At 39.8% G+C, this 125,216-nt stretch overlaps 2 protein-coding genes across 2 annotated transcripts in view; both read right to left on the minus strand.

The window, feature by feature from the left end:
• Positions 1-6,370: 6,370 nt before the first annotated feature.
• On the minus strand, positions 6,371-82,733 carry CUL5 (cullin 5; the record flags this gene model as incomplete). The annotated part of the gene is given in 23 exon segments (XM_080720044.1): positions 6,371-6,565; positions 9,418-9,541; positions 10,800-10,918; positions 12,599-12,760; positions 14,427-14,602; positions 15,335-15,458; positions 19,950-20,081; positions 21,118-21,250; positions 24,990-25,054; positions 29,559-29,666; positions 30,721-30,851; positions 33,032-33,125; positions 40,162-40,173; positions 40,175-40,219; positions 40,222-40,310; positions 40,313-40,347; positions 48,872-48,969; positions 49,062-49,207; positions 52,687-52,828; positions 55,552-55,728; positions 60,543-60,642; positions 74,456-74,565; positions 82,650-82,733. Coding segments are annotated over 23 exon segments (2,601 nt in total).
• Positions 82,734-112,743: 30,010 nt separating this feature from the next.
• The window catches only part of RAB39A (RAB39A, member RAS oncogene family), a gene marked incomplete at its 3' end in the record, with an annotated part of 36,760 nt that continues 24,287 nt past the window's right edge, over positions 112,744-125,216 (minus strand). Inside the window, exon 2 of the mRNA XM_080710239.1 lies at positions 112,744-113,170. Coding sequence (XP_080566365.1) covers positions 112,744-113,170 — 427 coding nt within the window. The remainder of the gene's footprint in view (positions 113,171-125,216) is intronic.

Here is a 125,216-nt window from a genome sequence, read left to right on the forward strand (position 1 = left end):
GAATAAAAAGTTGGGCTGGGAGTGTAGCTCGGAGGTAGAATGCCACTGGATTCCATCCTCAGTACCACACAAACACACACACACACACAAAAAAAAAAAAAAAAAAAGAAAAAAGAAAAAATATGGCTGGGGGAGGTAGAATGCCTCTGGGTTCAACCCCAGTTCTGCAAAAAAAAAAAAAAAAAAAAAAAAAAAAAAAAAAATCCATACCTTGATTTTATGATTTGGGTTTGGATTCCAGAAGCACCAAAGACTTCAAACAGACACCACAGTCTTACTGACACTACTTACCACTCTATACCACTCTATATTTAGATAACATACCTGAAAAATGTAGGCCAAGAGGCAACCCAGCAGTTAGACAAAAGGTTATTCTTTTTGTGTGTGTGTGTGTGGTTCTGGGGATCCAACCCAGAGGCAGTCTATCTCCAGGCCACACCCCAGACTTTTTTTTTTTTTTCTTTTCTTCTTTGCAACAGCATCTTGCTAAGTTACTGAGAGTCTCACTGAATTGCTGAGGCTGGTTCTGATCCATGATTCTCCTGTCTCAACCTCACAAGTACTGGGATTACAGGCGTGTGCCATCACGCCCAGCTCAAAGGTATATTCTTACCTACCTCAGATGGCGTATGAAGACCGTGAAAGGAAAGGCTCTCACCCAGTGACTATGAGAGAAGTAGTGATAAACAAAAGCCAGATTCTAGAGAAAGCAGAGATGCACAGTCACTCGATCATGTGCTGCAGGGAAGGGAGCAATAGAGAATTACATCACAGCTGCTAACCTGGGAGAATGAGATAGTTCAGTACATCACGTGGCAGATGATGAGATATTCACGCAGATGGAAATACATGTTGACTATAGAAAAGCCCGGGCTAGTCTGGAGCAGCAGCATGCAGACCGTGCAGAAGCTAGAAAAATAAATGAGGTCACGCAGGGAGAGTGTGAGGCTTGGCAAGAGAGGGAGAAGAATGGCAGGAAATCCTGGATGAGCAAGCACAAGAGCCCCACGCTGAAGCTGAGCAAGCGAACAGGGTGCGGGGACACGAGGACACTGAGGGGTGTAAGTCAAAGGATGAAATCGTAGTGATTCAAGGTGCAAATGCCACAGACAAGAGAACGATTGAAATTCTCCTCTGATTAAGTACTAGCGGGGTCCCAGACACCTTGACAAAAGGAGCAGTGAATACCAGGTTGAGGAAATGGAGGTGGAGAGACTGCACACTGCTCTCCACGATGCTTAGAAGAGAGAGGAGGAGAAAGATAAGGTCATGGTGTGACCAAGGTAGGAGAGAACAATTACTGGGGGTGGAACCCAGGGACATTTTACCTCCCAGCTGACCCCTTGGATATCCAAATCCCAACTCCATTATTAACTAAGTTCTTTTTTTTTTTTTTTTTTGCAGTACTAGGAATGGAACCCAGGGACATTCTGCCTCTGAGCTATATACCCCCAGCCCTATTTTTTATTCTTTACTTTGAAACACGGATTCAAAGGGCTTAAGTACCTGAGGCTGTCTGCGAACTGCGATCGTCTTGTCCCAAATGCTAAGATCACAAGCATGCGCCACCGCGACTGGCTGAGAGGGCACGTTTTTAAGGATGGTGGATGCTTGAGTGTATTTGTAGGCCAGTGGTTTTTCACACTTTAGTGTGTGTCAGCAGCCCCTGAAAGGCTTGCTAAAATCCAGATTGTTGGGTTAGGAGTAGCGGCACACATTGGTAATCCCAGTACTTGGGAAGCTGAGACAGCAGGATCACAGGTTTCAGACCAGCTTCATCAATTTAGTGTGACTCTGTTTTGAAATAAAGAGCTGGGAGTATTGCTCAGAGGTACAATGCACCTGGGTCCAATTCCCAGTACCAAATAAATAAGTTTTTTTTTTTCTTTTCAAATTTTGGATCATGTTGGATTTGAGATTAGAGATGTTGAACCTGCACAAAATCCCTTGCCCCTCACATTTGGCTTTCAGAGGCCTGTGTAATAAAGGCCTAAAAGCTTAAGGTTAACGGTAAATCTGTCTCTTGATTCAGGCAAATCTTATAGTAAGACCACACTTAAGTTTCATTTCCAAATCAACTCCCTTTCCTCAAGTCTCCACAAACCCAGTGAAAGCCCAAGGCTGAGTTTGAAGTCATTATGAAGTTAGTTATGATCATAAAAGTTAATTTTATGACTAATAAAGTATAAACCAGCAAGATATTCTCTGTGCATCTGAGTGTGTGTGCGCACAGTACTAGAGATTGAACCCAGGGTCATTCTACCTCTGGGATATACTCCTAGCCCTGTTTTTTATTTTTATACAGGGTCTCACCATGTTGCTGAGGCTGGCCTTGAACCTGCAATCCTCCTGTTTTAGCCTCTCAAGTACTGGGATTATAAGTGTGTGCCACCTTGTCTGGTTGGTCTCTCAATTTAAAGAGATCTTTTAAAGTTTCTTAAATTTAGTTCCTCAGACTGGCGTGTTGGTGCATGCTTGTAATCCTAGTACTTGGAAGGCTGAGACAGAAGCACTGCAAATTTGCGTGAGTGAGGCCATTTTAAAATAAAACAGGGATGAGGATGTGGCTCAGAGGTAGAATGCCCCTGGGTTCAATCCCTGATACCACGCAAAAATATAGGTCCTCTATGCAAACATACAAATACGCCTAATATTAAATTGTTTTTTCTGCCAGGTGTGGTGGCACATGCGTGTAATCCCAGTATTCAGGAGGCTGAGACAGGAGGATCGCGGTTCACAAACAGCCTCAGCTACTTAGTGAGACCCTCTGCAACTCAGTGAGACCCTGTTTCAAAATAAAGAGTAAGAAATCGGGCTGGGGATGTAGCTTGGAAGTAGAATGCCCCTGGGTTCCATTGCACAGGCTGGAATTAAACTTGGGCTCCAACAATTCTCCTGCCTTAAGCCTTCCGTGTACCTGGAACTACAAGTATGCAGGACGGACCATGCCCAGCTTAAAAAAAAAGTCAACTTTTAGGAATTATTTTATGGTACAACATCAACATTTTCCGGATAAGCGAAAGCTTTTATATTACATTTTTATTTTGCAAGAAAATAAATTATACAACTTAAAAAATAAAATTCAAAAATTAAGCAGTTCATCAAAATATTTCAGCCTACTGCATACAGAAACTGCTACCATTTAAAATTGTACAGCATTATCATCTCAGTATGTAGTGGCACACATTCAAGATCATAGAGACCATGAGGATAGGTTATACCTTAGAAACTCAAATTTGTTCAACACTCCAGACGACACATAGTGTAAGATGAGAGGAAAGCTCTCATGAAATGTTTATTTCACAAACATGACCTTGGAAGAATTTGTAAGACAGCATCCTAGTCACTTACACGAAAACAGAAAACCAGCTGGAATTTATGATAGCAAACTTTCTGTAAAACTAGCAAATCTTCACCTAAATTGAATTTTTAAAATTTGCCCTATGAGCAGGGCTGTGAGTAATGCAAATAATCCCTTTTTCACTACTATGGTCATATTTTGTATTAAATTTAACAAAAAGCAAAAGTAAGAGCTTACATTTCATTTTTGGAAATTGTAACATTTATGCACAAAATCAGAGTAAGAGACTTAGAGCTCAGATACCCCTCCATTAAATGTAAAAATTGGAAGACATCAGAATTTATTTCAAGATTCTCATCAAATCACTGGAACAGTACTGTTCTAATATTTGTCTCATTGTTAGCATCAAAACTGCTCTATATTTTCACATTGTAAATTCTGTTTCATGTCTACTTTTTCTGGCAATGAGGTGGAAACAAAGATTAACATTTTCAGATGGCTCTACCTTTCAATTAGAAGATAAGCGTTCAAAACAACCTCTGAGGCATCCTCTACTCATTAAAAAACAATAAAATAGAACAACAATAACAAAAAACCCTATTTTGATGGTAGTGGGAGGCGGGGGCTGGGTTTTCTTAACCATATCAGTTTCATCCCTGTTTAGACAGCATTAATCTTTAGTGCACATTAGAGAAAAGAGACCAGATAAAGAATACTAACTGTAATTCTGTACCTTTAACAAGGTACTTGGCGACACTATTTTTTTTCCAGATTTTTTAAATTAGTAAATACATTTCAAAAAAAATTCAACAATGGTTTAGGAAAACTTGTCAACTAAATGTTTTTCATGAACACCAAAAAGTAGTTAGGTAAACTTTTGTGTACATAACAAAAACAAAAAAAAGATAAATACTATAAGTCTACAGTATTTGCTGCTAAGCCCCAAAACACAATTAGGACATAATTAGATATTAAAAAATTATAAAATTTAATAGAAAACTTTGCTATGGATTTAGTGTTACCCACTTTGCATTGTTTACCTTTATAAATCAAAACATCATGGCTGTCATTCTTAAAAGTCTAAAAAGATTAGAAATTCCAAAGAAGCTCTGAGAATAATTATGGTTTAAAAACAATTCTTAAAATTAAAAAATGAACTATAATTTTTCCTTCTATTTTTACCTCCTTTGTTATTCTTGTATTGGGATAAGCAAATATGCCAATATCAAATTATTTGTTGAACATAAGGGCCACAATTACAAAATTATTTCTTCTAAACTTCAAATTTATCCATTGTTAGCAGTCATCTAATTAGAGAAAACACTGAGCACTAATTTTAATTCTTCGAAGTATGTTTGGTCTAATGATTGCCATTTGCTACCTTAGAGCTGAAGTGTAAGATTTTAAATTGTAAACAAAATTCAAATTTCCTATGAGTTTCCAAACAGGCATTTGACTATAATCAGCAAAACCTTAAATGTTTTAAATTTCCCTTCCTTCTTTTCAGCAGGGAGCTCCCAAAACTTCTTGGGATTGGAAGCAATTCCAAAAAGTGTTCCTGGAAGCACCACTACCATGTAACACTGTATGCCTTTCAAAACTCCACTTCCTACTGTTTTCAAAACTATACTTTTACATATTACTTGACATCAAAAAGATATAAAACAATTTGTAAGAAAATTCAAAACGTGCACCACAAGAATAAAAATCCACGTTGAGCCATTTTTCCCCAATGGAGAAGTTTTCTCTTTTCAGTTGTTCGAGTCCTTAGGTCCTAAAATTTGCACTGCGCTGGGTATTCAGTTGCCAGTAACTAATAAGTTGCTGCTTTGGATTGACTGAAAGTAACAAGGTAAGTGTTGCCTTCTGAACATTTTAAAAATGCTTATTTTTAAAATATATAAATATATATGTACATATTTGGCAAGTTTACTGCTCATATTAAGATTGGAATAACTTTGCTTATGCTTTTCAGGTCTTATGTTGTGGCTTTTCTCTTCTTCCTAGGTGGCTGATAGTTATTACTTTTCAAAAGAGAATGTCATTCTTTCCAGAAACCTGAGGCTGTAAATCCCTAATCATGAGACTTGAAAATACCAAAATAGTTCTATGCTACAGATTAAGAGATCAGTTCCATAACTACCATATCAGAGTAGAAGATTTCTGCATTGTGTTCAATAGATTTAGGTATGGCATAATATTAGGTAAATAAATATTAAGTGTGTTAGCAAACACTTAATATGTATGTTCTGCTATTCTGACCCTGCAATCGTGATGACCGACCTATCTCCTTAAATTTCTTTTAAATAACTGAAGCAACGATTAATATAAGCTCCACTTTTTCAAAAGAAGCTCTCCAGCCATATAGGATTAAAAAAACTCCTTATCACTTAATGACTAAATCAACAGTCTCCTGCTAAAAGAACATCCACATTTTTAAGCTGGAAATATTTAATACCATTTCTTTAGGTCACCATATAAATCCAGTTATGATACTGAAGCAGTGTTTTAACTAACAATTTGACACTATGAAATATTTATCTTCTCACCTACATCTGTTCTCTCCCACTGTAAGGTTGACCAGCTCACACCCTTCATCAAAAGAATTCAAGAGTGCTACTGCTAGTTCTAATTACATTTTTTTAAAAACAAAAGATAACAGCATTTTTCAGTGCAAGAATATTTGAATATTCTTCCTTGAGCAGGTATTTTTTTTTAAGAGAGGAAAAAAGAGAAAAAAAGCAACAAGAACCCCGCCCTCAACCTTTCCAACTGTATTTTTCTTGGTGGGTAAAAATCAAATTTGCTTTTTAAAGTTCATAATGGGCTCTTCATGAATGCAAGTTTCTCCACAAAACAGCATGCTGTTAAAGAGTGTGCAACATGAAGGGAATGCCATCATGCTAACTAATGCGATTGGCGAAACAGTCATTCTGTAAGGTAAGGCAGAGATTTTAGTATTTATGTAATCAAAGTCCAAATAAACTTTTCTCCAGCTCAAACTGTGATGAATTTCTGCCCTAGCACTCCAAATCTGGGTTCTTGATAGCGTCCATGATGCTAAAACAATTATGCCATATATATGAAAGTGTTGATATCTGCTTCATCTCTTCTGATGTATTTGTGCTCTATTAGCCATTCTATTTGCTCTTTTATCATTTTCTTTTGTGGCAAGAACATGTTTTTCAAAATTTCTACTAATTCAGTCTGCAGCTGAGCATTACTAATTTTCTTTCTCATTTTCATTATTTGTATGATAGCTTCCTAAAAGAAAAAAAATAAAAGCATATTAACATATTAAAGTAATAGTAAAGCAAAATAAAAATGACGTCTTGTGTATATTTAATAATCTATCCAACATCTATCAAAATGAGCACAATTACTAGGGGGTTAATTTAAGACCAATATTATTTACTGAAATATCTTTTTCTCATTCTTGGTAAAAGAAAATCTGCATATTATTGAGCTTTGAAAATAAGGAAAAGCAAAATTATCCATAACATCTCTAATGAAAGAAAACCACAATTTTTTTTTTTTTTTTTTGCATTGCTGGGGTTTGAACCCAGGGGCATTCTACCTCTGAGATACACCCCTAGCTCTATTTTATTTATTTTCACACAGGTTCTAAGTTGTGGAGAGCCTTTCTAAATTGCTGAGGCTGGCTGAGAACCTGTTATCCTCCTGTCTCAGTCTCCCAAGTACTGGGACTACAAGTGTGTACTACCACACCTTTCTTTGTGTAACGTAAAAGCCAGATGGTGTTGTCTTAAAAGTCAGTTAAGGAGCTGGGCATAGTGGCGCACACTTGTAATCCTAGCACTCAGGAGGCAGAGACTGGAGGATAGCGGTTTGAGGACAGCCTCAGCTACTTAGCGAGGCCCTTTGCAACTCAGTGAGACCCTGTTTCAAATATAAAGAATAAGAGCTGGGTGTGGTGGCACATGCATGTAATCCCAGCATTTGGGAGGCTGGGACAGGACGATTGTGGTTCGCAGACAGCCTCAGTTACTACTTATTGAGGTCCTTTGCAACTCAGTGAGACCCTGTTTCAAAATAAAGAATAAAAAATAAGGCTGGGGGTGTAGCTCAGAAGTAGAATGCCCTTGTGTTCCATCCCCAGTAATGGAAAAAAAAAAAAAAAAAAAAAGGATAAATAGGGCTGGGGGAATAGCTTGGAGCTAGAATGCCACTGGGTTCCATTCCAATAAGATAAAATCACTTGTTCCTGCTGGGTGTGGTGGTGCACGCTTGTAATCCCCGTGCTTGGGAGGTGGAGACATGAGGATTGCGCAGGTTCGAAGCCAGCCTCACTGGCTTAAAAGACCCTGTTTCCAAATAAAAATATAAAAATGGGTCTGGGAGTGTAGCGTGGAGGTAGAAGGGCTTCCAGGAACCCCAGTACCACCCAAACAAACAAATAAAAAACCCACTTGTTCTTTACAAATATGTTGAATTCCTACCTGGGGGTGGGTAGGGGTGTGTGTGTGTGTGTGTGTGTGTGTGTGTGTGTGTGAGAGAGAGAGAGAGAGAGAGAGAGAGAGAGAGAGAGAGAGAGAGAGCGCGCGAGACAGACAGACAGACAGGGAATGTCAGGGGCTTTCTACCTTAGGTTGTACTTCCAGACTTATTGTACATTTTACTTGGAAACTGGGTCTCACTAAGTTGCTGAGAGCCTAAGTAGCTGAGGTTGGCTTTTAACCTGTACAATCCTCCTGTAAAGTACTGGGATTACAAGTGTGTGCCACCATGCCAGGCTTTTATTTAATCTTATTTATTTTGTGTGTGGTACTGGGGATTGAACCCAGGGGCATTCTACCTCTGAGCTGCACCTCTATACCACCAACCCTTTTTTATTCTTTATTTGAAAACAGGATCTGAGTTGCAGAGCACCTCCCAAAGTAGCTGAGGCTGGCTGTGAACCTGTGTTCCACCTGTCTCAGGCTCCTAAGTACTGGAATTATAAGCATGTACCACCACACCTGGCTTTATTTAAAAAAAAATTTTTTTCCCCTAGAAGTTCTTTTTTTTTTTTTTTTTTAAATTTGGTGGTGCTGGGTATTGAATCCAGGGGCATTTTACCTCTGTGCTACACTCCCAGCACTATTTAAAATTCTTTATTTTGAAACAGGGTAGTGGATTCTGGCAGCAAACCCGTCCTCCCGTCTCAGCCTAAGTACTGGGATTACAAGTGTGCACCACCATGCCTGGTTTCCTAGAAACTGAATTGCAGAAAGTATATGGAATTTTGGCAAATGTTCTAGAATATATTAAATTATTTCTAATAGTCAAGAGTCAACATTTTTCATTACATACTTTACATTAGCTAAAGCATAAGTAAAATGTTACAGGTCTCATTGTCATCACTGTAATATATTTACTGTGATGGAAGCAAAACCTGTATCTCAATTTAGCCACATTGACCAATTTTGGACACTGATCATTAGTGCCCATTTCCATCTAGAATGAGGCTCTTATTATTATTATTTTGATTTTGGTGCTGGGGATAGAATCCAGGGGCATTTCATTGCCAAGCTACTTCTCTATCCTTTATTTTTTTTTTTTTTTTGCGGTACTGGGGATTGAACCCAGGGGTATTCTACCTCCGAGCTATACCCCCATCCCAATTTTTATTCTTTATTTTGAAACAGGGTCTCATTAAGTTGCAGAGAGCCTCACTAAATAACTGAGGCTCTCTGCGAACCGCAATCCTGTCTCAGCCTCCCAATTACTGGGATTACAAGTGTGTGCCACCATGTCCGGCTTCCTCCATCTCTTTTTTATAAATTTTTTTAAATTTAAAAATAGGGTTTCACTAAGTTGCAAGGGCCTTGCTAGTTTGCTGAGGCTGGCCTTGAACTTGTGACACTCCTGTCTTAGCCTTTAAGTACTGAGATTACAGATGTGCACCACCCCTTGTAGCTTTATTATATACAATCGTACTACCTTTGCCCAGATTGGCCTCAAACTTGGGATTCTGCCTCAGCACCCTCAGGAAGCAGCACAGGTGACATGTCCCACTATGCCTGTGGTTTACAGATTTCAAAAAACAAAACCAAAAAGGCACCAAAACTCAGAGGATTTTCAAAATTTAGACATTTTATCTTAATATCACAAACCTGGGTTCTTAATATTCTTAATTGAACTATTCCTTCATTTTCTTCCTCTCTCATCCTTTCTGTAGTGAGCTGCAGGCGTCCAATCAAGTTGATTTTACCTCTTTTCTGAACTTTTGCATTTTTTCTGTAAAAAACATTGAATCACATATTTTGCAGTGAAAGGACTTTCAAACACTGTGGTATAGCAACAGTGTCTGAGAGAAAACATATACAAATATTTTAAAAATTAACATCCAGAATGGCTTAAACATATAATAAATGCCAACATACGATTTAAAATGAATTCTGATTTCCCTCAGAAATGATATTCATAAACTGCTAATGAATATATCTCTTGTAATAACAAACTTGATAATACTTTATATTGCTATGAAAATAGATAACTGAAAATATATGGGTTGTGATTCAGAATTATCTAATTGGATCATTAAAAAAAAAAAGGGGGGCCGGGTGTGGTGGTGCACGCTTATAATCCCCATACTTGAGAGGTGGAGACAGGAGGATCGCGCTGGTTTGGAGCCAGCCTCATTGGCTTAAGAGACCCTGTTAAAAAAAAAAAAAAAAAAAAAAAGGGTCTAGGAGTGGAGCCCAGAAGGGCTTCCAGGAACCCCAGTACCACCAAAAAAAAAAAAAAAAAGCAGCTGGGCGTGGTGGTGCACACTTGTAATCCCAGCATACAAGAGGCTGAGACTGGAGGATTACCGTTAGCGGACAGCCTCAGCTACTTAGTGAGGCCCTTTGCAACTTAGTAAGACCCTGTTTCAAAATAAAGAATAAAAAATAGGGCAGGGAGTGTAGCTGGGAGGTCGAATGCCCCTGGTTCCATCCCCAGACCCGCAAAAAAAAAAAAAAAAAAAAAAAAGTTAAAAAAAAAAATTCTCTGCCTGCCAGGTGTGGTGGCACATGCTTGTAATCCCCGGGCTTGGGAGGCGGAGAAAAGAGGATCATGCAGGTTCGCAGCCAGACTTGCTGGCTTAATAGACCCTGTTTCCAAATAAAAATATAAAATAGGTCTGGGAGTGTATCCTGGAGGTAGAAGAGTTCTCTGCCTGGATAAAGCTAATTCAGAGCACAAAAAGATGTTTATTCAAAGATGAAAGGAAGTACAGTATAATATCACATACCAAAAACATGTCTATGAAAAATATGGTAAAGAAATAAATATCTCCAGTTCAGTAATTTTTTATTTCCAGAGGTCAAACCCCATTGTGCTCTCTGGACCCCCTAATATTTTTAAGAAAGAACTAAATCACATAAACTTAGAATGATACTATATAGTTTTTGCATTAAGTACCATTTAAGTAAAATAGTTATTTTGCTAAAAAAAACCCACTAAATTGAACAAGTTATTTTTATTTTAATTCAAACAACATTAATCTTACATTAAGCTGAATTCCTGGTTCACTGAGAAGAGGGTACCTTCTGTAAAGTCTTTGGGTGAGTTGACTTGAGGTTCATACAATAAAACTTGCCGTTTGAGCTTTGGGAACGCTACTAAAGACTATGGAGAAAAAGGAGAAACAATTAGCATCTATAAACAAGAAGGAAAACTAAGATCAATGTTCCAACATAGGTGAGAAAGGATTATAAACAAAAATTTACAATCCAAATTTTTTTTTTTTAAGGTCTGGGGATGGAACCCAGGGACATTCGACCTCCAAGCCACACCCCCTGCCCTATTTTTATTCTTTATTTTGAAACAGGGTCTCACTAAGTTGCGGAAGGCCTCACTAAGTAGCTGAGGCTGTCTGCGAACCATGATCCTCCGGTTTCAGCCTCCAGAATGCTGGGATTACAAGCATGAGCCACCATGCTCGGCTTAAAATCCAAATTTTATTTTATTTTATTTATTTATTTTTTTGCGGGTATGGAGATGGAACCCAGGGGCATTTGACCTCCGAGCTATACCCCTTGCCCTATTTTTATTCTTTATTTTGAAACCGGGTCTCACTAAGTTGAAAAGTGCCTCACTAAGTAGTTGAGACTGTCCGCGAACCACGATCCTCTGGTCTCAGCCTCCCGAATGCTGGGATTACAAATGTGCGCCACCACGCCCAGCACAATCCAAATTTTAATTTGGTACCTCTGTGAATATAACAGTTTAAATGTATAAGGAAAAAGAGAATTAAAGAGCTGGTTATGTTGAAGCAATAATTGTTTTCTTCATAGTAAGACAATAAATTAGGTTGGTCACATAGGACCACAGCAAATACCACTTGCCAGTTATACATTGGCTATATTCTTATTCTGGAACTTAAAAGTCATCTCTCCAAGATGGCGTGGTGGCTCATGCTTGTAATCCCAGTACTTGGGAGAATGAGTCAGGAGGATCGAGGGTTTGAGGACAGCCTCAGCTACTTAGTGAGGCCCTCTGTAAGATCTTAGTGAGATCTTGTTTCAAAATAAAGAAAGATAGAAAAAAGACTGGGATGTAGCTTAGCGGTAGAATGCCCCAGGATTCCATCCCTAGTACTATTAAAAAAAAAAAAAGGTCATCTCATCTCTCTGGTAGAGATAAGATATAGTTACAAAGAAAGAATGGTCATATTTTATGGACTAACACTTAAAAGGACTAAAATTTTCTCTTAGATTTTTGGTCATCATGAGATCTTTGAGCTGGGCATGGTGGCATATGCCTGGTTTGAGGACAGCCTCAGCAATTAGTGAGACCTTGTTTCAAAATAAAACAGGGCTGGGGTTATAGTTCAGAGGTAGAATGCTTCTGGGTTTAATCCCCAGTATTAGAGAAAAAAAAGTTATTTCAAGAATTTTATGAGTTCAAACATTTACAGGGATCCAGGCTGTTGCTAAGGGGTGGGTGGTGTATGTAACCTAGCATGTTTAAGACATTGGATTTGCATTTGCCAGGCGTGGTGGCGCACGCTTGTCATCCCCACGCTTGGGAGGTGGAGACAGGAGGATCGCGCAGGTTCGAAGCCAGCTGCGCTGGCTTAAGAGACACTGTTTCCAAATAAAAAGTATAAAATAGGTCTGGGAGTGTAGCCCGGAGGTAGAAGGGTTCCATTCCCAGTACCACCAAAAAAAAAGAAAGAAAAGACACCGGATTTGATCCCCAGCAACATTAATTATTACAAGACATTAATGTATTTCCAGCTATGTAAGAATCACGTTTCTACCTATATTGAGAATATAATTTTAAGAACAAATAAATAAAACAAACCCATAGAGTCCTTCTAAGCTCAGCATCAGGGAGTTCAGTTGCAAGTTTTAGATTTTCAAAACTGATTTTCTCTCTTGGTCTTTGGTTCCATGCAAACAACACAGCCAGCTGAAAGGTCGTTACCTCCAAATCATATTGACCTACTTCATTTTTAAACGTTATCTATAACATATAAAATAAATTTTAATAAGTAAGACTCTCTTCAGGATCATTGCTAACTAATAAACCACCTAAGCCACATACAGTGGTACACACCTATAATCCCAGTACTTGAGAGTCTGAGACAAAAGGATCACGGATTTGATACTTGCAAATCTTTTCTTTCAGACACTGCTGCTATACACCAGCCTTAACAACCTACCAAGACCTTTATCAACTTAGTGAGAACCAGTTTCAAAATCAAAACATAAAAAAGTTCTGCCAGTGTGATACAAGTGGAAATGATGTAAGAAACTTCCAGAAGTTGCCCTTAAAAGAAGGTACACTAAGCTGGGTGTGGTGGCGCATGCTTGTAATCTCAGCATTCGGGAGGCTGAGACTGGAGGATCACAGTTCGTGGACAGCCTCAGCTACTTAGTGAGGCCCTGTTTAAAAATAAAGAATAAAAAATAAGGCAGGGGGTGTAGCTCGCAGGTAGAATGCCCCTGGGTTCCATCCCCAGACCAGAAAAAAAAAAAAAAAAAAAAAGGAAGGTACATCAGTCAAAAACAGAGATACAGTGGCATACACCTATAAGGTTGAAACAGTGAAACAGGAATATTACAGACTCAAGGCCAGCCTCAGCAACTTAGCGAGACTGTTTCAAACTTAAAAAATGGGAAGTTGGGTGTGGTGGTGCAGGCTTGTAATCCCAACAATTGAGAGGCTGAGACGGGAGGATTATGGTTTGAGGACAACTTCAACTAATACTTGGTGAGGCCCTTTGCAACTCAGTGAGATCCCGTTTCAAAATAAAGAATAAAAAAATAAGCTGGGGAAGTAGCTCGGAGGTAGAATGCCCCTGGATTCCATCCCTAGTACAAAAAAAAAAAAAAAAAAAAAAAAAAAAAAAAATTAAAAGAAAAATTAAAAAAAATTAGAAAAAATTAAAAATGGGGGCTGGGTACAATCCAAACATCTGGGAGGCTGTGACTGGAGAATCACAGTTTGCGAACAGCCTCAGCTACTTAGTAATGCCATTTGCAACTCAGTGAGACCTTGTTTCAAAAATAAAAAATAAAAAATAAGGCTGGGGCCAGGTGTGGTGGCGCACGCTTATAATCCCTGCGCTTGGGAGGCGGAGATAGGATTGCACAGGTTCGAAGCCAGCAACGCTGTTGTAAGAGACCCTGTTTCCAAAAATAAAAAAGTATACAATAGGTCTGGGAGTGTAGCCTGGAGGTAGTCTGGGAGTGTAGCCTGGAGGTAGAAGGGCTTCCAGGAACCCCAGTACCACCAAAAAAAAAAAAAAAAAAAAAAAAAAAAAGGCTAGAGGGTGGAGCTCAAAAGTAGAGCGCCCCTGGGTTCTGCCCGCAGTACTGCAAAAATAAAAAAATATATTAAAAAAATGGGGCTTCGGGTATTGCTCAGAGGTAGAATGCCTCTGAGCTCAATCTCCAGTGACTTCTCTATTTCCTTCCTCTTTGTAGGAAGACAGATTTAGCCAGGACCATACTGGGCTCTTCAGACAAGCGATGATATAACCAGAAATCTACGTCACTGGTACTTTTTCACTATTCTTGTTCAAAGTTTTATATGTAAGACAAAAACCCTATTTTGTTTAAGTAACTCCTATTTGGAGATTTTCTACTTTTACTCAGATAATTGAAGTAATACATCATCTACTTACAATTCCATTTGACATGAGATGATGCCAATGTAATTTTCTACCACTATGATTTTTTTTGTAAAATTCTTCTACTTCGGGTATCAAATCCTCCAGTTCAGTAGGAAGTGAGACAAAGACTTTCTCAGAGCTTCTTGACCAGGCACCAGCATTCAGAATTTTTATATTAACTGAATCAGCTGAATAATATAAAAAAAATAAAATATAAATAATCTTCACAATGGGTAGAGCTCAAATGGGTACAGGTTAGTGAAAAATAAGCAATACTCTAAAAGATCAAAAAGTAACTTTCTATTAAAAAAAAAAAAAAAAAAAGGAGCCAGGCGTGGTGGCGCATGATTGTAATCCCAGCATTCAGGAGGTGGAGACCAGAGGATTGCAGTTCACAGACAGCCTCAGCTACTTAGTGAGGCCCTTCGCAAATCAGTGAGACTTTGTTTAAATAAATAAACAAATAAATAAATATATAAATAAGTAAATAAGGGCTGGGAATGTCACTCAGAGGTAGAAAGCCCCTGGGGGTTCCATTCTCAGTTCTGCAAAAGATTAAAAAAAAAAAAAAAAAAAAAAAAGGAAAGCTCAGTGTGGTGGTACATCCTTGTAATTCCAGTATCTGGGAGGAGAAGACAGGAGATTGCAGGTTTGAGATCAGCCTCAGCAACTTAGCAAGACCCTGTTTCAATATAAAAAATAAAATAGGCCTGGAGGTAGAGGGCCCCTGTGTTCCATCCCCAGGACTACAAAAAGATTCGCAAATCTAATATTCTGCTTTGATGATATCTCCAAGGAATGTGAACTTTATAATATCTATGGATCTATTACTGCTGACGTTTATTTTCAATTATTAGGAAACAAATATGTTCTTTTTAAAAAATGTTTAAATATATTTATATGTAATTATAAAATAATACCTGGTAGAGCCAACTTATTATTTTTGTGCATTTCCTTAAAAGCTTGGTTCAGATCTTCAGATACTTTTATGTCCTGAAACATTCTAGCAAGCTTGTTTACATAATCTGCTGGCATACCAACTTCCTATGAAAACCAAAGACAGGAGAGATAAATATACGACCTAATATAATACTATGAAAAGTTTTACCAAAAAACTGTCTTAGGTGCTTTAAAGTTTTTTCTTTTCTCTTTTTCTTGCTTTGCACATTTCCAGTTTTCATGAATTTCAGTTACCACAGAATAGTTCACATCAGTTCCCAATAACACAGTTCAACCTTCAGGTGCCACTACATAGTAAAGGTCCTTGCATTAAGTACAAATTTCACTCCTGACCCCTCGATCTACAAATCCTGACGGAAGTATCATGAGGACAGGGCTGGGGGTCCAGCTCAGGGTAGAGAGCTTGCCTAGCAATAGCATGCTAAAGGTCCTGGGTTTGATTTTTAGCACTGCCAGAACAACAACAAAATTATCAGAAGCACAACATGATCAGTTACCATTACCTGACTAAAAATCTAATAGTAACTGGGCATGGTGGTGCACACTTGTAATCCCAATACTTGGGAGGCCGGGACAAGAGGACTGTGCAGGTTTGAAACCAGCCTCAGCTACTTACTGAGGCTCTCAGCAACTTAGTGAGGTTCTGTTTCCATATAAAATACAAAATAGGTCTGGGAATGTAGCCCAGAGGTAGAAAACCATGGGTTCCATCCCAAGCACCACACACATACACACAAAAATCTACTAGTGATCTGTTCATCCAGTCACTCACAGAGCCAACTGTAGTTTTCGTGGCATCCTTTGACTTACAGTGATAAACCCATGTGACAATTTACAAAAAACAGATAATTGAAAGATGCTTGGCACTGGGTGTGGTGTACGCTTGTAATCCCAGCGTTTGAGAGGCTGAGACAAGATTATGGTTTGTGGACAACTCGGCTACTTAGCGAGGCTCTTTGCAAGGCAGTGAGACCCTGTTTCAAAATAAAGAATAAAAATAGGGCTGGGGGGTGTAGCTCAGAGGTAGAATGCCCCTGGGTTAAATACCCAGTACTGCAAAAAACCGAAAAACAAAAACAACCCCCCTACCCGCCCCCCCAAAAAAAATACAACTTGGCCTGCAAAGATGAAATAAGTACATTAATGAATTAAAAAGTAGTGGATATGGTGGGACACACTTGTGATCCTAGTACTAGGTAGGCTGAGACTCATCAACCTAGCAAGACTCTGTTTCCAAAAAAAAATAAAATAGGGTAGGGGTATTGCTCAGAGGTAGAATGTCCCTGGGTTCAACCCACAGTGACACACACACACACACACACACACACACACACACACACACACACAATAACGCTTCTGGATGAGACAGCAACACCTGTAACCCCAGATACTCTGAAGGATTACAAGTTTGTGGCCAGCTTGGACAACATAACAAGAACCTGTCGCAAAATAAAACATAAAAGAACAGTAGGTGCAACATCCTTGGGTTTAATCCCTAGTACTGAAGGGGAAAAAAAGTAATAATGCTGAAAATAAAAAAATCCCAGTACTTGGAAGGCTGAGATAGGAGGATTCACGGGACAGCTTCAACTATTTAGTGAGGCCTCCATAACTTAGTGAGACCTTGTTTCAAAATAAGGAATAAAAAATAGGGCTGGGGTGTAGCTCGGAGGTAGAATACTCCTGGGTTCTATTCCCAGTACTAGGAAAGGAAAAAAAAAAAAAAAAAAAGAAAAAAAAAAGTAAAGAAAAGAAAAAAAAAGAAAGAAAAGGTATATATAATATAAACGGAGTTATAGAAAGAAGCTGACTAGGCCAGGCATAGTGGTGCATGCTTGTAATCCCTGCATTTGGGCGTAATGCTTGTAATCCCAGTACTTGCTGAGATGGGAGGATCACAAGTTCGAGGACAGCCTCAACAAGTAGTGAGACTCTCATCAACCTAGCAAGACCCTATATTAAAAAAAAAAAAAAAAAAGGTGCTGGGGGTGTTTCTCAAAGTTAGAATGTTCTTGGGTTTAATACCTAATACCACAGAAACAAAAACAAAACAAAAAAACAGGGTCTCCTTAAATTGTTGAGGCTGACTTTGAACCTGAGATCCTCCTGTCTCAGCCTCCCCAGTACTGAAATTATAGGTGTGTACCACCATGCCTGGCCCTTTTGAAAAATTTTAAAGCAGGGTCTCCCTAACTTTCTGGGGCTGACTTCGAACCTGAGATTATCCCATCTCAGTTTCCCAAGTACTGGGATTACAGGCAGGTACACCTGGCAATATTTCATTTCATTTTCTTTCTTTCTCTTTTTCTTTCCCTTCCTCACTCCCTCTCTTCCTTCCTTCCTTCTTTTTGCAGTACTGGGGATGGAACCCAGAGGCATTCTACCTCCTAGCTATGCCTCCAGCCCTATTTTTTTTTAATTCTTTATTTTGAAACAGGGTATCACTGCGTTGCAAAGGCCCTCACTAAGTAGCTGAGGCTAGCCCTGAACCACGATCCTCCTGTCTCAGCCTCCCAAGTGCTGGGATTCCAAGTGTGTACCATCACATCCAGCTATTGAATGTTTTGATTAAAATTTTTAAAAACTCAAGATTATTTTTCTCACTATACAGTTTTGGTTGGTAAAATAACTTTTACTATCACACACTCTCATGCAAAGTGTAGCTACCTGTAGTTTAAAATACTTATCTCTAGCTGGGTACTGTGGAGTATGCCTGTAATCCTAGTACTTGGGAGGCTGACACAAGAAGATCCCAGGTTTGAGGCTAGCTTCAACAATTGAGCAAAACCTTGCTTAAAAAAAATTTTTTTTTAGCAGGACGTGGTGGCTCACACTTGTAATCCAAGTACTTTAGAGGCCGAGACAGGAAGATCATGGTTCTCAGCAGACTCAGCTACTTAGTGAGTCCTGCAATTTAGTGAGATCCTGTTTGGGAGTATAGCTCAGAGGCAGAATGCCTCTGGGTTCAATCCCAGTACCGCAAAAAAAACCCACAAAAATTAAAGAAGGCCTGGGGGTATAAATTAGAGGTAGGACAACCCCTGGGTTCAATAAAACCTAGTACCAAAAATAAAATCTCTCTCTCTGTTTCTATTTAAGTATAGAAATGGAGGACAATCACTTTAATAAAACCAAATCCCACTAAAATAAACAGAAAGGAATGAACTATTTTTATGGAAACTTAGTTATAACAATGATTACCCTAAAAAGACATCATCTAAAGGATGTCTCTACTATAGAGAAATATTTGTTGTTGTTATTTAAAACATCTCTAAAATTAAACATTTGGCACTGAAAACACCTTAAAAATGAAATGATCTGCTGGCCTGTTAGGGCTTGCCTGTAACACCGGGTACTAGTGAGGCTAAAGAAGGATTATCACACAAGTTTGAACCTCCTAATATTTGGGAGGCTGAGAGAGGAGGGTCATAGGTTTGTGGCCACCTCAGCAACTTAGTGAGGCCCCCTGCAACTTAATGAGACTGTTTAAAAATAAAAAGTCGGGTTATGGTGACACACACTTGTAATCCCATTACTTGGGAGGCTGACACAGGGGATTGCAGGTTTGTGCACAGCCTCAGCTGCTTAGTGAGGTCTTTCTTAGTGAGACCTTGTTTCAAATTAAAGAATAAAAAATAAGGCCTGGGGTGTAGTTTGGAGGTAGAATACCCGCCCCCCCTTGGTTTTAATCCCCAGTACCACAAAAAGATAAAAATCTCTCTCACACACACACACACTAAAAAAGAGAGAGAGAGAGAGGGAGGATGTAGCTCAGTGGGAGAGTGGTGGCCTAGCACTAGGCAAGGCCCTGGGTTCAAATCCCTAGTACATACACACAAAAAGAAATGATTTGTCCTGTAGTCTATTTATTAAAGTGTAAAGATAGTCAGGCATGATGGTGCACGCTTGTAATCCCAGTACTTTGGAGGCTGAGACAGGACTGCAGGTTCACGGCCAGCCTCAGCTACTTAGTGAGGCCCTCCACAACTTAGTGAGACCCTGTTTCAAAATAAAGAAGAAAAGCCGGGCGTGTTGGCACTCTCGTAATTCCGGCGCTTGGGAGGCGGAGACAGGAGGATCGCACAGGTTCGAAGCCAGCTGCTCTGGCTTAAGAGACCGTTTCCTAATTAATTTTAAAAAAAAGTATAAACCGGGCGTGGTGGCGCACGCTTGTAATCCCCGCGCTTGGGAGGCAGAGACAGGAGGATTGTGCAGGTTCGAAGCCAGCCGCGCGCGCTGGCTTAGGAGACCCTGTTTCCAAATAAAAATGTAAAAATAGGTCTGGGAGTGTAGCCCGTAGGTAGAAGGGCTTCCAGGAACCCCAGTACCACCAAAAAAAAAAAAAAAAATAATAATAATAAATAAATAAATTAATTAAAAAAAATAAAGAAGAAAAAATAGGGCTGGAGACGGAGCTCAGGGGGAGAATGCCACTGGGTTCAATTCCCAGACCTCCCCAACTGACCCCCCCCAAAAAGAGAGATCCATACTTGACATTATATCACCACAATGTATTACTTAAGCACAGATATAAACTAAGTGCTATATAAGAAAACCAAATATTTAAATACTTACTCTTAGCCATTCTACCATATTTTCTTCGATTTCACTATCAGCAGAGATGTCTAATATAAGACGTCGTGTCAAATGAGCTTTGTGATATCTCATAAAAACATCTTTGTTTTGCACGTATTTAAGTACCAAGAGCTGCACAGAAAACAAAATTACTTTCAATTTTTATACACTCCTAGCCACCTGTCTCTTTCAAACCTTTCCCTATCCCTTGTCAAAATTCAGAAATTTATATTAAACACATCCAATTAAAAGCCACTAAATTACTCATCTAAGAGTAATCTGTGATAATCAGCCATGATATACTAAAATACTTTAAAAGTAAGCAAATTTGGTACTATAAACCAAGTAATCTTTTAGTCCCTAGAAAGAGCAGTTTTTCATATTTTACATAAAATGTGACAACATGTAGTAAAAATCAACTGCTCCTCCTGATTTTCTTTTCTCTTGTTTTTCCTGGTACTTATCATTTCTCTAGACCTTTTTGTCTCTATTTGCCCTACAGCTTTACTTCTTCCTCCTTGTATTCCTAGGATTATTATCATTATACTACAACAAAAAGAAAAACAAAAATGAGAGCAACTAACCACTCTCAAGCTATCTTGGGACTTCACTAAAAAGTGAAAAACTCAATCTCTCAACCATCATTCCAAACATACAGATTCTACTTCCTGTTTTTGTTCCTTAATAGAAGCTAGATTTTTTTTTTTTGGCGGGGTGGTGGCAGTACTGGGGATGGAACCCAGGGATATTCTACCTTTGAGACATACCTCCCGCCCTATTTTTATTTTGAAACAGGGTCTCACTAGGTTGATGAAAATCTCACTACTTGCTGAGGCTGTCCTCAAATCTGCAATCCTCCTGCCTCAGCCTCCCAAGTACTGCAACTACGGGCATATTGCCATCATGCCCGGCTAGAAGCTAGAATTTAATTTCCTAAAATGAATCAAAAAAGAGGAAGAATTAAATGTTATTTCCCTTTCAGGCACATATACAATAAAAACTTTCATGTAAAAAAATAAATGCCTTGTAGAGGTTCTGAACTGCAAAACTTCCTAATAGTTGCTTTTACAGAGGCATATTTCTATTGATATAATCACAAAAAGTCTTATAAGCAAAACACTCAAGGTAAGGCAATTTAAAGATCTAAAGTATAAAAAGAATTACATACCACTTCTTTAAGTTTTGCTTCAATCTCTTCAGAGGTAAGTTTTTTGCTTAACGGTGTTTTTCTTAGCAACATGTCACAGTAATTGGCAAGCAATTCAGGGCATTTTGATTCAGGCTGAGTTTTCAATCCCACTCTAAACACCAAAAGCAGTTGATGAAAAATACTTGATATTTGCAAATTTCTTCCTAAAGCCAACTTTTCACAAGTGAAATATCTTACTCTGATACTCTGAACAACAACAACAACAACAACAACAACAACAACAACAACAACAACCAAAACGACAACAAGAACAATTAATTTCTTAAATAACCCAGTGATGAGAGCTGGGATTAGGGGAACAACATATCTGGAGTGTATAAAGGAGACACTCATTCTTTGGTTCTTAAGTGCTGGCCCGAATCCGCAGGACTCCTCAGAGTTCCTCTGAGAACCTGCTTGCCTCACCTCATGCAGCCCTTGCCAATGATCTCTAAAAGATCTTATTCAGATATCTGCTAGAATACTTTTGAAACTCGATATAAATCCTTGAGAAATTATAAATTAATATTTAGAACTTTTCATTAATATTTAAGACAAGCTGGGCCTGGTGGCACTTGCTTGTAATCCTAGTACTTGGGATGCTGAGACAAGAGGATTACAGGTTTGTGGCCAGCTGCAGCTTAGTGAGGCATTCTCGGACCCTGTTTCAAAATAAAGAATTAAAAAAAAATTGGGCTAGTGTAGCTTGGGAGTAGAATGCTTCTGGGTTCCATCTCCAGTACCACAAAATAACAACAAACAAACAAAAAACAAAACTTATTCTACTCTTTAAAAGGTATTCCATAATGTGGAAAAGGTATTCCATAATTTATCATCAACCATTTTTATTTATTTATTTTTATTTTTAAAGACATACAGAATATAGTTACAGCCCCATGCCAAAATGGCATGAGGGGGGAGGGTGGCCCGGGCCAACTCACCACTCCCCATTTTTTTTTAAAGGTAAAAAAAAATTCCTCTTTTTTTTTAATTGCTTAGAATGTTTATTTTATATTCATTGAGAGAGCTCTTTTAGCCTTCTTTAGATATGGATTTTTAAAAATCCCGTTCACACATAAAAAGAAAATATAAGCAGAATGAATCAATTTGTACCTAAAACATCTTTGCATTCAGGGTTTAACCTGCTGATTGACTCTTCGACTCATTGTTGTCAATGTCAGTGTTTTTCCACACAGTAAAAAAATTCCTCTTAAACAATGAAAGATTTGTATGGGCATTTCACTTTTCTGACAGAATTTCAGAACCAGCATATTGTATTTTCATGCTTAAATTCTTACCTTTATTTATTTATTTATTTTTGGCAGTACTGGGGATTGAACCCAGGGTCATTCTACCTCTGAGCTACATCCCTATCTCTGTTTTTTTTTTTTTTTTTTTTTGGTACTAAGGATTGAAGCTAGGGGTATTCTACTTTCAAGCTATACTCCCAGTCCAATTTTTTAAAAATTTGAAACAGGGTCTTGCTAAGTTACAGAGGGCCTCATGAGGTTGCTGAGGCCCACAAACCTGTTATTCTCCTGTTTCAGCCTCACAAGTATTGGATTACAAGTGTATGCATGAACAACCATGCCTGACTATCATTTATGCTACCTCTTAAGCAACATATGTAAATAAACTTAAATTTAGAGCCAGGCATGGCGGCATATGCTTATAATCCCAGCACTTGAAAGACCCGGATAGGAGGAGCACAGGTTCACAGCCAGCCTCAGCAACTTAGTGAAGCCCTCACAACTTGCCGAGACCCTTTTTCAAAATAAAGAATAATAGGGCTGAGGGAGTGTAGCTCAGAGGTAGAATGCCCCTGGGTTCAATCTCCAGTACTGCAAAAAATAAATAAAATATGGGTGAGAATGTAGCTAAGAGGCAGAATGTTCCTGGGTTCAGTCTCTAGTATCACCAAAAAAAAAACCCCCACACACACACAAGAAAAAAAAACCCTCAAGACTTTAAAATTTCTTGTGAAGCTGGGTGTGGCAGCACAGGCTTGTAATCCTAGTACTTGGGAGGCTGAGACTGGAGCATCCAGGTTCATGGGTAGCCTCACCTACTTAGTGAAGCCCTCCGCAACATAGTGAGACCCTGTTTCAAAATAAAGAATAAAAAATTGGGTTGGGGGTTGCAGCTCACAAGTATAATGCCCCTAGGTTCAATCCCCAGCAAAACACACACACACACACACACACACACACACACACACACACACACACACACACACACATTTTGTGCATACAAAATTCAGTGCAATTTTCCAAGGGCTGAGCTATTAAAATTATTATTAGTATAGAAATCATTCAAAACAATTATATTGTGTACATATATAAAATGCATGCATATATAAATTTTTACTGGATATAGAGTCTCCATATATATGTATATTGTGTGTGTAATACAAATGAACCTAGGAGCATTCTACCTCTGAGCTATATATCTTCTATTTTTTTTTTTTTTTTTTTGGTGGTACTGGGGTTCCTGGAAGCCCTTCTACCTCTGGGCTACACTCCCAGACCTATTTTTACATTTTCATTTTGGAAACAGGGTCTCCTAAGCCAGCGCGCGCGGCTGGCTTCGAACCTGCGCGATCCTCCTGTCTCCGCCTCCCAAGTGCGGGGATTACAAGCGTGCGCCACCACGCCCGGCTATATCTTCTATTTTATTTTTTATTTTGAAACAGGGTCTTGCTAAGTTGCTGAGCTGGCCTTGAACCTGTGATCCACCTGTCTCAGCATTCTAAGGACTTCTGGCTTCTAGCTTAATTCCATTTATATCAAATCCTAGATCAGGTAAATCTAATCTTTGAGGAAATGATTAGAATAGTGGCCTCTGAAAGAAGGTGGTTGGGACTTACTGGCAATGGATGTGAGGCAAAGCTCTAAAATGATGGAGACACCATACAGCTCAATAGGTGTGTAAGGATTTGTCAAATCTGGTTCAACTGTACACTTAGAGTTATGCCAATGACTGTAAATTCACCTCAAAACACAAGCATCAAATTCAATTAATGAGTACATGCTAATGTGTTTACAAAGGGAAGATTATCAATGTCTGCAATCTCTTTAAAACTGCATTTAAAAAATTGACTGATATGCTGGGCATGGTGGCATACACCTGTAATAACTACACTTGGGAGGCTGAGACAGGAGAATCCCAGGTTTGAGGATAGCCTCAACAAGCAGTGAGACTCATCAATCTTTCAAAACCCTGTTTCCAAATAAAACAGGGCTGGGGGTGTAGCTTGGAGATAGAAGGCCTTTGAGTTCAATCCCCAGTAAAACACACACACACACACACACACACACACACACACACACACACACACACACACACACTGATGATGGTGGGGAACATGGTTGTGCACGCCCATAATCATAGTACTTATGAGGCTGAGAAAGAATCTATTTTTTTTCTTTTGGGGTTGGGGACTGAACCCAGGCCTCACACATGCCAGGCAAGTGTTCTCCAAAGAGATAAAGTTTTTAAAATGGCGATACAAAGTTTACATTAAAATTTATTTTCCTTTTTATATCAACATATAAACTGAATCATTTTCTAGGCTTTCATATGTAACAGAATACCTCTAGTGATTAACAAGGGGAAACAACCAAGAAGAGATTCTAAGAGGTCAGGAACAAAATATTTTTACTAGTTAAAAACTAAAGTTAGTCATAAAAGATTGCAAAAAAAAAAAAAGTTTTAACAGCTGTAGGGAGGCAATAATCCTAAAAGTAACAACAAAAACCCAATAGGGAAGAAGGGCACCTTGCTGATCCAGTAACAGGTAATACAGTTCAAGCAATATCAATATCTTTAAAATATAGTTTTAAAAAGCTTACCCTTTCTGTTTCAAAGGCAATTCAAGTTTAAATATAGTTGCATCATTAACAACTGCTTTATAAGCCTACAAAAAAATAATTTGAAATGGAATATGAGCATCATTTTTAATACTTAAGCAATAGAGATAAATTATTACATTGTAAAAAAACACATAAAAGTCAGGTTTTCTTTTGTTGTTGTTTTGTTCTGATGCTGAGATAAAACTAGAAACTCCTTAGCATGCACTCAACCACCAAGCCACAGGTATTCCCAGACTAGTTTTTCTTTTTAATTTAATTTGTTTGTGGTACTAGAGATTGAACCTAGGTCCTCCTGCATGCTAGGCAAGCACTCATCTCTGAGATACAGCCCTAGCCCTCTAGTCAACGTTTATATATATAAACATTGACTAGAGGGCTAAATATATATATATATGTATATGTATTTGGCGGGACTGGGGATGGAACCCAGGGGCATTCTAACTCTGAGCTACACCCCCAGCCCTATTTTTTATTCTTTATTTTCAAACAGGGTCTCACTGAGTTGCACAAGGCCTCACTAAATAGCTGAGGTTGTCCATAAACCACAATCCTCCTGTCTCAGCCTCCCAAATGCAGGGGTTACATGTGTGAGCCACTAAACCCAGCTCTGTAATGATAATAATAGTAATAATAATTATTATTATAGTACTGGAGACTAAACATAGGAGCATTCTACCTCTGAGTTACATCCCCCAGTACAATTTTATTCTTGTATTTTGAAAAAGGAACTCACTAAGGTACAGAGGCTGGTCTTGATCCTAGGATCCTTCTGTCTCAGCCTCCCAAGTACTGAGATTACAGTGTGCACCCCCACCCCTAACCCCACATTTTATTTTATTTTATTTTATTTATTTATTTATTTTTTGTAGTGCTGGGAATGAAACCCAGGGCCATTCTCCCTCCAAGCTATACCCTCAACCCTATTTTTTATTTTTTATTTTCAAACAGGGCCTCACTGAGTTGCAAAGGGCCTCATTAAGTAGCTGAGGCTGCAAACTGCGATCCTCCTGTCTTAGCCTCTCAAATGTTGCAATTACAAACGTGTGCTACCATACCCAGCCCCACAGTTTTTTTTTTTTAAATTTATTTTACTTTTTGTGGTGCTTGGGGATTAAACCCAGTGGAATTCTACCTCCGAGCTATACCCCTAGCCCTGTTTTTTGTTCTTTATTTTGAAACAGGGTCTAAATTGCAGAGGGCCTTACCAAGTAGATGAGGCTGGCTGCAAATATGGATCCTCAGGTCTCAGCACCCTAAATACTGGGATTACAAACTTGTGCCACCATACTCAGCTCCAACAGTTTATTTTTAATGGTGCACCAGGCCTGACAGAATGTTTTCAAAGATGTCTGTATGCTCTATGTTACACTGTAACTATAAATAATCTAAAGTGGATTTTAGAGTTGCCTGACACCCATACCCTTCTGTCTAGTTGTTTTTTTTTTTTTTTTTGGTGGTACTGGGGATGGAACCCAGGGGCTTTCTACCTCCAGTCTATACTCCCAGACCTATTTTTTATATTTTATTTGGAAACAGGGTCTAAGTTGCTGAGAGCCTCACTAAGTAGCTGAGGCCAGCTTCGAACTTGTGCGATCTCCTATCTCAGTCTCCCAAGCGCTGGGATTACAAGCGTGCGCCACCACGGCCGGCTGTCTAAATGTTTTTTACCATCTCCTTTCTCCTCAAATCCCCAATACTCTCAACATAAAAAGCCAAAAAGCTTTGTTTACCTTCAACAAATGCCTCATTTCTCTCCTTCCCTTTAAACTCAACTCCTACCAAATTATTGACTGTCTCCAATTGCTTTTCTTCATTCTTACTGAAAACTACATTAGTCGGGTTTTAAAACAACTAGTCCACCCAACTATTCTTGTAAAAGTCACTCAGTCTTCATGTTGGTGAAGACAATGATTTAGCATCATTTTATTTGACTTATGAGCAGTACTTTAAAATAGCAGATCACTTTTTTTGAGCACACTACATGGTGACCACTCCAGCCATTCTCCTCCTTTATCCATAAAAGACAGTTCTTAATTTTTATATCAATTCAGTCTCCAAATGCCTTAGGTCAGTCTTTGGATCTCTTTCACATCTTCATTCATTAATGGTGACTATAAACACCATTAATAATTTATAAAGCACCCATAGGCTGAAACTACCAAACTTGTTTTCCAGCTCCATTCTCTTCCTTAAACTCCACACTTGACGTTTCCACATGGATGTTTGACATTTCAAAGTTAACTTGTTAGAATGGGTTTCTGATTCCTCTGCAATCATCTCTCCAAAACTTGCTTTCCCCACACATTATACTTATTATCCTAAATGCTCAGTCTTACTCATCACATTATATATATTATCCTAAATGCTCAAAACACAAATATGAGCATTATTCATGAATGGTCTCTCTGATCATATTTCCTTAGCAAATCTTATATACTCTACTGTCATAATATATTCAGAATCCCAGCAATCCCTATTCTGGGCATATATTCAAAGGACATAAAATCTCTGTCACATAAAAATATCTGCACTCCTATGTTCTTTGCAGCATTATTCACAATAGTCAAGAGATGAAAACAACCAATCTGAATGTCCATTGATGGACCAATAGATAAACGGTGGTACATATAAGATGGCGTCCTATTCAGCTCTGTAAAGAGTGACCCTTTGTAATGTGCCGCAACATGAATGACCCTGGAGGACATTATGCTAAGTGAAATAAAAAAAATTCAAATATACAGAAATACAGAACCAAATAGTGGTTACCAGGAAGAGGTGTGGGAGTAAGGCAGGGAGGAAATGGGGAAGACATAGGTCAGAGGATGGAAAGTAGCAGATATGTAAGATGAGTCAGTCTAGAGACCTAATGTACAATATGAGGATTATAGCTAATTACATTTTACTGTATTTGGGATTCAGCTAAGTGAGCTGAGTTTAGCTGCTCCTGCCAAAACAAAACAAAACAAAACAAACAAACAAACAAAAAACCCAAATTAAAACAACAAAAAAAGAGGGTAACTCTGATACAATGCATATAATCTGCTTCACCACAGTAGCCTTTTAAATGTATATGAATCCCATAACATAATGTTGTATAACTTAAATATGTACAGGAAGGAAAGAAGGGAGGGGGAAAAAAGGCATGCATGAATTAAATCTGAGAACCAGAGTATGTAAGAGTTAGCCAGTGAAATGAGAGTGGCACAGCTTGGCAAGAACAGTGTGGCTAGAGATGAGTACTCAAGGACCACAACTGAGAGTCAAGAGTTCATGAGCTGGGAAGGGGACGGCCAAAGCGTCTGTCCCTGAGCAGTCACTTCTAGAAACTACTGTCATTTCCATCTTTTTATCCTATAAGGAATAAAGATAATCTTTTCTATTGTAGTAGCAAAATTTGGTCAACCATAGGTCCTATGAGTTAAGACGGTTGACATTCAAGAAGATTCTCCTCAACCAGAGGCCACGTGAACGATGATGGCTGACATTTGAGAACAGTATGCAAGTGGACTGTACAGTTACAAAATAAATACCTAGGCTACAGTTACAAAATGAATGCCTAAGTTACAGTTACAAGATATAAAACAGTATGCTTCTATATAATTTTCCATTTAGAAAGCACTTTTTGTTATGTTTATACATTTAATTAACCTTCACAAAAACCCTACCTCACAAGACTGATCAACACTAAATAAATCCTTTTATAGAAAGGCCTGACATGAATCACACTTAACTCTACTGAGATTGGCATATAATATTCAAATATTTTCATTTATGCTGATAAACTTTTTGTTTTTTCTTTTTTTTTGTACTGGGGATGGAACCCAAAGATATAACTCAAAGGACAAGAGGATGTTTCATTAATCTTTTATCCCATAGTAGTGAGGATAGGAAAAGAAGGCACATTATACAAATGCTTCCCTGGGAAGCAAAGATGAATATGACATGACTCCTAAAGGAGTCCTGTGAAGGATGAAGAGGGAGGAACCAGCTCTGCCTGGGATGAGATGTGGAAGGATGTGAGGTATCACGGAAGTTCCAGAGGAAGTATACTTAACACTGCATCTTAAGTGCGTAAAAAGAATTAAACAATTTTAATATCCAAAAACAGAAGAACATTCCTGGAAAATAAACGAACAAGTTTCTAGCTAAATTCTAGTTTGCAATGCTATCAAATGCTTACAAAAACATATACCAAGTCAAATATATCTGCTATCCACTTTAAATTGTTAGTTTCTACTTTATAATTTAATAACATGATAATGATTGCTTATTAAAGTATATTATAAGAGTAGCATTTTTTTTTTTTTTTTTTTTGGTGTGGTGCTGGGGTTCCTGGAAGCCCTTTTACCTCCGGGCTACACTCCTAGACCTATTTTATATCTTTATTTGGAAACAGTGTCTCTAAAGCCAGCGCGGCTGGCTTCCAACCTGTGTGATCCTCCTGTCTCCGCCTCCCAAGCGCGGGAATTACAAGCGTGTGCCACCACGTCCTGCATAAGAGTAGCATTTAAAACAAACAATAAAATGTTAATATATTGGGATACATACCTTATCTCTTGCAGTAAGAAATCGTGGATCATCTTGAAAAGCTTCTTTGACAAGTTTACTAAATCTATTAAATAGAGTAAGTAGCTGCTCAACATATTTCTCAGAGTCCTAGAAACAAAATGTTTTGTATGTAACTGTATTTTAAAAACTGTAATTAACTGTGTAACTAATGAAATTCACTGATATTTCCATACATGCACACACTGTACATTGATCATGACCATTACCTCTTTTCTTTCTCCTGATCCCTCCAACCCCATTCCTAGACCTAGATCTCTCTTCTACTTTCAGGTCATCTTTTGTTTTATTTTATTTATTACGGTACTGGGGATGAAACCTAGGGACATTCTACCTCTGAGCTACACCCCCAGCCCTATTTTTTATTCTTTATTTTCAAACAGGGTCTCACTGAGTTGCAAAGGGCCTTACTAAGCAGCTGAGGCTGTCTGCGAACCACAATCCTTCAGTCCCAGCCTCCCGAATGCTGGGATTACAAGCATACACCACCACACCTGGCTTCAGTTCATCTTTTTAAATTGAGGTTTTAAAATTATTAACACAATGCTGGGAGTGGTGGTACATGCTTGTAATCCCAGCATTTGGGAGGCTGAAATTGGAGGATCGTGTTTCTCAGACAGCCTCAGCTACTTTATATGGCCCTCCACAACATAGTGAGACCCTGCTTCAAAAATAAAGAATAAAAAATAGGGCTGGGGGTGTAGCTTGGAAGTAGAATGCCTCTGGTTTCTATTCCCAGTACTGAAAAAAAAATTATTAATACCAAAAAAAAAAAAAATATATATATATATATATATTTGTGGTACTGGGGATAGAACCTTCCTACCGCTGGGCTACACTCCCAGACCTATTTTATATTTTATTTGGAAACAAGAGTCTTTTAAAGCAAGGCTGGCTTCGAACCTGCGCGATCCTCCTGTCTCCGCCTCCCAAGCGCAGGGATTACAAGCTTGTGCCACCACGCCTGGCACGAAAATTATTTTAATAAAAGACTAAAGTTTTAAAACTGGGGGAATTTTTCCCTAAAAATAAAATTAAAATGTGTTCCAATATTTCTGTTTTACCACTTCAATTTCTATTTTGCATACTTAATCTTGCATTTAAAAAATAACACTGATATATAATGTCACCAGAGAAAACTTACAGTAGTAATAGTTTCAGCAGCGGCTACCATATCTGCCAAGCCAGCACTAATGATATGTTCCTCCAAGTCTTTTAACATTGGCTCTATCCCATTAGGAACTTTGTCCATCAATGAAAACATTAAATGTAACTCTGAAAGAAAAACACATACTCATGTAATCATTTTATCTTCTATAAAAATTGTTGCCTCTGATTTATATCAGGAAACGTCTATGCTAACAAGAACTAGAGAAATATTAGTTGAAAGTTTATAATGTTAATAGTATTCTGTGTGTACAATTAGTTTAGAAGTTTTTATAATAAGCAAGACTTTCTGATCTATCTTCTCACTCTGGACAAAATTTTTAAAAAAATCTATAAATGATCACAAACTTCAAAACCCAATCCATGTGACCTCCAATGAGATGAAGTATTTTCTATTCTAGAAAGTATAAGTTTAAACAGAAGACTAGTACATTCATAAAGTAGTTGCAATATTACACATAGGCACATCATTAAAAATTAATAAAAAGCATGAGTAATAACTATAAAAGAAACTGTAGGGATGATATAAAATTTTCCATTTAGAAAGCACTTCTTGTTATGTTATACATTTAATTAACCTTCACAAAAACCCTACCTCACAATACTGATCAACACTAAATAAATCCTTTTATAGAAAGGCCTGACATGAATCACACTTAACTCTACTGAGATTGGCATATAAAATTCAAATATTTTCACTTATGCTGATAAACTGCTTTTTGTTTTTCCTTTCTTTTTTTTTCTGGTACCGAGGATGGAACCCAGGGGCATTCTAACTCTGAGCTACATTCCTGTTCTTTCTTTCTTTCTCTTTCTTTCTTTTCTTCTTATTTATTTATTTATTATTTATTTTTGCAGTGCTGGGAATGAAACCCAGGGCCGTTTTGCCTCTGAACTACACCTCTAGTCCTATATTTTATTCTTTTATTTTTGAAACAGGGTCTCACTGAGTTAAAAAGGGCCTTACTATGTAGTTGAGGCTGTCCACAAACCCCAATCCTCCTGTCTCAGTCTCCCAAATGCTGGATTATAAGCCTGCACCACCATACCCAGCTCCTATTTTATTTGCATTTTGAAACAGTGTCTCACTAGGTTGATGAGAGCCTCACTACTTGCTGAGGCTGTCCTCAAACCAGTGATCCTCCTGTCTTAACCTTTCAAGTACTGGGATCACAGGCCTGTGCCACCACACTCAGCTGTCTATGAATTTAAGTGAACTGAAATACATAATTTAAATATAACTAGAGAGTAATTACAGTTAGACAAATAAAATCTATCAAACACATGAGACAGGAGGATCATGGTTAGCCTCAGCAACTTAGTAAGACTTGTTTCAAAATAAAAAAAATTGGGCTGGAGCCAGGCATGGGGGGGCATGCTTATAATCCCAGCATTTGGGAAGCTGAAATAGGAAGATCGTAGTTCGTGGACAGCCTCAGCTACTTAGTGAGACTCTTTGCTACTTAGTGTGACTCTGTTCAAAATAAAGAATAAAAAGTAGGGCTGGAGGTGTAGCTCAGAGGTAGAATGGCCCTGCATCCCATCCCTAGTACTGCTGGGTGAGTGGGTGGGATAAAAAATAGGGCTGGGGGTGTAGCTCAGCGGTAGAATGCCCTTGGGTCCCATCCCCAGTACTGGAAAAAAAAAGGGGGGGGGGTCTGGGCTGGTCCTGGTGGCTCACACTGTCCACAAACTGCAATCCTCCTATCTCAGCCTCACACATTCTGTGATTATAAGTGTTGAGCTGCCACACCTGGCTCAGAGTCCTACTTTTGAGAAAAAAATGAAAATTCAACACAGACATACACACACACGTATTGGTACGTAAAGGGGAAAAATGCTTATAATTTAAGTTTGTAAGCTTCCTAAGTAGTACTTCTATGTTGTTGTTGTTGTTATTATTAATAATAATAATAATTATTATTATTATTTTGTCATACTGGAGATGGAACCCGAGGGCTTTCTATCTCTAGGCTATACTCCCAGACCTATTTTTTAATATTTTATTTGAAAACAGGGTCTCACTCAGTTTCTCAGAGTCTCACTAAGTAGCTGATGCTGGCTTCAAACCTGCGTGATCCTCCTGTATCAGCCTCCCAAGTACTGGGATTACAAGCGTGCGCCACCACGTCCGGCTTCTGTACTAAGTATTTCGTCATTTTCTTTAAAGGTTCACTCTCACAAATATGCCTATATGTAAAAGAGTGATCTAAAAGCAATTTGTTAAGTGATTTGCTTCAAAAATACTCTCAAATGATTATGATATTTTTATGAGTTATTTTACCTACTTTCAGTTTCATTTCGCTTGATCATGCCTTGGCACTCCGCTAAAATAGTTTCTTTAAATGATGTCACCAGGGCATTTACACAGCATTCCATGAGCTGAAATATGACAAAAATAAGTCAAGGCCACTCTAATCTTTATAGCATCAATTTTTTCAACTCCCAAAATAAAAGCATATTGTTCAACAGAAAAAAAAATTAAGCATTCTGAAAGCAGGTTTTACTTACCTTTACTATAGGATTACTAAAGATGCATACTCCATACTAGTTAAATACAGAATTATTCCTAATGAGTCTATACCAAAGCACATCTTTCTCTGAGGAGAGAAAGCTACAGAACTTAGGGTCCCTTTAGAAATTTTTACAAAAATTTCCAAAGATGAGAGAGATAACTAAAAATATACAAAAATGAAATAGGAAAAAACAACTTTAATTCACTCATCTGAGAGAACCTGCATTGAAATTAGATTCTAAAATCAATACATTCATTCAACAAACCATTACTGGATGCCAACTTTTGAGTGGGTACCAAAGAACTTTTAGGAGAGAAAAAGGAATAACATAAAACTCCTGTTCTGAAAGAGATTGCTATCCAATAGAAGGTGAGGAAGAGTAGACATCTAAATTCCCATCTACAAGGTGCTGGCTAAACTGAACCTGAAAAAGTAAGTACAGGCCTAAAACAGAGTGAGTACACTAGGAATGATAAGAAGGTAGATAGAGTAGGGAAGAGATATACTGTGGGTAAAAGGGGTGGAGCCACATTATGAATAAAAATCTAAGGGACTTTATTTTACAGGAAATGAAGGAAGAACCAAGAAAGCCTTAAACAGAATAAAAGTAATGAGATTCTCCTCTCAAGTCACTGTTAAAGATCAGCATAGCTGTGTACAGTAGAGCATGCCTATAATACCAGCACTTGGGAGGTGAGGAGGATTGAAGGTAAGAGGACAGCCTCAGCAACTTAGTGTGACCCTCAGCAACTCAGCAAGACCTTCTTTCAAAATAAAAAAGGGTTTGGAGTAGCTCAGAAGTAGAAACCCCCTGGGTTCAATTCCTAGTAGATTGCCAAAAACAAAAAAACAAAAACAAACCTGTGTAATTGGAGTCATGCAGATGATACAGAGTGGATGGTAGGCAATTTAGCAGTTTAGTAAAGAGGCCGTTAAAATATTTCAAATAAGAGCTAGGTGTGATGGTGCACACTTGTAATACCAGCCTTAAAGAAGGTGAGGAAGAGACATCCTCCCAGTACTTGGGAGGCTGATACAGGAGGACTGTCAGTTCAAAGAAAGCCTCAGCTAGGACTTATGAGGCCCTCTGCAACTTAATGAGATCCTGTTTCAAAATAAAGAATAAAAAAGGGCTGGGGCTATAAATTGGAGGTAGAATGCCCTTGGGTTCAATCAAAAGGAAGGAAGGAAGGAAGGAAGGAAGGAAGGAAGGAAGGAAGGAAGGAAGTTAGTTAGTTTCAAATAAAATGGGAATGGTCTAGAGTTCTAGGAGGCCAGTAGGAAAATGCCCTAAATGGAACAGAAAGTTCCCACATCATCTCGCTCCTGAATGTTATACAATTGTTTACTCCTCAAATAAAACAAGGTTTTGAGTGCCAAAGCAAGATATACAAAGGCTTCTGAAAAGGAGATCATCTATCTGCATTAAGGGATAATTTGTGTGCCTTAAAAATTATTTGCTAAGCCAGGTGTGGTGGTGGCGCACACTTATAATTCTAGTACTTGGGAGGCCGAGACAAAAGGACTGTAGATTCTCAGCCAGCCTCAGAAACTTAGTGAGGATTTTTTTTCCCCCTTGTACTGGGGATAGAACTCAGGGGCATTCTACCTCCAAGCTACATCCCTAGCTAGCCTATTTTTTATTCTTTATTTTGAAACAAGTTTTCACTAAGTTACAGAGGGCCTCACTAAGTAGCTAAAGGGAACTTGTGACCCTCTTGTTCAGCCTCCCAATCATTGGAATTATAAGTGTGTGTCACCACGCCCAGCTACTGAGACCCTTTGTCAAAATAAAAAATGGCCAGAAATGTAGTTTAGAGGATCGAATGCCCCTGGGTTCACTTACTCCTCCTCCTCCTCTTCCTCTTCCACACACACACACACACACACACACACACACACACACACACACACACACACAGTCTTTGCTAAAAATTCCTTTTTAAAAAAAATTGATCTAATGTTGATAATTGTGGAATATAAATTTAAGTAATGGGATTCATTATACTAGTCTTCCTATTTAAAAAAGTTTTAAGCTGGACATGGTGGCACACCCTTGTAATCCTAGTACTTGGGAAGCTGAGACAGGAGGATCACAGGTTCATGGCCAGCCTCAGAAACACAAGGCTCTCTGCAACTTAGACCCTGTTTTAAAATAAACAATAATATAAGACTGAGGGTATAGCTCAGAGGTAGAATGCCCCTGGGTTCAATCTCCAATACCACAAAAACACAAAAGTTTTAAAATTTCCTAATAAAAATTTTTTTCAAGGTTCTCTTGAAGAATACACTTATAACTTTTCAATCCACATATCTATCTCACTTCCACCTTGCAAAATAACACAAACATGAAGCGGCTGAGCAATCCCTACTTTACAAGGTGGGAAGGTCTGCCCTGACTGCTGAGTGCTCTCACTCTGCACTAGCTCTGAGACACACACACCTCTACCCTTGCATAGCAAAACTGGACCCAAAACAGGCAAACTTGACCACACATAACTAATGGAGAACAAAGAGTGCCATCTAGATGAGTTGCAGGCTCCAGTTACTTGATCTTTATTTTCTGTTTCACTAAAAACCTTCATTTGAACATTATCCTGTTTAATGGTAGTCCAGATTTTGCAGATTCCAAAACATCTAGACCAGGTGTTTCAAATTGATCATGAATTTTTTTTTTCTTTTTGTGGTACTGGGGATTGAAACAAGGTGCATTCTAAAGATGTATCTCCAGTCCTATTTTTTACTCTTTATTTTGAAACAGGGTCTCACAGTCGGGTGTGGTGGCATACACCTTTAATTCCAGTACTTGGGAGGCTGAGACAGGAGGATTGCAGGACAGGAGGACAGCCTCGGTAAGTAGTGAGACTTCCATCAACTTAGTGTGATCCTGTTTCCAATTATAAATAAAAGAGGGCTGGGGGTGTAGCTTGGAGGTAGAATGGCCCTAGGCTGAATCCCAGGACCACCAAAAAAAACCCCAAAAAATAACAACAAAATAATTCTGTGAACTGGTCTCACCTTAAGTAGCCAAGGCTGGCTGTGAACCTGTGATCCACCTGTTTCAGCCTCCCAAGTACTGGGATTACAAGCGTGTGCCACCACAACCAACTATGAAATCTTTGCTTTTTCCCCTTTGCAGTACTGGTAATTGAACCCAGGGCTTCACCCATGTAAATACACTCTATCACTGAGCTAAATCCATATCCCTATTAACTGAGTGGTGTATTGATCAACAGGGTCCTGCAAAGTTGTCCAGGCTAGCCTAGAACTTGTGATCCTCCTGCCTTGGCCACACAAGTGGAGGTGCATACCAGGGATTACAGGTGTGCACAACCATGTTCAGTGTGCAATCAGTTTTAATGGGTATGACTAGCTTTTAAAAAAATGTCATAGGCCAGAAAAAAAATATAGTGTATCACACTTTGCAACAATGAATAGTTTCATAAAACTTTAGTTTCAGATATGTATAAATAAACATAGTATATATACTAAGCCACAGTATAAAATGTTTTTCCGGATTGAGGGTTATAAAGAGGATTAAAAGAAGAGAGGATAAATTGACAAAATATCATTGTTTTTCTCTGTGTGTGGGGTACTAGAGATCAAATCCAGAAGGAACATTCTACCTCTGAGCTATACCTTAAGCTCTATTTTTTTTTTTTTTTTTTAATAGGGTCTTGCTGAGTTGCTGAAGGCCTTGATATGTTGTTGTGGCTATCCTCAAACCTGCACTCCTCCTATCTTAGCCTCCCAAGTACTGGGATTATAGACATCTACCATCATGCCCAGTTTAAACTGGCAAAATAATTAAAGAAAACTGCATAGAATTTGGTAACTTTCAGTAAGAGAAATTTGGAAGGCCATTGAAGGAATTTCTAGCTTGAGAGATTAAACAAATTATAACAGATACCTATAACGGGTACTTACTTTGTACCAGGCATTAAGCTAAATGCTTTATGAATATCATCTAATTTAATCAGTACAACCTGTGAATATACTATTTAATTTACGAAGACACAGGCTGAGAATGGCTAAATAACTTGCAAACAATGCAGATAGTCCATAAAGACTTGAGCTATAATTTGAGGTCTAGTATGTAGAAAAGCCTCCAATTATTCTTATTATACTAATAAAGCATGTATATACTGAGTAATGGCTACATCTACATGCTCAGAACAGCCCCCCCCCCCAGTACTGGGGATGGAACCAGAGGCGTTCTACCTCTGAGTAACACCTCCAGCCCTATTTTTTAATTCATTATTTTGAAACAGGGTCTCACTGAGTTGAAAGGGCTTCACTAAGTAGTAGCTGAGGCTGTCCACTGCGATCCTTCCTGTCTCAGCCTCCCAAATGCTGGGATTACAAGCGTGCGCCATCACGCCCAGCTTCAGAATTAAGTGTTTTAAAGAATACAGAGAAGTACAAAACATGGTTCATACTGTTTGTGATTCTACAAACCAGTTGGGAGCATATAACTCGCGATGTGGGAGAGTGTGTGTGTGCGTGTATGTTACTAGTGCTTGGACCTAGGGCCTCAACACGTGCTAGGCCAAACACTCAGCTATATCCCCCGTCTAGGAATATATAGCTAGATTCTAAAAATATGTGCATGCTTCATATGTAAGAGGTGTATGAAAAGAAGTTCAATTTCACTAATAATTGAAGTAGAAACAAACTTACCATCACTACACAACAAATTTACAAGGACAGACACTGCTTTCTCCACAGCTATACAGACATGGCTTTAAAATTGTTGGTGCTCAATAAGTAGCAAAGCAACAGTCTATAATTTGCTCATAAATCTAGTTTAGAAACAGTGGGTACTATGAAAATTCAATTAAGAGATTATGGAAGCTAGAGAATCTGGGTTACTTTACTATAAGTTGGGTTTTAAAGAGGCATATAAAGATTTGGATAGGTAGAAATAAAACTTTACTAATATAAACCCCAAAAGTAATGAATAGTTACATCAATGAGGAAAAAGTATTTATTGGAGTAGAATGACATTTGCTGGACAATATTAAATTAGAAAAACAAGCTAGGGCCAAAATCTGAAGGGTCTGAAAGTCAGGGTTAGAAAATGATACTCAGGCTTTAAAAAAAAAAAAGTAAAACAATGAAAATGATGCTCATGGGAGATTAGTCTGAATTCACAATAGAAATAAAAATAATACTGGAGATTGGCAAAAATTAATAAACTGCAAAAGCCCACGTTAGAGATATGGATAAAAAGGTACACTGTTGATAGAGTAAGAATTGACAACATAGCTGAAAGTCATTTTGGTATTCTTTGGCAATCTGTAAATGACTTATAAGCTTTGTTCAGTCATCTCACCTCCAGGAAATTACATTCCAAGAGAACTCAAGTGTGAGGAAAGATATATACAAGAGATGTTAAAAAGAAATAGTCAAACCAGGCAGGTGGCTCATGCCTGTAATACCAGTACTAGGAGACTGAGACAGGAGAGTCACAGGTTCCAAGCCAGCCTTAGCAACTTAGTGAGAATTTGTCTCAAAATAAAATGAGCTGGGAGTGTAGAACAGTAGAGTATCCCAACAAATCCCTCACAAAGAAGTAGGCATATATGGACATCCTAGAAGATACTTAAACAATAAAAGTAGCCATCACTAGAAGACTAGTTAAGTATATTAACTAGTCTTAGTCATAATGTTATAGAATTGTGTCAAGTAAAAATTCACAATGTCATAAATTCTTTTAAAATGCTAGAGTACAAGAAGGGAGAAAAGGAGGAAGAAAAATATGTAAAAAGAAAACAGGATTAACCAAACAAGTATGACGAAATGACAACACCTGATAAATCTGGAGAGCAGGTATAGTGGGTGAAGTTCACTATTCTATTTCATCTACTTTTAGAAGTATTTGAAAATTTTAATAATAAAGCTTATTTTTTCTTTTGCTTTTGTTTTGTGGTATAGGGGATTGAACACAGGGGCATTCTACCACTGAGCTATACCCCCAGCCTTTTTTTTTTTTTGTCACTGGAGATTGAACCCAAAGAAATTCTATTCCAAGTTAGACCCCCACCGCCCCACCCAATTTTATTTTATTTTTTATTTTATTTATTTATTTTGGCAGTACTGGGGATGGAACCCAAGGGCATTCTACCTCCAAGCTACACCCCAAGCCCTATATTTTTTTAAGTTCTTTATTTTGAAACAGGGTCTCACTGAGTTGAGAGGGCCTAAGTAGCAGAGGGTGGCTGTGAACCTCGATCCTCCTGTCTCAGACTTACAAATGCTGGGATACAAGCGTGTGCCACCACACCTGGCTTCAATTTTATTTCTTATTTGGAAACAGGGCCTCGCTAAATTGCAAAGGGCTTTGCTAAGTTGCCAAGGCCGGCTTCCAACCTGTGATCCTGTCTCAGCCTCCCAAGTACTGGGATTACAAGCATGCAACACCACAACTGGCTCTTTTTTTGTTTTGGAACAAGGTCTTACTGGGTTGCTGTGAGTCTTGCTAAGTTACTGATGTTATTTATCCTCAAACCTGTGATCCTCCTTTCTCAGCCTCTCCTGCCTATAATCTCCCCTGGGATTATAGAATGCACAACCATACCTGGCTTCATAACAAAGCTTAAAAAAAAAAAAAAGATAATTATGGTATAGATTCCTTGTATTAAAAAATCTTTCAGAAAACTACTTTAGGTAAAAAGAACAAAGGAGGATTGCTAGATAGAATCTCTCCTTTATTTTAAGTCGAGTCTTGTCCTAAAAAAATGTTATTTCCTTGAAGATAGATACCAAGTCAATCTGTTAATCCTCTTTTTTTATTATTCCCCATCATTTACCAAAATACTATACATAGATGATCCTAAATATATACTTATTTGAAAAACACATCTTGAATGGAAAGGATAGTGATAAACCATCTCTCTCACCTTGTATTCCCTTTCTGTCTCCTTTTGCTAGCTTCCGTGAAGAAAAAAACTTTTTGCCATCAACTCCTGCATTTGTTTGCCTGAGATGAGCACAACTTCTAATTCCATAGCAATCTCTCCCCAGAGGTCTGCAAGGTGAAACACTTTATCAATGTGCTTGATGTTTTACCCTCTGCTATAGCAAGACTATAAACTCTTCAGAGATGTGCCATAAAACACTGCAGGCACTCAATAAGTATTTGTTGAATGAATGAACTCACAGGTCTGTGAAAGATGAAAGGTGAGATAGACTATGTAATGTGGCGTTTCTTCTTTTAGTAGTATTCAATTAGCACAATTAATTCTACTTCATTGAAATTTAATAAAAAGCAACAAGAACAGTTCTGATTATCATTAATTATTTAACTCTGCAGAAGTAATAAATTTCTTTGCCTCAGCTAAAAAATTGAGCCTAAAATTGAGCCTAAAGTTCTCTCTTTAAGACTACTATCATCAGGCCCTTAACCATACAGATATCTATAATATATTCAAGAGTTAATTTATTCTATGTGTGGTAGGCTATTTTCAAAATAATTTTTTATGGCTTTGCTAGGTTGGTTAAGATTTTTTTTTACCAACATAACTGGTGGTATATGCATCATTTCTAAACTATTTACACAAATAAAAAGAATCTGACTCTCCTTGACTTGAATTACCACCACTAACATGCCAAAATACTGAAGGTTAGCAAACATTAATTTGATAACTTATAACTTGTAACCTAGTTGTTTATTCAATTTTTTTTCTAATTTTTGGTGGTGGGGGGCTGAGTGCTGAGGATTGAACTCAGGCACATTCTACCTCTGAGCTATACCACCAGCCTTTTTATTTTGAAACAGGGTCTTGCTAATAAGTTGCTGACTAGCCTTGAACCTGAATCCTCCTGTCTCAATCTCCCAAGAACTGGGATCACAGGTGTGTGCCACTATGCAGGCTGCTTATTCAGTTCGTACAGTAAGTTTTCCATAGACACTAGAGTAAAATAGTTTCTATTCTTAGAATTAGCAAGTTTTTCCAAACCAGAGTCCAAACAATAAACGCTATCATGCCAAGCATAGTACTACATGTATAATATATAGCATTTTACTTTTTTTTTTTTTTTTTTTTTTTGCAGGGTGGCAGGGCTGCTGGAGATTGAATCCAGGGTACCTTTCAGCTACATCCCATTTTATTTTTTATTCTGAAACAGGGTCTCACTAGGTTGCTGAGGCTGTCCTTGAGTCTGAGATCCTCCTGTCTCAGCCTCCCAAGTACTGGGATTACATACATGTGGCACATGCTCATCTTGTTCTACTTAATTGTGATAACACAAACAGGTATTATTCTGTTATAAAATATGCAACCACACCTAGCCATATACAAATTTTAGAAGTCATCTGGGCTGGTGTTGGTAGTGCATACCTGTAATCCCAGTACTTGGTTGGGAGGCTGAGGCAGGAGAATCACAGGTTTGAAGACAATTTAAGACTGTAGCAACTTAGCGAGATCCTGTTTCTAAAAAAAAAAAAAAAAAAAAAAAAACCAGGGCTGGGGATGTAGCTCAGAGATTGAATACTCAATCCCCAGAACCATACACAAAAAAATTACTTTAATTTTTTTCTCAATCTTGTAGCTCTGTTACATTTTGCTGTCAATATGCCTGTTCAATAGCACAGCTTTCCTCTTACCCTGTTTTACTATTATTGTACAATTGTTATAGACTCACTGATGGTGATCAATCTTATCAGAACTGCATATAAAATTGGATCTGAGTAGGGACAAAGTGGCTCTAAGTAAAAGTGTAGTAGTGGGGCTTCCAGACATCTAATGCAATACCTAGGATTCTGAACTCTTGGACTAACTTAACTTTCTAGATTCTCCACTGAATTGCAAGTTGCACAATTGCTATTAAGTACCACTATATTAAACTTACACATAGGTACTCAGGCATCCTTACATGTGCAAAGACACATGTATACACACAGCACCTGTCTGAAGTTCGGGAACTGGTCTCAAACTGGGTCAATTAGAGCTGGATTAATTAAAACCAGTGAGGGAGCCGGGCGTGGTGGCGCACGCTTGAAATCCCCGCGCTTGGGAGGCTGAGACAGGAAGATCGCGCAGGTTCGGAGCCAGCCTCAGCTGGTTTAAGAGACCCTGTTTCCAAATAAATATATAAAATAGGTCTGGGAGTGTAGCCCGGAGGTAGAAGGCCACTGGGTTCCATCCCCAGGAACACCACCACCAAAAAAAAAAAAAAAAAAAAAAGCGAGGGAAGATTTATCACCTCTCAGGTCATGAACTAACTGTAAGGATAGGATGGCAGTAAATAACTCTAACTACGACCACATGTGAGAAAACTTTTGGAAATTACTTTGTCTTTTCCTCCTCCCCTCCCCTTTTTCTTTCTCTTTCCTCTTCCCCCTTTCCTGCCCTTCCCCCACCCTCATTCTTGCATTACAAGGATTAAAACTAGGCCCTGCATGTTAGGCAAGGGCTCTGGCCTCTGAGCTACATCCCTATCCCTTAAATGTAACTTTATTGGCTATATCTATCAGATATGCTGAAATGGCATTAAGGTATAAATTTTTATTTGGCTTGTCTAACTTCATAAAATACTGTTTTTGTTGGAATTGTAGTAATTTGTACACTAATAAGAGGAAAACTGATACCTTTATATTTTCAATCATAATTATGAATGAGTGATGACTCCATTTACTCCATTTTTCAATCTACTCCAATGCCCCCCCCCCCCCCCCCCCCGGGACTGAGGATGGAACCCAGGGTGCGTTCTACCTCTGTGCTCATAACCTCAGCCCTATATTTTTTTTAGTATTGGGAAAGGAACACAGGGGGCATCTTGCGTTTGGGCTACACCCCCAGCTCTATTTTTTATTCTTTATTTTTGTTGTTCTTAGCTTATGTTTTTTTTAAGGGGTCTTTTTTTGTCTTTTTGGAACAGAGGATCCAAATCAAAGCGCCATACCTGCAAGGGCGGCGCTTTGCTACTGAGCTCTATCCTGCCCCAGTTATTATTTTGAAACAGGGTCTCACGCAGTTGCAAAGGGCCTCACTGAGTAGCTGAGGCTGTCTGCAAACTGCAATCCTCCAGTCTTAACCTCCCGAATGCTGGGATGACATGCGTGCACCACCACACCCCACTTTACTTCTATGTCTTTTGATTGTATTTAATTTTTTTCTACAGAAAGTTTCACCCATTTCCTATTACATTTTCTCAACATATTTAATTTTAGAAGCAGGTGTGGTGGTGCACACTTGTAATCCCAGCATTTCTAAGGCTGAGACAGGACGGTAACACTTAGCGGCCAGCCTCAGCTCTTACTGAGGCCCTCTGCAACTCAGTGAGACCCTGTTTCAAAATAAAGAATAAAAAAATAGAGCTGGGGATGTAGCTTGGGGATAGAATGCCCCTGAGTTCCATCCTCAGTACAGAAAAAAAATAATTTTAATTGTTGCTATATAAATATTTCCCCTATTATATTTGTAATTATTTATTATTTGTGTGTATGAAAACTTTTAATTTAAATTTCTTTTTTTTTTTTGGTGGTACTGGGTTTTCTGGAAACCCATCTACCTCCGGGCTACACTCCCAGACCTATTTTTATACTTTTTAATTTGGAAACAGGGTCTCTTAAGCCAGCACGGCTGGCTTCGAACCTGCGCGATCCTCCTGTCTCCGCCTCCCAAGCGCGGGGATGACAAGCGTGTGCCACCACTCCTGGCTTTGAAAACTTTTTAAGTTATTTTTATATTCTATTTTACTAAATTTTATTGTTTCAATATATTCTATGATTTATTGGAGTTTTCCAGATAATACTATTATATCATCTGCAAACAACAGTTTTACCTCTGCTAATCCATTCTTAAGCCTATAATTCTTTTCTTTTGCCTAAATGCATTGCCCAGTATCTCAAAAATAATGTTAAATAGTAGTAGAAATAATAAGTACCTTTGCCTTACTCATGATCTTAGTGAAAATGCCTCTAATATTTCTTCATAAAATAAGAAACTGCCTTTTGGAATAAGATATATACATTCCTGGTAATGTTGCCCTGGATGATTTCAAACTTCTGGGCTCAGGCAATCTTCCTGCCTCAGCATCCCTGTTAGCTGGGACTATGGGTGTTTATCACTATGACTGTTATGTTCTTAATTAACTAGATCTTTCTTAACATTATAAAATGCACACATCATACCAAAAATCAACACTGTGCTTCAATGGTGGTAATTTAGAAGCATTACCATTAAAACAGGAAGACAAGTATTCCTGTTATTAAACACTTTGCTAAAATTAACTGCTTATGAATTTAGTTCACTGAAGGAAGAATGAAATAAAACTGTGTATGTGTGTTTGTGTTTTACTGGGGACTGAACCCAGGGGCATTCTACCTCTGAGCCACACTCCTAGTCCTATTTTATTTTGAAACAGGGTCTCATTAAATTGCAGAAGGCCTCACTAAATTGCTAAAGCTGGCCTTGAACCTGTGATCCTCCAGTCTCAGCCTCCAAAGTACTGGGATTATAGGCATGAACTACCACATCTAGCAGAAATTAATTTTTTTTTTTTTTTTTTTTTGGTGGTACTGAGGATGGGACCCAGGGACATTCTAACTCTGAGCTACACCCCCAACCCTATTTTTTATTCTTTATTTTGATCCTCTTGTCTCAGCCTCCCAAGTATTGGGATTACAAACATGCACCACCACACTTGGCTTGAAACAAAATTCTTATAAACAACTAAAGCACTCAGTAACCTGCTAAATAATACATATACTTTCCTGGGAATGTGTACCTGGGACTTTTTGCCCCTAGCCTTACAACTGGGCAGCACCGTAAGATTTTTCTCTTTCATGTATAGAATATAGGTCCAAATATTTGTTTTTGTTAGTATATTGAAAATTAATAAGGTTTAGAAGACTTGCTTATCAATAACTCAAAAAGCTATTGATAAACTATAATTTACTAATTATCAAGGAAAAACAAATGTCAACAATATATACGTCAATCTTAAATTCTGGTATTATGTAGCCTCACATGAAGCGATTATAATGGTAAAAATACTCTCCCTTTTTTTTTTTGGTGGTATTGGGAATTCTACCTCCGAGTTACAACCCCAGCCCTATTTTTTATTCTTTATTTTGAAACAGGGTCTCACTGAGTTGCAAAGGGCCTCACTAAGTAGCAGAGGCTGTCCATGAACAGTGATCCTCCCATCTCAGCCTCCCAAACACTGGAATTAAAGCATGGACCGCCACTCCAGGCTTTACTATCCCTATTCATAATTATCTTTTATTAATAAAATCAGACTAATAGGTGAGTATACATTGAAACCACTAGCAATAAAACATTAAGATATGCTGGGCGTGGTGGCGCACACTTGTAATTCTGGCATTTGGGAGACAGGAGGATTGCAGCTTGTGGCCAGCCTCAACTAGTAGTGAGGTCATCAGCAACTCAGTGAGCTGAGCCGGGCATGGTGGCGCACGCTTGTAATCCCCGCACTTGGGAGGCGGAGACAGGAGGATCGCGCTGGTTCGGAACCAGCCTCGCTGGCTTAGAAGACCCTGTTTCCACATAAAAAAAAAAAAAGTAAAAAATAGGTCTGGGAATATATCCCAGAGGTAGAAGGGATTCCAGGAACCCCAGTACCACACACACACACACAAAAAAAAAAAAAAAAAAAAAAAAAAAAAAGAGCTGGGGGTATAGCTAGCTCAGAGGTAGTATGCCCCTGGGGTTCCATCCCCAGTAACAAAACAAAACAAAACAAAACAAAACAAAACAAATCTGCTCCAAGACACTTTCTGGTATATTAGGCAAGTAGTCTACCATTGAGCTATATACCAGCCATAACCATTTCTCACTATGCAAATAATAATCTCCATATTCTGTTCTTATCAAATTTGAATCTAGGGTTTAGTGACCTTTTAGTTTCTTCTATTACACCATACTTCATTTAACATATTTCCCTTTGGAGAAAAAAATGGCATAAATTAAATATTTAATAAATAGGATATATATATATACATAATCATCTTCTTAGCTCAGTGAGGTCTGTAATACAGTAATGCAATGGCATTAAGCTTTAAATTCCCATTGTAATTAATTCTATAGTTTTGATGCTTGATGTTTCCTCTGCACAATACTTATAGTGCAAACTATGTAGTAGTTGCCAATTAATATTAATCTATGTTGTTAAATTTTGTGAGAATAATAACTTTTGAAGAAAAAAAAAAGGGCATAGTATGCAAGGCGTCATGGTGTCCGCTTGTCATCCCCATGCTTGGGAGGCGGAGACAAGAGGATCGTGCAGGTTTGAAGCCAGCCTTGCTGGCTTAAGAGACCCTGTTTCCAAGTAAAAAAATATAAAAATAGGTCTGGGAGTGTAGCCCGGAGGTAGAAGAGTTCCATCTCCAGTACCACCACCAAAAGAAAAAAAAAAAAAAAAAGAATCCAAGCCAGGTGCTGTAAATCTTAATGCTTGGGAGGCTGAGACAGGATCATGGGCTCATGGCTAGCCTCAGAAACTTTATGAGACTCTTTCAAAAATAACAAATAAAATAGGGCTGGGGGTATAGTTTAAAGGTAGAACGTCCCCAGGTTCAATCCGCAGTAGCCCCCCTGAAACCCAAATCTGTCAAACCGAATTTATCGTTCTCACTAAGACTTATTTTTACGTTATCTGTCTTTAGTCACACTATTCTCCAGAACTAAGTTTCAAACACTATCAGCTTGATCCTTTGCAATAGTTAGTCCCAATACATGTGACGTAACGTTCCACCTCTGTCAGGTGTTCCTTTCTACCCTTGTCCTTTTCATTCCCATTTATTACAATGCTACTTGGCTCTCCTGTGTCTTGCTTGAATTACTGTAAGAATTGTATTCCTGGCTCTTTCCCATTCCAATTAATCCCCCCCCCCCCAGTACTGGGGATGGAACCCAGAGACATTCTACCTCCGGGCTACACCCCTACTCCTATTTTTTAGTCTTTATTTTGAAACAGGGTCTCACTAAGTCGCAGAGGGCCCACCAAGTAGCTGAGGCTGGCTGTGACCTGGGTTCCTCCTATCTAAGCCTCCCAAATGCTAGAATTACAAGCATGTGCCACCACGCCCGGCTTCCAACTAATCTTTAGTTCTACCAGTTATAACTTCCTGAACAGATTATAACTCTGAACAGGGTACACCTTATTTAGAAACATTCAATGGCCCTGCAGTCTGAATGAAGCCTGAGCCTGGATTAAAATTTCTATGAAGAACTTCTACAAAAATTACTAAGTTAGTCTCCACCCCCTTGCCTTTTCTTTGCCAATATAAAAAAATCTTGTAATCACTGAAAGGATATATACAGCAAACCACAAACAAGTCCTCCCCCAAAAAGGGGAAAAATTCAACTCAGCAGAATTTTTAACAAAGAATAAAATAAACATGACTATCATTTGAGACAGAAGAAAGGCAAAGAAAAGTCAGAAGAAAAAAAAATGTTTCTTAAATCCTATCCCCAGTTGAGAGGTGTTTTGTTATAGGCATATTGGAAAATTACTTATGTGGATGTAAATCTCAATCCAGTTTCAAGGCTCTGATAACTACAAGAAATTGAAGGACATACTGTTGTTATATCTAAGCACATTCTAAGACTCTCCAAACTTGATTATTTGTTTCCTTACTAAAGCATACTAAGATGAATTATTTGTGAAAAAACAAAAAACCCAGTTGGCACGGTTACTACCCCTTAGAGCTTGTATTTATTTATTTGACACTGGGGATTGAACCCAGGGGCATTCTACCTCTGAGATACATTATCAGCCCTATTTATTTATTTGTTTGTTTTTCCTTTGTGGTATTGGGGATTGAACTCAGGGACGTTATATCTCCAAGTTACATCCCCAGCCCTGTATTTATGTTTTATTTTGAAACAAGGTCTCACTAAGTTGCAGAAGGGTAGTTGAAGGTGGCTGTGAACCTGTGAATCTCCTGTCTCAGCCTCCAAGTGCTGGGATTACAAGTGTGTGCCACCATGTCTGGCTTTTATTATAATTTTGAAATAGGGTCCCACTAGGTTGATGAGAGTCTCACTACTTGCTGAGGCTGTCCTCAAACCTGTGTTCCTCCTGTCTCAGCCTCCCAAGTACTGGGATGAAAGGCATGTACCAGCACCCCTGGCTCCTCTTCGCCCTTTTAAAACCAGAAATTTATTTTTCTCATGACAAGATAAAAGTTTGAAACATCCTCCCATTACAAAAAGACTTCCTACAGGTAATGATTCTGTAGTGGCTAATTCAATGTTTACAGTCACTTTACAGAATATAAGTGCTAGATATAATGAGAATCATCTACATGTGCCAAGGAATATAGTCTACTTTAAACATGAAAATCATCACAATGTTTCATTTTAGGTATGTATAAAACATAATAGGAAACTGATAAGAATTTAAGTACTACACATTCAGTAGTAAAGTCTATAGTAGGGATGGCAAATTTTATTTTGCACACCAGCTCTGAAGAACAGTGTGTTCTGAATATGATGCCTCTGAAGCAGCGCTTTGACTCATTGGGAAAGAGTATTATAACCAACTCATAAAATTGGTTAGAGACATAAAGAGTAAGTAATGTTAGTGTCATGTTTTGCCATCCCCGTGCTACTGTTCTCCAAATAACCTCATAAAATGTAAAATTTCAAATTACTTACTGCTTCAACAGAGTTACATTCTCGCCTTGTTTCCAAATAACGTAGTGCTCGTTTTTCTTCTTCTTTTAATTTAGCATCTGCCTGTCCAAAAGCAAAATAGCAGTCACTTTAGGAATACCAAAACTATCAAGAGAAAAGCTAAAATGATCAAATATGTGAAGTTCCTGACTTACATATTTCATATAATTCTGTACACCATTTTGTTGTAAATAGGAGGGTGCCTGTGTTCTATAAAATCTCTCTGTTGAATCCAAGTACGCCTTCTCAAAATTGTCCCTATAAATTTGAAGCTTATCCTCAGGATTAGAACAAAGGTTAACTGAAAAATAGAAAATAAAATTTCAAGCAATATTTTCAGTATAATAAATGAATAGCAAACATTGAGGAGTTATTACATGCAAGATGACAATGCTCATATGAGAGAACATATGACCATTTAAGACAAAATCCTTCATAAAAAATTAAAAAGAGCATAGCAGAAGCTGGGCATGGTGGCCCACGCTTATAATCCCCATACCTGGGAGGCTGAGACAAAAAGGATCACAGGTGTGAAGACAGACAGCCTCAGCAAGTTGTGAGACTCTCATCAATCTACTAAGACCCTGTTTCCAAATAAAAATATGGCTTGGAGTGTAGCTTGGAGGTAGAATGCTCTGTGTTCACAAAACAAAAAACAAAACAAAACCATAAAAATAGGAAAAAGCAGCAAAGTAACAAATCCAAATTAAGGATATGGACTATTTTATTTGTGAACTGGAAATAGGCTGACTTCTCAGTCCAGGATCAAGAATCCATTTAACAGATGGGATTTAAACCGACCTTAAGGAACAAGAAAAGATTTGCCTAGACAGATTAGTAAGATTAGTAAGCAACTGTTCAGAAGTAGGAAAGCACAAGCTATAATGACTAGATCTTTTAAGTTTACTGTAATATGGATAATGGAATACAGGATCAAATGGTAGTTAGAAATGGTTGTGAAGAGGCTGAGACAGAAGAATCATAGGTTTACACAGCTAGACTCAGCAATTTATTCAGGCCTAATGACACATTGTTTCTAAATAAATATAAGACCCAGAGTGTAGCTCAGAGGTAGAATGCCCTGGGTTTAATCCCTTGTACCACAAAGAAAGAAAAAAAGGTAATGGTTATGAAGATGCTGGGCGTGGTAGCACAGGCCTGTAATGCTAATATGTGTGGGGCTGAGACAAGAGGATCCTGGCCAACTTCAGCAACTTAGGTCGTCCAGAACTCGGTGAGACACTGCTTCAAAATAAAAGTAGGTCTGAGGGTGTGAATGCCTCTGAGTCTAGTCCTCAGTACCACACATACAAGAAACGGTTGTGAAGAGCCTCAAATCTCAAACTAAGAGGCCTGAAATTTGGCATGGAACACCACAAAAGCAATAAATAAGTAGAAAAAATACCAACAAAATCATACTTAAAAATTTTTCCTGTGAACAGTACATGGGTTCAATGATAGTAATAAAACTACTGTAAGCTGTTTCAGAAGCCTAAATATAGAATTTAAATAGGACTAAAAGGATGGTAGTTGAAATAAAAAGAAGTAGTTGGGTGTGGTGGTGCACGCTTGTAATCCCAGCATTCAAGAGACGAGACAAGAGGATCACAGTTCACGGACAGTCTCAGCTACTTAGTGAGGCCCTCTTCAACTTAGTGAGACCCTGTTTCAAAATAAAAAAGACAAAAATAGGGCAGGGCGTGTAGCTCAGAGGTAGAATGTCCCTTGGGTTCCATCTCTAGATGCCCCCCCACACACCAAAAAAGTAAATTTCAGGGAAATGCTAATGAGAATCTAAAGACCTGATAACTGAAGAAACATAGGAATAATGGAGAAAAGCCAGTAAAAAATAACACTCTCTTTGTTCATTAATTCAACAAATACTTGCCAAGAGCCATTTTGTTCCAGTTATTCTATTTTCAGTAAAGATGTAGTGTCAATTAGATACTTAAAAAAAAGTATTATACCAAGGAGAAATAGGTACTACATATGAATCACTAAGAGAGGACTAGTCTAGGAATTAGGAAAGGTCTCCATGAGAAAATAAAAGATGAAGATGAATTAGAAGAATATTCCAATTAGAGGAAATAACATATAAAAGTACAAATGACCCACTGCTTGGGAGGCTGAGATAGGAGGATCACACAGGTTCGAAGCCAAATCAGCTACTTAGTGAGACCCTGTTTCCAAATAAAGTATAAAATGGGTCTGGAAGTGTAGCCCAGAGGTAGAAAAGCCCCTGGGTTCCCCCCAGTACCCCCCCCCCCACAAAAGTACAAATGAAGCTGGGAGTGGTGGTGCACACTTGTAATCCCAGCACTTGAGAGGTTGAGACAGGAGGATTGCAGCTTCACAGTCAGCCTCAGCTACTGAGTGAGGCCCTAGGCAACTTAGTGAGATTCTGTTTCAAAATAAAGAATAAAAAATAGGGCTGAGAGTATCGCTCAGAGGTAGACTGTCCCTGGGTTCCATCCCCAGTGCTACCAAAAAAAAAAAAATTTTTTTTTTTTTTTGTGGTACTGGGGATGGAACCCAAGGGCTTTCTACCTCTGGGCTACACTCCCAGACCTATTTTATATTTTATTTGGAAACAGGGTCTCACGAATTTGCTGAGAGCCTCACTAAGTAGCTGAAGCTGGCTTCAAAACTACTGTGCAGTCCTCCAGTCTCAGTCTCCCAAGCACTGGGATTACAAGCGTGAGCCACCACACCCAGCTCTAAATAAAAAAAATTTTTTGAAGTACAAATGAAAATATTATTATCAATAGCTGAAAAGATAGCAAAGAATGTACAAAGGGAAGTAACTTCCTGTAAACAAATACAAAACCAGTTCCCTTTTACAAGCTATAGATTCAAAACATAGATTCAAAACTTGTATTTTCTAGTTTAAGTCACTAAAAAGATATGCCAGTCAAGAAATTAATGATGTGTAGAAAATCTGACACAAAAATATGAATCTTTGTAGGTTTCTTTATTTTATTTTATTTTTTTAATTTCAAAGAATTTATTTGTATTTATTTATTTTTTTTGGTGGTACTAGGGTTCCTGGAAGTCCTTTTACCTCCGGGCTACACTCCCACGGGCTACACTCCCAGACCTATTTTTTAACCTTTTCATCTGGAAACAGGGTCTCTTAAGCCAGCAAGGCTGGCTTCAAACCAGCGTGATCCTCCTGTCTCCGCCTCCCAGGCGCGGGGATTACAAGCATGTGCCACCACGCCCGGCGGTTTATTTTTTATTTACTTATTCATTTTGGTGGTACTGGGGTTCCTGGAAGCCCTTCTACCTCCGGGCCACACTCCCAGACCTATTTTATACTTTTTTTTTTTTTTTTTTGCAACAGGGTCTCTTAAGCCAGCGTGGCTGGCTTCAAACCTGCATGATCCTCCTGTCTCCTCCCAAACGCGGGGATTACAAGCGTGCGCCACCACGCTCGGCTCTGTAGGTTTCTTTAAAGTAGAATTATTAGCATTTGTGTACTCAAAAGCATGCCAGGCACAATGATGCAAACTCAAAATATTAGTACTTGGTAGGCTGAGTCAGGAGAATTACAGGTTTGAGGACAGTCTCAGGAACTTAGTGAGACTCTGTTTCAAAATATAAAATAACAAGTGGTTGGGAGTATAGTTCAATAAGAAAACAGCTCTGGGTTCAATCCCCAATACCCCCCACCCCCATAATCTGGCACAAAAAAAGATGTTACTTTATATGCTAATAAACATAAACTCTGATAGAACTATCAGAATTCCCATGAAATGGACACAAAAGTTCAGAACATACCATAGGATTCTCTTACTCCAATAACCAGCTGAGAATCAAAAGCTTCTCCTAATCTTTCTGCATGTACAAGTTTCATTGCACTATCTTGGAGTCTGTTTTTTATATTTGAAAAAATTGATTCATTCCACGTATCAAGCATGAGCTAGGAAAACAAGAACAATATATGACATTATTTATCATTAAAATACAAAATATTAACACCCACACACACAAAGTAAAAAAAAAATCAAGCTGGACATGGCGATGTACACTTATAAATCTAGTACTTGAGAGCTGAGACAGGAGGTTCCCAGTCAGCCTGAGCTACTTAGTGAGGCCCTTTGCAACTTAGTGAGACCTTTTTTTTCAAAATAAAAAATAAAAAATAGGACTGGGCCTGTAGCTTGGAGGTAGAATGCCCCTGGGGTCCATCCTTGGTGCTGAAAAAAAAAAAAAAAAAAGAAAATGAAAACAATCAAAGAAAGAAACAAAAAATGAAATCAAGCTGGGTATGGTGGTGCATGCACACCTGTAAGACCAGTACTTGAAAGGCTAAGAGGAGAATCACAGGTTCTCAGCCAGTCTCAGTAACTTAACAAGGCCTTCAAGCAACTTAGTGAGACTGTTTCAAAATAAAAAAATATTTTTATTTTGGCTCAGAGGTAGAATGCCGCTGAGTTAAATCCCTAGTACCAATGATAATAATAAAAAAAATCAAATTTTAGCCTGAATTTACGTGACTACTTCAAGAAAGTAGTATATTTAGCATAAAGGATGTAAAACAAGTTTCAGAATCAGACATAAGTGGGTTTTAATCCCAGCTTTATTACTTATCTGCTTTCCTGTGAGTAAAATTATCAAAAAAATACAAATTTCCAGTGACCATTATAAAAGTGAAATATAATACATAAAAAAGGTTCCTTCTCAAGCTGGACGTGGTGGTGTACCCTTGTAATCCTAGTATTTGGGAAGCTGAGACAGAAGGATTGCAGGTTCGCGATCAGCCTCAGCAATTTAGTGAAGCCTTCTGCAGAAGTTAGTGAGACTCTGTTTTAAAATAAAACACAAAACAGGGCTGGAGGTATAGCTGAGATAGAACGCCCCTGGGTTTCATTCCCAGTAGTACAAAAGAAAGAAAAAATTTTTTTCTCATAGTTTCATGTTGAATTTCAGAAATACTGGTATGCTGGGGATACTCATATACATGTTTGTACTGATACATTAAAAACTAGAGAAAATCTCTTGGATACTGGACCTTACAGAAAGAACATACCTTATGGATGTCCATCAAAATGATAGAAATACATATATATATGTTAGTGAATACATTTTAGTGCTCCAAGTAACTTTGTCAGGATATAGGAGAAATGTTAAACAGCAGAAACAGCAGCAATACAAGGGTCAACGTTTTATAACATTCACTACCTAGCTAGGAATACTCCACATATTCTCCAAATACAATTCACTTAATAATTATCACAATACTGATACAGATACTACATTTTATACTTATCTTTAGATAGGTGGAACCTGCGATAAATTTAACTTCCCTACAATCATGCAGTTCCTAAGTGGCAGCTCTGGGATTTGAATTCAACAACTCTGATGTCAAGCCAATGCTCCACACTGCTTTCCATGATTAACAGGAATGGTGAAAACAAGGGGGAGAGATTATGGAGCTGCAAACTGAAGAGCCTCTACAGAGCATCTCAAAGTATCTTCATTTCTTTGGTACCAATTTCTCAGGCTGCAATTATTCCTACCACTGAAGAATCAGGGGATATCTAAATTTACGGTATCCCTGTCAACATTAAAGGAAATTTTAAGGATGGGAATGGGGTAACAATGCCTAAGCCACACTATTTTAATGTATGAGTTTGTTATTAAAACCATCATAGTAAACAGTAAGTTATTTAAAGTTCAAAATGGCAATTTTTACTTTTCAAATCTCTGGTTAGAGCTGAAGAGGTAGTTCAGTGGTAAAGCAAATGCTTAGCAAGTGTGAGGCCCTGGGTTCAATCTTTAGCAGACCCAGTGTACATCTGGTTACTTTTGATTTTCACAAGAAAGAAGATACTTGGTAAATGAAGAGAGAAATTTTGAAGAGTAATTTAGAGTTTCAAGGTAAGACTGGGAACTTTAACTTTCAAAGCTGACTTCTTTCCATTAAATCACAACTTGTTATTGGGCACAGGCTGTTAATTACAATTAACACAAAATATAAAAAGAAGCATGGTATATACTGAGTTTATAACAACTATAAGTAAGAGATTAGAGATGACAGTTTAGCTACAATTAAACACAAACTTATCAGAAGGCAATTTTTTTCTGGTAGAACTGGAGATTGAACCCAGGGGCAGTCTACCTCTGAACTATACAACCCTAGCCCTATTTTTTTTTTTTTTTAATTTGAAACAGGGTCTCACGAAGTTGTGGAAGACCTCACTAAGTAGTTGAGGCTGGCTGTGAATCTGTGATCCTTCTGTTTCAGCCTCCCAAGCATGCGCCACCATGGCTGGCTCATCACAAGGCAATTTAATAAAATTATTTTTGAAAGAGAAAAACAGTAATTTATAGGTGGAAGACCTTACCTTGAAACTCTAAATTACTGTTCAAGAGATCTACAGTCTATGGCCATACTACCCTGAACATACCCAATCCTGTCTCAACAGATTTATAATTTTAGACCACAGAAAAAGATAAAAGAGAATTGTAGCTAAGATGGATAAAATAAAAAGATTATTATTCAATAAAACCAGGAATAGCTGAAAAGAAATTTACATGTGAAGTAGAAAAACCCATTTCAAAGTCCACATTATTTTCAAATGCCTTCAAATAATCCTCTTTCTGAAGAGTACTAGAAAAACAATGGGAAGACTGACTTACCTTTCGAACAATACTATCTTCCACATTTGACTTTTTATTGCTGCCCTGTTTACCCATTAAAGTAATCTCTAGTTGACAAAAAGGTTTCGGTAAAATATCACACTGCGTAAAGAATTTTCGCCATTCAACAATATATGCTTTTAGCAAAGCTGTGTCATCTTGATGGCTCAGTACTCGCTGAAAAAAAGAATTTTATCAATTTGAAATAAACGTAGTATGCTTTGAAAAATAAAACATATCCATGCCATTATTTCTAAATATTATAAAAACCATATTTTCAAGAGAAAGTAAAGCATGTTTGTAAAAATCTGGAACACAAATATCCATAACAACATTATTCAAACAGACGAAACAACCTAACTGATAAACGGATAAGCAATGTGAGATAAGCCACACTGTGGAGCTTATTATTCATCCAAAGAGGTACAAATCCTGATAAATGCTATAACACAGGTGAAATCTTGAAACACCTATCCCAGCCAGGCACCGTGGTGCATGCTTGTAATCCTAGCACTTGGGAGGCGGAGACAGAAGGATTTGGGTCCCAAGACAACCACAGCAGTAGACAGACACTCATCAACCTACCAAGACTGTTTCCCAAAACACAAAACAGCACAAAACAAAAGGGCTGGGGGTGTAGCTCTGAGGTAGAACGCCCCTGGCTTCAACCCCCAGTATCAAAACAAAACACACACACCTCTATCTCAAGTAAATTTAAGAAACCAGTCACAAAAAGCTACATACTGTAGGAAACCTATTTCATAGAAAATGTCAAGAACAGGAACAGGCAAATACATAGAGGCAGAAAAGAGATTAGTGGTTGCCTGGAGTTGGGAGGAAAGATGCAGGAAGTGACTTGTAATTGTGTGTGTGTGTGTGTGTGTGTGTGTGTGTGTGTGTGTGTGTGTGTGTACTAGGAATTGAACTCGGGCATTCTATCACTGAGCTATACTCCTAGCCCTATTAAGTCCTATTTAATTTTTTGGTACTGGGATTGGACCCAGAGGACTTCTATCTCAGAGCTACACCCCAGCCCTATTTTATATTTTATTCTGAAACAGGGTCTCACTAAGTTGCTAAGGGTCTTGCAAAGTTCACATGTCCTGGCCTCAATCATGTGATCTGCCTATCTTGGCCTCCCAAGTACTAGGGTCAACATTTGCCACAATGACTAGCTAAGTTTTTTTTGGTGGTACTGGGGATGGAACCCAGCGGCTACACCTCTGAGCTATACCCCCTGCCCTATTTTTTATTCTTTATTTTGAAACAGGGTCTCACTAAGTTGCAGAAGGCTTCACTAAGTAACTGAGACTGTCCGTGAACCACGATCCTCCAGTCTCAGCCTCCCAAATGCTGGGATTACAAGAGTGTGCCACCAGGTCTGGAGCTACTTTTTATTTTGAAACAGGGTCTTGTTGTATTACTGTAAACTGGCCTTGAACCTGCAATTCTCCTATCTCAGCCTCCTAAGTACATTTAGCTCCTTTTAGTACATTTAGCTGAGATGACTAGCATAAGCCACTACTATACCTGGCTCAGAGGTACTCTTTAGGGGTGATGAAAATACTTTGAAATTAGTGGGAGACAATATATACAACTTTTATGAATATACTAGAACTCACTTAATCATACACTTTAAGACAGTAAATTTTATGGTAGGTAAATGATGTTTCAGTTTAGAAAGGAGTTGGTGGTAGGGATAGAATCCAGGGCCTCTTGGATGCGAGGCAGTATATCTCAGTTTCTTAGAAAACAATGGGGTCAAGCAGGGCACAGTGGTGCACACCTGTCATCCCAATACTTGGAGGGCAGAAATGGGAGGATTGTAGATTCATGGCCAGCCTCAGCAACTCAATGACTTTGTTTAAAAAAAAAAAAAAAAAAATAGAAGTGGGGGTGTACCTCAGCGATAGAATGCCCCTGGGTTCAATCCCCAATCCCCTACACACACACACACACACACACACACACACACACACACACACACGGCAATGAAGTTAATTTCCCTGCTGCTAATGTTTGGGCTGGTCCTCCAACTTGCTCTGACCAACAAAAGCTCATAGAGGTAATGGGAGATTTCTTCTTCTTTTTTCTTTTTTTTTTTTGGTGGTACTGGGGTTCCTGGAAGCCCTTCTACCTCTGGGCTACACTCCCAGACCTATTTTATATTTTTTTATTTGGAAACAGGGTCTCTTAAGCCAGGGAGGCTGGCTCCGAACCAGCGCAATCCTCCTGTCTCCGCCTCCCAGGCATGGGGATTACAAGCGTGTGCCACCACGCCCAGCATAATGGGAGATTTCTAAATTTTAGATCTTAAGAGGTCATGTAGATTCTAATCTCACTTTAAGGGTGGTTTCCTTGAGAATGAGAAATCTCGTGGTGGAAGAGAAAACCAATTTCACATACCAGATATATGATTAGGTTCTCTAGGACCATCCAGTCCCTGTACAGCTCACACAAACTACTGCTGCTTTAGTATGTTTAGGTGAAATCAACTGATCCCAGCCCAAATTACAATCCACAGAATTATGAACAATTAGTTACTTGGGGCTAGAGCTTCAGTTCAGTGGTTGAGAACTTGTCTAGGATGTACAAAGCACTAGGTTCAACCTCAAGGACTGAAAATAAATGCATAAATAAGTACAATTAGGCTAATATAAAAAGCATCTCACTAAGTTGCCCAAGCTAGTTTTGAATTCCTGTGCTCAGGCGATCCTCTTGCTTCAGATTCCTGAGTGCTGGGACTGACTTCCTTTTTTTGGTCACTTATTAAGTTTTTGTGGTGCTCTACCACTGAGGTACTCTTCCAGTTTCTTTTTGGTCATTTTACTTATTTTTTTGCAGTACTGGGGATGGAAACCAGAGGCATTCTATCTCTGAGCTACACCCCCAGCCCTATTCTTAATTCTTTATGATCCTCTGGGTCTCAGCCTACCAAATGCTGGGATTACAAGCGTGCACCACCACGCCAGGCTGATTTATAAGAGTTTAAAAATTCTTTATAAATTCTAGTTCTACAGCTTACCTGCTCTGAATCAGTGGTACTAGATCCCATTTTCAGGTTCTTACTAACATCTACAGTTTGGACTTTATTACCCTATGTTACAATGAAACCCTTACATACTTTGTATGTTAGTATTGAATATATTTGTTAACATCTGCTAATATCTATGAGGCCCTTTATTACCCTATTTCTAGATTTCTAGAAGCTAAAGAATAAAACTATAAACTCTTAAATAGATATAATTTATCATTTTTTTTCTTTTTTTGAGGTACTGGGGATGGAACCCAGGGGCATTCTACCTCTGAGCTACATCCCCAGCCCTATTATTTTATTCTTTATTTTGAAACAGGGTCTCACTGAATTGCAAAGGGCCTCACTAAGTAGCTGAAGCTGGCCACAAACTTGCGATCCTCCTGTCTCAGCCTCCCCAATGCTGGGATTACAAACATGTGCCACCACGTACAGTGACATAATTTATCTTCAATAAAGAATATAAACAGGTAAGTTGATGTTTTCTAATATAAATGGAAAATGTATTTCTAAATCATTTTTAGAAAAAGTTTTAATTAAATTGTTGTACTGAAGCATATAATTTTATAACCAAAGGCTGAAAGATATCTTTATTAAAAGATTAATTTCTGTAAGGATCGTGGGTTCAAGGCCACCTAAACTAATGCTTGCATAATTGACCAAAAACCTACATGAGATCTGCCTTCATTTTAGAAAATTAAAATTTTATTTATAACACCAACGCAGAAGTCCTGATTTCAGTTCAGCAGTAATAATACAAAGGAGAATCCCAGGATTTTACAATCAGAGAAGTATCTGGAATTGTATTAGTCATGAGAGAAAAAAACAGATGTATGTGACTACCATTATCTTTTGGCTAAAGATGATGCCAAAAGATAATGGTAGTTCAAACTTCTAAAAATGTATAAAAAACTAAACTCTTTATGGCATCATTTAACTGAAGATAATACACTCTCAAGAGAAATTATTACTGTGGGGCACCAATAAAAAATTTAAAAAAATATTAGCTGGGCATGGTGGCGCACGCTTGTAATCCCCGCGCTTGGGAGGCTGAGACAGGAGGATCGCACAGGTTTGAAGCCAGCCTCAGCTACTTAGTGAGGCTTTTACCAACTTAGTGAGACCCTGTTTCCAAATAAAATATAAAAAAAAAGGTATGGGAGTATAGCCCGGAGGTAGAAAGCCTCTGGGTTCCACCCCCGGTACCAATAAACAAACAAACAAACAAACAAACAAACAAACAAAATAAAAAATATTACTGTGGGTGAAAACATCCAACAAATGACAATTATTTCATTTAAAAATTTAACAAATGTGTCAAGTCAGGTGTAATATTTTTATTTTTTGGTGGTACTAATGACTGAACCCAGAGGCATTCTACCTCTGAGTTGCACCCTCAGCCTTTTAAAATTTTATTTTGAAACAAAGTTGATGAGAGCCTTACTACTTGCTGAGGCTAAACCTGTGATCTTTCTGCCTCAGCCTCCAAAGTACTAGGATTACAGGCGTGTATCACTATACCTTGCTCCAGTATGATATTCTAAATTACTTTAGGAAGTCTTACCTTCAAAAATCACAAAACATGATACTGTCTTTTTTTGTGTGGTACTGGGGGTGGAACCCAGGGGCTTTGCTACCTCCGGGCTATACTCCCAGACCTATTTTTTTTATACTTTATTTTGAAACAGGGTCTCACTAAGTTGCTGAGAGCCTCACTAAGTAGCTGAGGCTGGCTTCGAACCTGTGCAATCCTCCTGTCTCAGCCTCCCAAGCACTGGGATTACAAGCGTGTGCTACTACGCCCAGCTGTACTGATATTGTCTTAATAGTTTTAAACTAGATAAAGACCCTGGTAGTAGTTCAGTGAGGACAGCCTCAGATAGAACACAAGCTTAGCAAGTGCAAGGCCTTGGGGTTCAAAAGGAAAAGCAATCTAAAATAAAGATACAGAACTTACTGCCTGTGCTTGCTTAATAAACTCAAGGATATCTTCTTTTAAAGCCTGATGAATTTTTGCTGGGCCTTTATCATCCCAGAGACAGACTGCATGCACATCCCTGTAAAAATAAAGCAAGTCATCAATTATTAATAATCAAAGAACAAACAAAATACATTTAAGATCTGTAAAAGTGCAGCTTTCAATAGACCATAGCAGACCAAGCTAATGATACCTGAATTCCTTCACAAGGACTAAGCACTCTTTCTAAGCTGTTTCACACATATATTTGCTTCTATTTTCACTTGTGTGTGTGTGTGTGTGTGTGTGTGTGTGTGTGTGTTACTAAGGATTGACCAGGAGTGTTCTACTTCTGAGTTACACGCCAGTCCTATTTTATTTTGAAACAGCCCATGCTATAAAGGAAATTATTTATAAATGCTTAACTATATTTAAAAAAATCTAACATAGGGTTTGAGGAGTAGGGGAGGGAGAAAATAAGCATAAGCATTTTTCAAAGTTTTATTTTTAAGGGATAGAGAATAATAAAAGCAAAAGGTAAGAAGTATTCCAAGTTTCAATTTTCTTGGGTAGAAGAGAACTATAGAAGAAATAGGATAGGCCGGGTGGTGGCAGCTCACACTTGTAATCCCAGTACTTGAGAGGCTGAGACATGAGAATAGCAGGGTTGCGGCCTGCCTTAGCTACTTAGTGAGGCCCTGTGCAACTTAGTGAGACCCTGTTTCAAAATTAAAAATAAAAAATAGGGCTGAGGGTGTAGCTCAGAGATGGAATGCCCCTGGGTTCTATCCCTAATACTGGAAGAAAAAAAAGAGGAGGAGAAGGAGAAGAAAAAATAAGATGACACTGGCATAAAAAACAGGATTCTGCTTTCAATTAATAGTAATACTACGGGATACAAGAAAACAGGAAGATAACCACTAATGAAAGTAAACTTTGAAAGTAAAAAAGAAAAATAAAACAGTAACACTTAATAAATGATAGTTATAAAAGTAATAAAAACCTGGGGGAAAGCCCACCAAGTGCTATGTGCACGTGTGTTACTATCACTATGATTTATATTACAGTGCGACTATAATGTACCAATAAAAGTATATTTAAAAAAAAGTAACAGAAGGAGCGGTGGTGCATGCTTGTAATCCCAGTGCTTGGAAGGCTGAAACAGGAGGATTGCAGTGTGCGGAGAGCCTCAGCTACTTAGTGAGGCCCTCAGCAACTCAGTAAGATCCCGTTTCAAAATAAAGAATAAACAATAGGACTGGGGGTGTAGCTTGGAGGTAGAATGCCCCTGGATTCCATCCCCAGTACTGCAAAAAAAAAAAAAAAAAAAAAAAAAAAAAAGCAATACAAACAATATCAGTCATGACATTAAATCTGAACTGAATAAATGATACCATTAAAGACAGTATGCAGCCGGGCATGGTGGGGCACACTTGTAATCCCCATGCTTGGGAGGCGGAGACAGAGGATTGCGCAGGTTCGAAGCCAACCTCACTGGCTTAAGAGACCCTGTTTCCAAATAAAATATAAAATAGGTCTGGGAGTGTAGCCCAGAGATAGAAGGGTCCATCCCCAGTACCACCAAAAAACAAAAACAAAAACAGTATGCAGGGGTGAGGCTACAGATCAGCATGGTTCTATAACACTGACAAAAAAAAAAAAAAAAAAAGCAAACAAAATAATGAGGTAGTGGGGCAGAGACAGCATGCAGGCTGGGAATGTGTTTGTGGGGGTGCTGGGGATTGACTCCAGGGCCTTACATATGCTAAGCACACATACTGAGGACCTCACTAAGTTGCCAAGGCTGCCTTTGAACCTGTTTCATCTTCTCAAATACTAGAATTATAGGCCTGTACCACCATTCCAGACTTCCTTATACTTATTTAAAAAGTTTGCTGTAGCCAGGAGTGGTGGCGCACGCTTGTAATCCCGGCACTTGGGAGGCAGAGACAGGAGGATTGCGCAGGTTCGAAGCCAGCCGCACACGCTGGCTTAGGAGACCCTGTTTCCAAATAAAAATGTAAAAATAGGTCTGGGAGTGTAGCCCGGAGGTAGAAGGGCTTCGAGGAACCCCAGTACCACCAAAAAAAAAAAAAGTTTACTGTAAAACAGTATGCCAAGCTGGGCGTGGTGGCGCATGCTTGTAATCCCAGCGCTTGGGAGGCTGAGACAGGAGGATTGCATAGGTTCGAAGCCAGCCTCAGCTACTTAGTGAAGCTCTCAGCAACTTAGATCCTGTTTCCAAATAAAGTATAAAAATAGGTCTGGGAGGATAGCCCAGTGGTAGAAAAGCCTCTGAGTTCCACTCCCAGTAACACACACACACACACACACACACACACACACACACACACACACACACACACAGTATACCATGTTATGCCAGCAGCAACTTCACAGATCTTATGCTGTGTCTTTGATGACATCAAAAGGCCACCATGTATGATTGACCTATACCATTCTGGTTATGTAAGTATATTCTATGATGAGCTGGGAGAGGTGGAGCACGCTGGTAATCCCAGCATTTTGAGAGGCTGAGACAGGAGGATGCTGTTCATGGACAGCCTCAACTACTTACTTAGGCCCTTTGCAACTCAGAGAGACACTGTTTCAAAATAAAGAATAAACAATCGGACTGAGAGTATAGCTTGGAGGTAGAATGTCCCAGGTTCTATCCCCAGTACTGCAAAAATAAATGCATAAATAAATAAAAGTATATTCTATGATGTTCACACAATGACAAAATTATCTGACCAAACATTTTCAGAATGCGTTCCTATTGTTAAGTGATGCCCAACTGTAACTGCTCTGTGGAAATCAAGCTATCACACTGAAACCAGCCCTATGGAAAGGCCTGCTTGGTGGGGAACTGAAGTCTTTGGCCAGGGAAGAGTGAGGCCTGACAATCTTGTGAGTGAGCTGGGAAGACCATTTGGGCCTATTTGAATCTAGACATAGATTTTACCGGAATCTGGACTACAACCTCATGAGAGACACAGAGAAGCCATAATCAGATTCCTCACCCTCAGAAACTGTGAAATAAGTCTGTGGTTTCATTTACTAAGTTTTAGAGTAATTTGTTATGCAGCAGTGCATAATTAGTACACAGATACATAATAAAGGAGGACTGGACAAAGAGAACTACTATAATCGCTCAGACTGGCAAAAAGAACACCTGAGAGGGAAAGAAGTTCAATTCAAGAAATGTTTAATAAAACTCTATGAAACCTAGTAATCAATTGGACATGAGAAAGTAAAAATCAGGAAGTTAAAAGCTTCCAGATTTTAGATGGGTTTGGTGGATCACATTTGTAATCCCAGCACTTAGGAGGCTGAGACAGTATTGCACACATTTGAACCTGCCTCAGCTACTTAGTGAAGCTCTCAGCTTAGTGAGACTCTGTTTCCAAATAAAGTATAAAATAGGTCTGGGAGTATAGCATGGAGGTAGAAAAGACCCTGGGTTCCACCCCCAATACCACAAAACAAAACAACAACAAAAAACTTCCAGATTTTTCATTTGACACTATGGTTTGGTGCTTCAGTTGAAAACCCAGGGGTGTTCTACCTCTGAGTTATACCCCCAGCCCTATTTTTAAGCTTATTTTTAGTTTGAAACAGGGTCTCACTAAATTGCAGATGGCCTCCCTAAGTTGCTGAACCTGGCCATGAACCTGTAATCCTCCTGTCTCAGCCTTCCAAGTACTGGGATCACAGGCATGTGCCACCTTACCCAGCTCATTTGAGACAATGAATAATATCTTTTGGGGTTTGGGGTGGTACTGGGGATTAAACCTAGGGGCATTCTACCTCTGAGCTATACCCTCAGGCCTATTTTAGTTTTTAATTTTAAAATTAAAAAAAAAAAACTAAGTTACTGTGTGTTGGCCTTGAACCTGCAATCCCTATCTCAATCCTATCTTACTACCATAAGTAATAGAACTGCAGGAGTGGTACCACTACTGAGTAACATTTGAAGTATTCATGAAACTTAAGAAACAAATATGGCTGGGCGTGGTGGCACACGCTTGTAATCCCAGTACTTGCTAGGCTGAAACAGGAGGACCACAGGTTTGGGGCCAGCCTCAGCTACTCAGTGAGGCCCTCTGCAAATTAGTGAGACTCTATTTCAAAATAAAGAATAAAAAATAGGGCTGGGGGTGTAGCTCAGAGGTAGAATTCCCCAGGGTTCCATCCCTAGTTCTGCAAAGAAGGAGGAGGAGAAGGAAGAACAAATATGCACAAAGCAACTGGCTACATGGGTCTAGAAATTCAGTTCAGGAATTAATCTGGACTGCAAACATGAGAACTCTAGTAAAGGAGTAAGAAAAAAATGAAACTCTAGAAATTTAAATATCTGAGAGGCACACACAAATGAGTCAGCTAGAAAAAGATAAAAACAAGATGTCATAAAAATAAACTTAGTAATAAAATATCTCTTAATCTTATATGTAATAAAGATGAATTTTCTTAAGGTCACAAGCTGAAAATAACTTTAATTCTGGTACCAATTTCATAGATCAGAGGCACCTCATCTAAGAGCATGGATCTGGAGTAACAGTTCTCAGCTGAGGAAGGATGGTTTCCCCAAGATGATATGGGGAGACATGTGAAAACCTTGTTTCCTGAATATGGAGTGGGGAATAGGGCACACATTGAGTATATGCTACTAGAATTTACAAAAGTAAAGGACAGAGCTGGTAAATATTGCATAGAATGCAGGACAATCTCTAATACCACTCAAATGCCAATAGCACTCCAAGTGGGGGAAAAAAAAAAGATATACATTATGAAAAAAGGAGAAGAAATCTAGAAAAATCAATGTAGTTAATATCAAAAGCATTGATATACATCAGATTTTTGTGGGGGGGGGCATGGGGATGGAACCCAGGGGAATTCGACCTCCGAGATACACACGCTGCCCTATTTTTTGTTCATTTTGAAAGAGGGCCTCACTAAGTTTCTGAGGCTGGCTTTGAACTTGAGAAATCCTCCTGTTTCAGCCTCCCAAGTGCAGGGATTACAAGCCTGCGCCACCACGCCTGGCTCAGATTTTTAAAATTTTTTATTGGTGCATTATATTCATACATCATATTGGGGTAAAAAACTTGTATGGACATACATGTACACATCACCCATTTAGCCCCTACCCAATTCCCACCCCATTCCCTCCCCAAATCCCTCCTTCCCTTGCTCGGCTTAGTGGTTGACTTCAATATGTTTAAATACATTGTGTGTTTCAGGGAAATTCCTTCTTCCCTCCTCCCAGCACCTCATTTAGGTTGTTTGCCCCTCTATAAGATTTCCTTTTTCATCTAGAGTACCTCCTATGACCCATTTCTCCTTAGCTTTCACATATTAGGGAAAGCATCTGATTTCTTATTTTTTGTGACTGACTAATCTCACTTAGCATAATGTCCTCCAGTTCCATCCATTTCCCTGAAAATAATGTAATTGAGTTTTTTTTTTTTTTAATGGCTGAGTAAAATCCCATTGTGTACACATCCCACAGTTTTGTAATCCATTCATATGTTGATGGACATCTTGGCTGGTTCCATAGTTTGGCTATGGAGAATTGTGCAGCTATGAACAGAGATATACATGCATTAGTTTGGTAGTTTGGTTTCTTTTCTTTTGGGTAGATACCCAGAAGTGGTATTGCTGGATCAAATGGTAGATTTGTTCCCATTCTTCTGAGGATTCTCCATATTGTTTTCCAAACTGGTTGCACTAATTTGCAATCCCACCAACAATGTTTCAGAGTTCCCACTTCTCCACATCCTTTCCAGCATTTGTTGTTGTTTTGTGTTTTGAATGTTTGCCATTCTAGTTGGAATTAGGTGAAATTTCAGGGTAGTTTTGATTTGCATCTCTCTGATTGCCAATGATGTTGAGAATTTCTTCATGCATTTATTGGCCATTTGAATTTCTTCTTTCATGAAGTGTCTAGTTTGCTTGCCCATTTTTTTAATTGGGTGTTTTTTTTTTTTTTAGTGTTAGAGTTTCTTGAGTTATTTGTATATTCTAGATATTAGTCCTCTATCGGAGATGTAGGTGGCAAAAATCTTATCCCATTCTGTTGGCTCTCGGTTGAGGTTCTTGACAGTTTTCTTTGCTGAACAGAAGCTCTTCAGTTTCATGCAATCCCACATATTGATTCGCCTTTTAATTTGTTGTGCCTTTGGGGTCTTGTTAAGAAAGTGTTTATCTGTGCCTATGTGTTGCAGTGCTGGACGTATTCCCTCTTCAAGGAGCTTCAAGGTCTCTGGTTTAATTTCCAAGTCTTTGATCCACCTTGAATTGACTCTTGTGCAGGGTGAGAAAGTGGGATTAATTTCCAATTTTCTGCATATGGTTAACCAGTTTTGCCAACACCATTTTGAAGAGGCTATCTTTTTTCCAGTGTATGTTTTTTTGACCCCTTTGTCAAAAATCAATTGGCCAAAAGTGTGTGAGATTATTTTTGGGTCTTCTATTCTGCTCCATTGGTCTATGATTCTGTTCTTGTGCCAGTACCATGCTGTTTTTATTACACTCGCTTTGGGTATAGTTTAAACTCAGGTATTGTGATTCCTCCTGCATGGTTTTTGTTGCTAAGAACCTTTGGGTATTCTGGGCTTTTTGTTATTCCAAATAAATTTAAGGAATGATTCTTCTATGTCTGTGAAGAATGATCTTAGTAGTTTAATGGGCATTGCATCGAATTTGTAAATCACTTTTGAAAATATGGCCATTTTAATATTTATTCTGCCAATCCAAGAACATGGATGATCTTTCCATCTTCTAAGATCTTCAATTTCTTTTTTTCAATGTTTTAGAATTTTCTTTGTAGAGATCTTTTGCCTCCTTGGTTAAGTTTATTCCTAAGTATTTTATTTTTTTGTGGGAGGTCCTGAGTGGAAGTGTTTTCTGAATTTCTTTACCAGTGGATTTATGGTTGGTGTACATATAAGCTTCATTTAAGATTTTTTAAGATTTGATTTTGTATCCAGACACTTTGCTGAATTTGTTGATCAGTTCTATAAGCCTTTTGGTGAGTTTGTTGAGTTTTATAAATATGGTATCATGTCATCTGCAAATAGTGAAAGCTTGAGTTCTGCTTTTCTCTATTTATACTCCTCTGATTTCCTTTTCTTGCCTTATTGCTCTGGCTAGAGTCTCTAGTACTATATTGAAGAGAAGTGGTGATAAATGTCTTGTTCCTGTTTTTAGCGAAAATTCTTGAAGTTTTTCCCCATTTAATATGATGTTGGTGGTGGGCTTATTGTAGATTGCCTTTATGATGCTGAGATATGTTCCTTCTATTCCAATTCTCTGCAATGTTTTTATCATAAATGGATGTTGGATTTTATCAAATGCTTTTTCAGTGTCTATTGAAATGATCATATGATTTTTGCCTTTGATTCTGTTTATATGATGAATTACATGGATTGATTTCTGTATGTTGAACCAGCCTTGCATCCCTGGGATGAACGCTACCTGGTTATGGTGTATGATTTTTCTTTATGTGGTTCTGAATGCGTGTTGCTAGTATTTTAACAGTTTTACATCCAAGTTCATCAGAGATATAGGCCTATAGTTTTCCTTCCTTGAACTGCCTTTATTTAGTTTGGGTATTAGTGTGATGTTGGCTTCATAGAATGTATTTGGGAGAGTCCCACTTTTTTCTATTTCATGAAATAGTTTGAGCAATATTGGGGTTAGCTCTTCTATAAAAGTTTTATAGGATTCACTTGGAAAGCCATCTGGTCCTGGGCTTTCCTTTGACTTTAAGCTCTTTATTGCTGTTTCAATCTCTTTGATTGTTATTGGTTGGTTTAAGTGTTCTAAATCTTCTCGACTCAGTTTAGGAAGGTTGGATTTATCTAGAAAGTTGTCAATTTCCTCCAGATTTTCCATTTTGTTGGAGTAAAGTTTTTCAAAGTAGTTTCTGATAATCCTCTGGATTTCTACACTGTCAGTAGTAATGTCTCCTTTTTAATCTCATCGTCATAATTTGGGTTGATTCTTATTTTTAGTTAGGTTGGCTAGTGGTTTATCTATCTTGTTAATTTTTTCAAGAAACCAGCTTTTGGTTTTGTTGACTTTCTGTATTGTTTTATTCTCTATTTCATTAATTTCTGCTCTATTTTTAATAATTTCCTGTCTTCTACTGGCTTTGGGGTTCGATTATCCCTGCTTTTCAAGGGCTCTGAGGTGTCTCGTTACGGTATTTATTTGAAGATTTTCTGTTTTTCTTATGTGAGCACTCAGTGCTATAAATTTTCCTCTTAATAGTGCTTTCAAAGTGTCATAGAGGTTTTGATGTGTTGTATCTTTATTTTCATTTGTTTCTAGAAATTTCTTAATTTCACCTCTTACATCTTCTATGACCCATTCTTCATTCAGAAGTATGGTGTTTAGTCTCCACATGTTTATGTTGTTTTCTGGGTCTTCTTATAGTTGATTTCTAGTTTCATTCCATTATGGTCTGAAATGACACAGGGAAGTATGTAACATTTTTTGAATTTGCTAGTGCTCATTTTGTGTCCCAGGATGTGATCTATTTTGGAGAAGGTTCCATGAGCAGCTGAGAAAAATGTAAAATCCGCTGTTGTTGGGTGGAATATTCTGTATATATCCAACAGGTCCATTTGATTAATGGTGTTCTTTGGTTCTGAGGCATCTTTGCTGACCTTTTGTCTGTTAGATCGGTCTAATATGTGAGAGTTGTGTTGAAGTCTCCCAGTATTATTGTATTGGGACTTAGGTGTGACTTCATGTCACAAAGAGTTTGTTTTATGAAAGTAGGTGCACCTATGTTTGGGGCATAGATGTTGATTATTGTTATTTCCTCTTGCTGGATTATTCTTTTTACCAGTAAAATATGACCTTTGTCTCTTCTAATAAGTTTGGGTTTGAAGTCTAACTTGTCTGATATCATAGTTGCTACTCCTGCTTGCCTTTGAGTTCCGTTAGCATAGATAACCTTGCTCCAGCCCTTTACCTTGAGTTTGTTCCTGTCTTTACTTGTAAGGTGTTTCTTGCAAGCAGCAGATGGATGGATTCTGGTTTTTGTTTTTTTTTTTGGTGGTACTGGGGTTCCTGGAAGCCTCCGGGCTACACTCCCAGACCTATTATATATATATATATATATATATATATATATATATATATATATATATATATATTTTTTTTTTTTTTTTTTTTTTGAAACAGGGTTTCTTAAGCCAGCACGGCTATCTTCAAACCTGCACGATCCTCCTATCTCCACCTCCCAAGCGTGGGGATTACAAGTGTGAGCCAACACACCCAGTGGATTCTGGTTTTTAATCCATTTTGCCACGTTATGTCTTTTTATTGGGGAGTTGAGGCCATTTACATTCAGTGGGATTATTGAGAGATAATTTTTAATTCCTAACATGTTAAGATTTTATTTCTATTTGAAATACTGTTTATTCTTCTTTGCCTAGTTGTCTGCTGCATGGAAAATCTTGTTTTTCTGGTTCTGGTGTGTATTACCAATTTCTTCTTTGTAGTTAATCTCTTTGAGTATTTTCTCTAGCGCTGGTTTTGAAGACATAAATTCCTTCAGTTTCTGTTTGTCATGGAAGCTTCTTATTTCCCCATCTAATTTGCTAGATAGTTTTGCTGAGGAAATTTTTGGCTGGAAATTGGTTTTTTTTTTTTTTTTTTTTTTTTTTTTTTTGCGGGTCTGGGGATGGAACCCAGAGGCATTCAACTTCCGAGCTACACCCCCTGCCTTACTTTTTATTCTTTATTTTGAAACCTGATCTCACTGTGTTGCAGAGGGCCTCACTAAGTAGCTGAGGCTGTCCGCAAACCGCGATCCTCAGGTCTCAGCCTCCCGAATGCTGGGATTACAAGCGTGCGCCACCATGCCCGGCTGGAAATTGTTTCTTTCAGAGTTTGGAATATGTTACTCCAAGCCCTTCTGGCTTTCATGACTTGATTTGGGAAGTCTGGCGTGATTATAATTGGTTTGCCTCTGAATGTCACTTGGCCTTTTGTTTTTGTTGCCTTTAAGATACTCTCCTTGTCTTCCACATTGGTCATTTTGACAATGATGTGGCATGGGGAACTTCTTCTCTGATCCTGTCTAAAGGGAGTTCTATAAATTTCCTGGTCCTGTGTATCGACCCCTTGCTCTATGTTTGGAAAATTTTCTGCTATTACTTCCTTGAAGAGATTATTAATCGTTTTGGTTTCACCTTCTTTTCCCTCCTCTATTCCGATTATTCTTAGGTTAGCTCTCTTAAAATGGGACCATATTTCTTCAATGTTAAATTCCTGCTGTCGGATTTGTTTTTCTAAATTATAAACTATGCTTTCATTTTTGGAGTGGTCATCTTCTAGGAGCGAGATTCTATTCTTCATGTGGTCTAATCGATTATTCTTAGTTTGAATTGATGCCTTTACTTCAATGATTGCATCCTTTATTTCTTTTAAACTCTCTCTAAATTCTTTTCAAAAGTCCTGTATTATTTCTACAGTTATATTTCTGATTTGATCTTCTGAAGATCTCTGAATTTCTGTATCATCAGGTTCTGATGTTGTGGGGTTGTGGGCATTCATTCATTGCTCCATTGTTACTCTTCTTTCCCATGATTTCAGAAGTTTGTGGCTTCTCTGGGTTCTTCCCTGGGTCACCATGACTTCATTTAGGGTGCTCTGGATCTCGTGTCTGTGGTAATCTCAGTCACCACTACTCCTTTACTGGGTTGTATCACAAAATCTCAGACCCAGGGGTTAATTGAGGTTGCACGAGACCGTGGGGATGCTGGGCTGAGCATTTTCCCAAGGGGAGCTGTGACTAGGGTGTGGTATCTCTGCCTTCTACTACTCCTTCACTGGGTTGGACTGTGAAATCTCAGACCCAGGGAAATTATCAAAGCTGCGCAAGTCCCTGGGGGTGCAATGCTGAGATTTCTCCTTTAGGGGCTGGAATTTCACTTACGGTTGTTGTGTTTGATGATCTGGAGCTGTTGTGTGCTAGGTGAACTAGCTGCTGCTGCTGGCAATATGGTGCTGCTGTCACGTACTCGGCCATGAAGCTGGCATATTTCTTTTTGGGTTTTGAGCTCCGTTCTGATTCCCTGGAGGGCGTGATGAGTTTGGCCACTGGGAGTTTTAGACGTTCTTTGTGCTGAAAGAACTGCTGGATTATACCTGAATGGTCTGCAGCTGCTCACTTCGACTCCTTGTTTAACTTTCTTCTCTGGAGCCTGGTGCTGTGAGGGAAGATGGCACTAGTGTGGCGTCTGCCACCGTAATGTGAGCTGTTTTCTTTTCTGGTCTCTGGTTGTTCTTCTAGTCTTCTTTTTCTCTGTCCCTTGAATTTACAGCTTTTATTTCTCTGCTGATAGTGTTTTGTGGCTATGAAAAGCGCTGATTTTGTGGCAACAGAGATCGAATGTTAGCAGGACTCATAAACGCTGCTTTTCTCGGTCACCATATTGCCGGAAGTCTCTCAGATTTTTTTTTTTTTTAGTGGTGCTAGGGATTGAACTCAGGAGCACTCTACCTCTGAGCTACACCCTTACACTTATTTTATTTTTTATTTGGAAACAGATTCTTGCTACATTGCTAGAGCTGGCTTTGAACCCATGATCCTCCTGTTTCAGTCTCCCAAGTACTGGGATTATTTATGCCTGGCAACAACCTAAATTTCAATGATTAATCTAGTCAAAATATAGCTAAATTTAGAAGAGTTTTAATTATTGTAGGTCTTATGAGTTTGGTGATACCATGGTAAGACAAATAGGAATTCTTCTACCTATAAGGATTATATATTGAGGTACTCCAATAATCTTTTACCAAGGTAAAAGTCTAACTTACCAAGGTACTTTAGATACTCTAAAATCATTTTTTTTAAGATCAAGTTTTTAAAACAATGTGTTGAGGCCACCAACTACAGTAGGTACACGGCTACTGACTACTACTGCTTAGAAATACACTTTAATTGGGGAATACCATCACTCTTTGCTCCTTTTCATAATCAGTAATGCTCAGAGAATGTTATTCTATTATTCTAATTTATAGAATAACATTATTCTATAAATTATCATCTAGAATAATATTCAATAAAAAGCAACTATCCAAAAAACAACCAAAGAACTTATGAATAATACTCAACATATTATTCTTAAGATAGTTTATCCAAATAATTTAAGGAAAATTAAATGACTGCTATAAATTTGTGTGGGGGTACACTAAGTAATGAACTCAGGGGTGTTCTACCTCCAACTACCCCTCTACCTAGGGGTATTATTATTATTTTTTATTTTGAAACAGGATCTCAAGCCAGGCATGGTGGCGCATGCTTGTAATCTCAGTTACTTGGAAGGCTGAGACAGGAGGATCACAGGTTCAAAGCCAGCCTCGGCAATTTAGCAAAGCTCTCAGCAACCTAGTAAGAACCTATTTCCAAATAAATAAAAACAGGCTGGGTGTGTAGCCTGAAAGGAGAATGCCTCTGGAGTCAATCTCCAGTGACCCCCCCCCCCCAAAAAAAAAAAGAGGGAGAGAGAAAAAGAAAAAGAAACAGGATCTCACTAAGTTGGTGAGGCTAGCCAGGAACCTTCAATCCTCATGTCTTGGCTTCCCAAGTACTGAGATTACAGGTATCGGCCACCATGCTCAACCTGCTATAAACTTTTAAGAGGCTTCCTTCAGCTGTTTCTCATTAGCTTTAATTTCTCAAATGGGTAAAATTATGGTTGGAAGTTAATATTATGCAGCAAATTCCTGTCATTTAGGAAATTAGAGTATTTCATCATATGATAAAGATAACATAATTTGTATAAATTATGTAGCCACACATCTACAATTCATTGATATATTTTACTAGTATACATTAAGAGGTTATTATACATCCGGATGTGGTAGTGTGTACCTGTAATCCCAGTAATTAGGAGGCTGAGACACAAGGACCACAGATTCAAGTCCAACCTCAGCAATGACTCTCAGCAACGTAGTGAGGCCCCAATTTAAAAATAAAAAGATAAAAAGGGATGGGTATCTGGTTCAGAGTTAGAACGTCCCTGGATTCAATCTTTAGTGACAAACACACACGCAAAAGTATATAGCAGGCTTGAAACTGCTACCCATAGAAAGACCTGTTTGAGCCAGGCTTAGTGGCTCACACTTGTAATCCCAGTACTTGAGAAGCAGAGATATGAGGATTACAGGTTTGTGGCTGGCCTCAACTACTTAAGTGAAACGCTTTTTCAAAATAAAGAATAAAAAATAGGGCTTGGGATGTAGCTCCAAGGTAGAATGCCCCTGGGTTCATTCTCAAAAAACAAACAAACAAAAACAAATAAAATACAAAAACAAACATACAAAAAACCCCCAGAGTTTCCATCAAGTTTCCCAAGTAAGTCCTACGTGTCTTCAGTGAGTGGATTCACTGGGAACTTAGGCTGTTTCCCTGGCCCAAACCCACCACAACTGATCCCTTTTCCCTTTGCTGAATTTGGTTTATATTTTTTTCATTGTAATAAATTACAGCTGTGCGTATAACTACGCGTGCAGTCCTGAGTTCCTCTAATAAATCATTGAACTTGTAAAAAGTCTTAGGGATCCCCAAGACAACTAGTAAAAAAATTTTTGTATGTGGTACTAAGAATTGAACCCAGGGAGATGGGTACCTCTGAGCTACACCAGCCTTATTTTGTTTTTTATTTTGAACATGGTTTAAGTTACTAAGCTCTGGCTCCAAACCTGTGATCCTCCTGTCTCAGCTCCCAAGTACTGAGATTACAGGAATGCACAACCATGCATGGCTTAACTAGTGATAATTTACAACACAAAAACAGACTATCTAGAGCCATACATTCCATTTGGGTATAGAAGTACATCAAAATTGGCTTAATTTGTTTGCTAACAAACAGAATTGATAGATTACTTACGAAAACAAATCAAACCACTGCTGTTTTGTAACAGATTCCTGGCGTAAAAGCTTCAAAACAATCGGACGCATGAAATCCCACTTGTCTTCAAACTGAAGAGAGCCTTTATTCTTTAAAAAAAAAAAAAGGGACTTTAATTTAAGTGCAGTTAAATCAAATGTATCTTATAACTTTCATCTTTTCAGAGATAGCTAGAGAAATGCAGGACTCCAAGCCGGGCATGGTGGCAGGCTTGTAATCCCAGCATTCGGGAGGCTGAGACCAGAGGATGCAGTTAGAGAACAGCCTCAGCTACTTAGTGAGGCCCTCTGCAACTCAGTGAGACCTGATTTCAAAATAAAGAATAAAAAATAGGTCAGGGGCTATAGCTCGGAGTTCGAATGCCCCTGGGTTCCATCCCCAGACCCGCAAAAAAAAAAAAAAAAAAAAAAAAAAAGCAGGACTCCTTTTTTTGTTGTTTATATTTGGGTATTGAGAATTGAACTCAGGGGCACTCCCAGCCCTATTTTCATTTACTTATTTGTTAAAGTTTGAAATAAGATATTGCCAAATTGCTGACACTGGCCTCAAACCTGCAATCCTCCTCGCTTAAGCCTCCCAAGAATTGGGATTACGTGCCACCATGCCCAGCTGGGCTCAAATTAATAACAGAGCCAGTTTTCCACAATGGACATTCTACAGGCTTAATCTTATATAAACAAATCATAAGGAAATTATAAGAATAATTGGAGTTGAGGGTATAGTTCAACAATAGAACATTTATCTAGCATGCATGAAGTCCTAAATTCAATTCCCAGTACCACAAATAGATAAAGAATGGGAGCTTAATTGTGTTAAAGTGTATAGTGAATAATTTAGCCTTGCCAAAAGAGAAGGCCTGGCCTCTCCTCTTGGCTTCTGGTAGATAAATTTCCAGGGACTTGGAATGTTATATCTGATAAGTGTATCTCTGTTTGCATGGGGGAGAGGGTGGGCCATACTGGATAGGCTAACGTAACAGGGAGGGGGACTAGCCAGCTTGTATGATTTTAGGGTGGGGGCTGGCCAATCCAGAATACCAATATTGTCAGAGTAAAGGGCTTTGGCTTATAAGAATCAGTCAATTTGGAGACTGAAATTATCCATGTGAGAATCAATCATGCTTATGTAAAGAAGTTCCATAAAAACTGGGGAGTAAAAGCTGCATGTTTCCCTATTTTACAGTACTCATGCATGCTGTCACACTTTGATGCAGGAAGAGATGTGTGAAAATAACAGAAGCTCTCTGTTTGGAACATTTCCAAGACTCTGCCCTATGCTTCTCTTCCTTTGGCAAATCTTGATATGAATTCTTTCCATGTAATAAATAATAACCAACATTACAACAGCTTTCAGTAACTTCTATAAGCCTTTCTAGTTGGTGTCAGAAAGGGGAACTAGTTTTATGGGGACAGTGAACCCCTTTACTTTGAAGTTGTGCTAAGTTTCTCACAAAAAATATAGCTATAAGCCGGGTGCAGTAGCACACACTTGTAATCCCAGCATTTGGGAGGCTGAGATGGGAGGATCACAGTTTGCAGGCAGCCTCAGCTACTTAGTGAGGCCCTTTGTAACTCAGTGAGACCCTGTTTCAAAATAAAGAATAAAAATAAAATAGGGCTGGGGGTGTAACTTGAAGGTAGAATGCCCCTGGTTTCCATTTCCAGTACTGAAAAAAAAAAAAGTACTGCTATAAGCCAGGTATGGTGGTACATGCCTATAATCCAAGTACTTGAGAGGCTGAGACAGGAGGATCACAGGTTTGAGGACAGCTTCAGCAAAACAGTGAGAAGTGAGACTCCTGTTTTTTCAAAATAAAAAAGGACTAAGGGTATTGCTTGAAGGCACAATAATGCCCTTGGGTTCAATCTCCTATACCAAAAAAAAAAAATAATAATAATAAAAAAAAAAATAAAGTACAGTTACCCCTTGATATCTACAAGGAATTGGACCCCACAAGATACCAAAATCTATGGATTACTTGTAATACCTATTACAATGTCAGTGCTATGTAAATAGCTGTTATACTGTACTCTTTGGAAAGTAAGAAAAGTCTATACATTTTTTTTTCAGTTCTAGGGATTGAACCCAGGGACATTCTACCTCTGAGCTATACCCCCAGCCTTATTTATTTTTTATTATTCTTTATTTTGAAACAGTTGGCAAGGACCTCACTAAGTAGCTGAGGCTGGCTATGAACCTGAGATCATTCTGTCTCAGCCTCCCAAGTACTGTGATTAAAAGCGTGCACCACCATGCCTGGATTGTAGTTTTTTTTATTCCCTAAATATTTTCAAAGTTGGCTGAATCAGCAGATTCAGAAGCATGGATATAGAGGACCACTTGTATGCTGGGTATCTATATAAACTTTGAAAACTGAAGGACAAAAGAAATAAAAATTATAAGATACTTGTTTCATTTTATAAAACTAAGAGAATCTTGACACCAAACTTAAGAACACTGTAAGAAAGGGAAACTCGAGGCCAATCTTTTTTTGTGTGTGTGTGGTGCTAAGGATTGAACCCAGAGGGATTCTACCTCCAAGCTACACCCCCAGCCCAATGTTTTATTTTGAAACAGGGTCTCACCATGCCCGACTTTGGACTATCGATTCTACTTCACTGATTTATGTACCAATCCTTGTACCAGTACCACACTTTCTCATGAGTTTTACGTCATTTTCTAGAAAAACTAAAATAATGTAATCCTTCCTCTGGCATATTTGAACACATTTTTTTTTTATTATTGTTACAAGTTTCTTTTAGCAAAGGACCACTTATCTGTAATGTTCTATAAACTTTTAGGATTGCAGTCAAATTTGCAAAAACTCACAAAAAATTTATTTCAAGCTGGGCATGGAGGTGCATACTTACAACCCCAGAATTTGAGAGGCTGAGACCTAGGCCAATCTTACCACAGAACAGAGATGCAAAATTCTAAGCAAACATTTAGTAAATCAAACAAGTGACATATTGAAACAATGATTCCTAAAAACCATAGTTTACTCCAAGACTATGAAAGCAGTTCAACATTAAAGGAAAAAATAATTACAAAAAAATTAATTACATTACCAAAAAAGGGGAAAACACTTTGTTTCTATTAGTCACCAGTACTGTTTCAAGTTAAATGTGTCCATGTGACTTTTTTTAGCCAATAAATTTCAATAGAAGTCATTAATTTTCTAATATACGACCACCAAACACCCTACAAAACTCATGGCTGTTTTCATTACACAAATGTTGCGAGGATATTGCTCATTTTTATCACAAGTTCTTTTGTGCTGTTTTTTATAGTGTTGGGAATTGAACTCAGGGCCTTTGATATGCCTCACAAGTACATAGCCCTTTTCCACACCACAGGTTTATGTACTGATTTACATGGAACTGTATTCCTTGAGATTATAATCCTGAAATGGAGTCTCAAGATACAGTGTGACAACCTACATCAAAATCATCTGTGATGGTGAATAGGCCTAAGATTCCTAAAACCTACCACAGACCTACTGGATCAGAATCTATTGGAGAAAATTCAAATCAGCATATTTAATCATTATTAAATTAATGATAAAACTCCATAAAATGTTAGTCTATGACCCCAAAAGGATTAAAAATATTAACATACAAGAATGAAAGCAAGTGATACTTCTTACATCATTCTAAGTTATGAAGCCAGGTGTGGTGGCACGCGCCTACAATCTCAATACTTGGGAGGCTGAGACAGGAAGGCTCCAGGTTGGAGACCAGCCTTAGCAACTTAGCAGGACTCAGTTCCAACGTCAATAAAAAGAGCTAGGAGTGTAGTTCAGAGGCAGAACACTCCTGGGTTCAAGCCCCAATTAAAAAAAAGAGAGAGAAGTAAGCAAAGAAATGAGGGTTACAGAAAAATAACACCATAGAAAAAGTAATGCAAAGGAAAGCATAAGGCTAGTATACAAAGTATTCACAGGCTTGCAAATCTGATTGAATTTCTCATTATGAGGGGAGCAAAGTTACCTATGTGCTTTACTTAAGTTCATAAAGTAAGAACAAACTCATTGTTGAGGGGATAAGTACAGTTAACCCCTGGTACCAAGGTTTGAGTATCTCTCCTGGGTTCTTATACAGAAAAGTATGTATTCTGTGGGGTAAGATATTGTAATAACATTTATTTATTTTTGTGGTACTGGTGATTGAACTAAGAAGCATTATACCTGTGGGCTACACTCTCAGCCCTATTTTATTTTACCTTTTTATTTCATACAGGGTCTTACTAAGTTGTGGAGGGTCTAAGTTGCTAAGGCTTATTTATTTTGGTGATACTGTGGATTGAACCCAGGAGGATTCTACCTCTGAGTAACATTCCCAGTTCCTTTTCTTTTTAAGTTTGAAATAGGATCTCACAAAGTTGCTGAGGCTGATCTGGAACCTGCAATCCTTCTGTCTCAGCCCCTCAAGAACTGTACTTTTCCCTCTTGAGAAAGAGTATACAAATGAACAAATAAGAATCATGGAAGCCAGGTGTGATGGCACATGCTTGTAATCCCAGTACTTAGAGGCTGAGAGAGGAGGACTGAAAGTCCAAGGCCAGCCTCAGCAACTTGTGAGGCCCTTCACAACTTAGTGATACCTTGTTTCAAAATAAAGAATAAAAACTAGGGCTGGGGGTGTAGCTTGGAGGCTGAATGCCCCTGGGTTCAATTCTTGGTAACACACACACACACACACACACACACACACACACACAGATATGGAAAGAACAAAGAATTTTAACTATATTCAGATATTCAGTCTCCGGTACTCTAAAAGAAGAAAAAAGGAATTCTTAATGACAGCAGGGAGAGTCATAATGCTCTCTTTTAAAAAATTTCCTGTGGTACTGGGGACTGAACCCAGGGGCAGTTTACCTCTGAACTACACCTCCTGCCCTATTTTATTTTTTGAAACAGGATCTAAGTTGCTGAACTATATTCTATTGTCTCAGTCCTCCAAGTACTAACCTCTGAGCTATACTCCCCCCAGCTCTTTTTATTAATAATTTTCAAAGAGGGTCTCACTGAGTTGCAAAGGGTCTCACTAAGTAGCAGCTGAGGCTGTCTAGGAACTGCGATCCTTCTGTCTCAGCCTCCCAAATGCTGGGATTACAAGTGTGTGCCACCATGCTTGTAAAAACAGGAGCTGGGTATGGTGGTTCACGCTTCTAATCCTGGCAGTCGGGAAGCTGAGACCAGAGGATGGATTGCGTTTCCTGGACAGCCTCAGCTACTTAAGGAGGCCCTTTGCAACTAAGTGAGACTCTGTTTCAAAATAAAGAATAAAAAATAGAGCTGGGGATGTAGCTCGGTGATAGAATGCCCCTAAATTCCATCCCCATTACTGCAAAAAAAAAAAAAAAAAAAAAAAAAAAAGGGCTAGAAGTGTAGCTCAGGGGTAGAATGCCCCAGGGTTCCATCCCCAGTATCACACACACAAAAAAAGTATTTTCTAATTTGAATAATCTACGTGCCTAAGCATTTTTGGCAATTTATAAAATTAAACATAGTATAATATCTGCAATTAAAAACAAAAATGGAGCCAGGCGTGGTGGTATACACTTGTAATCTCAGTACTTGGGAGACTGAGACAGGAGGATCACAGGTTTAAGGACAGCCTCAGTGAGTAGTGAAACTCTCAACCTAGAAATACCCTGTTTCAAACTAAAAATAAAAATAAAATAGGGATGGGGATGTAGTTCAGAGGTAGAATGCTTCTGGGTTAAATTCTTAGTACAAAAAAAAAAAAAAAAAGGTCTTCTCAAATCAACTTGAGAAAATGCCCTTCCTCTTATTTGCACCTCCAAAGCCAAGGTTTTGAGCTGGTAAAAGAAAACAAAGCACTTTTTTTTTTTCCTGTGGTACTGGGTATGGAACCCAGGGGCATTCTACCTCTGAGCTACATCCTCATCCCTTTTTAGAAGTGTAGCTCAGAGGTAGAATGCCCCTGGGTTCCATACGCAGTATCACACACACAAAAAAAGTATTTTCTAATTTGTGTGTGTGTGTGTGTGTGTGTGTGTGTGTGTGTGTGTGTGTCACTGAGAGTGGAACCCAGGAGCTTTTCTACCTCCAGGCTACACTCCCAGACCTATTTTTATACTTTAATTGAAAACAGGGTCTCACTACGTTGCTGAGAGCCTCAATCAGTAGCTGAGGCTGGCTTCCAACCTGTGCAATCCTCCTGTCTCAGCCTCCCAAGCGCTGGGATTACAAGTGTGCGCCACCATGCCCAGCGTATTTTCTAATTTGAATGATCTACGTGCCTAAGCATTTTGAAACAGCATCTCACTAAGTTGTGGAGGGCATCACTAATTCTTAGGGCCTCACTAAGTCATGAACCTATGATCCTCCGGTCTTGGTCTCCCCAAGATTGGAATTACAAGTTAGTGTGCCCATGGACTCATGCATCCTAGGCAAGCTTTCTATACTGAGCTACACCCCCGGCCCAAAAGGACTTTTGTATATGTGTGTTACTGAGGAATGAGCCCAAGGGAATTCTACCTCTGAGCTACACCCCCAGCCCTTTTTTTTGTTTTGAAATAAGGTCTAAGTTTTGGAGAGCCTGGGCCTCACTAAAAATTGCTGAGGCTGACCACATACCACATTTTCTTTAAAAATGATTAGAAAGCTATGGGATCAGGCTGAAATGCTATCATTTGACAGGGAAGGAAAATTCAACAGAACATAATTAAAAGAAGTATTGGGTAGAGAAAAAATTTATTTTCTGCTGTAAATAAATAAATAGTTAAATCATTCTCACTTTTTTTTTTTTTTTTTTTTTTGGTGCTAGGGATTGAACTCAGGGGTATTCTACCTCCAAACTGCACCCCCAGCCCTATTTTTTATTCCTTTTGTGTGTGTGTGGTATGAGCTTGTAAATCCAGGGACATTCTATCTCTAAGCTACACCCTCAGCCCTATTTTTAATTCTTTATTTGGAAACAGGATCCCACTAAGTTGCAGAGGGCCTCACTAAGTTGCTGAGGCTGGCGACAAACCTGTAGTCCTCCTGTTTCAGTCTCCCAAGTAATGGGATTATAAGCGTGTGCTACCACACCTAGCCATAGTTCCCCACTTTCTTCTTTTTCTCTTTCTTTCTTTCTTTCTTTCTTTCTTTCTTTCTTTCTTTTTTTTGGTACTGAGGATGGAATAATCCAGGGACATTCTACCTCCAAGCTACACCCCAGCCCTATTTTTTAATTCTTTATTTTGAAATAGGGTCTGAGTTGCAAAGGGCCTCACTAAGTAGCTGAGGCTGACTGCGAACCACAATCCTCCTGTCTCAGTCTCCCAAATGCTGGGATTACAAGCATGTGCCACCACATCTGGCCAGTTCCCCACTTTCTGAACAGTTTTTAAAACATTTCATCATATCCTTCATTACTAATAAAAAGTATTTGGTGCATTTATTTCATCAGAACCCAGGGATAAGTCAGGCATGGTGGTGTATGCTTGTAATCCTAGTACTTAGGAGGCTGAACCAGGATTGCAGGTTCGTGGCCAGCTTCAGCTACTTAGTGAGGCCCTCTGCAACTAAGTGAGACCATGTTTCAAAATAAAGAATAAAAAAGTAGGGCTGGGAGTATAGCGCAGAGGTACAATGCCCCTGGGTTCAACTCCCAGTACCCCCCCCCAAATAAAATAAGGCTGGGGAAGAATGTCCCTAAAAAAAAAAAAAAAAAAAAAAAAGAACCACCCAGGGGTCCATGGGCATTCTACCTCAGAGTTAAACTTCTAGTCCTATTTTATTTCTATTTTAAAACAGGGTCTCTAGGTTGATGAGAGTTTCACTACTTGCTGAGGCTGTCCTCAAACCTGCAATCCTCCTGTCTCAGCTTCCCAAGTACCAGGATTACAGGCATGTGCCACCTCACCCAGCCTTTTCATTTATATTTATCATACAGTTGTATGGTAACTGACTTAGTACACTATATGCTTACTCCAACTTTTTTTTTTTTTTTTTTTTTTTGCGGTACTAGGGATAGAACCCAAGGACATTCTACCTCTGAGCCCTATTTTTTATTCTTTATTTTGAAGCAGAGTCTCACTGAGTTGCAAAGAGCCGGCTGTCCTCAAACCACGATCCTCCTGTCTCAGCCTCCCAAATGCTGGGATTACAAGCGTGTGCCGCTATGCCCGGCTACCCCCATTTTTAAACACCCCTAACTTTGGCTTCTCCCAAGCCTGTGAGTGCCATAGCAACCACATCTCTTGGATTAGGCACTGGAGGGAAAACAGCCCTAAGGCTCATGTCTCCCTTAGATGCCCATTTTAAAACAGCAACTCAGCCGAACATGGTGGCACACTCTTGTAATCTGAGTATTTAGGAGGCTGAGACAGAAGGACTGCAGTTCACAGCCAGCCCAGTTTCTTAGTGATTTAGTGAGAACTTGATTCAAAATAAAGAATAAAAAACAGGGCTGGGGGTATAGCTTGGAGGTAGAATACCTCTGAGTTCAATCCCCAGTTCTATGGGAAAACAAAACAAAAAACAGCAATTCTTATTGATCTAGCAAAAAACTGTCAAGATGCATTCTTAATAAGGCTCTCATTTATGTTTAACTGGACCTATTAAAAGAATTATCCAGTTATGTATCTTAACAACATTCTCTGAAAACAATTTAAATCTTGGTATCACATCCACATTCCTTGCAAGCATGCTACCAACTCAGTGATTATACTGGCTGCTCCCTCTATATGGAACTGTTCTAAATATGTATATAGCTTGCTTCATAAAGGTCCTGCCTCAAATATCTTCTGTCTCTCAGAGATCTTTCCTGATCATGTATCAAAAACAACACCTATCAGCTGGGTGGTACATACCCTTAATCCCAGTACTTGGGAGACTAAGAAGGACTACAGGTCCCTAGAGGTAGAAAGTCCCTGGGTTCAATCCCCAGTACCAAAATAAATAACACCTATCAGCTGGGTGCGATGACTCATGCCTGTAATCCTATACTTGGGAGACTGACAGGAGGACTGCAGGTTCAAGGACAGCCTGGGCAATTTAGGAACCTCTCTTCCAAAATTAAAAATTAAAAAATAGGGCTGGACGTATAGCTCAGTGGTAGGCTACCTCTGGGGTTCAATCCCCAGCATAACAACAACAACAACATCTATCATTCTTTATTGTTTTTCTTCCAATTACTTATCACAATCTGATTTATACTATATATTTATTTGCTTAGATGTTAATGCTTTTCTTCCTTATAAATATAAGGGTGAGAGTTTGCTTAGTTCACCATTATGTAGTTGGAAAATGCTAAATTCTTGTTCAATGAATAAAGTTATTTTCCAAAGACTTTTGTTATGGTTTCAGTGAACATGATATCATTTGAACAAATGTTCTTCAATCCATGGCCATCCCACAAATCAGATTTTGAACTCTGCTCATGTATTTTTCAAATATTCCCTATTATCTATGCAACTTCATTTCAAACCCACTATGTAGCATTGAAAGCCCTTCCAGTCTGGTAGCACACACTTTTAATTCCAGTATTTAGGAGACTGAGACAGGAGGATCACAGGTTTGCGACCAGCCTCAGTGACTTGTGAGATGCTTGGCAACTTAATGAGATGCTGTTTTAAAATAAAGAATAAAATAGAAGCCAGGTTTGGGGACACATGCTTGTAATCTCAGTACTTGGGAGGCTGAGACAGGAGTATTGCAGGTTTGCAGCCAGCCTCAGCTACTTAGTAAAGCCCTCTGCAATTTAGTGAAACCCTGCTTCAAAATAAAGAATAAAAAAAATAGGGCAGGAGGTATGGCTCAGAAGTAGAATGCCCCTGGGTCCAATCTCTAGTAACACAAATTAAAAAAAAAAAAAAAAAAAATAGAACTGGGGGTGTAGCTCTGAAGTAGAATGCTCCGGGGTTCTATCCCTAGTACCACACATTCATACACCTCCTTCACCCCCCAAAAAGAAAACTTTCCTTGATCGTCCCACCCAGGAACTGTTATCTCAGCCTGTGAGGCACTACACAGAAGTTAGTAGCACACCCGAAAATTCTGTATCATAGTATACCATTAAGTCTCCTTTAGTACATGGCAAGTCCCAAAGAACTCAAATACTGTTAAAGGTATATAAGATATCTTCCTGGTACTTTTGCATGTAACTGTCTAATAAAATTATTTTACTAGTGAATATATTCTACAGACACTTTAAATAACTGCTTTTTATTTCCTTTTTCTTTCTTCCCAAAGGGCAACATTTCTACTGCGAAAAGCTGTGCTTCATATTTCACTACAATTTGAATTCTCTTGTGGGATGACTGTATACTACTTACTTCTTCTGTCTGTCTGTCTCTAAATCTAATTAAGAGAGAGAGGTAGAATTAGTTATTAGGGAAAAGAAACTCTAGCATGCCAGTGAGCCAATAAGTAACCAGCTAGATAGGGGATGTATGAGAGTGCAAGAAAGAGTTAACTAGGGAGAAGACAACCCAGATGGAAAGAACTGGAAGAATCTGAACCATCAACAGTATCTAAGCAGGAAAGTGATATGGTTGGAACTGTATTTTGGTCAAGAGCTCAGATCAGAGATAAGAGATAAAAATAGTGAAATCATGGGAGACTGCCCCAGAAAAAAAAGTACAAAGATAGAAAAGAGCTGAAAATTAAATCCTGAAAAATAATTATACTGGGAGGAAGGAAGAGAGGTCAGTAAAAAATACAAATGAGTCAAAAGACAGTCGACCAAGGAGACAGTAATCTTACAAAAACCAAAAGAGAAGCAGAGGAAATGAGGAATACCAGAAGAGAGGATGCATGTTACCACAGAAGAATCTCATTTGGCAATAAGGTTGCCAGCACACTTAAGACTTGACAGCTTCAGTATAATTGAGTGGGGGTTAGTTAAGGAAAAGGGTGAAGAATTATAAAGGCAGCAAGTGGGGGCTGCTTTTTCAGGAGCAGTGACAGTGAATAAAGAGAAAAGGGCAAACGTTTGAGATAGAAGCAGAGTACACATTTATATAAAGAAATATGTGACCTTTTCTTGTAACCATACAAGTGAGAAAAAGGGAAATGAGGAAAGGGGAGTGCCACCAAGTTCTAGGGGGTGTGGGAGAGGCGAGAACTGAACAGGAACACGTGGAAGGAGTCAACTTAGGAGGTGGCTTGAAAAAGAGCCGGACATGGGGAAAACTAGAAGAAATTGTGGTGTTGACCATGGGAATTAAGGACACTCCAAATAGCCAGGTAAAGTAATGTGCTAGAATTAAGAGGGGTGAGGTTCAGCAAAAAGAAAAAAGAAAAGGCTTAAACAATTGCTTTTTGGAGTAGGATAATCAACAGGAAATGAAGAAAATAAGCACTGAGGGCCCAGATGATAACTGCGAATGAAAAGGAACAAGCAGAATTATGTTAGAAGTAATCTAAAACAAAAGATAAAACTACAACATCTGATCACTGCAAAGGTTCTATAGACATACTGTTAAAAAAAAAAAAAAAAAGGCCGAGTGTGGTGGCGCACGCTTGTAATCCCTGCCTTGGGAGGCGGAGATAGGAGGATCGAGCAGGTTCGCCAGCCACACTGGCTTAAAGAGACCCTGTTTCCAAATAAAAAAAGTATAAAAATAGGTCTGGGTGTGTAGCCCGGAGGTAGAAGGGCTTCCAGGAACCCCAGTACCATAAAAAAAAAAGAAAGAAAGAAAGAAAGAAAGAAAGAAAGAAAGAAAGAAAGAAAGAAAAAAATGATGTATCAGCACTTTGGAAAGGTTTTTGGAGATATAAACCTTTTACGTAGTTGATAATTACATATATCAAAATGTACTACACAAATCTTTACAACCAAAAGATTTCTGAAGATTCAGCAATAGCCCAGTTGTTTTAAACAGAATACAATTATTATAATCAAATTCCACTATAAAAGAAATTAGAACCGGGCATGGTGGCACACACTTGTAATCCCAGTTATTTGGGAGGCTGAGACAGAGAATCACAGGTTCAAGGACAGCCTCAGCAACTTAGGGAGGTTCTCAGCAACCTAGTGAGATCTTGTTTCCAATTAAGAAAATACTATGTCCATATAGGAAAAAAATTTTTTGTGGCACTGGGCTTGGAACCCAGGGGCATTCTACCTCCAAGCTCCAACCCCAGCCCTATTTTTTATTCTTTATTTTTTGAAACAGGGTCTCACTAAGTTAAAAAGGGCCTAAGTAGTAGCTGAGGCTGTCCTTGAACCAAGATCCAAATGCTGGAATTACAAGCGAGTGCCACCACACCTGGCTTCTTTTCTTTTTGTTAGCAGTACTAGAGATTGAACCCAAGGGCATTCTACCTCTAAGCTACACCTCCAGCCCTCACTAAGAGCCACAAACCTGTAATCCTTCTGTCTCAGCCTCCCAAGCATTGGGATTACAAGTGGGCGCCACCAGGCCAGCCCTATTTACTTGGAAACAGGATCTAAGTTGGTGATGGCCTTGCTAAATTCCTACAAACCTGTGATCTTCTTGTCTCAGCCTAGTAAGTACTCAGATTACAAGCAGATGTCACCATACCCAGATTAAACTGGCATTTAAAAAAAATTGCATTAGGCTCTCTCTAGCTTAGAAGTTTCACATCAAGAAAGTTGTGAAGCTAGCGTGGTGGCGCATGCTTGTAATCCCAGCATTTGGGAGGCGGAGACCAGAAGATCACAGTTCACAGACAGCCTCAGCTACTTCAATAATAAAAAGACTAAAAAATAGGACTGGGGGTGTAATTCGGAGATACAATGCCCCTGGGTTCCATCGCCAGTACTACAAAAAAAAAAAAAAAAAAAAAAAAAAAAAAAAGAAAGAAAGTTATTTCTAAATTAGTCCTCTCAATTCTCTGTCATCTATGTCACTTGACTTCATCTAAGTTACTGGCAAACAAAGAAAGGCCATATTCTTTCAGCAGGGCACTCAAGGCTTTCCTTACACTTTGGGGCTGATGATGGCTTATTATCCATCAGGCTTCAGATACAGTTGTTTAGTTGACCATGAATAATGTTCTAAATGGATTCTCATTTAGCCCAGATTTCTCCATTTTGATCACTAGACATGGTAATTTTGTCAAATAAGCTTTGGTGAAATCTAAGTGCACAATGTCAAAGGATCTAATAAACCTGCCATCAAGCCTATCAAAAAGGGAAATGAGCTGGGCATGGTGGCACACATCTGTAATCTCAGTACTTGAGAGGCTGAAACAGGAAGATTTCAAGTTAGAAGCAACTTAGTGAAACCATCAGCAATTTAGGGAGTTCCCCCTCCCCGCCTTTTTTTTTCAGTACGGGGCATTGAACCCAAGGGCATTCTACCTCTGAATTACACCCCTAGCCCTATTTTTATTCTTTATTTGGAAACAGGGTCTTACTGTGGTGGCCCTCACTAAGTACCTGAGGCTGGCTGTGAACCTGTGATCCTCTTGTTTCAAGTACTGGGATTACAAACATGCACCACCAGACTCGGCAGAAGTTAAATTTTCTTTCTGAACTTATGCATTAAAACTTTGCTATATTGTGTGCATGTACGCCTCAACCATCTTGCACCCCATTTAAATGTATGACTACACGCACCAATAAAAAATTAAAACAATAAAAGGGCTAGGAGGACGTGTAGCTCAGAGATAGAATGCCCCTGAGTTCAATCCCCAGTACTACAAAAAAATGAAGAAAGAAAAAAAACCATTTTGCTATACTGTTACAGCTGGAAGCAGCAGGACACTCCAATAACCCCAGTGCTTGGAAGGCTCAGACAGAAGGATCACAGGTTCAAGGCCAGTGTTAGGTTTTAAAAGTAAAAAGGGCTGGGGTGTAGCTCAGTTGTAAATGCCTCTGAGGTCAATCCCCAGTATCACACACACACACACACAAAATTTTTTTCTATACTTTTATAAAAGAGAAAATTAAAGCAGGATGCATTGTTTCCCCCACACACACACACTGGAGATGGAATCCAGGGGCATTCTACCTCAGAGCTACACCCCCAGCTCTATTTTTTATTCTTTATTTTGAAGCAGGGTCTCATTAAGTTGCACAGGACCTCACTAAGTACCTGAGGCTGTCTGAGAACCTGCAATCCTCCTGTCTCAGCCTCCCAAGTACTGGGATTACAAAGTGTGCACCATCATACCTGGTTTATAATGCATTAATTCTTGTGAATTAATTTTCCTAAAGAAACATGTGTGTGTGTGTGTGTGTGTGTGCGTGTGTGTGTGTGCGTGCGTGTGTGTGTGGTATTAGGGATTCAATCCAGAGGCCTTCTACCTCTGAGCTACATCCCCAGCCTATTTTTTTATTCTTTATTTTGAAACAAGGTCTCACTAAGTTATGGAGGGCCTCACTAAGTAGCTCAGGCTGACTGGGAACCTGAGATCCTCCTGTCTCAGCCTTCTGTAATCTTGGAATTACAAGTGTGAGCTACCACACCCAGCTCCCAAGAACAATATTTATAATAATTTATTAAATTTCATATTAAGTACTGGCAGTTTTAAACATTTTACATAAATTCACTTGTCACAATGCTCCTTCAAAACAGGTACTATATATAGATCAATATTTACATATATAAATATATTGTGTAAAGCTGAGATTGAACCCAGGGGTATTTTACCTCTGAGCCACACCCCCCCAGTCGAATTTATTCATTACTTATTATTATTTGGGTACTGGGGATAGACTACATGGGCAGTCCACATCTGAGCTACACCTTCAGCCCTATTTCATTTTTTTTTTATTTTGAAACAGGTTCTCAATTGTGGAGGGCCTAAGTTGCTGAGGCTGTCCTCAAACCTGCGACAGCTCTTGTCCTAATCTCACAAGTACTGGAATTACAGGCGTATGCCACAACTCCCAGCAAAACAGGTACTATTTATAACTTCATTTAACTGATGAGGAAACTTGGGCACAAAGAGGTTGAGAAATCTGCAAAAAATCATACAGCTTATAAGTGGTGGGAATTTTTAGTTATCTACTTCTAGATTTGTTTATTTTACAGTACTGGGGAAGGAACCCAGGGACATTCTGCCTCCAAACTACACCCCCAGCCCTATTTTTTTCTTTACTTTGAAATAAGGTCTCATTGAGTTGCAAAGGACCTCACAAAGTAGCTGAGGCTGTCTGTGGGCACTGTGGCACACAACTGTAATCCCAGTACTTGGGAGGCTGAGACAGGAGAATCGCTGGTTCAAGGACAGCTTCAGCAAATAGTGAGACACTGTTTAAAAGAAAATAGGGCTGGCAGTGTACCCCGAAGATAGAATGCCCCAGGTTCAATCCCCAGCATAGCCAAAAAAAAAAAAAAAAAAAAAAAAAAAAAATTCATCTTACTAATATTTGGTATTTATTTTATAAAATATACTAATCTATGCATGTATGAAGCAGATAATGTTAAGTATGAGGGTGGCGTTTCAGTATACTTTAATGTATTTTCTACCGTCCATCCACACTACCTGAAAGACATAACGACAGGTCTGAAGGAGAAGGAGACCATCCTTCTTATTTATGTCCCTTGAGGTAATCACTACACCCGTTTCTGACAACACCATTAAGGCAAAAGATTCATGCTCTGCACACAAAGATAGGGCAGAATGGCTCCATCGCCTTCTTCATTCTCCTCCTAACTTTTTAACTGATGGTGGAGAATCTGCCACTCTGGGCCCAGATCTCTCTGGCCACATATAACTAACTTTAAATGTTTTCTTTGATAAGCGGTTCTCTGCACCCTAAAACGGTGGTATCACTTCCATCAGTTGTCATGTCCTCTCGTGGGGGGCGAAGGCGGAGGAACAGAAGAGGAGGAGAAAGATGAAGCCAAGAAGGCCGGGTGTGGTGGTGCCCGCTTTTAATTCTAGTACCTGGGAGGGCCAGACCGGAGGACCACGGGTTCGAGGACAGCCTCAGCGATTCGCAGCTTAATGAAACCTTGTCTTAAAATTAAAAAAAAAAAAAGAGGGGGGGCCGGGGATGTAGCTTGGAGGTAGAATGTTCCTGGGTTTAATTCCCATCTGGGTTCAAAACACATACCCAAAGAGAAGTCGCGCACAGAGGGTTAGGCGCAGCATCCGGGAGGCCGGGGGGCGGCGGCGCGCTGCCGTCCGCCTGGCGTTTCGCGCGGACACGACGAGAACCGAGCCCGGGGCGCGGGGGCCGCTCGGCGGCGTTTCGGCGGCGTCTCCGCGGAGGCGTCCGGGGCGCGGGCCCCACGGCCGAGCCGCGGCGCTGCCCGCCGACGCCCGCCCGCCCGCCCGGGCGAGCCGCGGGCCCCGGGCCCCAGGAAAGCCCGGCCGGGCCGAGGGTCTTACCTTTAACAGATTAGACGTCGCCATGTTCCTTCAACTTGGCCTCTCGCGAGACGCGGCGAGACTTGGCGGCGCGGGGGCCGCGGCTCCCAGCAGGCCCGGGCGCGGCGCTGACCTCTCGCGGGCTCGCCTCCGCCCTACATGGTCACCGGGCCCGGCCCGCGCGCGGGAGCGCGTGCGGAAGCCCCGGGAGGCGCGAGCGGCGGCGGGCGGCGGGGCGGTGACGGGGGCCGGCCTGACGTGGGAGAGGAAGCATGGACTCCGCCCGCCGCCCCGCTCCTCCGGGCCCGCCTCAGCCCGGCTTCGGCCGCAGCTCCGCGCCCGCGCCGCGTCACGTGACCCGGGGGCGGGGCGGCGGGCGCGCGCCCTCTGCTGGCCGCGCGCGGCTCTGTGGGCGCTGCGCCCCGAAAAGCTCCGGGCAGCTGGCCTCCCAGCTCTTACTGGTTGAATGAATGGAGGCACAAACCTGCTAACCGTTAACACTTCTAGTCAAAAGTGCCTGGCACTGAAATATTTTATTAAGGCTTTATTTATGTATTTTTGGGACTGGGCATGGAACCCAGAGGCATTCTATCTCCAAGTTATATGATTATTTAGGGACAGGGATGTAGCTCATTAGCAAGGCGCTTGCATTAGCCGGGCCCGGTGGCACTCGCTTGTAATCCCAGTACTTGGGAGGCTGAGACAGGAGGCTGAGACAGGTTCGCGGCCAGCCTCAGCTACTTAGTGAGGCCCTCCGCAACTTAGTGAGACCTTGTTTCAAAATCATTAAAAAATAGTGCTGAGGGTATAGCTCGGAGGTAGAATGCCCCTGGGTTCAATCCCCAGTACACACACACACACACACACACAAAAGCCCACAAAAAAAAAAACAAAGCAAAAACGCTTGCACTGCAAATGTACCACCCTGCGTTCGATCCCCAGTCCAAAACGTCAAAAGACAAAGGGCGTGGTGGTGCACGCTTGTAATCCCAGCACTGGGGAGACAGACTGGAGGATCGTGGTTCACCAACCACCTCAGCTACCTAGCGAGGCCCTTTGCAACTCGGTGAAACCCCGTTTCCAAAATAAAGAGACTAAAATATAGGCCTGGGGGTGTAGCTCAGAGGTATAACGCCCCTGGGTTCCATCCCCAGTACTGAAATAAACTCCCCCCCAAAAAGCAATTAAGCTAAGAACACACACCAACACGATGAATTTTGGATTTTCTGAAGGAAAGTTATCGTAAACCAACTCAAACTATTGCCAAGTTTTATTTCTACAGACCACAAAACCATTGACCTAGAAAAGAGAATATAATGTGTACCTAGAGTTTATAGAATACCTGGTGTTGTATTAAGCATGTTTACAAACAATATTGATTTATGCCTTCATAATATATAAAAGATAGTAAGAGCTGTGGATTAAAATAAAGGAGAGGGGCTGTTTGCCTCCATATCCAGGAAGGCCTCTTGCGTGAGGGGCAGCCAGGACTGCTGAAAAGCTTAGCTGGGCCCTATTGGTCCCAAGTTTCAGAATAGTGTCCTCTTCTTCAGGCTACAGCTAGGTCAGGGAAGGGATCTGCTCCGGTCCCCTGCCCACTACCTCCAGGCCATTTAGAGTTAAAAATTCTCAGAGATTCTCTGTGGGTCTGCCCCCAGCCTCTCCCATCAGAGGCTGAGACACTGCCTAAGATGTGCGAAGAACCAGCCCACATTACAGCCTTTGGTAGAACCTGGACCAACTGTATATAGTTTTCAATAAACTTTCTCCTTTTATGTTAAAAAATAAAAAATAAAGACGAGAATAAAGAAAAGCCTAAATAATACAATTAAAAACCAGACATGGTGGCTCATGTTTGTAATCCCAGTATTTGGGAGGCTGAGACAGGAGCGTCACAGGTTCCAGGACAGCCTCAGCAAGTAGTGAAACTCTCAACAACCTTAGCAAGACCAGTTTCAAGATAAAAATGAAATAGGGCCGGGTGTGGTGGCACTCGCTTATAATCCCCGCGCTTGGGAGGCGGAGACAGGACGATTGAGTAGGTTTAAAGCCAGCCTCACTTGCTTAAGAGACCCTGTTTCCAAATAAAATATTAAAAAAAAACATGTCTGGGAGTATAGCCCGGAGGTAGAAGGGTTCCATCCCCAGTACCACCAAAAGAAAAAAAAAAAAAATAGGGATGGGGATATAACTCAGAGTTAAAATGTCTCAGTTCAAGCCCCAGTACCACAAAACAAAACAAAATAAAACAAAAGCGGTTTGGTGGTACACACCTATAATTCCAGTACTTGGGAGGCTGAGACAGGAGAATCACATGTTTAAGACCAGTCTCAGCAACTTAGCAAAACTCAGCAACCTAGAGAGACTTTTGTCTCAAAAAAAAAAAAAAAAAGAATCAAAAGGGCTGGAAATGTAGCTGAGGTGCTCCTGGGTTTGATCCCCAGTACACATACAAAAAAAATACACTTAATACTAATTAATACTTAATAGTTCCTTGAGTACCAATATATACAAGGCACTAGAAATATAGGATTAAATATAAGACGAACCCTAACCTCTTGGAGCTTATAATGGGAGCCAAATATCAAGCATAGTTACACAATCAAATACAGTTAGTTCTCCATCTGTGTGGGTTCCACATCTGTGGGTTCAACTAACCACAGATGGGAAAAATTAGGAGAAAACTGTATGCAATAGCTGGACACTGAGGAACTTGTAATTATAGCACTTTGGAGGAGGGTCACAGGTTCAAAGCCAGATGTGGCAACCTAGCAAAGCGCTCAGCAACCTAGTGAGACCCTGTTTCTAAATAAGAAATAAAATCAGGCTGTAGCTCAGAAGTAGAATGCCTCTGGGTTCAATCCTCAGTAATGCTCGCACGTGCGCGTGCACACACACAAACACACAAGAAAATTGGCATGTTGAGCCGGGCGTGGTGGCGCACCCTTGTAACCCCCGTGCTTGAGAGGCTGAGACAGGAGGATCACACAGGTTTGAAGTCAGCCTCAGCTACTCAGTGAGGCTTTCAGCAACTTAGTGAGACCCTGTTTCCAAATAAAACATAAAAATAGGTCTGGGAGTATAGCCCGGGGGTAGAAAGCCCCTGGGTTCTACCCCTAGTACCACCAAAAAGAAAAAGAAAAAGAAAAAAAACTGGCATGTGAACATGTACAGATTTTCCCCCTTGTCATTATTCCTAAACAATATAGTATAACAAATATTTATATAACATTTACATTATATTAGGTACTATGATAATGTAGTTATGACTTAAAATATATAGGAGTATGTGTTTATGTTATATGCAAATGCAATACCATCTTACTAAGACACTTACTTGGGCATCCAAGGATTTTGGTATCCTCCTGGGTCTTGGAATCAATCCCCTGTGGATAGTGAGAGGTGACTGTATTATTTAATTGAAGTTGTAATAACTACTACAAAGGAAAAATATAATATGTACTTGAGACATATGTTAAAGAGGAAGACTAATATCCTAATCTTCATTCATCCAAGCCACCCCTTTCTTATGAATGGAACCTTATGACGGGACTTTAATGACAACTTTGAAAACTCCATTTTCTGGGACTTGGTGGTGCTCTTCTGTAACCCCAGTACTTGCGAGGCTGAGACAGGAGGCTTGCATGTTTTCAGCCAGCCTCAGCAACTTAGTGAGACCCTGTTTCCAGATTTAAAAATAAATAAATAAAATAGAAGCTGGGCATGGTGGCACACGCTTGTAAGCCCAGCATTTGGGAGACTGAGACAGGAGTATCATGGTTTGTAGGCAGCCTCAATCGCTTAGTGAGGCCCTTTGGGACTCAATGAGACCCTGTTTCAAAATAAAGGATAAAAATAGGGCTGGGATGTAACTCAGAGGTAGAATGCCCCTGGGTTCCATCCCCAGTACCTCAAATAAATAAGTAAATAAGTAAATAAATAAATAATAGGGCTGGAGGTATAACTTGGATGTAGAACAGCCCTGGGTTCAATCTCTAGCATTAAAAAGAAGAGAGAGAGAGAGAGAGAGAGAGAGAGAGAGAGAGAGAGAGAGAGAGAGAGAAGAGAGAAGAGAGAAGAGAGAAGAGAGAAGAGAGAAGAGAGAAGAGAGAAGAGAGAAGAGAGAGAGAGAGAGAGAAAGAAAAAAACTCCAATTCCACATCCCACTTAGGTCTTGCCCAAACATAGACATTGTTCTTTTCTTTTTTTGTGTGTGTGGTACTAAGAATTAAACTCAGGGGCATTATACTTTCAAGCTATACCACCAGCCCTGTTTTACTTGTTTTTTTGGAAACAGGGTCTTGCTGGGTTAATGAGAGTCTTATTATTTGCTGAGGCTGTCCTTGAACCTGTGATCCTCCTGTCTCAGCCTTCCAAGTACTGGGATTACAAGTGTGCATCACCATACCTAGCCTAAACACCAGCATTTTAATAATCCTCTACATGAATATTGAAATTACTATGAATCACTGCAGAAGTGGTGTTGGAGAGATGTCAGGACCTAAATTCATTAAGAAATGCTGACTGTGGTAAAGCACTCCTGTAATCTCAGTACTTGGGAGGCTGAGACAGAAGAATCAAAGGTTCAGGACAGTCTCAGTAAGCAGCAAGACTCTCAGAAACCTAGCAAAACTGTTTCAAAACCAAAAATTAAAAAAAAAAAAGGTCTGGGGTGAAGCTTGGAGATAGAATGCCTGAAATAAAGTGATAGATAAAGAGAGAGAGAGAAAGAAATGAGAGTATATGCCGTGGAGAGTCAGTAGATGTCTGTAAGAGGGCTTACTGAGTGGTTATCGTTTTAACACAGGATTCAAGGACACGTGTTTTGAGAGCCAGTTAGAGGCTAGGGGAGCAAAGAAGACCCATAGGAGCTCCAGGCCAGCACACACGGGCCATCCTGAGAGTGATACAGAAAAAGTGGTGACTTCAGTGGCAAAGCAAGTTTCACTTAGAACAAGAAAGTAAAGGAACCATTAAGAAAAGAGCTTGCAGATCCTCTTCTGCAGATTGGGGGTTTACTATCTGTCTAGAGGCACAGAGGTTGGAAAGGGAGAAGGAATCAGAAGGAGGGAGTGCCTAGATGTCCCCAAATGAAGGTGTCCTTTGGAGATCGACCTAACAAAGCTAAAGACATAAGGACCTGAGTCTTCAGGTGGGAAGGATGAGGGTGGTATGGAGGTGGTGGTAGTAGAGAGGGGTGGGCATCTCACCAAAGTGCACTGAGCCCTAGGGTTCCCTCTTCTTTGCTTCAGCCGAAGGTGTAAATGCTGGGCAGGCACTCATACTCCAAAACCCACAGGGTTCTTGGGATTTCTCCTGACCCTTGCTAGACTGAGAATTCTGAGGAACAAATGTTAATGACTAGTTTGGGGCTGGTCTTCTCAAGTATTGAATAGTCACCTATTCTTTCAAGGTTCTTCATTAGCAACTATTAACCAAAGCCCGAAGAAGCTCATGCTTCAGTTATATTTTCTAGACAGGGATAAATTACATAACACAAGCCTTATAATGTTCTTTTTATACAACAGAAAGTGGCCTCCAAATGCTGAAAAATGGCATGTCTCAAGATTAAAAATATGTCAAGCAGCCACGTATGATGGTACATGCTTGTGATCTCAGCTACGTAGTGAGGCCCTTTGCAACTCAGTGAGATCCTGTTTTAAAATAAAAAAATAAAAAGTAGGTCTGGGGATGTTGCTTGGAGGTAGGATGCCCCTAGATTCCATCCCCAGTACCAGGAAAATAAAACCAAATTAAACAAATAAATAAGAGGTCTGGGAGTATAGATGAGAAGTTGAATGCCCCTGCATTCAATCCTTAGTAACACACACACACACACACACACACACACACACACACACAGAGTGATATTTGGAGTCCAGCAGCCCTGTCCACTGAGATGCATCCCCAGCCCTTTTTATTTTATTTTGAGGGTCTTGATAAGTGGCCCAAGCTGGCCTCAAATTTGTGATTTTCCTGCGTCAGCTTCCTGAATAGCTAGAATTATAGGTGTGTGCCACTGTGCCTAGCCAGAATTATCAATTCTTGAGAAAGCTAGGAGGCTGATACAGGAGGATTGCAGGTTTGAAACCAACCTCAGCAGCCTAGCGATATCCTTTTTTTTGGGGGGGGGATCTAGGGATGGAACCCTGACCTATTTTTTTATTCTTTATTTTGAAACAGGGTTTCACTAAGTTGCAGAGGGCCTCACTAAATAGCTGAGGCTGCCCAGGAACTGTGATCTTCCAGTCTCAGCCTCCCAAATGCTGGGATTACAAGCAGGCACCACCATGCCCGGCGTGAGATCCTGTTTTCAAATAAAAAATAGGACTGGGTGTGTAGCTTACATTTAGAATGCTCCTGGGTTCAATCCCCAGCAAACACACACACACACACACACACACACACACACACACACCAATGATTAGCTGGGCATTGTGGTGCATACCTCTATTCACAGTGCTTGGGAGGCTGAGATAGGAGGATCACAGGTTCGAGGACAGCCTCAGCAAGTAGTGAAACGCTCATCAACCTACTGAGACTCTATTTCCAAATAAAAACTAAAATCCGCCTGGGAATGTAGCTCAAAGGTAGACTGCCGCTGTGTTCAATCTGTGTACCACACACAAACACAAACAATGAGTAGGCATTGGTTTTTACATGAAACAGATTTTTTTGTGTGTGTGGTACTGGGGATTGAACCCAGGGGCATTCTACCTCTGAGCTACACCCCAGCCCTATTTATTATTCTTTATTTTGAAACAGGGTCTCACTGAATTGCAGAGGCTGGCCCTGAACCTGCAATCTTCCTGTCACAACTTCCCAAGTACTGGGATTACAAGCGTGTGCCACCACAACGGGCTGAAACAGATATTTTAATTAACATGTTTGGTTGACCAACTTGCAACCTGTGAACTTGTTTGGAGTCTAATTATCTTCCACCATCATGTGGTTGATCGACAGAACTGGGACTAGTCCAGGCCTTCCAATTTGACTGAATACTCATGCTGTCTGAAGGCAGGTTTCTGAGAAAAACATCTAAGGAACAGAGGTAAACAGACCGTGGGCATGATTGTCTTGGGCTGCAAGGCAAAACCTTCACTTCCAGAACTCATCCTTCCCGTGTCCCTGAGTTTGCCTCACCAAAGACTCGGACACTAGTTCCTCCTTGCCCCGGGTCCACATCTGTGGAGCCCCCTGCCTTACTCTCAAGATGTACCCTAACTTTTCTCCTAGGAGAGGAGTGGTTAAACCAGTGATGGTTCTAGGTTGTGTGATATTTCTGCTGGGCCCCTTTATCCTCTAGACAGATTTGCTCCAATGCCCAAGTTAGGCTCACTCCCTCTCTTTTCCTCATACAGTAAATATATTATCAAGGAACTAGAACTCCCTGAAAAGAGGGCTCCAGTCAAAGGTTTGAAGGCCAAGGTCCTTAACCTTGCCCTCTGGCGCCCTCCAGTGACCACTATTGGGCTTGCAGCCACTGAGGTGAGGTGTTTAAACGTCTCCCCGTAGACCCCCGCTGGTGTAACATTTTAACAAGAGTGGTAGGAGCTGCCCTCTGAGATCACATGGACTTGACTTAAAAAGGGATGTCAGACCCAAAGAAACACAGCCCAGTGCTTTCAATACTTGTTTCAGTACCCATAATTGCACAAATAATTATTCACTTTCCCAATACCAGAAAAAGCAAACAACATTATCTTGTCTAATTAGCGCTAAGTAGAAAAAACAAAAATTAGCAGCTGTTGGCCAATTAGAACAGTTTATACATTATCATTTGGAGACTTTGTCTAATTAGAATCTTATTTTTAAATTCTATAATAATGCTTGTTATTCTATCTACTATCATTTAAAAGCCTTATCTAATTTACTTTAAAATTCAGTTCAAAACTGGGCGTGGTGGCGCATGCTTGTAATCCCAGCATTTGGGAGGCTGAGACCGGAGGATCGTGGTTTGTGGACAGCCTCAGCTACTTAATGAGGTCCTCTGCAACTCAGTGAGACCCTGTTTCAAAATAAAGAATAAAAAATAGGGCAGGGGGTGTAGCTCAGAGGTCGAATGCCCCTGGGTTCCATCCCAGACCCCCCCCCACACACACACACACAAAATCTAGTTCAATTTACAAGGTAAGGATGGACCATATGAAAATGTTTGTTTGTTTTGTGGTACTGAGGATTGAACCCAGGGGCATTCTACCTCCATGATACACCTCTAGACCTATTTTTATTTTTATTTTGTAACAGTATCATGCTAGGTTAATGATAATCTCACTACTTTGCTGAGGCCCTCCTTGAATCTACAATTCTCCTGTCTCAGCCTCTCAAATACTGGGATTACAGGTGTGTGCCACTAACACCCAGTTGAAAACAGTAGTATAGTAATAAGCTTCAGAGATTTAATTTTTTTGTGAAACTCATTTTCTGAATTGCATTAAACTGAAGTAAGTTGCTGGAGAATATTTTTGCTATGTGAAAACAATCTAAAAATTACAGTCCATACAACATCTCCCATATATTTTTGCTTAGTACATGACTTATCACTTATAAAATTAAACCATCCCCAGGCTTCATAAGTCTAGGCAAGAAGGTCACACCAACATCAACACCTGCTGCCGCTTCCTCCACCAGCCTCCACGCCTGCCTCCGTGATTTTTATATTGTTGTGTTAGTCTCCAGGGCCTGCTTCAGTTTTGAAGCACGATCAATTCTGCTTGTGTTCATCAGCTCCATTGAGCTCCATCATTTATCTACGAAGTTACTGGTGATCTCAGAGAATATAATTGGAAATGCTAATTATGGGCCAGTTGAGAACAAGCATAAGGGAACAAATAGGGCTTAAAATAGCTACACTGAGGTAGTAAAACTGTATTGGAGAATGTATCTTGAAAGAGAAACCACGTGGACATTTTCTCTCTCCTCTCCCCTCTCCCATCTCTCTCTTTATTGTTATAGGTCTGGCAGCTGGAGAACCACAAACTTCACTTCCACTTCTATAATTTAGAAAGGACTGTAGCCTGAACCTGCCCCGTAGACACACAAGAATCAGCTCAGACCAGCAGGAACTTTGACGTGATTCCTCCCAAACTAATCTGCATACTAAATAAAATGTCAAGACAATGGTTCTTTTCTTTTTTAGGTACTAGGGATTAACTCAGGAGCATTCTATCTATGAGCTACATCTCAGACCTATATTATTTTTTATTCTGAAAAAGGGTCTCACTAAGTTGCGGAGGGACATACTAAGTTGCTAAGGCTGACTGTGAACCTGTGATCCTCCTGTCTCAGCCTCCCAAGTACTGGGATTGTAGGTGTGCACTATCATACCTGGTTTAAAAAATAATATTTAATGTCATTATTTTGTTTTCAAATTCCATTGATCATATTTTTTTGTAGTTGGATCAGGATACTGTAATCATCGCAATATATGTGGCTGATGTATCTTTTCAATCTCCTTTTTTTTTTTTTTTTGGTAGTGGGGTTGGAACCCAGGGACATTCTACCTCCAAGCTACACCCCCAGCCCTATGTTTTATTCTCTATTTTTTGTGTGTGTCTTTTTTCTTTCTTTTTTTCCCTTTTCCCTTTCCTTCCTTCCTTCCTTCCTCCTTCCCTCCCTCTCTTTCTTTCTTTCTTTCTTTCTTTCTTTCTTTCTTTCTTTCTTTCTTTCTTTCTTTCTTTCTTTCTTTCTTTCTTTTGGTGGTACTGGGGTTCCTGGAAGCCATTCTACCTCCAGGCCACAGTCCCAGACCTATTTTAGGGTTTAAACCAGCGTGGCTGGCTTCGAACCTGTGCCATCCTCCTGTCTCCGCCTCCCAAGCGCATGGATTACAAGCATGTGCCACCACACCCGGCTTTATTCTTTATTTTGAAATAGGTTTTCACTGAGTTGCAAAGGGCCTCACTAAGTAGTAGCTGAGGCTGTCCTGAAACCATGATCCTCCTGTCTCAGCCTCCCAAATGCTGGGATTACAAACGTGTGCCACCACACCTGGCTTAATCTCCTTTAATTTACAAACTTCTAAGGTGGACCCATGCTACCCAGCTTGACCGCCCTTCCATGAAGAACTAGTCCCTGGGCTTCCTGCAATGCTTCTATCAAGTGCATTCAGAGGCTGGTCCCCACAGGGATTGCTCTAGTTGCAGAGAGCCACTTTACCCAAGCCAGGACCTTCGGGAGGCTCATATCAAACAACTGAACAATGAAAAGGAATAAAGGCCTGGCTTTCTCAGCTGAACTCTGTGTCAGAGCCTCCTTCCTGGAAATCTACCAGGAGGGTTCCAGTAAAGTAGCAGGTAAAATGAGGTCTGTGGACTGACGCAGTGGAACAAGGACACTGTCATAGGCTATCACACTTGCCAGTGGCGATTTATGTGCTATTTGGAGAAGGGATTGCATCAGCTGATCACATATATATGGCTTGTGAGAAATATCAACTGGCTATAAGGAGTACCTATAGCTGTGGACTTGGGTGGATAAGACATGAAGGTCACAAGTTTATGGCCGGCCTCAGCAACTTAGTGAAACCTTGTTTCAAAAATAAAAATAAGCCTGGCCTGGTGGCACATGCTTGTAATCCCTGCAATTGGGAGGCAGAGACAGGAGGATAGCGCAGGTTTGAAGCCAGCCTCGCTGGTTTAAGAGACCCTGTTTCCAAATAAAAATATAAAATAAGCCGGGTGTGGTGGCGCAGGTTTGTAATCCCCACGCTTGGGAGGCAGAGACAGGAGGATCGCGCGCAGGTTTGAAGCCAGCCACGCTGGCTTAAGAGACCCTGTTTCCAAATAAAAAAAAGTATAAAAAATAGGTCTGGGAGAGTGGCCCAGAGGTAGAAGGGCTTCCAGGAACCCCAGTACCACCAAAATAATTAATAATAATTAATAATAATAATAATAATAATAATAAATAAATAAATAAATAAAAATAAGCCGGGCATAGTGGCCCACACACACTTGTAATTCCATTTGGGAAGCTGAGACAGGAGGATCGCAGAGGTTCGAAGCCAGCCTCAGTTACTTAGTAAGGCTCTCAGCAACTGAGACCCTGTTTCCAAATAAAGTATAAAATAGGTCTGGGAGTATAACCCAGAGGTAGAAAAGCCCCTGGATTCTACCCTCAGTAACACACACACACACACACACACACACACACACACACACACACACACACTAAAAATAAGCAGGGCTGGTGGTGTACACTTGTAATCCTAGTACTTGGGAGACTGAGACAGGAGTATTCCAGGTTCAAGACAAGCCTCAGCAATTTAGTGATGTCCTCAGCAACTTAGCAAGATCCTGTTTCAAAATAAAAAATAAAATTGGACTGAGGGTGTAGCTTGTAGGTAGAGTGCTCCTGGGTTCAATCCTCAGTATCACAGTAAATTAATTAATTAATAATTAATTAATTAATTAAAATAAAAAATTAAAATTAAAATAGAACAGGGGGGGTAACTCAGAGGTAGAATGTCCCTGGGTTCAATCCCTGTAACACACACACACACACACACACACACACACACACACACACACACAGAGTTAGGTTGATGACCTAAAGATCTGGAGTCATCACATTTTCCCGATCTCTCTGAGCCTGAAGAGGCCTGCTTCTCCTTATTTAGAATTAGCTTCTAGCCGGGAGTGGTGGCGCACGCTTGTAATCTCTGTGCTTGGGAGGTGGAGACAGGAATATCATGCAGGCTTGAAGACAGCCTCCTGTTTTATTTGGAAACCCTGTTTTATTTGGAAACTGTGTTTCCAAATAAAAATATAAAAAATAGGTGTCTGGGAGTGTAGCCCGGAGGCAGGAGGGTTTCCAGGAACCCCAGTACCACCACCAAAAAAAAAAAAAAAAGGAAAAAAAAGGAAAAAAAAAGAATTAGCTTCTAGCTGGGCGTGGTGGTGCATGCTTGTAATCCCAGTACTTGGGAGGCTAAGACAGGAGGGTCTGGGTTCATCTAGGTTCACAGACAGCCTCAGCTACTTAGTGAGATCCTTTGCAACACAATGAGAACTTGTTTCAAAATAAAAAGAATAAAAAAAATTTGGCTGGGAGTGTAGCTCGGAGGTAGAATACCCCTGGGTTCAATTCTCAGTATGGAAAAAGAAAAGAAAAGAAAAGAAAAGAAAAGAAAAGAAAAGAAAAGAAAAGAAAAGAAAAGAAAAGAAAAAAGAATTAGGTTCTTAGCTGGGTGTGATGGGGCACACCTGCAATCCCTGTACTTGGGAGGCTGAGACAGGAGGATCACAGGTTGGAGGACAGCCTCAGCAAGGAGTGAGACTTTGATCAACCTAGTAAGACTTGGCTGAGGGTATAGCTCAAAGGTAGAATGTCTCTGGGTTCAATCCCCAGTGCCACAAAAATAACTTAAAAAAAAAAAAGAACTAGAACTAGCTTCTTCCTTGTATGTTGGTGATGCAGAGATGGTTTCCCCCACAAGACAGCATGTGTCTCTCTCCTGGCTACTAGACTTCAAAATAGCATTAAGTAAAGAGAACCTAGTCAAGAGTGTGCTGGAGCTGAGCGTGGTGATGCACTCCTGTGTTCCCAGTACTTGGGAGGCTCGGACAGGAGAACTGCCATTACAAGGCTCTCAGCAACCCTGTTTAAAAAAAAAAAAGGGGAGGGACTGGGGGTGTAGCTAGGAATTAGAATGTCCCTGGATTCAATCCCCAGTAAACACACACACACACACACACACACACACACACACACACACACAGTGCTGGACTCTGTCTCAACCTCCTAGTACTAGGATTACAAGGGGGAAAGAGACTATCCTTTGAGCTTACCCCCAGCACTATTTTATTTTAATTTTTTTAGTGGTACTGGGGATGGAACCCCATTCTTCTTTCAACCCCAGTATTCTGTCTCTGAGCTATACCCCTAGACCTATTTTATTCTTTTCTTTGGAAACAGGGTTTCACTAAGTTGCAGATAGTCTCACTAAGTTGCCGGACTGGCTATGAACCTGGACTCTTCCTGTCTCAGACTCCCAAGTGCTGGGATGACAAGTGTGTGCGACCATGTCCAGCTGTCGCGTCCCTAAGGCTCTGTCCTGCAGAGCCCTGGGAAAGAACACACAAATGCCGAGTCTGTTGATGATGCTTCCTCTTTAATGCTTCCCCTTCAATGCACACAGCAGGCAAATATGTATCAGTCTCACAACCCCTCCCTCATCACTCCACCAACCCCAAGCTTCCCACAGCTAGGGCATGCACATTTCTAACCCTCATAGGCAGGCTGGTGGTAGCACGAGGTGCTGCGTCACTGATCATCCGTAGGGCGCCTGATAGGGCTCACTGCGCAGGCTCAGGGCACCGCCAGCCTCGTGAGCCTCGTGACTTGGCAACATGCCTAGGCGCCATCTTGAGCCACCACCCCATCCCGGTCTAGCCGAGCAGGCCCCGACACCCAGCTTTTATTTTGTATTTGAAACAGGTTCTCCCTAAGTTTCTGAGACTGGCCTTGAACCTGTGATCCTCCTGTCTCAGTCTCCCAAGTACTGGGATTACAGGTGTGTGCCATCACATCCAGCTGAACCGTACATTTTAAATGGTTATATATGACTTATATGCCATGTAAATTATGTCAATAAAGCTGCTACCAAAAAGTCTTTTCAAAAGCATTGCTACTCATAATCACGTTATGTAAACTAAAAAGCCTAATTGGATCCACAATCCTCCCCCGTGCGCTCAGTACTAACTCTTCCTGGCGGTGACTATTTTCAGTGCTGCTGCTGAGACGTGTTGGCCCACACTCCCTGGACCACCTGTCCAGCGGGCCACATGCTGTTGTTGATCACCAGCAATCCCCAAGGCTGTATCATCTTCTCTCTGCCCTTTGGGTCAACACTAAAGCATTTTCCCCTGACTTAAAGAGTCAGACCGTTTTCAAGAGTCACAACCACTTAAAATGAACTAGCGTGATAGCCATTATGAACAATGCATTTCTAGCTGACTGTGGAGACTGAACCAGGCTTCTTGACCACTTGGTTATAATAATGTTAAAAATAAAAAAAAAAAGAAAGGTGCCATGTATTAAGCTAAGCTTACTATATGCCAAGAACTGTTGTAAGCATTTTACATGTATAACTGGTTGTGTGGGCAGAGGTATGAAATTTTCCCCAGTGATTTAACAGCTTAATTAAAAATTTAATTAGCTCCTACTATGTACAACCATGACAAAGACGAACCAAGTAGAAAAAAGTCCCAAGGGTTTTTTTTTTTTTTTTTTTTTTTTTTTTTGCAGTACTGGGGATGGAACCCAGGGACGTTCTACCTTCGGGCTACACCCCCAGCCCTATTTTTTATTATTTATTTATTTATTTTTGTGGTACTGGGGGTGGAACCCAGAGGCTTTCTACCTCCGGGCTATACTCCCAGATCTATTTTATATTTTATTTGGAAACAGGGTCTCACTAAGTTGCTGAGAGCCTAAGTAGCTGAGGCTGGCTTCAAACCTGTGGGCTCCTCCTGTCTCAGCCTTCCAAGGACAGGGATTACAAGCATGCACCTCCACAACTGGCTTTATTCTTTATTTTGAAACAGGGTATCACTGAGTTGCAAAGGGTCTAAGTAGCTGAGGCTGTCTGCGAACCCAGATCCTCCTGTCTCAGCCTCCCAAATGCTGGGATTATAAGTGTAAACCACCATACCCAGCTTCCAACTTTTAAAATATCTCTCCGGGCCGGGCGTGGTGGCGCACGCTTGTAATCCCCGCGCTTGGGAGGCAGAGACAGGAGGATCGCGCAGGTTCGAAGCCAGCCGCGCGCGCTGGCTTAGGAGACCCTGTTTCCAAATAAAAAAATGTAAAAATAGGTCTGGGAGTGTAGCTCTTAGGTAGAAGGGCTTCCAGAAACCCCAGTACCACCAAAAAAAATAAAAAAAAATATATATATATTATATATATATATAAATAAAATCTGGGAATAGAACATGGCCATGATCCCTTTCTTCAATTCTGAAATCCAAAAAGCTCTGAAGAATCTATGATTCATTTTATTTATTTATTTATTTGGTGCCAGGGATTGAACTCAGGGTCTTTCTACCTCTGAGCTACACTCTGGCCCTATTTTATTCTTTATTTTATTTACCTTTTTTTTTTTTTGTGGTACTGGGAATTGAACCTAGAGGCATTCTACTTTCAAGTTACACCCCTAGCCCGATTTTATTTCTTATTTGGGAACAGGGTCTTGCTAGTTGATGAGAGTCTCACTACTTGCTGAGGCGATCCTCCAACCTGTGATCCTCCTGTCTCAGCCTCCCAAGTAAAGGGATTACAGGAATGTGCCACTACACCCGGCTTACTTTAAATTTTGAAACAAGGTCTCACTAAGTTGTGGAGGACCTCATTAACTTTCTGGCCTTAAACCTGTGATCCTCCTCCTCTCTCAGCCTCCCAAGTACTGGATTAACAGGCATGTGCCACCATGCCAATTTATGATTCTTTTTTTTTTTTTTTTTGGTACTGGGGATGGAACCAGCCCATGTAAGAGAGTCTCATCTCTGTACCTGGACCACTTTTTTTTTTTTTTTTTGCAGGTCTGGGGATAAAACCCAAGGGTACTCAACCTCCAACCTACACCCCCTGCCCCATTTTTTATTCTTTATTTTGAAACAGGGTCTCACTAAGTTGCAAAGGGCCTCACTAAGTAGCTGAGGCTGTCTGCAAACCACGATCCTCTGGTCTCAGCCTCCTGAATGCTGGGATTACAAGCGTGTGCCACCATGCCGGGCTCCCGGGACCACTTTGAGTTCAAGATGAAGTGAGAATGTCAAGTGATGCCTATAACTCAAGTCACCTTGTTCCACTAATCAACACCTGCCTGGCAGGGGATTTTGGTGAACATTCGCGTAAGATACAAGTATTTTTATTTACTTAATTTTGCAGTACTAGGGATGGAACCCAGGGGCATTCAACCTCCGAGCTACACTCCCAGCCCTACTTTTTATTCTTTACTTTGAAACAGGGTCTCACTTAGTTGCGGAGGGCCTTACTAAGTAGCTGAGGCTGTCCGCGAACTACGATCCTCCTGTCTCAGCCTCCCAAATGCTGGGATTACAAGTGTGCGCCACCATGCTTGGCTAGGCTATGATACTTTTAATAACTCATTTGGTGGCAGAAACTGATCTGAACTGATGAAAGGTTATTTATAGACTTTTATATCTTCAGTGTAAATACTTACACATTTTGTTATGTAAATGTTAATATTTGGTTATGGGGTTCTGCTCCATGCTCTACCATGGTAATAATGTAATATAGGGATCGTAAATATTGAATTGATTCTCATTTGTACTTCACTTGTGAGCACACACACATACACACACATTTCAATTAGAGTGACTTCGGTTTAAAAGAACCACTAAAAACAATCCCGTGACAATCTTATTCTTATTCTTTTATTCATCAATTAAAATCAAATGACATTAATAACACACTTCAAAAAGTTTATGCCATATCTTACTTCTATTGTGATTCTGAAAAAAATGCAAAAAAGATGATAGTAGAACATGTTTATTCCTCCATGGAATGTATACATTAAAATTAAGTATATGGAACTCACATCTAATAGGGTTAATGCAACATAATAACCACCAATCAGTAGTCACTGAATGTCACATAGATAAGACAATGTGTTAGGCACTATTTTTAAAAGGACAAAAAAATTTACCCAGAGAGATAACAAGGTACACTTATTTTTAATATATCTTTAAAATTTTGTTTATTTTCTACCACAATTATGTGCAGATCGTGAACTAGATTGTGTAATGATTGATAAAGATTGTCGCAGCTCATCGCTCCTGTGTCTCCTTGCGTCCCTACGAACGGTCTAGAAATATCAGGTCATGCAGCAGCTTGCTTGGCTTCAGAAGGATAGTTTGGTATTTCAAGGCCGGCTGAAGATCAGTTGTTCAGGAAAGTTTGGTGAACATACTGCGATTTAGAAAGATTCTGAAGCAGCTGGGTGTGCGGGTGTGGTGGCACTCGCTGCTTGCGATCCTAGCATGCCGGAGGCTGAGACAGGAGGATTTCGGTTTGCAGCCAGCCTCAGCTACTTAGTGAGGCCCTTTGCAACTCAGTGAGATCCTGTTTCAAAAATAAAAGAGAATTAAAAAAAAAAAATAAGGCTGGGGTGTTGCTCGGAGGTAGAATGCCCCTGGGTTCTATCCCCAGTACCACAAAAAATAAAACAATAAAAAAATAAAAAAGATTTTTAAGCAAATATGGCTATTTATCAATTCAGGAATTTTCAAGAGTTAGCTTCTGTTTGGGAATGTATTCTAACTATTTTAAAACACAAAGGATCTAACTCTAAAAAATGTTATAGCTTTTGTTTTTCTCCCTAATGATTATGTTTCCCTTGCATTTCCAAGCTAAATCTTTCCAGGCAGTTAGTGGGAACAAATAAGGAAGCTTATGAAATGGGTTTTTAGTCTTGCTAATCCTTCTCATTACATCAAATTTAAGGAAATTATTCAAACACAGTGCACTTTTTTTTTGGGGGGGGTGTGGTGGTGCTGGAAATTGAACTTAGGCAGGGAGATTGTACCGCTGGGCTGAAGCCCCAGCCCTATTTTTATTTTTTTTATTTAAAAATAGGGTCTGCAGCCAGGCGTGGTGGCTCACGCTTGTAATCCCCGCGCTTGGGAGGCTGAGACAGGAGGATCGCACAGGTTCGAAGCCAGCCTCAACTACTTAGTGAGGCTCTCAGCAACTTAGTGAGACCCTGTTTCCAAATATAATATAAAAATGGTCTGGGAGTATAGCCCGGAGGTAGAAAGACTCTGGGTTCCACCCCCAGTACCACCTAAATAAATAAATAAAATAAAATAGGGTCTGCTAAGTTGCTGAGGGCCTTGTTAAATTCTGAGGCTTGTTTTGACAACCCTTCTCAGACTCCCCAATACTGGGATTATAGGCATGTGAGATCATGCTTGGCCTCAGTGCATTCTTTAAAAGTTAAGGGAAGCTGTGTTCTTAGTTAAACTTAAGACAGTATAAAAACAAACAAAAATACTCTTAAAATGATTTTATTAACCCAGATTCAGTTTTGTTTGGTTTTTATGCTACTGGGTATGGAACCCAGGGGCCTTCTTCTCTGAGCTATACTCCAAGCCATATTTTATTTTTTATTTGGAAATAGGGTGTCACTAAGTTGCTGAGGCTGACTTCAGACCTGTGATCCTCCTCTCTCAGCCTCCCAAGTACTAGAATTATAGGCCTGTGGTATCACACCCAACTGTTAAAGTTATCTTAACAATAATATGAAAGCCTGTTTTGGCTGCCACAAAAAATTATGGAGTGTTTTGGGCTTTTGGAAAGCTAGAGTAAACTCTCATGTCTCCAGGCTCAATAAATCTTGTTTACTAGTATTATGTCATATAAAAGCCACATTTGAAAGCATTCTGATTACTTAAAACATTTTGGCTTAAGCTTACCATTTAATAAACCACCTTATCACTATAGGCACTGAAAGTGTGAATGTAACTCAAGATGAGCAATTTCTGACAGGGACAAGTTTATTATACAATCAGACAGTTTTTCATTTCTTTAAAGAAATTACTGTTTAGTAATTAGCTATATCATTCATTAGATCTAAAAATTTAAATTTAAATAGGTTAACTTTTTTTTTTTCATGTGTTGATATTGGATATTGAAGCTAGGGGAATTCTACCTCCAAGCTATACTCCTACCCCTCCCTCCTTTGGTACTGGAAATTGAACCCACAGGCATTATACCTCTAAACTACACCCTCAGCCCAATTTTATTTCTTATTTGGAAACAGGGTCTTACTGGATTGCTGAGGGCCTCCCTAAGTTGTCAATGCTGGCTTTGAAATGGCAATCCTCCTGTCTCAGTCTCCCAAGTACTGGGATTTACAAGCATGCACCACCATGCCTGACTGACATGTATCTTTCTGACTTCTAAGAAACATGGTCAGAATGTTTTGCCTGGTCCAATAGTTGTACTATTTTGACATTATTATCCATATTCTCTATAATGATGTATAAAAATAGGTCTGTTGTTTTGCATATCTGTATCTGTCTAAGCATATCTAGATGTTTGGCAATCTTGTTTGAGAACTCAGATTTTTTTTTGTAATACTGGGGATTGAACCCAGGTGTCTTCTACCTCTAAGCTATACCCCCAGTCATATTTTTTATTCTTTATTTTGAGACAGGGTCTCACTAAGTTGCAGAGGCCCTCACTAAGTAGTTGAGGCTGGCTGCGAACCTGCGATCCTCCTGTCTCACCCTCCCAAGTACTGGGATCACAAGCATGAGCCACCATGCCTAGCATTCTAAATTCATTTATATTTTAGCTGTTTAATTTTATAAGTAGTCACAGGAAACTGTATTTTAAATTATTGTTAGTATAGCCCGGGCGTGGTGGCGCACACTTGTAATCCCCGCGCTTGGGAGGCGGAGACAGGAGGATGGCGCTGGTTCAGAGCCAGCCTTGCTGGCTTAAGAGACCCTGTTTCCACATAAAACAGTTAAAAAATAGGTCTGGGAGTGTAGCCCGTGGGAGTGTAGCCTGGAGATAGAAGGGCTTCTTCCAGGAACCCCAGTACCACTGAAAAAAAAAATTATTGTTAGTATATTTAATATTTAACCATAAGTCTTAGTATTTATGTGTAGACCATTTGGACTGATGAAAAATTATAAGATTTAAAATTGTAACAATAAAAATAGACTACTTCACATTTAGGTGGACAGGCATATTCTCACCTGGTCAATTATAGTTTGAATTCACTCATGAAATTAACCTAACAATATAAAAAAAGTTGCCAATATAAATATTTAAAACTTTTATAGTGGCATAATTTATATTCTTTTCTTCGTAAGTACTATTAAAAATACTTACATGAACCTAGAAAATAGACAAGCATTTGAAAATACAATTAAACACCTATTTCAAAGATACACAAAAAACACATTCAAACATGACTCTTGATTGGATTAGCTCTCTGGGAGTTCCTTCCCATATCTTTCTGCCTTGGAGGAGCAGTGGTTCAGGTTAAGGGCAGAGGAGAAGCATCAGTCAAGAGTTCCCCTAGGTCCATGAACACATGGACCTTCTGCTCCTCTGCACACAAGTGAAAGGAAAGAATGTGAGGAAACAAACTCTCAGTCATTTAAATGTAAGGGTGTGCCCATCGGCAGTTGTTCCCAATCTCGTGTTTATAAATGCTTTTTCTATTTACAAAGATTTTTTTACATGATTCATTTGACTTTCAAATGACTCCATTAAATGGAATTAATGGGGCTACTAGCCTCATTTTACAGGCGAGAAACATGATCCTTGAAGAGATCGAGTGACCTTCTCATAGTCAAATACTGGTAAGCAAAGGCATGTTTAGAACCGGGGTTTTGATTTCTTGTTAAATATTCCTTCTATTAAACTACTTTGGTTTTCAGACAAATGAAGTAATTATAGTTTAATGGTAAAAATATCCTGCTTCTAAGAAGGCAGTTTCCTTTGGTACCCTTTTATGAGTAGGAGCAGTTTACAGAACAGGACAGACATGTATGTTATAAAATATTTGACACTATAATTGAATTATCCCTTCTGGGAAAGGCATTTAATCAATATGTTGAAAATTAGGAAACTTGAAAGTCATTTTGTTCTGTTACCTGATTTTTCTATCTTCATTGCACCAAGGAGATTGTAAAATGCAATTAAAGTGATAATATATCAAGCATCTAACACATTTTTCTTGTCCAGAAAAATTTGCTTTCCTATACTCTTCTTGAATTGAAAATGGGAAAATTTGGAAATTTACTTGGACAAAAATGTTACTGCTGGGCATGGTGGTGTACACTTGTAATCCCAGTACTTGGGAGGCTGAGACAGAAGGATTGCAGGTTCTCGGCCAGCCTCAGCTACTTGTGAGGCCCTCTGCAACTTAATGAGACCCTGTTTCAAATAAAAGAATGAAAAACGGGACTGGGGGTATAGCTCAGAGGTAGAATGCCCCTGAGTTCAATAACCCCCAGTACTGCAAAAAAAAAAATGTTATTACTAAGAACATTTTTGTACTTAATAATTTTGAAAATAGTTGAAGCTAAATTGCATTTTTTCATGGAAAAAAATGTCAGTATGGAAATAAATTTTTTCTTATCTAAATTCAGACCGAATACTATAGCATCAAAACATCTGCTACTGAGTCATTTTTGTTTTTACAAAATTTGCTATATATTGTTTGAATCCTTAGATATGTTATAAAACATAAAATTTCCAGGAGCAATCAATCAGGGAACAAAACAAAAATGAGTATAAAACTTCATTTCTTCTGTTTGGGAGAAAATAAAGGAGAAATCTGGTACATTAAACCAGGAACTGTTACTTGTCCTAGTCAATAGTTTTGAGTTTGTTTACTTTGCAAGTGAATAGTGCACTTTGTCTTCTTCTGTGGTACCGGGGGAATGAACCCAGGGATATCCTACACCCTCAGCCCTTTTTATTTTTTATTTTGAAGGACAGGATCTGGCTAAGTTGCTGAGGCTGGCCTCCAGCCTGCAGTCCTCCTGTCTCAGACTCCCGAATACTGGGATTACAGGCGTGTACCACCACACCCAGCCTGAATGATGTACTTTTTAAATGCACTTTACTATCCAATATTAATTAGCTCAAAAGAATATGACTCCTGCCTGATAAAATCTTTTCAGTCAGACTATCTAGGTACAAAATAATCCATTTCGAACTGTCAAGAAAAATGAATAATATTGACATATCACCAGGGCCAGCTATATGCTAACAAAGTGAGAAGGGAGGTAATTATATAGATCCTCATTTCAAAAGGTTGTCTGCTTTGCCTGATACTTTAGCAAAATATCCAGTTTGGTAGTGTAACAAGTAAACATGATAACTGAATCAAACAGCTTACAAAACAGCGTTCGTGTGGGCGTACAGCTTTTTAAAACGCTCTCATTGCTTAGTCCTGCCATTAGTGTTGGTATCTGTCCTGAAATGGCACCTACTCTGTTCCGCTTAGCTCTTTGGCACGCTTAGGTCAGCAAAAGCACTCCTTCCTGGGCTTCACTGCTTCCTCGGAAGAATGCACAGTATTCGGAACAAAACCACTTCGAACCCCTTCCCAGCCATCTTGAATACAAATCTCTCCCTTTTTAATCAGTTCGTAGATGTCTCTTGTCAGGATTGTGAAGGACTCCTCCACATTCGTGGCATCTTTCGCTGAGGTTTCTATGTACTTCATCCCACAGTCTGCTGACAGTTTTTCGGCTTCCTCCCTCGTAACTTGGCGTTGGGAGGCTAAATCGCACTTATGTCCCACCAGCAGAAATACGATCTGAAATGGCTGTACATACATTTTTGCTTCTTCTAGCCAATCTTTCACATGTTCAAAAGATCGTCGGTTAGTAATGTCAAATACTAAAAATCCACCAACTGAGTTGCGGTAATAGGATCGAGTTATTGATCTGAAAAAAAAGGGGGAAAAAAAAGAGTTGCATAAGGACAAGGTGTTACTTCCCCCTCCTTCAAACAGTGTAGCACCATAGTCAAATCTGAAGACCCTTAATATGACAACCAGAAGTTATAAACCAAATATAAAGTGTCATAAGTGAACAAAAATATTCTATGACACTAATATGCAAAGCCTGTTTCACACACTGAAACATTAAAGCAACAGTAATAGTTACTTTTCCATAGTTATATGTAGTTAGATGGTTACTTTTAGATAGATAAATAAATGCTTATTGGTATGTCATTTAGCAGTGTCTTATTTGTTTTAAAATATCTGATAGAATAATTATTGCAGTGCTGTGGTTAAAAATGGGCACATGGAAAGACTGGAAAGGGCAGGAATAAAAGACCTCAATGTGGCACCTTTCATTTTTTTATGAAATAACTTGATATTTAATTCATATGGACCTGGCCATCTGGATGTTAGGTTTCGAATTCTGATCTTTTAGGCTTCAGATTCAGATGTACTTGTCCTTGGGGGTACAGTTTTCCCTAAAACAATTGGGCATCTCTGTTGCCAACCATTTGGGAAAGAGGCAGGCCTTCGGGTGGAAAAACTGAACTTAAAAAGCAGATCTTGCTGGGCATGGTGATGCATGCTTGTAATCCTAGTACTTGGGAGGCTGAGACTGGAGAATTGCAGGTTCAAGGACTGCCTCAGAAATTAATGAGGCTCTTAGCAACCAAGTAAGACTCTGTTTCTAAATAAGAAATAAAATAGGGCTGGGGGTATAGCTTGGAGGTAGAATGCCTCTGGTTTCAATTTCTAGTACAAGAAAAAAAAAAAAAGAAAAGAAAAGCAGGTCTTACAGAGTTATTGAGGAAGCACTTACCTTTTTTTTGACCTTTCTCCCTTAGGTTTTTAGAAGTTTTTGAAGGTATTATGAGGATGTAAGGAAGGGACCCTAAAAGAACTAGAGAGGTGGTCCTCCCAATAAAGAACTTAACAGTCGATGATGAGTAAGAATTTTTAATAAGTGATAATACCTTGTTGAATATTAATTTATATTTATTTTCTACTGGGTTTTGAAAGTCTCACTGAATGAATGGATGACTTTAAGAAAGGAGAAAAAGCCGGGTGTGGTGGCGCACGCTTGTAATCCCCACGCTAGGGAGGCGGAGACAGGAGGATGGCGCAGGTGAGAAACTGTTTTTTTTTTGTGTTTTTTTTTAATAGGGCTGTGGCTGTAGCTCTGAGGTAGAACACTACTGGGTTCAATCAGTACTGAAAAGAAAGAAGAAAGGAAGGGAGGGAGGGGAGGAAAGAAATAACTATGCTAGTTTTTTCTACTCTGAAGGCTACACTATCAGCAAATCTTATTCCACTTCCAAAGTAATCATGTCCTCAGAATATTCTTTCCACCTTCTGCCTCAACTGCACTCTGCTTCCTCTGAGGCATGCTCCTGTGTTCACTGTGTGGCATCAGCAGAGGTTGGCTTCTGTTTCCCCAATTATTCCTTCCCAACCCTTGCTGTAGGAGGAGAAAACAACAACAACAACAACAACAACAACAACAACAACAACAACCCTGCTCCTTTGAGGCTCCTGCCATCTGGCTCGATCAGCTGCCAATTGCTTGGTCATTCTCCATGTACCACGATTTTACAGTTTACTTTTTTTTTTCTTTCTATCTTAATTCCTGTCATCCTGCCTACTGATTTCTTCATTTTTCTTTGTGTGGGTATGTGTGTTTCTGGGGACTGAACCCATGGGAATCCTACTCTGAGCTCTACCCTCAGCCTTTATTATTTTCTGCTTTTTGAAACTGGGTCTCACTAGGTTGCTGAGAATCCTGCTACAATGCTAAGACTGTCCTTGAACCTGCGATTTTCCTGTCTCAGCCCACCAAGTACTGGGATTATAGGTGTGTGCCACCATGCCCAGCTTGATTTCTTTTTCTTTCTTTTTTTGGGTACTGGAGATTGAACCCAGGGGCATTCCATTGCTGAGCCCTACCCCCAACACTATTTTATTATTTTGAAACAGGGTCTCATTAAGTTGCAGAAGGCCTCCCTACGTTGCTGGGGCTGGCAATCCTCTTGTCTCAGCTTCCCAAGTACTGGGATTACAAGCATGTGCTGCCATGTAACCCAGCTTGTTTCTTAAAAAAAAAAAAATGCTAGGAGCAGTGGTGCATGCTTGTAATCATAGTATTTGGGAGGCTTAGACAAGAGGCTCCCAGGTTCTTGACTAGCTTGAGTAACTTAGTGAGATCTTGTTTCAAAAATAAAAAATAAAATAGGGCTGAGATGTGTAGCTCAGAGGAAGAATGCCTCTGGGTTCAATTCCTAGTACCACAATAAACGAACAAACAAATAATTGTATTGGTGCATTGTAACTATACAGCACAGTGAGATTAAACATGATACTTTTATAAATACATACATCACTTGGTGTATTTCTCTCCAGATTCTACCCCACCTGTATGTGTTAGTAAGGTTGGCAGTGATACCTTCATTTATAGACAAAACATGTTTCCTTGCCTTCCCCTTTCACTATCCTGGGCCTTTTGTTCTTCCATATAATTTTTTTTTTTTGGTAGTACTAGGGGTAGAATCCAGGGGCTTTTCTACCTCTGGGCTATACTCTCAGACCTATTTTATATTTTTATTTGGAAACAGGATCTCACTAAGTTGCTGAGAGCCTCACTAAGTAGCTGAGGCTGGCTTTGAACCTGTGGGATCCTCCTGTCTCAGCCTCCCAAGTGCTAGGATTACAAGCGTGCGCCACCACGCCTGGCTCTTCCATATCAATTTTTGGACTGTTATTTTTTCTAGCTCTGTGAAGAATAATATATTTTTTATTTTTTTTTTTTTTGCGGTACTGGGGATGGAACCAGAGGTATTCTACCTCTGAACTACCCCGCCCCCCAGCCCTATTTTTTATTCTTTTATTTTTGAAACAGGGTCTCACTGAGTTGCAAAGGGCCTCACTAAGTAATAGCTGAGGCTATCAGCAAATCACGATCCTCCTGCCTCAGCCTCCCAAATGCTGGGATTTCAAGCATGCACTACCATGCCTGGCTGACATTGATAATTTGATAGGAACTGCATTGAATCTATATTGTTTTTGGCAATATGGCCATTTATTCTGCCTATTCTAAAGCATGGGAAGTCTTTCCATTTTCTAAGGTCTTCATTAATTTCTTTCTAAAGTGTTTTAAATTTTTTTTGGTGCTGGGAATTGATGGGCTGGTCAATGTCATCTCCCACTTTCTTGATTTCTTCATTTTTAATGAATGTTTCCTTCCACTATTTCCTTCTTGTCTGTTTCCTTTTCATTGTTAGAAATACTATTTCCCAAAAAGCAAATTTACATAGTCCACTTCTCAAGTAAAATCTCTCTGCCTGCCAGCATATTTTTTACTGTGTTAATCCTTTAATTTCATCAAGATTTATAATCCACTGACCAACTCTATCACTTTCTATCAATATTAGCCACCTATTTTTACCTTCATCCATATAGTAGACTGCCATTATAATAACTCAATCCCTCTCCATCACATTCCTCTGTGAAAACTCTGTCTCTAGATCAGTCTAGCATGCAAATGAATGCTTCTGAAGAAAGACACTCAAACAGGCAGGCTGGTATCAGTATGAATTAATTATAACCAATCCCAAGTGGGCATTCAACAAAGCCAAGGAATATTGCTAGTATTAGAAGAAACGCAAACACTTGTGTTCAAGGGCAGTGCTCTCACGAAGTGTTCTTTCTCCCTCCTCCCACTTTCTGGATCCAAGCTACTGTCTTTCTAACTGTGAGAGGCATGCAGATGCCATGTGTGATTTGCTCACTGCTGAACACCCAGTGGTTTTCAAGTTTCTGATACACAGTGGGTACTCAATATATCTTAGTGAATGAATGAATGAATGAATGGTCGATTTGGTTAAGAGTCATGGAACACAGCTGTTGGGGAAAAGAGATATGACAGAGAAGAGTAAGGAAATTTGAGGGAAATGGATAAGAGCAGTGCAGAAAAGGAAACTGTCCCATATATTAGTTCTGTTAGTAGTGTGGTCTTAACCTCTCATATCAGGGTTACTGAGTTGCTATGAGTCTATCAGCAGGGGAGGAAACACTCAGAAATGCATGCATTCTAAAGCTATGTCCCATTAAAATACAGAAGCCAGCAATCTTTTTGAGATTTTTTTGGGGAAGGGACCATTTAATCAAAAAAATCCCTTTTTTTTTGTGAAACCAAAAAAAGCAAGTTATAGATCTTATACCCCCTACCAAGAAAAAGGTGTATAATACTTGGTGGACCTTTTTGGATTTCGGAGTAAACTTATATAGTATGACATGTTTCTCTGACCCATTAAGTGAGGGACTCAAAAGGCTACCAGCTGGCTGGGCATGGTGGCACACAGTTATAATCCCAGTACTTGGAGGCTGAGACAGGAGGATTACAGGTTTGTGGCCAGCCTCAGCTACTTAATGAGGCCCTCCACAACTTAGAGAGACCGTGTTTCAAAATAAAGAATAAAAAAGGTAGAATGCTCCTGGGTTTCAACCCTAGTACCAAAAAAAAAAAAAAAAAAAAAAAAAAAGACTACCAGTTTTAACAGTACTGAAAGCAAGAGAAGCATGTTTGGTTGGTCTAAGCTACAAGTTGATGAACTTTGTCACATGGGCCATCAGACCTAATGGTGAATGCCTAAAGTGCCTATAGTTGAGTGGGATGCTTATTAACTAAGGGAAGCATCCACTGGACAAAGGCCATTACTGTGTGTGTGTGTGTGTGTGTGTGTGTGTGTGTGTGTGTATGTGTGTTACTGAGGATTTTGATACAGGGACATTCTACCTCTGAGCTACATCCCCAGACCTATTTTATTTTTTTTGTTTTGAAAAAGGGTCTCACCAGGGTGCTGCAAGTCTCACTAAGTTGCTGAGGTTGTCCTGGAACCTGTGATCCTCCTATCTCAGCCTCTAAGTACTGAGATTATAGGAATGAGCTACCATGCCCAACTAGTTATTAGATGTTTTTTGTTTTGGGGTAGTACTGGGGATGGAACTCAGGGGCATCCTACCTCCAAGATATATGCCCAGCCCTATTTTATTCTTTATCTTGAAACAGGGCCTCATTAAGTTGCAAAGCCTGCTTGCAAACCTTTCTCAGCCTCCCAAGTACTGGGATTACAAGTGTGTGCCACCATGTCCATCTTGCTGTTACTTTTGTTCTTTCAGTATTAAAGACAGAACCTTGGGGCATTCTGCCTCCAAGATATACCCTCAGCCCTATTTTTTATCCTTTATTTTGAAACAGGGTCTCACTAAGTTGCAGAGGGCCTCACAAAATAGATGAGGCTGGCTCAGACCTGTAATTCTCCTGTTTCAGCCTCCCAAATACTGGGATTACAAGTGTGTACCACCATACCTGGTGTGCTATTAGACTTTTAAAACTAGTTTTTGGTGTGTAGCCTGGCTTTGTCAGACATTAATTGTCTGGTTGTATAACACCTAATGACCTTGCAATCTATGAGCTCACCATGAGTTGGTGTTCTTTGATTCACCAGGCTGGACCTTTGCCTCCAGGCAGAAGTCATATATACAGAGTATGGGGTGGGACCTGAATGGAGGCTGGAGTAACAAGGCTTACACACCCAGCATGTCTATTCCTGCACTAGCCTCTGAACTCACGGTCATATTTGGATTTCCTTATCACTAATCAGGAAAAAATTCAAGTCTGCTTTACAAATGGCTCTACCCATGGTTAGTATCAGTCAGTCCCACTCTGGGGTAAACTTGAAGATCAGTGGAAAAGGGAAACTCTCCTACTTGTGGAAGTTCTAGAGGTATAACTCACTGTCTACTTTTTCCAAGGGAAGAGATGGAGAGAAGTATGTAAAGATCCACAGTGATTCATGAGCAGAGGACAACGGGTAGGTATGTTGGAAGAAAACAAGACTGATTACAGAAGGTTTGAGGAAGAGGCATGTTGATGATTCTGTGTTATTTGAATACTTGTATCTTATGTGAATGTTTACCAAAAGCCGCTGCCAGGCAGGCGTGGTTTTTTTTTTTTTTTTTTTTTGTGGTACTGGGGTTCCTGGAAGCCCTTCTACCTCTGGTATACACTCCCACGGGTTATACTCCCAGACCTATTTTTTTAACATTTTTATGTGGAAACAGAGTCTCTTAAGCCAGCGAGGCTGGCTCCGAACCAGCGCGATCCTCCTGTCTCCGCCTCCCAAGTGCGGGGATTACAAGTGTGCGCCACCACGCCCGGCCAAGGCAGGCGTTCTTAATGATTCGCGGAACAAAGTGGCCGGAACTATAGGCATCACTTAACACTTCACTTTAGCTTGAATTCAAAGTGTTCATGGTACAGAGATGCCAGCTGTGCCTGGGCTCGGTGGGACGCTTACATGGGCTGGCCTGGACTGTTACTGCTTACAAGCCTGGCTTTCCAGATGCTACAGACACCGTGGATCATTATCGTACTTATGGAGGGGACGGCCAATATGTCCTCATTGTAAGGTATTTAGCCTAGAGTCAGGTCATCCAAACAACATCATCCATGAATTTATACATACACAAACACACAGACACATACACATACGTGTGTGTGTGTGTGTGTGTGTGTGTGTGTGTGTGTGTGAGACTAGGGATTGAACCTAGGGGCATTCTATCTCTGAGCTATACCCCTAAGCTCTATTTTTTTTTTTTTTTTGGTGATTCTGGGGTTCCTGGAAACCCTTCTATCTCTGGGCTACACTCCTAGACCTATTTTATATTATTTTTATTTGGAAAAAAGGTCTCTCAAGTCAGGGAGGCTGACTTCGAACCTGCGCGATCCTCCTGTCTCCACCTCCCAATTGCAGGGATTACAAGTGTGCGACACCACGCCTGGCTCTATTTTTTTTTGGGGGGGGTACTGGGAATGGAACCCAGGGGCATTCTATTTCGAAGCTACACCCCCAGCCCTATTTATTTTTTATTTTTTATTTTGAAACAGGGTCTCACTGAGTTGTGGAGGGTCTCACTAAGTAGTAGCTGAGGCTGTCCTCGAACGGTGAACCTCCTGTCTCAGCTTCCCAAATGCTGGGATTACAAGTGTGTGCCACTATGCCAGGCTTCTATTTTTATTTTGAAACAGGGTCTCACTAATTTGCAGAGGGCTTCACTAAGTAGCTGAGGCTGGCTGGGAAACTGCGATCCTCCTGTCTCAGGCTCCCAAGTACTGGGATTACAAGTGTGTGCCACCAATTTAGTCATGGTATTCTACATAAATAATTCACTTAACTGTGGCAGAGATCGGGAAAAGGGCTGATATGAAGGAATTTTCTGATTTGATCCTGTCACTATCACCTAGAGGCATCTGGCCCTATAAAACTGTGAGGCAAAGCTAGATGCGCACATGCCTGTAATCCCAGAATTTAGGAGGCTGAGGCAGAAGAATCACTGGTTAGAGGATTGCGAGGTAATTTAGCAAGGGCCTGTTCCAAAATAAAAATAAAATGGAACTGGGACTGTAGCCCAGAGATAGAATATCATTGGGTTCAACCCACTGTACTGCAAAAAACAAAACAAAACAAAACCCCGTACAACAGTTTATTAGAATGAATTTTATGCCCATGTCTAAGGGGTGGCACCTTGTAAGGTTTTGATGGGATCCTTCAGGATGTATATGTTCTAAATTATTGAGCAATGTAGTAAATGACATTTTCCCCAGAAACAGAAGTTGTAGCATGGGAAGCAAAGGGCGGAAGTGGGTGATGGTTCCTCTCACAATTGTACCTAATGAGTCACTAAAACTTTTTGTTGCTTCTAATCCCTGTGACCCTGAATTTTGCTGATGTAAAACGTTTTAGTATTCACAGGAGAAATGCTTTCACTAGGGAACCCTGTGATGCTTCTACTGAATTAGCAACTGAAGCTGCCAACTGGACATTTGGGGCTTCTTATGGCACTGGGCGAGCAGGCAGAAAGGCCACAGCAGCATGGGGACCACACAGCAGCATGGGGACCACACGGGCTTCCTGTGCTTCTTGTTGCTCAGAACTCACAGGGCCTTTGCTCATTGCAAGCCAGGTCCTCCAGCTTCCTGCCAATCCTGTATGTCTCAAACATGCTTCTTTGAGTTTTCCTCCTCCTCCTCCTCCTCCTCCTCCTCCTCCTCCTCCTCCTCCTCCTCCTCCTCCTCCTCCTCCTCCTCCTTCTTCTTCTTCTTCTGTGTTACTGAGGGATAGAACCCAGGGATGTTTTGACTCTAACCTATACCCCAGCCCTATTTTATTTTGCTCTACGTATTTATTTATTTTTGTGATATTTAGGTTTGAGCTTAGGGGTGCTCTACCTTTGAGCTATACCCCTAGCCATTTATTTATTTATTTATTTATTTATTTATTTATTTATTTATTTACCGCCATACTGGGGATTGAACCCAGGGGCATTCTACCTCTGAGCTATACTCCCAATCCTACCTGCTAAGTAGCTGAGGCTGGCTGTGAACCTGTGATTCTCCTGTTCCAGCCTCCCAAGTACTGGGTTTACAAGCGTGTGCCACCTCTCCCAGCTCTATTTTTTGTTTTGAAACAGGATTTTGATAGGTTGCTGAGAGTGTTGCTAAGTTGTTGAGGCTGATCTTAAACCTGCCATCCTCCTGTCTCGCCCTCACTATTAATGGGATTGCAGGCATCCGCCACAACACCAGCTTATTTATGTTGTTTTTTAATTTTTTTTGTGGTTCTGGGTAATAAACATAGGGGCATACTACCTCTGAGTTACACCCCAACCCTATTTTATTTGGAAGCAGGTATTGCTAGGTTGATGCAAGCCTCACTGAGTTTCTGATCCACCTGTCTCAGCCTCCCAACTACTGGGATAACAGGAGTGTGCCACTGTACCTTGCTCTCTTAACAAATTTCTAAGCATACACTACCGTATTATTAATTATATTATACACATCTAGAAATTTCTCATCCTAGCTGGGCACGGTGGCACACGCCTGTAATCCCAGTACTTAGGAGACTGAACCAGGAGGATTACAGATTTGAGGCCAGTCTCAGCAACTTAGCGAGACCCTGTTTCAAAATAAAAAAATAGAGGCCAGGCATGGTGGTGCATGCTTGTAATCTTAGTACTTGGGAGGCCGAGACAGGAGGATTGCAGGTTCAAGGATAGTCTTGGCATCAACCTAGCCAGACCCTGTTTCCAAATTAAAAAAAAAAATAGTGCTGGGGGTCTGTTGCTCAGAGGTAGAACGATCCCGGCCTCAACCCCCAGTGCTTCACAAAAAATAAATAAACAAGTAATAGGACTGGGGAGTATAGTTCAGAGGTAGAATGCCACTAAGTTCCCTTGAAGTTCATCCTTGTGCGTGCATTTGCTTTAGAGTAATAGAAAAAAAAATGGTCACCTTGTTTATGTAAAAACTTTTAGCTACTTAATTTCCCCCCCTGAAATTCTTAGACAAATGATTATATGACAGCACTAGAGTTTGTTTATATTTACAAAGAATTACTTAATATATCCTTAATCCAATCAAGTGTGAATGATATGCCTTGAAGAAAATAGAATCTTTTTGACACAAATGACTACTGAAGTTCTAAAAAATGTTAGTGACATCACACATAGTTATCTAGTTTCCTGGAAGGCACTGAAAATAATATGCTATTGTCACATGAAGGACAAAATTCTACAGGCCCTGGAATGCTCAAGATTACTTAAAGTAGTAACATTTATTTACTTATTCATTCACTCATTCATTTACTTATGCATGGGATTGAACTCAGAGGCATTCTACCTCTGTGCGACACCCCTAGCCCCATTTTATTTTTATTTTGCAAAAGGGTCTCTCTAGGTTGATGAGAGCCTCACTACTTGCTGAGGCTGTCCTGAAACCTTCTATCCTCCTATCTCAGCCTCCCAAGTACTGGGATTACAAGTATGTGTTGCCATGCCTGGCTAGTTACTTGTATTTAAAACTTTAAGTGATCATCTTTGTTGGTATGGTCCTTAATGAAAGTGTATAAGAGTCTTAGCAGATCAACAAAATATTGAGCACTTGTGACTCAGATGAAATGAACCAGATGGCCGGGCGTGGTGGTGCATGTTAGTAGTCCCAGCATTCAGACGCTGAGACAGGAGGATCTGAGTTTGCAGCCAGCCTCGGCTACTTAGTGAGGCCCTTTGCAACTCAGTGAGACCCTGTTTAAAAATAAAGACTAAAAAAGTAGGGCTGGAGGTGTAGCTCAGAGGTAGAATGCCCCTGGGTTCCATCCCCAGTACTGCAATAAATAAATAAATAAGACTTCCGGGAAGATGGTGACCGAGAAAAGCGGGGCTTAAGAGCCCCACTAACAACAAATCTCCATTACCACAAAATCAGCGCCTTTCAAAGCCAGAAAACAACATCACCAGAGAAACAAAAAAAATCACCAGGCTCCAGAGAGAAAGCGGACTGAGAACAGAGCCACAGAGGAGATCCTCACGCCCGAGGACGCGGCTTCACGCCCAAGGACGCGGCAGCAGCGCCATACTGCCGGCGGCACCGGCGAATTCACGGGACGGCCACAGCAAGCCGAGGGGAGCCTCTGCGGAACAGCCAGGCGGGATTTCTCGGCACACAGGGCATCTAAAGCTCCCAGTGGCTGAGCTCAGCACACGCTGCAGGGATTCAGAGTAGAAATCAAAACCAAGAAAAAAAACGCCAGCCCCACAGCCGAGGGCGTAGCAGCGGCGCCATATTGCCACTGGCGGCAGCAGCACCGAATTCACCGAATTCAGTACAGCTACATCTGCGTACTCAAGAACAGTGAGTCAAATTGCGGGCCACAGCGGAGAAATCCCAGTACTGTACTCACTGGGACTTGACCCAGTGGGAGAGGGACGGTGGCAGTGATATCACACCATAGGAGAACGTGCAACCTGGCACCCCCCACAGTCTAAAGCAGCCTCTATTGACTCCCTGGGTCGGAGACTCTGTGATACAACCCAGTAAAGGAGTAGTGGGGTCTGAGAAGTGAAGTCATAGTGACCCAAGGGAAGAACCCAGAGAAGGCACAAACTTCCGAAATCATGGGAAAGAGGAATAATACTGGAGCAATGAATGCTCACAACCCCACAACATCAGAACCCGATAAAACAGAAAATCAGAGATTTCTAGAAGATCAAATCAGGAAAATAACTGTAGAAATAATAGAGGTGCTTCAAAAAGAACTCAGAGAGAGCCAAAAAGAGATAAAGGATGCAATCAATGAAGTAAAGGCCTCAATTCAAAGCACAAACAACCGATTAGACCACATGGAGAACAGAATCTCGCTCTTAGAAGATGATCATTCCAAAAATGAACGCATAGTTTCTAATCTAGAAAAAAATATCCGACAGCAGGAATCTGATATTGAAGAAATATGGGCCCATTTTAAGAGAGCTAACCTAAGAATAATTGGAATAGAGGAGGGAAAAGAAAGTGAAACCAAAGGGATCAACAATCTCTTCAAGGAAGTAATAGCAGAAAATTTTCCAGACATAGAGCAAGAGGTCCAGGAAACGTATAGAACTCCCTTTAGACAGGATTGGAGAAGAGGATCCCCACGCCACATAATTGTCAAAATGACCAATGTGGAAGCCAAGCAGAGAATCTTAAAGGCAACAAAAACAAAGGGCCAAGTGACATTCAGAGGCAAACCAATTAGAATCACTCCAGACTTCCCAAACCAAGTTATGAGAGCCAGAAGGGCTTGGAGTAACATATTCCAAACTCTGAAAGAAAACAACTTCCAGCCAAAATTTCCTACCCAGCAAAACTTTCTATCAAATTAGATGGAGAAATAAGAAGCTTCCATGACAAACAGAAACTGAAGGAATTTATGTCTTCAAAACCAGCACTAGAGAAAATACTCAAAGAGATTAACTACAAAGAAGAAATAGGTAACACACATCAGAACTAGAGAAACAAGATTTTCCATCCAACAGACAACTAAGATTGGTTATTTGTGGAGATTCATTATTTATGTTAGTCTTTTACCTATCTCTAAAGGGTATTGTTTGCCTTTACT

Source organism: Muscardinus avellanarius (genome assembly GCF_963383645.1).
Source record: "Muscardinus avellanarius genome assembly, chromosome: 1".
Lineage (NCBI taxonomy): Eukaryota > Metazoa > Chordata > Mammalia > Rodentia > Gliridae > Muscardinus > Muscardinus avellanarius.